The sequence below is a fragment of the Mus musculus genome, chromosome 7, assembly GCF_000001635.26.
Source record: "Mus musculus strain C57BL/6J chromosome 7, GRCm38.p6 C57BL/6J".
NCBI classification, from domain to species: domain Eukaryota; kingdom Metazoa; phylum Chordata; class Mammalia; order Rodentia; family Muridae; genus Mus; species Mus musculus.
In genome coordinates this window covers 42232860-42340771 of record NC_000073.6, presented here as the reverse complement: position 1 = coordinate 42340771, position 107912 = coordinate 42232860, and the positions used below count along the sequence as shown (strand labels likewise).

At 37.9% G+C, this 107912-nt stretch overlaps 1 protein-coding gene and 1 pseudogene across 1 annotated transcript; both read right to left on the bottom strand.

Moving 5' to 3' along the window:
* On the bottom strand, positions 37433 to 37695 carry Vmn2r-ps58 (vomeronasal 2, receptor, pseudogene 58; annotated as a pseudogene).
* Vmn2r61 (vomeronasal 2, receptor 61) lies at positions 40017 to 80719 on the bottom strand. Its single transcript, NM_001105058.1, has 6 exons — positions 80511 to 80719; positions 74641 to 74932; positions 73500 to 74306; positions 65213 to 65440; positions 64040 to 64163; positions 40017 to 40954 (listed from the first exon to the last, which is right to left on the bottom strand). Exons 1-6 carry the CDS (start codon positions 80717 to 80719, stop codon positions 40017 to 40019), a joined length of 2598 nt encoding a protein of 865 aa, NP_001098528.1.
* Between the last annotated feature and the right edge of the window lie 27193 nt (positions 80720 to 107912).

The following is a 107912-nucleotide window of genomic DNA, read 5'->3' as shown; positions in this document are numbered from 1 at the left end:
CATATGTATCAGAAGTGGCCTAGTCGGCCATCAGTGGAAAGAGAGGCCCATTGGTCGTGCAAACTTTATCTGCCTCAGTACAGGGGAACGCTAGGGCCAAGAAGTGGGAGTAGGTGGGTGGGGGAGTGTCTGAGGGAGCGTGTGGGGGACTTTTGGGATAGCATTGGAAATGTAAATGAAATAAATACCTAATTAAACAAAGATTTTGTTGGCATCTGCCATAGTGTCTGGATTTGGTGGTTGTTTATGGGTTGGATCCCCAAGTCAGGCAATCTCTGGATGGTCATTTCTTCAGTTTCTGCTCTGAACATTGCCTCTGTAACTCCTTCCATGGGTATTTTGTTTCCCCTTCTATGAAGGATTCTGAGCTTCTGGGCTAATATCCACTTATCAGTGAGTGCATACCATGTGGGTTCTTTTGTGACTGGGTTACCACATTTAGGATGATATCCTCCAGGTCTATCCATTTGCCTAAGAATTTCATAAATCCATTGTTTTTAATAGCTGCATAGTACTCCATTGTGTAAATGTACCACATTTTCTGTATCCATTTCTTTGATGAGGGACATCTGGGTTCTTTCCAGCTTCTGGCACTATAAATAAGCGTGCTATGAACATAGTGGTGCATGTGTACTTATTACATGTTGGAGCACCTTCTGGGTATATGCCCAGGAGTAGTATTGCTGGATCTTCTGGTAGATCTATGTCCAACTTTCTGAGGAACTGCCAAACTGATTTTCAGAGTGGTTTCACCAGCTTGCAGTCCCACCAGCAATGGAGGAGTGTTCCTCTTTCTCCACATCTTCGCCAGCATCTGTTGTTATCTGAGATTTTGATCTTAGTCATTCTGATTGGTGTGAGGTAGAATCTCAGGGTTGTTTTGATTTTCATTTCCCTGATGATTAAGGATGTTCAACTTGTTTTACAGTGCTTCTCAGCCATTTGGTATTCCTCAGGATAGAATTCTTTGTTTAGATCTATACCCCATTTTTTGTGTGTTTTTTTTTTGTTTGTTTTGTTTTGTTTTTTGAGACAAGGTTTCTCTGTATAGCCCTGGAACTCACTTTGTAGACCAGGCTGGCCTCGAACTCAGAAATCTGCCTGCCTCTGCCTCCCAAGTGCTGGGATTAAAGGTGTGAGCCACCACACCCAGTTTATACCCCATTTTTTAATAGGTTTATTTGGTTTTCTAAAGTCTAACTTCTTGAGTTCTTAATATATTTTGGATATTAGCTCTCTATCAGATTTAGAGATTTCCTATCCTCTATTACTAGGGGTTCTCAATAAGATCACTTTCATAAATTCAAAATATTTCTACATAGATGCAAATGCCCTTCAAAATTCCAACTATTTCTTCTGACACTCTTTCCTTTAATTACTTCTCCATACCCAAATGATTCCTCCTGCTCCTTCCCTCACCTGCCTCTAGTCCACCTGTAATATCCTGCAATAATTATTTTATTACCCTACCTAAGAGGATACATTTATTTCTATTACATGATGCCTCTATACTTTATCCACAGAAAAGAGAAGGTCTCTGAGCAACTTTCTTAGTTTTTTAGAGGGTATGGTGGGCCTGTAGTTTACCAGGGCATGTCTGTTGAAGTTGAAATGTTGGATAAATGAATTAGTTGGGGTGGTAAAATTGAAGACGATGATCTGCGGTATCCACAGAAGATGCAGAAGGAAGGGAGGCTGCAGCTCGTTTTCTGATGCATTCCTAAGGATGACATTGAGGGATAATGTCTGGGAGAATGGAGTGTGAGACCATTTGCAAGTAATCGACCAGTTTTTCTGTTGGGCATATCCTCCATTTTTTTTTTTTTGGCAACATCACTCTCTCACAATTTCTCAAATGTATTCAATATATCTGAGGTACACCTTTGGTTTAATCATGGTCATCTTCATGTCCCTTGGGTCTAGACTGTACCTGGGAAAACAGTGCAAGTCATCAATTGTTACACACGTGAAATAATTCACTTCTTCCTTTGACTATTTTTGCAGGAGATAGTTTAGCAAAGGAGTATAAGAAATTTTCCTCATTTTTCACATTCCATACTAATGCAGAACCAACTGAGAAACTCATCTTTACTTGATGAGAGTTCCTTAAACAATGCATGTATTGCCTGGAAGCAGGGGACTCTCAGTACTCATAACCACTGTGCCTTTATTTCCACTATATTTTAGAATGGATAGTTATAAAGTACTCTTTTATGGATAGGGATTAAAGCATCACTTACTTTGTGATCTTCCATAGTCATATATCTTGGCTTTCATCACAAATAATAACTAAGATAGGCTTCTTGGATTAAGGATAAGGGTGTCAAGTATTGATCTACATAAAACCAAACATTTAGAAGGAATTTGGCAATAAGTAGTCTAAGCCCAACAGCAGCACTGTATTCATCCTTATGTGATATGAATTCCTACCACCATGAAATTTCTTGTGTGCTCATAGTAACAAATATGAAATACTCTGTTAAAAAAAATCTCTTTCCTGTACTTAAACTATATGGTATGTCTACAGACATTTTCAGTATGCACAGAATAGGAGAACTTCAGTCGTGGATACAAAATGCTGTACAATTTGATTTTAGTGGCTATACTTCAAAGCCATACATAAAGCAAATTAAGGTGAAAACATAAATAACAATTTAAAATTCAAGATATCACTGATGCAAGATGTAGGATAAGCAAAACCTAATTTTAAAATTCAGTGTTATAGTTATATCTGTTAGTTAATGAAACAGACTTTATGTTTGTTAATTAAATCAAAGATAGAATTCTACTCTTGCAGCATACATTGCATCATAAAAATGCAACAGCAAAATGCTCATAATAGAAGGGAAGGGAGTAGTTATGAATGTGTAAAAAGCTTAAAAAATTGTAGAGTTCCACGGTCATTAAAGAAAAAAAAATAACCAAGGTAAAAAAGGAGAAATTTGATTCTTCCAAAAATAAACTTGATAAATGTTCACTCAAAATATACAACAGAGAAAATATTCCACTGATGAGGTGGTAGTTTTCAGAAATACACAAAGGACTGATATAATAAAAATTTGGCAATATAAACTGTGGTGCATATGTTTTTTAATTCAAGGGAAAACGTGCAAATGTATAGCAGCAGAGTACTCAAACCTATTCTTTAATATCTAATATTAGTCTTCTCCTTATGTTAACAAATGCCATAGCTAAATGTAACAACATAATACTAGTGAAGAATTTAAGCTTTAAGAATGTAATGGCATTTATTAGTATGAAATCATACAGATTGTTAAACAAACTGGAGTACCCAAGGGATATTATGAAAATAAATAAATACCGGTACCAAATCAGAGAACACAATTTAAGAAATTAATTCCAAACAAATACTGACAGTATTATAGAAAATATATGTACAGAATTAGACATTATTCATAAGGTGATATCAGAATCAAATTGCAACTAAAAATATCAATCTGAAATGTTATGGCTCATAAAATAGATGCAACTCAGTCACAAATTTAGGCAAAGCTAAGAAACAAAGGAATGATATTCGGCTTTTGCAATTTTTGTCACCATAGGCAAAAAGCACTATATAGACTTGAAATTATTCAGAGCACTTAAAAATATCTTTCTGAAACAATAAAGGAATATGACATAGGAAGCACTTCAATGATCTATAGTAGAGTACCTTCTATTTCTATTTTGTGGAATACCTTGAGGAATATTGGTATTAGGTCTTTTCTGAAGGTCTGATAGAACTCTGCACTAAACCTATCTGGTCCTGGACTTTTTCTTTTTCTTTTTCTTTTTCTTTTTCTTTTTCTTTTTCTTTTTCTTTTTCTTTTTCTTTTTCTTTTTCTTTTTCGTTTTCGTTTTCTTTTTCATTTTCTTTCATTTTCATTTTCTTTTTCATTTTCTCTTCTTCTTCTTCTTCTTCTTCTTCTTCTTCTTCTTCTTCTTCTTCTTCTTCTTCTTCTTCTTCTTCTTCTTCTTCTTCTCCTTCCTTCCTTCCTTCCTTCCTTCCTTCCTTTCTTTCTTTCTTTCTTTTTTTTTTGGTTGGGAGACTATTGACTGTTTCTAATTGATATGGAACTGTTAAGATTGTTCATGTGGAGCCGGCCACCTTCCCAACCAGAGGACAGGTGTCCGCCTGGCTCAGGAAGGCCTCAGCCTCAGGAGCAGCAGGTGGCATCTTGGTTCCGGGACTCTGCAGAACTTAGGAAATTAGTCTGCACAGGTGAGAGTCTGCACCACAGAAGCTGACAGTTTCTGGGACCTGCCAAAGCAACACAGCTTCTGGGAAAGGTCCTGTTTTGGGCCTTCTTCTTCGGCCAGGAGGAGGTCTAAACACAAGATATCTGCGCATATTCCCTGTAAGAGAGCTTGCCAGCAGAGAGTGCTCTGAGCACTGAAACTCAGAGGAGAGAATCTGTCTCCCAGGTCTGCTGATAGACGGTAACAGAATCACCAGAAGAACAATCTCTAAACAGAGTCAACTATAACAACTAACTCCAGAGATTACCAGATGGCGAAAGGTAAACGTAGGAATCTTACTAACAGGAACCAAGACCACTCACCATCATCAGAACCCAGCACTCCCACTTCGCCCAGTCCAGGGCACCCCAACACACCCAAAAACCTAGACCCAGATTTAAAAGCATATCTCATGATGATGGTAGAGGACATCAAGAAGGACTTTAATAACTCACTTAAAGAAATACAGGAGAACACTGCTAAAGAGTTACAGGTCCTTAAAGAAAAACAGGAAAACACAATCAGCCAGGTAGAAGTCCTTACAGAAAAAGAGGAAAAATCATCCAAACAGGTGATGGAAATGAACAAAACCATACTAGACCTAAAAAGAGAAGTAGACACAATAAAGAAAACTCAAAGTGAGGCAACACTGGAGATAGAAACCCTAGGAAAGAAATCTGGAACCATAGATGCCAGCATCAGCAACAGAATACAAGAGATGGAATAGAGAATCTCAGGTGCAGAGGATTCCATAGAGAACATCGGCACAACAATCAAAGAAAATGGTAAATGGAAAAAGATCCTAACTCAAAATATCCAGGAAATCCAGGGCACAATGAGAAGACCAAACCTATGGATAATAGGAATGAATGAGAATGAAGATTTTCAACTCAAAGGACCAGCAAACATCTTCAACAAAATTATTGAAGAAAACTTCCCAAATCTAAAGAAAGAGATGCCCATGAACATACAAGAAGCCTACAGAACTCCAAATAGACTGGACCAGAAGAGAAATTCCTCCCGACACATAATAATCAGAACAACAAATGCACTAAATAAAGATAGAATACTAAGAGCAGTAAGGGAAAAAGATATAAAGGCAAGCCTATCAGAATTACACCAGATTTTTCACCAGAGACTATGAAAGCCAGAAGAGCCTGGACAGATGTTATACAGACAATAAGAGAACACAAATTCCAGCCCAGGCTACTATACCCAGCCAAACTCTCAATTACCATAGATGGAGAAACCAAAGTATTCCACGACAAAACCAAATTCACCCATTATCTCTCCACGTATCCAGCCCTTCAAAGGATAATAACAGAAAAAAACCAATACAAGGACAGGAACAACGCCCTAGAAAAAACTAGAAGGTAATCCCTCAACAAAACTAAAAGAGACAGCCACAAGAACAGAATGCCAACTTTAACAACAAAAATAACAGGAAGCAACAATTACTTTTCCTTAATATCTCTTAATATCAATGGTCTCAACTCCCCAATAAAAAGACATAGACTAACAAACTGGCTACACAAACAAGACCCAACATTTTGCTGCTTACAGGAAACTCATCTCAAGGAAAAAGATAGACACTACCTCAAAATGAAAGGCTGGAAAACAATTTTCCAAGCAAATGGTCTGAAGAAATAAGATGGAATAGCCATCCTAATATCTGATAAGATTGACTTCCAACCCAAAGTCATCAAAAAAGACAAGGAGGGGCACTTCATTCTCATCAAAGGTAAAATCCTCCAAGAGGAACTATCAATTCTGAATATCTAGGCTCCAAATACAAGGGCAGCCACATTCATTAAAGAAACTTTAGTAAAGCTCAAAGCACAAATTGCATCTCACACAATAATAGTGGGAGACTTCAACACACCACTTTCACCAATGGACAGATCATGGAAACAGTAACTAAACAGGGACACAGTGAAACTAACAGAAGTTATGAAACAAATGGATCTGATAGATATCTACAGAACATTTTATCCTAAAACAAAAGGATATAAGTTCTTCTCAGCACCTCATGGCACCTTCTCCAAAATTGACCACATAATAGGTCACAAAACAGGCCTCAACAGATTCAAAAATATTGAAATTGTCCCATGCATCCTATCAGATATCCATGGACTAAGGCTGATATTCAATAACATAATACATAATAGAAAGTAAACATTCACGTGGAAACTGAACAACACTCTTCTCAATGATACCTTGGTCAAGGAAGGAATAAAGAAAGAAATTAAAGACTTTTTAGAGTTTAATGAAAATGAATCCACTTCATACCCAAACTTATGGGACACAATGAAAGCATTTCTAAGAGGAAAACTCATAGCTCTGAGTGCCTCCAAAAAGAAACTAGAGAGAGCATACATTAACAGCTTGACAACACACCTAAAAGCTCTAGAACAAAAGGAAGCAAATTCACCCAAGAGGAGTAGACAACAGGAAATAAGCAAACTCAGTGGTGATATCAACCAAGTGGAAACAAGAAGAAGTATTCAGAGAACCAACCAATCGATGAGCTGGTTCATTGAGAAAATCAACAAGATAGACAAAACCTTAGCCAGACTCACTAGAGGGCACAGGGAAATCATTCTAATTAACAAAAGCAGAAATGAAAAGGGAGACATAACAACAGATCCTGAAGAAATCCAAAACACCATCAGATCCTTCTACAAAAGGTTATACTCAAGAAAACTTGAGAACCTGGATGAAATGGAGAAGTTTCTAGACAGATACCAGGTACCAAAGTTGAATCAAGACCAGGTTAATGATCTAAACAGCCCGATATCCTCCAAAGAAATAGAAGCAGTCATTAATAGTCTCCCAACCAAAAAAAGCCCAGGACCAGGTGGGTTTAGTGCAGAGTTCTATCACACCTTCAAAGAAGATCTAATCCCAGTTCTGCACAAACTATTCCACAAAATAGAAACAGAAGGTACTCTACCAAACTCATTCTATGAAGCCACAATTACACTGATACCTAAACCACAAAAAGACCCCACAAAGATAGAGAACTTCAGACCAATATCCCTTATGAATATTGATGTAAAAATTTTCAATTAAGTTCTTGCTAACCGAATCCAAGAACACATCAAAACAATCATCCATCCTGACCACGTAGGTTTCATCCCAGGAATGGAGGGATGGTTCAATATACAGAAATCCATCAAAGTAATCCAGTATATAAACAAACTCAAAGACAAAAACCACATGATCATCTCGTTAGATGCTGAGAAAGCATTTGACAAAATCCAACACCCATTCATGATAAAAGTCTTGGAAAGACCAGGAATTCAAGGTCCATACCTAAACATGATAAAAGCAATCTACAGCAAACCAGTAGCCAACATCAAAGTAAATGGTGAGAAGCTTGAAGCAATCCCAGTAAAATCAGGGACTAGACAAGGCTGTCCACTCTCTCCCTACCTATTCAACATTGTACTTGAAGTCCTAGCCAGAGCAATTAGACAACAAAAGGAGATCAAGGGGATACAAATTGGAAAAGAAGAAGTCAAAATATCGCTTTTTGCAGATTATATGATAGTACATATAACTGACCCTAAAAATTCCACCAGAGAACTCTTAAACCTGATAAACAGCTTCAGTGAAGTAGCTGGATATAAAGTTAACTCAAACAAGTCAATGGCCTTTTCCTACAAAAAGAATAAACAGGCTGAGAAAGAAATTAGGGAAGCAACACCCTTCTCAATAGTCAGAAATAACCTAAAATATCTTGGTGTGACTCTAAATAAGGTAGTGAAAGATCTGTATGATAAGAACTTCAAGTCTCTGAAGAAAGAAATTAAAGAAGATCTCAGAAGATGGAAAGATCTCTCATGCTCATGGATTGGCAGGATTAACATTGAAAAATGGCTATCTTCCCAAAAGCAATCTACACGTTCAATGCAATCCCCATCAAAATTCCAACTCAATTCTTCAACAAATTAGAAAGAGCAATCTGCAAATTCATCTGGAATAACAAAAAACCAAGGATAGCAAAAACTCTTCTCAAGGATAAAAGAACCTCTGGTGGAATCCCCATGCCTGACCTAAAGCTTTACTACAGAGCAATTGTTATAAAAACTGCACGGTACTGTTATAGTGACAGACAAGTAGACCAATGGAATAGAATTGAAGACCCAGAAATGAACCCACACACCTATGGTCACTTGATCTTCGACAAGGGAGCTAAAAATCAAGTGGAAGAAAGACAGCATTTTCAACAAATTGTGCTGGCACAACTGGTGGTTATCATGTACTAGAATGGGAATTGATTCATTTTTATCTCCTTGTACTAAGGTCAAATCTGAGTGGATCAAGGAACTCCACATAAAACCAGAAACACTGAAACTTATAGAGGAGAAAGTAGGGAAAAGCCTCGAAGATATGGGTACAGGGGGAAAATTCCTGAATAGAACAGCAATGGCTTGTGCTGTAAGATCGAGAATCGATAAATGCGACCTCTTAAAATTGCAAAGCTTCTGCAAGGCAAAAGACACAATCAATAAGACAAAAAGACCACCAACAGATTGGGAAAGGATCTTTACCTATCCCAAATCGGATAGGGGACTAATATCCAATATATATAAAGATCTCAAGAATGTAGACTCCATAAAATCAAATAACCCCATTAAAAAATGGGGCTCAGAACTAAACAAAGATTTCTCACCCGAGGAATACCGAATGGCAGAGAAGCACCTGAAAACATGTTCAACATCCTTAATCATCAGGGAAATGCAAATCAAAACAACCCTGAGATTCCACTTCACACCAGTCAGAATGGCTAAGATAAAAAATTCAGGTGACAGCAGATGCTGGCGAGGATGTGGAGAAAGAGGAACACTCCTCCATTGTTGGTGGGATTGCAAGCTTGTACAACCACTCTGGAAATCAGTCTGGCGGTTCCTCAGAAAATTATACATAGTACTACCGGAAGATCCAGCAATACCTCTTCTGGGCATATATCCAGAAGATGCCCCAACCGGTAAGAAGGACACATGCTCCACTATGTTCATAGCAGCCTTATTTATAATAGCCAGAATCTGGAAAGAACCCAGATGGCCCTCAACAGAGGAATGGATACAGAAAATGTGGTACATTCACACAATGGAGTACTACTCAGCTATTAAAAAGAATGAATTTATGAAATTCCTAGCCAAATGGATGGACCTGGAGGGCATCATCCTGAGTGAGTTAACTCAATCACAAAGAACTCTCAAAATATGTACTTACTGATAAGTGGATATTAGCCCAGAAACTTAGGATACCCAAGATATAAGATATAATTTGCTAAACACTTTAAACTCAAGAGAACGAAGACCAAAGTGTGGACACTTTGCCCCTTCCTAGAATAGGAAACAAAAAACCCATGGAAGGAGTTACAGAAACAAAATTTGGAAGTGTGACGAAAGGACGGACCATCTAGTGAATGCCATATCCAGAGATTCATCCCATGATCAGCTTCCAAATGCTGACCCCATTGCATACACTAGCAAGATTTTGCTGAAAGGACCCAGATATAGCTGTCTCTTGTGAGACTATGCCAGGGCCTAGCAAACACAGAAGTGGATGCTCACAGTCAGCTATTGAATGGACCACAGGGCCCCCAATGGAGGAACTAGAGAAAGCACACAAGGAACTAAAGGGAACTGCAACCCTATAGGTGGAACAACAATATGAACTAAGCAGTACCTCGGAGCTCTTGACTCTAGCTGCATATGTATTAAAAGATGGCCCAGTCGGCCATCACTCGAAAGAGAGGCCCATTGGACTTGCAAACTTTATATGCCCCAGTACAGGGGAACGCCAGGGCCAAAAAGGGGGAGTTGGTGGGTAGGGGAGTGGAGGGTGTGTATGGGGGACTTTTGGTATAGCATTGGAAATGTAAATGAGCTAAATACCTAATAAAAAATGAAAAAAAAATATTCATGTGATCCTGATTTAACTTTGGTACCTGGTATCTGTGTAGAAAATTGTCCATTTCATCCAGGTTTTCCAATTTTGTTGAGTATAGGTTTTTGTAGTCAGACCTGATATTTTGGATTTCCTCAGATTCTGTTATTTCTTCCTTCTAATTTCTGATTTTGTTAAATAAGATACTGTCACTGTGCCCTCTGTTTTGTCTCACTAAGGGATTATCTGTTTTGTTGTTTTTCTCAATGGGTTTGGTTGATTCTTTGTATAGTTCTTTTTGTTACCACTTGGTCGATTTTGACCCTGACTTTGATCATTTCCTGCTCTCTACTCCTCTTGGGTGAATTTGCTTCTTTTTTTTTGTAGAGTTTTCAGGTTTGCTGTCAATCTGTTAGTGTATGCTTTTTCCAGTTTCTTTTTGGAGGCACTCAGAACTATGAGTTTTTCTCTTAGGACTGCCTTCATTGTGTTCCATAAGTTTGGGTATGTTGTGGCTTCATTTTCGTTAAACTCTAAAAAGTCTTTAATTTCTTTATTTCTTTCTTGACCAAGGTATCATTGAGTAGAGTGTTCTTCAGCTTCCATGTGAATGTTGGCTTTCTATTATTTATGTTGTTATTGAAGATCAGCCATAGTCCATGGTGATCTGTTAGGATGCACAGGATTATTTCAGTGGTTTTGTATCTGTTATGGACTTTTTATGACTGATTATATGGTCAATTTTGGAGGAGGTACCATGAAGTACTGAGAAGCAGGTATATCCTTTTGTTTTAGGATAAAATATCCTATAGAAATCTGTTAAATCTATTCATTTCATGACTTCTGTTAGTTTCACTGTGACTCTGTTTAGTTTCTGTTTCCATGATTTGTCCATTGATGGCAGTGTTGTGTTGAAGTGTCCCACTATTATTGTGTGCAGTGAATGTGTGCTTTGAGCTTTACTAATGTTTTGTTACTGAATGTGGATGCCTTTGCATGTGGAGCATAGATGTCTAGAATTGAGAGTTCATCTTGGTAGGTTTTAACTTGATGAGTATAACATGTTCCTCCTTATCTCTTTTTATTACTTTAGGTTGAAAGTCGATTTTTGTTTGATATTACAATTGTTACTCCAGATTGTTTCCTGGGTTAGTTTGCTTGGAAAATTGTTTTCCAGTCTTTTAATCTGAGGAAGTGCTAGTCTTTGTCCCTGAAGTGGGTTTCCTGCATGCAACAAAATATTGGGTCTTGTTTGCATATCCAGTCTGTTGCTTTATGTCTTTCGATTGGGGAATTGAGTGCATTGATATTAAGAGATATTGAGGAAAAGTAATTTTTGCTTCCTGTTATTTTTGTAGTTAGAGTAGCGATTCTACTCATGTGTCTATCTTCTTTTTCTGTTTGTTACAAGATTATTTTCTTGCTTTTTCTAGGATGTAGTTTCCCTACTTGTGTTAGAGTTTTCCCTTTATTATTATTTGAAGAGCAGGATTCATGGAAAGATATTATGAAAATTTGATTTTTGCAAGGAATACTTTGGTTTCTCAATCCATGGTAATTGAGGGTTTTGATGGGTATAGTAGCCTGGGTTGGCATTTGTGTTTTCTTGGGGTCTGTATTACATCTGCCCCAGATCTTCTGGATTTCGTACTCTCTGGTGAGAAGTCTGGATGGTCCTCTTTCTCCACAACCTTGCCAGCATCTGCTGTCACATAAGTTTAATCTTAGCCATTCTGACTGGTATGAGGTGGCATCTCAGGGTTGCTTTCATTTGCGTTTCCCTGATGAATAAGGATGTTTAACATTTTTGTTTTGGTGCTTCTCAGCCATACATTATTCCTCAGTTGAGAATTCTTTCTTTCTTTCTTTCTTTCTTTCTTTCTTTCTTTCTTTCTTTCTTTCTTTCTTTCTTCCTTCCTTCCTTCCTTCCTTCCTTCCTTCTTTCTTTCTTTCTTTCTTTCTTTCTTTCTTTCTTTCTTTCTTTCTTTCTTGTCACTGTTTTCAGACACACCAGAAGACAGCATCAGATGCCCATTACAGATGGTGTGAGCCGCCATGTGGTTTCAGGGAATTGAACTCAGGACCTCTAGAAGAGCAGTCAGTGCTCTTAACTGCTGAGCCACCTCTCCAGCCCCGAGAATTCTTATTTTAGCTCTGTTCCCAATTTTTAAAATAGGGTTATTTGGTTTTCTCAAACAGGATTTCTGACTTGGTTAGAAAAACCCATGAATGTTTTTTGATAGAAGCTTTCATCACTTTGGTCAAAAAATCTATGAGCTATCCAGTGGGTATTTCAAAATATTTTATAGAAAGATAGAGCTATTTCACATAGCTGTCTTGGAGGGAGTTGCCATGAGCAAACTACAGACAGAAGAGCTATCCATAGAGAGCTGTCTAGTGACCCATCTCAAGCAGAAGATAATCTATCAGCTTGGAATTCATGATTCGACTTCATGTTATCCTTTTTGGCATTCTCAGACACCCTTTCTCTCAGCAACCCCTCTTCAAACCCATGCTGGCTTTTTTCAGGCACTGAATCTATTCAAAGTATAACTAAGTCCTAGTCCAAAAGCATTCACTCCACAAAATATGAAAATCTACACAAAATGGATAATTTTCTATATAGATACCACTTACCAAACTAAATCAAGAACAGGGAAATCATTTAGTCATTTCTATAATCTCTAAGAAAATAGGAGCAGTGACTTAAAATATACCAACCAAAAAGGCACAGGACCAGCTATTTTTAGCACAGCATTCTACCAAACTTTCAAAGAAGAGCTAATACCAACACTCTTCAAACTACTACATTAAATAGAAACAAAAGGAACATTGCCACACTCATTCTATGAGACCACAGTCATCTCAATACGTAAATCACACAAAGACTCAACAAGGAAAGGGAACTTCTGACTAATTTCTCTAATGTACTTTGATGCCAAAATACTCATTAAAATATTCACAAACTGAGTACAAGATGGCAACAAAAGTATCATTCATTATCATCATATAGGATTCATTTTAGGGATTCAGGGAAGGTAAAATATATAAAAAAAATTGTCAAGGTATTCTACCATATATATAAACTGAAAGAGAAAAAGATTACTTGATTATCTCACTAGATGCTGAAATATTCTTTAGCAAAATCCAACACCTCTTCATGTCACAAGTCTTGGAGAAATCCAGGATACAAGGTGAGTCCCTAACTATAGTAAAAACAATATACAGCAAGCCACTAGCCAAAATTAAATTAGTTGAGAGAAACTATTAATTTTTTTCAATAATTAAAAATTCCATTGAAATCAGGTATAAGACAGGCCTTCACACTGTCTACATAGCTATTTAATATAGTATGTGCAGTTTTAGGTAGAGCAATAAGAAAAGTAAAGGAAATCAGGGGGATACAAATTGGAATGGAAGAGGTTAAAGTGTGGCAATTCACAGATGATATGATAAAATAATATGTGAACCCAGAAATTCTACCAAAGAAATTCTACAGCTGAAAACACCTTTACAAAATTGGTAAAACAAAACAAAATTAAAAAATTAAGTAGCCTTATTTAAACAAACAGGACCTAGGCTAAGAAAATATTAGGGAAACAACACCTCTACAGTGGCCACAAATAATATAACATATCTTGCTGTAACTATAGACAAGCAAGTGAATGACTGGTATGACAAGAACTTTAAGCCTTTAATAAAGAAAGGAATTGATGAAGATGTCAGAAGTTGAAATGACTTCCCCTGCTCGTGTATCAGGAGGATTAACATAGTAAATACAGACATCTTGCTAAAAGCAATCTGTAGATTCAATGCAATTCTCACCAAAATTCCACAATAATTTTTACAGACCTTGAAAGTTCAGTTCTCAAGTTCATGTGAAAAAAAAATGATCCAGGATATGTAAAATAACCCTGTATAGAAAAACAACTTCTAGAAGTATCACCATCTCTGATTTCAAGGTATAGTGCCGATCAATAGTAGTAAAAACTGCATGGTGCTAGCATAAATACATAGAAGTGATCAGTGGAATAGAATAAAAAACTCAGTAATAAATCTTTATATCTATGGACACTTGATATTTGACACAGAAGGCAAAATTATACAATGGAAAAAAGGAAGCATCTTCAACAAATGGTGCTGGTTTAATTGGATGTCTGCATGTAGGAGAAATCAAGTAAAGCCATATTTATCACCCTGCACATAACTCAATTCCAAAAGTTCAAATAACTCAACATAATAACTGCTACACCAAATATAATAGAAGAAAAAATGGAGAAATGCCTTGAGCTCATCAGCACAGGAGACAACTTCCTAAACATAACAACAATAGTCCAGGGACTAAGATCAATAATTAATATATTTGACCTCATTAAACATAAAAGCTTTTCTAGGCTAAGGACATCATCAATAGGATAAAACAGCAGCCTTTAGAATGGGAAAAGGTCTTCACCAACCATACACTCAACAGAGGTCTAATCTCCAAAATGTACAAAGAATTCAAGAAATTAGATACCAACAAGTGAAATAAGCCAATTAAAAATGGGATACAGAGTTAAACAGAGAATTATCAGTAGTGGGATCTTGAATAAAATAATAAATTATGGGAAGAAAAAGTGAAGTGAATTTTTCAAAGAAATAAATTTTTATAAAAATTTTCTGTGTCTAAATATATAATATGATAAATGATTTAGATTTTTAGATATGGTTGATTTATCTTTTTCTGTTAATATTCAGCATCTTACTTCAAGTCTTGTCATCTAGTTCCCGGGATTCATTTACTCTGTACAAGAATTATTTTCACTTAATGCATTTTGACACAAAAAAATTCTATTGTGAACATCCTCGCCAATGTTTTACTTCAATGTGTTTAGGTTCAGTAGTTCAAGTACACGTAGATACCCCTAGTTTATCATTCAAGGAACTCAATAATGCAGTTACATGACATTATTTCATTTTTCCTACTTCTCACAAGACATGATTCAATATTAATCTGTAAGTGTCAAACATCCCATGAATACTCTTTATATGTCATAGACACCTTGGTATTAATGAGTTAATGAATATTATCACATACTTTAAGGGTTAAAAATCTTCACTTGTATGGGTGACATTCATTATAGAAATTTCAGAAGTGACACAGCTTTAGAATTAATATAATATAAGAAAATACTTACAGAAAATGATTTTCTTCATAATGGGTCATGTCAGGAATATATTTTTCATGTATTTCCCAAGGGATTACATGCATTGCATGACAGATTTCTGAACATTTTTGTATTGAAGACTGATCACATGATTTGAGTTTACAGTTTTGATTCAAGTGATTCATGACAGTGAGAGGGAATCTTGAATCTTAAGCATGCTGTGAAATTTAGAAGGTAAATTAATGATCCTAGAAAAAAATCATCCTAAGTTAGATAATCAGACAGAAAACAAAAACAAAAACAAAAATGGTATCGATTCACTTATATGATGTTTTTATCTGATTAGTACAAATACAGCAGGCTATAATCCCTATAGCCACTAAGGTATAAAATAATGCCCTGGGAGAGTGAAAAATGACCCTAGGTAGCAGAAATAAAATGTATAGTTAAGACTGATTAAGGAAGCAGGTAACCCGGTCAGATACAGCCCTCAAGTCCCTTCTGGCCGGCCCACTGCAGCACCATGATCCCTGGCCCAGGGGAGTCTGCGGACACCCGCAAGGACCCACACAGGATCCACAAAGGGATCCTAAGACCTCTGGAGAGTGGAACACAGTGCCTGCTCCAATCCAATCGCACAGGACCCGAGACTGCATTGATTAAGGAAGCAGGTAACCCAGCCTGATACGGGGCTCAAGTCCCTTCTGGCCGGCCCACTGCAGCACCGTGGTCCCTGGCCCGGGGGAGTCTTCGGACACCCACAAGGACCCACACAGGATCCGCCACAGGATCCTAAGTCCTCTGGTGAGTGGAACACAACTTCTGCCAGGAGGCAGGTTCAAACACCAGATATATGGGCACCATCCCTGCAAGAGGGGAGCTTGCATGCAGAGAGTACTCTGACCACTAAAACTAAGGATAGAGCTAGTCTCCCAGGTCTGCTGATAGAGGCTAACATAACCACCTGAAGAACAAGCTCTAACCAGAGACAACTATAACAACTAGCTCCAGAGAATATAAGATGGCAAAAGGCAAACGTAAGTATCCTACTAACAGAAATCAAGAACGCTCACCATCATCAGAATGCAGCACTCCCACGCCAACTAGTCCTGGGCACCCCAACACAACTGAAAAGCTAGACCTGGATTTAAAAGCATATCTCATGATGATGGTAGAGGACATCAAGAAGGACTTTAATAACTCTTTAAAGAAATACAGGAGAAAACTGCTAAAGAGTTACAAGTCCTTAAAGAAAAACAGGAAAACACAACCAAACAGGTAGAAGTCCTTATAGAAAAACAGGAAAACACATCCAAACAGGTGATGGAAATGAACAAAATCATACTAGACCGAAAAAGGGAGGTAGACACAATAAAGAAAACCCAAAGTGAGGCAATGCTGGAGATAGAAACCGTAGGAAAGAAATCTGGAACCATAGACGTGAGCAACAGCAACAGAATACAAGAGATGGAAGAGAGAATCTCAGGTGCAGAAGATTCCATAGAGAACATCGGCACAACAATCAAAGATAATACAAAACGCAAAAAGATTCGAACTCAAAACATCCAGGAAATCCAGGACACAATGAGAAGACCAAACCTACGGATAATAGGAGTTGATGAGAATGAAGATTTTCAACTTAAAGGGCCAGCAAATATCTTCAACAAAATTATAGAAGAAAACTTCCCAAACCTAAAGAATGACATTCCCATGAACATACAAGAAGCCTACAGAACTCCAAATAGACTGGACCAGAAAAAAAATTCCTCCTGACACATAATAATCAGAACAACAAATGCACTAAATAAATACAGAATATTAAAAGCAGTAAGGGAGAAAGGTCAAGTAACATATAAAGGCAGACCTATCAGAATTACACCAGACTTTTCACCAGAGACTATGAAAGCCAGAAGAGCCTGGACAGATGTTATACAGACACTAAGAGAACACAAATGCCAGCCCAGGCTACTATACCCGGCCAAACTCTCAATTACCATAGATGGAGAAACCAAAGTATTCCACGACAAAACCAAATTCACACATTATCTTTCCACAAATCCAGCCCTTCAAAGGATAATAACAGAAAAGAAGCAATACAAGGATAGAAATCACACCCTAGAACAAGCAAGAAAGTAATCCCTCAACAAACCAAAAAGAAGACAGCCACAAGAACAGAATGCCAACTGCCACAACAAAAATAAAAGGAAGCAACAATTACTTTTCCTTAATATCTCTTAATATCAATGGACTCAGTTCTCCAATAAAAAAGACATAGACTAACAGACTGGCTACACAAACAGGACACAAAATTCTACTGCTTACAGGAAACCCATCTCAGGGAAAAAAACAGACATTACCTCAGAGTCAAAGGCTGGAAAAAAAATTTCCAAGCAAATGGTCTGAAGAAACAAGCTGGAGTAGCCATTCTAATATCGTATAAAATTGACTTCCAACCCAAAGTTATCAAAAAAGACAAGGAGGGACACTTCATACTCATCAAAGGTAAAATCCTCCAAGAGGAACTATCAATTCTGAATATCTACACTCCAAATGCAAGGGCAGCCACATTCATTAAAGACACTTTAGTAAAGCTCAAACCACACATTGCACCTCACCCAATAATAGTGGGAGACTTCAACACACCACTCTCATCAATGGACAGATCATGGAAACAGAAACTAAACAGGGACACAGTGAAACTAACAGAAGTTATGAAACAAATGGATCTGACAGATATCTACAGAACATTTTATCCTAAAACAAAAGGATATACCTTTCTCTCAGCAACTCACGGGACCTTCTCCAAAATTGACCATATAATTGGTCACAAAACAGGCCTCAACAGATAAAAAAATATTGAAATTTTCCCATGTATCCTATCAGACCACCATGGCCTAAGGCTGATCTTCAATAACAACATAAATAATGGAAAGCCAACATTCACCTGGAAACTGAACAACACTCTTCTCAATGATACCTTGGTTAAGGATTTAATAAAGACAGAAATTAAAGACTTTTTAGAGTTTAATGAAAATGAAGCCACAACATACCCAAACCTATGGGACACAATGAAAGCATTTCTAAGAGGGAAACGCATAGCTCTGAGTGCCTCCAAGAAGAAACAGGAGAGAGCACATACTAGGAGCTTGACAACACATCTAAAAGCTCTAGAAAAAAGGAAGCAAATTCACCCAAGAGGAGTAGACAGCAGGAAATAATCAAACTCAGGGGTGAAATCAACCAAGTGGAAACAAGAAGAACTATTTAAAGAATTAAACAAACGAGGAGTTGGTTCTTTGAGAAAATCAACAAGATAGATAAACCCTTAGCTAGATTCACTAGAGGGCACAGGGACAACATCCTAATTAACAAAATCAGAAATGAAAAGTGAGACATAACAACAGATCCTGAAGAAACCCAAAACACCATCAGATCCTTCTACAAAAGTCTATACTCAGCAAAACTTGAAAACCTGGACAAAATGGACAAATTTCTAGACAGATATCAGGTACCAAAGTTAAATCAGGATCAAGTTAATGATCTAAACAGTCCCATATCCCCTAAAGAAATAGAAGCAGTCATTAATAGTCTCCCAGCCAAAAAAAAGTCCAGGACCACATGGGTTTAGTGCAGAGTTCTACCAGACCTTCAAAGAAGATCTAATCCCAGTTCTGCACAAACTATTCCACAAAATAGAAGTAGAGGGAACTCTACCCAACTCATTCTATGAAGCCACAATTACTCTGATACCTAGACCACAGAAAGATCCAACAAAGATAGAGAACTTCAGACCAATTTCCCTTATGAATATCGATGCAAAAATCCTCAATAAAATTCTCGAGAACCGAATCTAAGAACACATTAAAGCAATTATCCATCCTGACCAAGTAGGTTTTATTCCAGGGATGCAGGTATGGTTTAATATACGAAAATCCATCAATGTAATCCATTATATAAACAAACTCAAAGAGAAAAAACACATGATCATCTCGTTAGATGCGGAAAAAGCATTCGACAAGATCCAACACCCATTCATGATAAAAGTCTTGGAAAGATCAGGAATTCAAGGCCCATACCTAAACATGATAAAAGCAATCTACAGCAAACCAGTTGCCAACATCAAAGTAAATGGTGAGAAGCTTGAAGCAATCCCACTAAAATCAGGGACTAGACAAGGCTGCCCACTTTCTCCCTACCTCTTCAATATAGGACTTGAAGTCCTAGCCAGAGCAATTAGACAACAAAAGGAGATCAAGGGGATACAAATTGGAAAAGATGAAGTCAAAATATCACTTTTTGCAGATAATATGATAGTCTATATAAGTGACCCTAAAAATTCCTCCATAGAACTCCTAAACCTTATAAATAGCTTCGGTGAAGTAACTGGATATAAAATTAACTCAAACAAGACAATTGCCTTTCTCTACACAAAGAATAAACAGGCTGAGAAAGAAATTAGGGAAACAACACCCTTCTCAATAGTCACAAATAATATAAAATATCTTGGTGTGACTCTACATAAGGAAATCAAAGATCTGTATGTTAAAAACTTCAAGTCCCCGAAACAAGAAATTAAAGAAGATCTCAGAAGATGGAAAGATCTCCCATGCTCATGGATTGGCAGGATCAATATAGTAAAAATGCCTATCTTGCCAAAAGCAATTTACAGATTCAATGAAATCTCCATCAAAATTCCAACACAATTCTTCAACAAATTAGAAAGAGCAATCTGCAAATTCATCTGGAATAACAAAAAACCTAGGATAGCAAAAGCTCTTCTCAAGGATAAAAGAACCTCTGGTGGAATCACCATGCCTGACCTAAAGCTTTACTACAGAGCAATTGTTATAAAAACTGCATGTTACTGGTATAGTGACAGGCAAGTAGACCAATGGAATAGAATTCAAGACCCAGAAATGAACCCACATACCTATGGTCACTTGATCTTCGACAAGGGAGCTAAAACCAACCAGTGAAAGAAAGACAGCATTTTCAACAAATGGTGCTGCCACAACTGGTTGTTATCATGTAGAAGAATGCGAATCGACCCATTCCTCTCTCCTTGTACTAAGATCAAATCTAATTGGATCAAGGAACTTCACATAAAACCAAAGACACTGAAACTTATAGAGGAGAAAGTGGGGAAAAGTCTCGAAGATATGGGCACAGGGAAAAAAATTCCTGAATAGAACAGCAATGTCTTGTGCTGTAAGATCGAAGATTGACAAATGGGACCTCATGAAACTGCAAAGCTTCTGCAAGGCAAAAGCCACCGTCAATAAGACAAAAAGACCACCAACAAATTGGGAAAGGATCTTTACCCCACTTAAATCAGATAGGGGACTTATATCCAATATATATATAAAGAACTCAAGAGAGTGGACTCCAGAAAATCAAATAACCCCCTTAAAAGATGGGGCTGAGAGGTGAACAAAGAATTCTCATCCGAGGAATACCGAAAGTCTGAGAAACACCTGAAAAAAGTTCAACATCCTTAATCATCAGAGAAATGCAAATCAAAACCACCCTGAGATTCCATCTCAAACCATTCAGAATGGCTAAGATCAAAAATTCAGGTGACAACAGATGCTGGCGAGGATGTGGAGAACGAGGAACACTCTACCATTGTTGATGGGATTGCAAGCTTGTGCGACCACTTGGAAATCAGTTTGGGGGTTCCTCAGAAAATTGGACATAGTACTACCAGAGCATCCCCGCAATACCTCTCCTGGGCATATATCCAGAAGATGTCCCAACCGGTAAGAAGGACACATGCTCCACTATGTTCATAGCAGCCTTATTTATAATAGCTAGAAGCTGGAAAGTACCCAGATGCCCCTCAACAGAAGAATGGATACAAAAAATGTGGTACATTTACACAATGGAGTACTACTCAGCTATTAAAAAGAATGAATTTACGAAATTCCTAGGCAAATGGGTAGACTGGAGGGCATCATCCTGAGTTAGGTAACCCAATCACAAAAGAACTCAAATGAAATGTACTCACTGATAAGTGGATATTAGCCCAGAAACTTAGTATAGCGAGATATAAGGTACAAGATGCAAAACACATGAAACTGAAGAAGAATGAAGACCAAAGTTTGGACACTTTGCTCCTTCTTAGAATTGGAAACAATCACCCATGGAAGGAGTTACAGAGACAAAGTTTGGAGCTGAGACAAAAGGATGGACCATGTAGAGACTGCCATATCTAGGGATCCATCCCATAATTAGCCTCCAAACGATGACACCATGGCATACACTAGCAAGCCTTTGTTGCAAGGACTGTGATATAGCTGTCCCTTGTGAGACTAGGCCGGGGCCTAGCAAACACAGAAGTGGATGCTCACAGTCAACTATTGGATGGATCACAGGGCCTTCAATGGTGGCCTAGAGAAAGTATCCAATGAGCTAAAGAGATCTGCAACCCTATCGGTGGAACAACATTATGCACTAACCAGTACCCCAGAGCTCTTGACTCTAGCTGCATATGTATCAAAAGATGGCCTAGTCGGCCATCAATGGAATGAGAGGCCCATTGGTCAGGCAAACTTTATATGCCCCAGTACAGGGCAATGCCAGGGCCAAAAAATGGGAATGGGTGGGTAGCGGAGTGGGGTGGGGAGTGTGTGTGGGACTATTGGGATAGCATTGGAAATGTAATTGAGGAAAATACGTAATAAAAAAAAGAAAACCAAAAAAATGTATAGTTAAGAATAGATGGGATATAAGACTGTTATAGAAAGACCAAATGAGGACTGGAGAGACGAAGTGAATACAGAAGGGAATATGGGAATGAACAGGTAAATCTAGGGATCAATTGAAGGATTGTATTTGAAAAGAAGTACAGTTGAAGTTACTATATTTTATTTATGTTTGTGTGTATAAGAAAATTTAATTGGAATCCCCAAATAATGGTAAAGCCAAAATCCAAATGGACATCTCTAGCCAGTAAATGAGACCTTTACTATCAAATGAGTAGCAAATAATTTTGGGCCAAAGGGGCCCCGTGAGAATCCCTACAACCCAGGTTATTGTCAAGGCAATTGGTTGCTCTACACAATAGTTGAAGACATAACCTCATAAGTCACTGAGCATAGATAAGTCATATTGGCTCCTACCTAGAGCCTTAACCACCATTGACTAGTTTTCACAGTATTCAGAAGTATTCTGCATATTACTAGAGGAAAAAAGGAAACACCACACAGCTTTTAATGCTGCAGTATATGATGGTAACCTTCCCTCAGCATACACTGGTACAGTAGTGGCTCAAAATGTGTGGAAATAATAACCCTCTATCTGATTCAAGTACGGGGCCACTTCATGATATGAAACCCATGACTGACAATGCCTAGGTAGCCAAACACCTGAGATTTGATAGGTAAAGATAGACTTCAGAATATATAAATACTACTGTTCTTCAAAAGAAACCCAGGAATGAAATCTGCTTGTAGTGATATTTTTCTATGCACATGTATCAATATTTTTCTCAGTTTTCATCAGAGAAGTGTCTTTCTATGCTAGATAAATATAATAATAGTGGTACATAGCTGGACAGCAGTCAGAGAATAGAAGATTGATACATTCAGTTCTAAAATGGGGATCTCTATAAAACTCCCTGGCTTCAGGACTTAGGGGAAACAGGAGGAAAGCATTCAGAAAGATTGTAAGAGTTATGAGGGAAGACATTTCCAAAAAGAAAGCCTTATTTACACATCATGACTTATAAGGTATGAAATCACAGAGACTTGGCCATGTAAAGTTGTCACATATGTATAAGCCTGATAAGGTTTTAGTGTAGAAATAGAAACTATAAACAAGCCCTATTGCTACCATAGAAGATATTCAAAATGATAAGTGCTAAAAATACATATTTTTATCTTTTCAGTGGATTTAAACTAGGTAAACAAATAAAACTTAAGGGCCAGCCCCAATAGCTGATGGCCAATACAAAATTAATTCAATGGTATTTTGGAAGATGTTATTGTCTCACAATGCTTTGTCTTGGTTTTATTTTTTTTAACCTTACTGATCTTTGAGTATATGTTACAGATTCTGATTTTGTTTTTATTGGATGTCTCAGTGTGAAAAATGTGTGTGTATGTGTGTGTGGGTGTCTGTGTGTTAATGTTTGCATGTTATTCTTCCAATTTTTTGTGTACTTATTTATTTACTTTGTTTTATGTTATTCTTTTTTGTTCACTTCTATTATATTTTATTTTATAATTACAAATTAGATGTCATTTTATATTCTAATGAGAGAGAAAGAAAGGTTATGAGTTTGTGTGGGTGGGAATATAGAGAGTAATTGAAAGCAATTTAAGGATGAAAGACCACAAGAATATATTCTATGTATCAAAACTACTTTGACATTCCACCTTAAAACTCTCAGAATGCCTAAGAATAACAGCACAAGTGGCAGCTCATGCTGGCAAGGATATGAAACAAGGAGAACACTCTCCCAGTGTTGGTGGAAGAGCAAACTTGTACAGCCACTATGGAAATCAGTATGACATTTCTGCAGAAAGATGGAAATCAGTCTACCTCAAGATCCAGCTTAACTTTTCTTGGGAATATATCCAAAGTATGCACCATCCTACCACCAGGACATTTGATGAAACATGTTCATTGCTGCTCTACTTACAACAAACAGAAACTGGAAACAACCTAAATGGTCTCTAACAGAAGAATGAATACAGCAAATATGATACATTAACATAATGAAGTATTAATACTCAGACGTTAAAATGATATCAAGAAATTTGCGTACAAATATATGAAAGCAGAAAAAATTATCCTCTGTAAAGTACAGTAATCCTAGAATGAAAAATACTATTTGTATTTGTTTATATCTTTATATTAGCCATTAAACAGATTATAGTCAAGATAAATGCTAGAGTAGTTATGAATAGAGGAAAGAATTTGGCATTCCCAAAAATCTCCATTAGAAGATAGAAATTCTGGGTGGACTGAGCCAAGGAGGCTGAAATCGGAATGAACATGTAGGAAATGGGTGGAGGATGGAACTGAGGGAGGAATTGATGACAAGAACAACTAAAAATATAGCGCATTGAAGGAGCAACATGAAACCCTGATGCAATGAATCCATCCCATAGTATATGAAGGTGATCTTATTGAAGTCTCCATTTAATGAAAGAAGCAGAATCCCACTGGCCATCTCTGCTCAACAAATGAAGCAATGAGTACTGGGACTGCATTCCACTAGTATGAGTTGTTGGTTTAAAAGGTCCAGTGGAATCCTCCCTGCCAAAATCCAGGCTGTTTCTCTGCAAAAACTGACAGCAAAGTTCCACTGCTTAAGATAACAGAGCACAACTCATCAAACATGTGGTGGAAGCATGTACCTGCTTCAGTTGGTGGAGGACCCACATGAAGAGCAAACTGTACTTCAGCTACATATGTACTTGGGTCTAGGTTTATCCCATGCTCACTCTTTCAACCACAAATTTTTTAATCTACATTTATTCCTGCCCACAAACTATGCAAGGATATTGGTAATATAAACCTTGAAGGAGTAAAAAACAATGTCTGATTTGTCTCCACGAGAAGAAATCTATTGGTGATACTATTTGAGCAAATCAGGAACAAGAGACTTGACAGAAAAAGACCTAGGGTAAAATCAATACTACTCATTAAAATATGACTCCAAAAATATTCTGCCATACTCATAGCTCAAGACATTATTCAGCCATCATCAGAGGAACGTCATTCTTTATTCCTGTAGCAGAAAGGAGCAAGTACAGAGACACACATCCTGACATTATGAAGAAAGAGTGCTAGATGGGGAGAGATATGAGAGGGAGAGAACGAGAATGAGACAGAGAGATACACACACAGAGAGGGGGAAATAGTCAGTTCTAAGTGAGATACCACTCCTTGTAGTCGTTCCTGTCAAAGTTTAGAACACCCCACAGAAAATGAAGCAGAAGGAGTAGGGGAACCATATGGGACCGAGGACACCAGAAGAGTGCTTTCTATAATAAAAATGCAATGCTTGTATGAACACAGAGACTTCAGCCGGAATCACAGGGCCTACACAGGCCTGCACTAGTTCCTCTGCATATATACAAGAGCTTTTAGCTTTGTGCTTTTATGGGCTTTTAAACAAGGGAGTCTCTGCTTCTTGTGTACTTTCTTTGAACTTTTCTTTTTCTAATTTGTTTTCTTCTACAGCTTCAATATGATGTTTTTTCTTTTATATTATAATTTATTTTATTATGTTTTGTTGTTATCTCATAGAATCCTGTTCTATTCTAATGAGAGACAAATGAGGAGTAGATCTGGATGAGAGAACAGGTGGGAGGAATCTGCAAGAAGTGGAGGGAGGGGATAATATGTTAAAATTATATTGTGTGAGAAAATAATTTATGTTCTATAAAAGTGAGGCAAACATTTTAAAGGAGCACATAAGTAAAACAAAAGAAACTTAGCAATGATAGAGGTTAAATATATGTACTAGTGAAATCAAATCCAGCTCATTTATTTATTTATTTATTTATTTATTTATTTATTTATTTATTTACTACATATTTTCTTTATATATATTTCAAATGGTATCCTGGAAGTTCCTTATACCCTCCCACCGCCCTGCTCCCCTACCCACCTACTCCCGCTTCTTGGCCCTGGCATTCCCCTGTACTGGGGCATATAAAGTTTGCAAAACCAAGGGGCCTCTCTTCCCAGTGATGGACGAATAGGCCATCTTCTGCTACATATGCAGCTAGAGATATGAGCTCTGGGGGTACTGGTTAGTTCATGTTGTTGTTCCACCTTAAGGTTGCAGACCCCTTCAGCTCCTTGGGTGCTTTCTCTAGGTTCTCCATTAGGGGCCCTGTGTTCCATCTTATAGATGACTATGAGCATCTACTTCTGTATTTGTCAGGCACTGAAATAGTCTCATACAAGACAGCTATAGTCAGGTCCCTTCAGCAAAATCTTTCTGGCATATGCAATAGTGTCTGGGTTTGGTGGCTGATTATGGGATGGATCCCTGGGTTGGGTAGTCTCTGGATAGTTCATCCTTTTGTCTTAGCTCCAAACGTTGTCTCTGTAACTCTCTTCATGGTTATTTTGTTCCCTATTCTAAGGAGGACTGAAATATCCACCCATTGGTCTTCCCTCTTCATGATTTTCTTGTGTTTGGCAAATTGTATCTTGGGTGTTCTATGTTTCTGGGCTAATATCCACTTATCAGTGAGTGAATATCTAATGACTTCTTTTGTGATTGGGTTACCTCACTAAGGGTTATATCCTCCAGATACATCCATTTGTCCAAGAATTTCATAAATCCATTGTTTTTAATAGCTGAATAGTACTCCACTGTGTAAATGTACCACATTTTCTGTATCCATTCTTCTGTTGAGGGACATCTGGATTCTTTCCAGCTTCTGGCTATTATAAATAAGGCTGCTATGAACATAGTGGAGCATGTGTTCTTATTACCAGTTGAAACATCTTTGGGTATATGCCCAGGAGAGGTATTGCTGGATCTTCTGGTAGTATTATGTCCAATTTTCTGAGGAACCTCCAGACTGACTTCCAGAGTAGTTGTACAAGCTTGCAATCCCACCAGCACTGGAGAAGTGTTCCTCTTTCTCCACATCCTCGCCAGCATCTGCTGTCACATGTATTTTTGATCTTAGTCATTCTGACTGGTGTGAGGTGGAATCTCAAGGTTGTTTTGATTTGCATTTCCCTGATGATTAAGGATGTTGAACATTTTTTCAGGTGCTTCTCAGCCATTCGGTATTTCTCAGTTGAGAATTCCTTGCTTAGCTCTGAACCCCATTTTTTTAATGGGGTTATTTGAATTTCTGGAGTCTAGCTTCTTGAGCTCTTTGTATATATTGGATATTAGTCCCCTATCAGATTTAGGATTGGTAAAAATCCTTTCCCAATCTGTTGGTGGCCTTTTTGTCTTATTGACAGTGTCTTTTGCCTTTCAGAAGCTTTGCAATTTTATGCGGTTCCATTTGTCAATTCTTGATCTTACAGCATAACAAATCTAACTCTTTAGTCACTTTCTGTGTAAAACAATAGTAAAAATTACAATAAGAACAACAAATAACAGCAACAACAAAACCCTCATACCTGAAATAAAGATGAAGGGAATGTGAGGAATCCAAGTTTTAAGTGAATACTGCATATTGATGAATATTGTTTAAAAATATAAAGAAATGATGTTAAAAACACTGTGTCCAGGATGAAATGAAATAGTCCAATAATTTGTGGGAAAGGTTATTGTCACCACCACTATTAAATTTATCAGTTAACCTTCCCATATTTATGTATTAGCGTTTATTTCCATTACCCTAATTCTAATGGAAGTTGAACACTTTTCATGTATCTTAACTTGTTCACTCCATAATTTTTGGAGAGCAAATGATATAATTTTGTTCACCTTCTTAATATTCATCCTTTTCACTCATTTGTGGTTGTTCATTATATTTGGTAGCTAGGACTCTTTTCTGGGTATCTGGTATTCTGATAGAATACTGGAGGTATTCTCTATTGTTTATGTTTCCAGCTAGCATACATTTATTTTCAAGGGTTTAATAAGGCCATTTTATTTTTTATTAGATATTTTCTGTATTTACGTTTAAAATATTATCCCCTTTCCTAGTTTCCCCTTTGAAAATCCCTTATCCTTTCCCCCCTCCCCCTGTTCCCCAATCCAATCACTCCTGCTTCCTCACACAGGCACTCTCCTCTACTGGGGCATAGAACTTTCTCAAGACCAAGGGTTTCTCCCACTGGTGACCAACTAAACCATTCTCTGCTACATATGCAGCTAGAGCCACAAGTCCCTCTGTGTGTTTTCTTTGATTGGTGGTTTAGTACAAGTGAGCTCAGTGGTTACTGGTTAGTTCATATTGTACTTCTTCCCATGGGGTTTCAAATCCCTTCAGCTCACAGGATACTTTGTCTGGCTCTTTCATTGGTGACCCTGTGCTCCATTTAATGGATGACTGTGAGCATCCACTTCTGTATGAGTCAGGCACTGTCAGAGCACTTCAGGAGATAGCTATATCAGGCTCCTGTCAGCAAGGTCTTTTTGGTATTTGCAATAGTATCTGTGTTTGGTGGTTGATTATGAGATGGATCTCAAGGCGGGGGGCAGTCTCTGGATAGTCATTCCTTCAGCCTCTGCTCTGCACCTTATGTCTGTAACTCCTTTCATGGGTATTTTGTTACCCCTTCTAAGAAGGATCAAAGTATCCACACTTTGTTCTTCCTTCTTCTTGAGTTTCATGTGCTTTGCAAATGGTATATTGGATATTCTGAGCTTCTGTGCATATCAGTGAGTGCATATCATGTGAGTTCTTTTGTGATTATGTTAGGGCATTTAGAATGATATCCTCCAGATCCATCCATTTGCCTAAGAATTTCATGAATCCATTATTTTTCTGTAGTACTCCATTGTATAAATGTATCACATTTTCTGTATCCATTCCTATGTTGAGGGACATCTGGGTTCTTTCCAGTTTCTGGCTATTATAAATTAGGCTGCTACTAACATAGTGGAGCATGTTCCTTATTACAAGTTGGAGCATCTTCTGGGTATATGCCCATGTGTGGTATTGCTGAATCTTACGGTAGAACTATGTTCAGTTTTCTGAGGAACGACCAGACTGATTTCCAGATTTGTTGTACCAGTTTGCAGTCCCATCAGCAATGGAGGAGTGTTCCTCTTTCTCCAGATCCCCACCAGCATCTGCTGTCACCTGAGTTTTTGATCTTAGCCATTCTGACTGGTGTGAGGTGTAAACTCAGGGTTGTTTTGATTTACATTTCCCTGATGATTAAGGATGTTGAACTTGTTTTATGGTGCTTCTCAGTCATTCGGTATTCCTCAGTTGAGAATTCTTTGCTTAGCTCTGTATCTCATTTTTAATCGAGTTATTTGGTTTTCTGGAGTCCAACTTCTTGAGTTCTTTATATATATTGAATATTAGTCTCCTAATGGATTTAGGATTGGTAAAGATCTTTTCCCAATCTGTTGGTTGCCATATTGTCTTACTGACAGTGTCCTTTGCCTTTAAAAAGCTTTGCAATTGTATGAGTTCCCATTTGTCGATTCTTGATCTGCAGTACAAGCCATTGGTGTTGTGTTTAGGAATGTTTCTGCCGTGCCCAAATATTCAAGGCTCATCCGTACTTTCTCCTCTATAAGTTTCAGTGTCTCTGACTATATGTGGGGTTCCTTGATCCACTTAGATTTGAGCTTTGTACAAAAAGATAATAATGGATTAATTCAAATTTTTCTATATGCTAATCCCCAATTGAACCAGTACCATTTGTTGAAAATTCTATTTTCCATTGGATGGTTTTAGTTCATTTGTCAAAGATCAAGTGACCATAGGTGTGTGGGTTCATTTCTGGGTCTTCAGTTTTATTCCATTGATCTACCTGTCTGTCATTGTACTAGTACCATGCAGGTTTTTTTTTTTTAATCAAAATTACATGCAAAATTAGTACGGCTTAAAATCAGGGATGGCAATTCCACCAGAAGTTCTTTTATTGTTGAGAATATTTTTGCTATCCTAGGGGTTTTTTTTTCTTATACCAGATGAATTTGCAATTGTCCTTTCTAACTTGGTGAAGAATTCAGTTGGAATTTTAATCGTGATTTCATTGAATCTGTAGAATGCTTTTGACAAGATTGCAATTTTTACTATATTAATCCAGCCAATCCATGATCATGGGAGATGTTTCCAGCTTCAGAGTTCTTCGATTTCTTTCTTCAGAGATTTGAAGTTCTTCTCATATAGATCTTTTACTTCCTTATTTAGAGTCACACCAAGGTATTTGATATTATTTGTGAATATTTTGAAGGGTATTGTTTCCCCAATTTCTTTCTCAGCCTGTTTATCCTTTGTGTAGAGAAAGGCCATTGATTTGTTTGAGTTAATTTTATGTCCAGCTTCTTCACTCTAGTTATATTTCAGGTTGAGGAGATCTCTGGTGGAATTTTTAGGGCCACTTATATATACTATCATATCATCTGCAAATAGTTATATTTGGACCTCTTCCTTTCCAGTTTGTATTCCTTTGATCTACTTTTGTTGTCTAATTGCTCTGACTAGGACTTCAAATACTATATTGAATAGGTAGGGAGTGAGTGGACAGCCTTGTCTAGTCCCTTATTTTAGTGGAATTGCTTCAACTTTCTCTCCATTTAGTTTGATATTGCCTACTGGTTTGTTGTATATTTCTTTTATTATGTTTAGGTATGGGCCTTGAATTCCTGATCTTTCCAAGACTTTTATCATGAGCAAGTGTTAGACTTTTGTCAAATGCTTTCTCAGCATCAAATGAGATGATCATGTTGTTTTTTTTTTAAATTGTTTATATAGTAGATTATGCTGACAGATATATTGAACAGTATATTGAACCTTCCCTGCATCCCTGGGATGAAGCCTACTTGATCATTATGGATGATCTTTTGATGTGTTCTTGGATTTGGTTTGGAAGAATTTTATTGAGTATTTTTGCCCCAATATTTATAAGAGAAATTGGTCTGAAGTTCTCTCTTTAAGTTGGGTCTTTGTATGGTATATGTATCAGGGTAATTGTGGCTTCACAGAACGGATTGAGTAGAGTTCCTTCTATTTCTATTTTGTGGAATAGTTTGAGGAGTGTTGGAATTAGGTACTCTTTGAAGGTGTGATAGAACTCTACACTGAACCCATCTGGTCCTGGGCTTTTTTTTGTTTGGGAGACAATTAATGACTGTTTCTAATTCTATAGGGGATATGGGACTGTTTAGATTGTTCACCTGATCTTGATTTAACTTTGTTACCTGGTATCTGTCTAGAAAATTGTCCATTTCATTCAGGTTTTCCAGTTTTGTTGAATATAGGCTTTTATAGTAGGATCTGATGATATTTTGGATTTCCCCAGATTCTGTTGTTATGTCTCCATTTTCAGTTCTGATTTTATTAATTGGGATACTTTCCCTGCACCCTCTAGATAGTGTGGCTAAGGGTGAATGTATCTTGTTGATTTTCTCAAAGAACTAGCTCCTGGTTTGGTTGATTCTTGGTTGATTCTTTGAATAGTTCTTTTTGTTTCCACTTGGTTGATTTCCACCCTAAGTTTTATTATTTTCTGCTATCTACTCCTCTTGGCTGAATTTGCTTCCTTTCATTCTAGAGTTTCTAGCTGTGCTATCAGGCTGCTAGTATATGCTCACTCTAGTTTCTTTTTGAAACTAGGCATTTAAGGCTCCAAGTTTTCCTCTTAGGACTGCTTTCATTGTGTCCCATATGTTTGGGTATGTTGTGACTTCATTAAACTCTAAAAAGTCTTTAGTTTCTTTCTTTATTTCTTCTTTGACCAAGGTATCATTGAGTAGAGTGTTCTTCAGTTTCCACATGAATGTTGGCTTTCTATTATTTATGCTGTTATTGAAGATCAGCCTTAGTCTGTGGTGATCTTATAGGATGCATGGGATAATTTCAATATTTTTGTATCTATTGAGACCTGTTTTGTCACCAATTATATGGTCAATGTTGGAGGAGGTACCATGAGGTGCTGAGAAGAAGGTATATCCTTTTGTTTTAGGATAAAATGCTCTGTAGATATCTGTTAAATCCATTTGTTTCATAACTTCTGTTAGTGTCCATGTGTCTCTTTTTAGTTTCTGTTTCCAGGATCTGTCCATTGCTGAGAGTGGGGTGTTGAAGTCTTCAACTATTATTGTGTGAGATGCAATGTGTGCTTTGAGCTTTACTAAAGTTTCTTTATTGAATGTGGCTGTCCTTGAATTTGGAGCATAGATATTCCGGATTGAGAGTTAATCTTGGTAGATTTTCCCTTTGATGAGTATGAAGTGCCCCTCCTTGTCTTTTTTGATAACTTTGGGTTGGAAGTCAATTTTATTCGATATTAGAATGGCTACTCCAGCTTGTTTCCTTGGACCATTTGCTTGGAAAATTGTTTTCCAGCCTTTGACTCTGAGGTAGTGTCTGTCTTTGTCCCTAAGGTTGGTTTCCTACAAGCAGCAAAATGTTTGGTCTTTTTTGTGTAGCCAGTCTATTAGTCTTTGTCTTTTTATTGGGAAATTGTGTCCATTGATGTTAAGAGAAAATAAAGAACAGTAATTGTTCCTTCCTGTTATTGTTTTTGTTAAAGTTGGGATTTTGTTCTTATCGCTGTCTTCTTTTAGGATTGATGAAGGATTACTTTTTTTCTTTTTCTAGGGTGTATTTTCCATCTTTGTGTTGATGTTTTCCCTTTATTATTCTTTAAAGGGCTGGATTTCTGAAAAGATATTGTGTGAATTTTGTTTTGTCATGGAATATTTTGGTTTCTTCATCTATGGTAATTGAGAGTTTTGCTGGGTATAGTAGCCTCGGCTGACGTTTGTGTTCTCTTAGTGTCCGTATAACATTTGTCCAGGATCACCTGGCTTTCATAGTCTCTAGTGAGAAGTCTAGAGAAATTTTAAGAGTCCTGTCTTTATATGTTACTTGACCTTTCTCCCTTACAGCTTTTAATATTCTGTATTTATTTAGTGCATTTGTTGTTCTGATTATTATATGTTAGAAGGGATTTCTCTTCTGGTCCAGTCTATTTGGAGTTCTGTACGCTTCTTGTATGTTCATGGGTATCTCTTTCTTTAGGTTTGGGAAGTTTTCTTCTATAATTTTGGTGAAGATATTTGCTGGCCCTTTAATTTGATAATCTTCATTCTCATCTACTCCTATTATCCGTAGGTTTGGTCTTCTCATTGTGTCCTGGATTTCCTGGATGTTGTGAGTTAGGATCTTTTGCATTTTTCATTCTTTGATTGCTGTGTCCATCATCACTATGGAATCTTCTGCACCTGAGAATTTCTCTTCTATCTCTTTTATTCTGTTGCTGATGCTCACATCTATGGTTCCTTATTTCTTTCCTAGGATTTCTATCTCCAGAGTTGTCTCCCTTTGGGTTTTCTTCAGTGTTTTTACTTCCCTTTTTAGATATTTGATGGTTTTGTTCAATTCCATCACCTGTTTGGTTGTGTTTTCCTGTAATTCTTTAAGCTATTTTTCTGTTTCTTCTTTAAGGACTTCTACCTGTTTAGCAGTGTTGTCCTGTAGTTCTTAAGGGATTTTTGTGTTTCCTCTTTAAGGTCTTCTACCTGTTTAGCAGTGTTCTCCTATATTTCTTTAAGTAAATTTTTAATGCCCTTTAAAAAATCCTCCACCACCATCATGAGATATAATTTTAAATCTTGCTTTTCATGTGTGTTGCAGTATCCAGGACTCACTATGGTGGGCATACTGGGTTCTGAGAATGCCCAGTGCTCTTGATTTCTGTTAGTAGGATTATTACATTTCCTTTTCGCTATCTGGTAATCTCTGGTGTTAATTTTCTAGCTGTCTCTGGCTGGAGCTTGATCCTGTTATTCTGTTAGCCTCTGTCAGCACTCCTGGGAGTCCAACTCTCACCTGATTTCCAGTGGTCAGAACACTCTCTGCAGGCAAGCTCTCCTCTTTCAGGGCAGGTGTCCAAAAGTCTCGAGCTCTGATCCACCTCCTGAGTCCTAGGGTCAGAGCCCTCCCTGTAGGCCAACTCTCCTCTGGCAAGGAAGGTGCCCAGGGGCCTGGGTCTCAGCTCTGCCTCCTGGCTGAGGATGATGGCCTGAAGTGTCCCTGTCCAAGAAGCTCTGTTGCTTCTGTCACCCATATGTTCTCCAGTGATCACGAGGTCCTGGGTGTACTAGGGGTCCTGCGGTATGGAGCATCCTCTGGGGCCCTGGACACCCTTGGCCAGTTTCATGTGGAAAATGGCAGGGCTTGCCCTGACCAGAAAGAATCCCAGCCTCTGGTGGTGTTCCTTTGTCTCTGTTCCTGCTGGCATAAGACCCTCCTCGATTCACCTGTGATCCTGAAGTCCTGGGTGTGCTAGGGGTCCTGTGGCATGGTGAGTCCTCTGGGGCTCTTGGCACCCTAGGCTGGGTTCAGGTGGAAGATGGCAAGGTTGGCCCCTACCTGAATGAATCCCAGCCTCTGCTCGGGTGGGGTTTCATTGTACCTGCTCTGTGATTCTTTGGAGCTGATGTTGTGTTCCACTTACCTGTGATCCCAAGGTCCTGCAGCATGGAGAGTATTCTAGGGTCCTTGGCAGCCTCTGGCAGGTTCAGGCGGAAGAGCTAATGTTATTTTCTAATTCCATCCATTTGCCTGCTAAAGTCATGATGCCTTCATTCGTAATAGCTGAATAGTAGTCCATTGTTTAAATAAATCACATTTTCGGTATAGATTCTTCCATTGTGGGATATGTGGGTCATTTCCAGGTTCTGGCAATCACAAATAATGCTGCTATGTACATAGTGAAACATGTAGCATCCACAATGACTATGGGGTATAGAACTAAATGGGGAATTCACTGTAGAGGAATTTTGAATGTCTGAGAAGCACTTAGAGAAATTTTCAACATCCTCAGTCATCAGGCAAATACACATAAAAACAACCCTGAGATTCCACTTCACACCAGTTAGAATGGCTATGTTCAAAAACTCAAGTGATAGCAGATGTTGGTGAAGCTGTGGAGAAAGAGGAACACTTCTCCAGTGCTGGTTGGATTGCAAGCTGGTACAACTAGTCTGGAAATCAAACAGAAGGTTCTTCAGAAAACTGAAAATAGATCTACCTAAAGATCCAGCTGTACCACCCTTGAGCATATGTACCCAGAAGATGTCCCACCATACACACGTTTGATTATGTTCATGGTGGCCTTATTTGTGATTGCCAGAAGCTGGAAAAAACTCAGATTTCCCACAATGGAAAAATGGATACAGAAAATATGGTTCCGTTATAGAATGGAATACTATCCAGCTATTAAAAAGAAGGGCATCATATGTATCAAAAGTTGGCCTAGTCGGCCATCACTGGAAAGAGAGGCCCATTGGACACGCAAATTTTATATGCCCCAGTACAGGGGAACTCCAGGGCCAAAAAGGGGGAGTGGGTGGGTAGGGGAGTGGGGGTGGGTGGGTATCGGGGACTTTTGGTATAGCATTGGAAAGGTAAATGAGCTAAATACCTAATAAAAAAATTAAAAAAAAAAAGAAGGGCATCATGAATTTTGCAGGCAAATGAATGGAACTAGAAAATATCATCCTGAGGGTGGTAACCTAGTTAGAAAAGAACACACAGAGTATGTACACAACGATAAGTGGATATTAGCCAAAAATCTTGGAATACCCATGATACAACTCACATGCCATAAGAAGCTCAAGAAGTAGAAAGGCCTAAGTGTATATCATACAGTCCTAATTAGGAGGGGAACAAAATAATCATGGGATGGAGAGAGTGGGAGGACCTGGGAGGGAGAAAGGATGGGAAGGAATTTGAGGGGGTAGGATCAGGTGTGAGAAGAGATGGTGGAGAAGTACAAAGGGTCAGGAAATTGAATGGAGGTGTATGTTTTGCACTGGGTGATGCAAAACTGGCCGTAGCCACTAGAAAGTTCTAGATGCCAGGGAAGGAAGAGGTTTCCAGGTCCCATCTTGGATGGCATTAATTGACATACACAAGAATGGGGAAAGAGAACCTGTGAAGACCATATCAAGTGGTTGGGCACAGCTCCCAGTTGAGAGGGGGGCACACATGCACCTCAAAATACTTACCCAGAATTCTTCCTGTGTAAAGGAAATGCAGCGACAATTAGTGGAGCAGAGACCGAAGGAAAAGTCATCCAGAGACTCCATCCCATCTGCAGATACCAAATCCAGACACTATTGCTGATGCCAAGAAGCACTTACTGACAAGAGCCTGGTACAGCTAGCTGTACCCTGAAAGGCTCTGCCAGAGCCTGACCAATATAGATGTGGGTGCTTGCGGCCAACCATTGGATTGATCATGGGGACCCCAGTGGAGAAATTAGGGGAAGAACTGAAGGTTCTGGAGGGGTTTGCAAGCCTATAGGAAGAAGAACGATATCAACCAACCAGACCCCTCAGAGCTCCTAGGGACTAACCACCAACCAAAGAGTGCACATGGAGGGACCCATGGATCAAGATGAATATTTAGCAGAGGACTGCCTTATCTGGAATCAACAGAAGGAGGGCCCTTGGTCCTGTTGAAGCTTGATGCCCCAGTGAAGGGGGATGCTAGGGCCTTGAGGTAGGACTGAGTGGGAAGGTGGAAGAGTACCCTTATAGAAGAAGGGGGGAAGATTTGTCGAGGAGAAACCAGGAAGGGGGACAATATCTGTTATGTAAATGAATAAACAACCAATTAAAATAAGAAAGATTTTTATTTTTTCAATGAAGTATATAACCTCCATATTACTTCTGTTGTAGAATTTTATAACTCCATCTTCCATAATGCTCTTGTTATCTGAACTGAACTTGCAAGCCTCTATCCAATGTGGTGTGCTCATAAAAGCCTATGATACACCTGATCAGTGACTCATATCCTTTTCCTGAGCTCTAAGTTTATAAACAAATGCTAGCTACAACTCAGCCATCTATTGTAGTTTGCTCAGAGTAAGAAGCTTCATTTTTCCTCATGAAACAAACCATTAAAATAGGAGGAACTTCTACTGTTATTTGAAACCATGGAATTACTTTTCTGATCTCTGGAAATAACCTGTTAAATTGAATCTTGAGACACTTTGCTCTAATATTGTTCAGTTTACAGAATAGAACACAATAGAATATTCTGCAGTCGAAAAGCAAATAAGTCAATAACCTGAATTATTTTTTTTAATGAAAGAAGTAAAAAATGAATCCAACATTGTTGATATGGTGACACAACTTCCACAACAACACTTTGAAGGCAGAGGAAAGCACTTTGTATCCATCAGTTGATGTTACACTGGTAAAATTATGGGACAGTAGGCCAACAATGGCACATAGTGAAACTATATAACAAAAGCATATAGCGAATCTAAAACATAAAATAAAACTAACGAATTTAGTACAAAGAGAGTTTAATACAATTAGATGAAGAAATGATCAATGTACACCTTCCCATCATATTATACCTAAATAAGACATTTAGAGTGCTTTGGCACTAGTTTAAACCATAATATTTAATTTACTATCTTAGAAAAATTTTCTTTTTAAACAAAATTTAAATGGACATTCCTTCTTGAATATTTTTTGTGCCTAATATCAAGGCAGGAGGTTTTTTTCTTTTCCTTAACAAAATAATGTAGCACTTGGGGGCAAAAATCAATCTAGGAGTGCTATATTGGAAGCCAAGATGGAGAACACTTCCATAGCCACCATGACCTTCCCCTTTGTGCTATGGTAGACAGGGAGGAAAGTGATCCAAACACAGAAGAATACCTGCATGCTGAATGACAGGAACTTGGCCTCATTGAATGTGTCAGGCAGATTCCTGGACAAGTAGGCCATAGTGTAACTTCCAAGTGCTAAGCAGCAGAGTGTCTTGGGACCATTTGCTTTGAATTTTCCAGCCCTTTACTCTGAGGTACTGTCTGTCTTTGGTACTGAGGTGTGCTTCCTGTATGCAGCACAATGTTGGGTCTTGTTTACATATCAAGTCTGTTAGTCTATGTTTTTTTTTTAATTGGGGAATTGAGTTCAGTGATGGTAAGTGATAGTAAGGAATAGGAATTGCTGCTTTCTATTATTTTTGATGTTATTTTTATGTTTGTGTGGCTATCTTCTTTTGAGTTTGTTGAATGAAGATTACTTTCTTGATTTTTCTAGGATGTAGTTTCCCTCCTTATATTGTTGTTTTCCATTTAGGGGCAGGATTTGTGTAATGATATTGTGTAAATTTGGCTTTGTCATGGAATATCTTGGTTTCTCCATCTCTGATAATTGAGAGTTTTGCCTGGGCTAGCATTTGTGTTCAATTAGCATCTTAATGAGATCTGCCCAGGAGATTCTAGCTTTCTTATTCCCTGGAGAGAAGCCTGGTGTAATTCTGTTACTTGACCTTTTTTTCCTTACTGCTTTTAATACTCTTTATTTTTTTATTTTTATTTTTTTCATTTGCTGTTTTGACTATCATGTGGTGGGAGGAAATTTCTGGTCTAGTCTATTTGAAATTCTGTAGGCTTCTTCTATGTGCATGAGCATTTCTTTCTTTAGGTTTGGGAATTTGTCTTCTATATTTTTGTTGAAGATATTTACTGGCCCTTTAAGTTGGGAGTCATCACTCTCTTCTATACCTATTATCCTTAGAATTGGTCTTCTCATAGTGTTCTGGATTTACTGGGTGTTTTTGGTTAGGAGGTTGCTGCATTTTGCATTTTCTTTGACTGTTGTGTTAATGCTTTCTATGGTATCTCCTGCACCTGAGATTCTCTCCTCTACCTCTTGTATTCTGTTTGTGATGCTTGCTCTATGACTCCTGGTTTCTTTCCTATGTTTTCTATCTCCAGTGTTGTCCTGCTTTGTTACTTCTTTATTGTTTCTCTTTCCATTTTTATATCCTGGATGGTTTTGTTCAACTCCTTGACCTGTTTGTGATTTCCTTTTATTCTTTAAGGGATTTGTGTGTGTGTGTGTGTGTGTGTGTGTTTCCTCTTGAAGAGCTTATGTCTGATTACCTGTGTTCTCCTGTATTTCTTTAATGGAGTTATTTATGTCCTTTTTAAAGTCCTCTATCATCACTATGAGATGTGATTTTAAATCAGAGTCTTGCTTTCTGGTGTGTTGGAGGAATCCAGGGCTTACTGTGGTGGGACAACTGGGTTCTGATGATGTCTAGAAGTGTTGCTTTCTATTGCTAATGCTCTTGCAATTGTCTCGTGACATCTGATTATCTCTGATGTTAGCTAGTCTTGTCTCTGACTGTGGCTTGTCCTTCCTGTGCTCACAGGTGTGTCAACACTCCAGAGATACCAGCTATCTCCTAGCAGGATTTCGGTAAGGACCACTGGGTCAGTCCTGGGCACAGTGGCACAGTATCAGATCCAGGAGGGAAACAGGACAGCTAAGTTTTAGTTTTCTCAAAGAAGTATATTACCTCAGATGTAGAATTTTATAACTCCATGTTCACAATGATTTTGTTACTAGAGCTGAACCTGTGTGCCTCTCTCCAATGTTGTGTGCTCAAAAGCCTATGAAACACCTGATCACTCCCTATCCTAATGTTCCTGAACTCTCAGTATATAAACAAAAGCTAGTTACAACTCGGGCATCATTTGTAGTTCCACAGAGTAAGAGGTTTCACTTTCCCTCATGTAAAAAACATTAAATTAGAAGGAACTTCTACTCTTATTTGAAAATATGGTATTGCTTTTTTTCTGAACAGTGGAAATAAGAACCTGTTATATTGAGTCTGGAGAGACACTTTAATGAAACAATGTTCATTTTACAAAGTAGAATATAATAGAATACTCTGGAGTCCCAAAACAAATAAATCATTCACATGAATGTATTTTAGTGAAAGAAGTACAAAATGAATATAACATGGTTGACATGCTGACACATCTTCCACAGGAACATTTTGTATAAAGAGGAAATCACTTTGTATCCATCAGTTTATGCCACATTTGCATAATTATGGGACACTAGGCCAACAAGTTTACATAGCAAATATGTTACAAAAATGTATATTATGAATCCAAAACATAAGCTGAAACTAACGGTTTCAGTACACAGAGAATTTAATACAATTAGATGAAGAAATTAAGAATGTACACATTCATCATATTATACCTGAATAAGACATTTAGAGTGCTTTGGCACGGTTTAAACAATAATATTTAATTTACTATCTTAGGTAAATTTTAATTTTTAACTACATTTGAATGGATATTTCTTCTTGTATATTTTGTGTGTCTGATGTCAATACAGGAGATTTTTTCTGGCCTTAACAAAATAATGTAGCACTTGGGAGCAAAATTCAATCCAAGGAGTGCTATACTGGAAGCCAAGATGGAGAACACTTCCATAGCCACCATGACCTTCCCCTTTGTGCTATGGTAGACAGGGAGGAAAGTGATCCAAACACAGAAGAATACCTGCATGCTGAATGAAAGGAACTTGGCCTCATTGAAGGTGTCAGGCAGATTCCTGGACAAGAAGGCCATGGTGTAGCTCCCAAGTGCTAAGGAGCAGAGGTACCCCAGGACAGTGTGGAAGGCAACTGTTGAACCCATGTTGCACACAATGATGATGTGACCATGTTCAGCCTGAGTATCTTGATCAATGAAGGGTGGAGATGTTAGAATCCAGATTCCACAGATAATAAGTTGAATCAGTGTGCAGATGGGAATGATGAAATTAGGGGCTCTTGATACCATTAACCATCTCACCATTCTAGCTGGAACAATGGCCTTGAATGCAATAACCACTGTAATAGCTTTGGCCAACACTGTGGAGAGAGACACAGTGAACAAAATTCCAAATGCTGTCTGCTGCAAGATGCAGGTGGTTGTGTTGGGCTGGCCAACAAACAGCAAGGAACTGAGGAAACTGATGAAGAGTGTCAATAGCAGGATGTAGCTGAGAGTCCTGTTATTGGCCTTGACAATGGGTGTGTCTCTGTGCTTCACAAAGACTACAAGAACCACAGCTGTGAGTAGAGAGAAGCACAGGGATGTGATGGTGAGTGCCATTCCCAGGGGCTCTTCATAGGCCAAAAAGCTCACAGATTTCTGGAGGCAGTAATTCTTCTCTGAGTTTACATAGTGACTTTCTGAACACTTCACACATTGATCCACATCTGTTTAAAAATGAAAGTGATCGTGTGTCAATCCTTAGGTGTTCCCTTTGACCTTATTATATTAATTCTCTATAGCACATTCAAGTGCTTCCTGTGTCATCTTCCTTTATTGTTTCAGAAAGACATTTTTAAGTAATCTGTGAATCATTTCAAATCTATACAATGCTTTTTGCTTATGGTGACTAAAATTGCAAAAGCCCAATGCTTTTCCTCTGATTTTGCAAGCTTTACCACAGGTTGTGACTCTGTTTCATCTTTCTTATGAGTCATAACATTTCAAAACAATCCTGTACAATTGCAATTTGTTTCTGACATCACCCTATGGAAAATATCTAATTCTGTACATATGTTTTGTATAATACTGTCAGTATTTTTTAAAGTACTTTTCTTAAATGGTGTTCTCTGATTTTGTACCCATATTTATTTGTTTTCATAAGATCCTTGGTTACTGTAATTTGGTTAACAGTCTAAATAATTTCATAAAAATAAATGCTGTTACATTCTTGAAGCTCAAATCCTTTACTAGTATTGTGTTGTTACATTTAGCTATGGGATTTGTTAATACATAGAGAGAGAACTATTACTAGGTATTAAAAATACTTTTTGAGTACTCTGCTCTCATAGATTTGTGAGTTTTACCTTGTATTATAAGTATATTCACTTCAGTGTATAATGCCATATTTCTATTACATCAATCCTTTGTGTATTTTTAAAAACTATCACCTCATCAAGGGATTGTTGTCTCTGTTTTATATTTTTGAGTGAACATTTATTGAGCTTTTTTTTTCCACAAGAATCAAATTTCTCCTTTGATACCTTTTTTGTTTGTTTGTTTGTTTAATGATCATGGAATTCTACTAATGTTTTCAAGCTTTTTACACATTCACAACTTGTCATTTTGCTTTTATTATGAACAGTTTCTTTTGCTTTTTTATGATACAATGTATGGGTCAAACGTAGATTTCTATCTTTGACTTAATTAAGGAATATGAAGTCTGTTTCATTAACTGATTTATATAAGGATAACACTTTATTTTAAAAATAGGTTTTCCTTATTCTACTTCTTGCATCAGTGATATCTTCAATTTTAAATTGTGATCATGTGTGTTTTTACCATATTTTGTCTTACGTATGTCTTCGAGATACAGTCACTAAAATCATAATGAGCAGTATTTTGTATCCATGACTGAAGTTCTCCTATTCTGTGCATACTGAAAATATCTGAAAATGTACCATATAGCTTAAGTACAGAGAAGAGATATTTTTCAATGAAGTATTTCATATCTGGTACAATGAACACACATGGAATATCATGGTGGTAGGAATTCATATCACATAGGGTGAACCCATGCTGCCATTGAGCTTAATCTACTTGTTGTCAAATCATGTCTAAATGTTTGGTTTTTTATATATCAACATGTGACAATGTCATCCTTACTTCAAGAAGCATATCTTAACTATTATCTGTGGCTTCTGGTCCATGTTCTGCACCCAGAAGCTCAGGCTGTTCCACAGATAGCTGTGCACTGGTCCCACAAGAATAGAGCTGTTCTTCCAAAGGTGCTTTCACTCCAAGGCTTGGAGTTGAGATAGCCACTTTCTCTCCAACAACTGTCTGGAATGGGGCAGCGAAGGACACATAGGGCACAGGATCAGTGGAGTGGCTGGGACATGATCCTTTAGGTCTCCATCTGCACTCAGAGCTTGGGCTGTTCCAGAGCCCTCTGTACACAAGTTCTGCCAGGAGAGAGATACTCTCCCAGGAGTGCTGACACAGGCTTATAGACCCACATGAGGGACAAGCTCCAGTCAGAGTCAGCAAGACCATCTAACACCAGAGATAACCAAATGGCAAAAGGCAAATGCTGGAATCTTACCAAAAGAAACCAATGCTACTTGGCATCATCAGAAACCAGTTCTCTCACCACAGCAAGTCCTTGATACCCCAACACACCAGAAAAACAAGTTTCACATCTAAAATCCAATCTCATGATGATGATCAAGGATTTTAAGAAAGACACAAATAGAAGATGGCCTAATCAGCCATCATTGGGAGGAGAGGCCCTTGGTCTTGCAAAGATTATATGTCCCAATACAGGGGAATATCAGGGCCAGGAAGTGGGAGTGGGGGGCGGTTTGGTAGAAAGCAGGGTGGGGGAGGGTATAAGGGACTTTTGGGAAAGCATTTAAATTATAAATGAAGAAAATATCTAAAAAAGTGTTTAAATAAAAATATAAATAAATAAAAGAGACTTCATGGGAAAAAAGGAAAGACACAAATAACTCTCTTAAAGAAATACAGGAGAGCACAGGTAAACAGCTAGAAGCACTTCAAGAGGAAACACAAACAATCTCTTAAATAATTTCAGGAAAACACAACCAAACAGGTGAAGGAATTGAACAAAACCATCAGCATTTAAACACGAAAGTAGAATCAATAAGGGAATCACAAAGGGAGACATCTCTGGAGATAGAAAATCTAGGAAAGAGATCAGCAGCCATAGATGCAAGCATCACCAACAGAATATAAGAAATAGAAGAGAGAATCTCAGTTACAGAAGATACCATACAAAACAATGACTCAACAATAAACGAAAATGCAAAATGAAAAAGACCCTAACCCAAAAATATCCAGGAAATCCAGAACACAATGAGAAGTCCAAATCTAAGGACAGTAGGTATAGAAGAGAGCAAAGATTCCCATCTTAAAAGGCCAATAAATATCTTCAACAAAATTATAGAAGAAAACATCCCTAACTTAAAGAAAGAGATGACCATGAACATACAATAAGCCTACAGAACTCCAAATAGATTCTTCCTGTCACATAATAATCAAAACACCAAATGCACAAAACAAAGAAAGAATATTAAAAGCAGTAAGTCAAAAATTTCAAGTAATATATAAAGGTGGGCCTATTAGAATGACACCACACTTCCTTCCAGAGACTATGAAAGCCAGAAGATCTTGGGCAAATGCCATACAGACCACAAGAGAACATAAATACTATCCCAGGCTACTATACCCAGCATAACTCTCAATTCCATTATAGAAATAAATTTACACAATATTTCTTCACAAATCGAGCCCTTCAAATGATAATAAATGCATAACTCCAACACAAGGAGGGGAACTACACCCTAGAAAAAGCAAGAAAACAATCTTTTTTAACAAACCAAAAAGAAGATAGCCACAAAAAACCTAATTCCACCCCTGGAATTTACCCAACAAACAGACTTCTGTTGGGGATCAGGGTGTGGCTTAGAGGTACAATATGTGCTCAGTCTGTTCAATGTCTTGAACATATCTACAAAATAATGAAAGGAAGAAAATGAGATGGGAGAAGTATATTTTAACTAGGAAAAATGTTTTTGAGACAGGATCTCTTATATTCCATGCTGGTTAGACTCCAACTCACTTTGTAGCAAAGAATGGCCTTGAATTCTGATCCTCATGCCTCCATCTCCCAGGTATTCAGGTATTAACTACTAAGACAGGAATATGTGGTTCTGAGGACTGAACCCAGGTCCTTGAACATTCTAGGCAAGGACTCTACAAACCAAGCTATAACCCAGTCCAACATGTTCCTATTGTCATTTTATATATTTATTTGATTTTTAAAAAATTATATATAATCATATATACATACACACAAATATATATCTCCATGTGTATGTGCGTGAAAGAGATATTTGGTGCAGAGATGTACATGTCACAGTGCACATATAGATGTCAGAGGGAAACTTTTGGGAGGCAGATCTCTTCTTCCACTGTGGGTCCCTTGGAGCAAACCCAGACCACAAGGCTTGCAAGGCATGCACTTTACCCACTGAGGTATCCTGCTCTCTCGCTCTCTCTCCCTCTCTCTCTCTCTCTCTCTCTCTCTCTCTCTCTCACTCTAATGGAACAGTTGAGTTTCTTAATCAATGAAACATGATTGGGAAAGAAGTAAAACATCAGATAACATGGACATGGACTGCTCAGAGGAGGACCACTGCTATGTTTCTCTTTTATATGAAGGGCAGCCAACAAAAGCTGAGCTATCACCTTAGCTAGAATGGAGGAAGAACTAAGGGAGGTCAATTACCTACAGGCTTGAAACTGTCTCACCTGCTCTTGGGAGGACAAAGATCCTGTGAATGTGGGATGCATGGCTTACATCCAGAATGCCACTCTCATTAGACCACAAACTCCCATGAAAAGAAAAACACAGCTGGAATCCTCCCAATTTCCTTCTTCGAACAAAATTGAAAATCTGAGGTGACCTCCTAGCATGTCTTAATTATGAGCAAGTGCAGAAGAGCTAGCAAGCAAACACAGCCACATATCAAGGCTAAGAATCCTCCTACGTGCTCCAGGTTGGAGAGTCTCATGCAGCAGGGTGTGGTGGGATGAAAACACCACAGGTGACTCCTGCAAGTGATACAGGCCTCTAGAGGTCTGCTAGAGCAAAAGGGCCTCCTCCTAAGGCAGGCTTCATAAGGCACCCATATATTTGCCTATCAGAGATATTATGATTTGAAGAGCAATTTATTTTTAAGATTCATCTTATCATTTATGTGTGTATGTGTAAGCATGTGCAGTTGCCCATGGAGGCTATTTGTCAGATCTTCTGGAGGTACATGTGATCATGTCCCACCAGACATGGATTCTGGGAATTCAACTCCAGGCCTTTGGAAGAGCATAAGATTCTTTTCACTTCTGATTTCAAAACTTGCAGCTCAAAATAGCAAATCTTTCCAGAAAATAATGCTCATTGTTGAGATGGTTACACTATAAACAACAGACAGCTTTGCTTAGAAAATACAGCCATTCCTTCAAATAAAAAACAAACAAACAAACAAACAAACCAAAAACTATTATCTGTGATGAATGCCATGTTATATGCCTATGGAAGATCATGAAATAAGTGATGTTTAATCCCTATGCATAAACAAGGAATTTATAACTATCCAATTTTAGGTATAGTGGAATTAAAGGCATAATGGTAATAAGATGAGGACTGAGATCCCTGCTCCCAGGTAATACATGCATTGCTTTAACGAACTTTAAACAATTAAGGATAAGTTGATAAGTTTCTTCATTGATACTTCATAAGTATGGGTTATAGAAAAGTGAGGAATTTATCTTATCTCTCTTTGCTAAACTATCTTCTGCAAAAATAGCCAAAAAAAGAAGTTAATTATTTTACTTGTATAAAAATTGACGACTACACTTGTTTCCCTGGTATAGTCTAAATCCACGGATAATGAAGATGACCATGATTAAACCCCATAGCTAATGTACCCATATGGAAAAGATCATAAAAGTGGTGTACTTTGGATATATTGAATATATGCGGGAAATTTTAAAAGAGTGTCATTGACAAAAAGTAAATAAAACGGAAGCTATGCTCAACAGAACACCTGGAAGATTACTTGCAGATGGTCTTTTCACTCAATTCCCCTAGACCTAATCCCTCAATGTTATCTTTAGCAATACAACAGAACACCAGCTGCAGACTCCCTTCTGTTTGCATCTTCGCTGTATACCCCAGGTCATCCCCTTCAGTTCTACCTCCCCAGCTCATTGATGTATCCAAAATTTTAACTTCAACAAACATGCCCTGGTAAACTTCAGGCCAGACATATCCTCTAGAAAACTAAGTAAGTTGCCCTCAGACCGTCTCCTTTCTGTGTTTCCCTAGACCAAATCCACCCCCACCATTCCCATTCCTTGGCACAAAAATTTTGCTAGCCTTCTGTGCCCCTGTACTCCCCCATCTCTTGTGGATTCCACAGAACTTGGCCTCTGTCTTCCTCTCCACACTTATACCTTTGACCCATAAACCAATTTCAGCATAAACCCTCTTCTATCCTAAGAGCTGCTCTTTCCAAGGCAAAAATTAGGTTAAAGCAGGCCTATTTCTACTGCCATGCCCCTCAACAGAGGAATGGATACAGAAAATGTGGTACATCTACACAATGGAGTACTACTCAGCTATTAAAAAGAATGAATTTATGAAATTCCTAGCCAAATGGATGGACCTGGAGGGCATCATCCTGAGTGAGGTAACACATTCACAAAGAAACTCACACAATATGTATTCACTGATAAGTGGATATTAGCCCCAAACCTAGGATACCCAAGATATAAGATATAATTTGCTAAACACATGAAACTCAAGGAGAATGAAGACTGAAGTGTGGACACTATGCCCCTCCTTAGATTTGGGAACAAAACACCCATGGAAGGAGTTACAGAGACGGAGTTTGGAGCTGAGATGAAAGGATGGACCATGTAGAGACTGCCATAGCCAGGGATCCACCCCATAATCAGCATCCAAACGCTGACACCATTGCATACACTAGCAAGATTTTATTGAAAGGACGCAGATGTAGCTGTCTCTTGTGAGACTATGCCGGGGCCCAGCAAACACAGAAGTGGATGCTCACAGTCAGCTAATGGATGGATCATAGGGCTCCCAATGGAGGAGCTAGAGAAAGTAGCCAAGGAGCTAAAGGGATCTGCAACCCTATAGGTGGAACAACATTATGAGCTAACCAGTACCCCGGAGCTCTTGACTCTAGCTGCATATATATCAAAAGATGGCCTAGTCGGCCATCACTGGAAAGAGAGGCCCATTGGACTTGCAAACTTTATATGCCCCAGTACAGGGGAATACCAGGGCCAAAAAGGGGGAGTGGGTGGGCAGGGTAGTGGGTGTGGGTGGATATGGGGGACTTTTGGGATAGCATTGGAAATGTAAATGAGTTAAATACCTAATAAAAAATGGAAAAAAAAAAAAAAAAAAAAAGAAAACCAATCCCCCAGTCTCATTTTCAACTTTGTAGTAGAATAGATTTATCCACTTTTTCTTTCAGAACCCATCACCAACAGATCACAAGGACCCTCTCCTTCAAATTTTCATCCCTTTACTCATTCTAACACCAGCAGGCACCTATCCTTTCCCACCCACCCTGCTTCTATGAGGGTGATCCCCTATCCTCCACCCATTCCCGCCTCAGCACCATAGCATTCCCCTATGTTTAGGCATCAAACCTCCACAGGACCAAGGTTGTTTTCTCCCCCTGATGCCAGATAAGCCATTCCTCTGCTACATGTGCAGCTGGAGCCATGGATCTTTCCATGTGTACTCTTTGGTTGGTGATTTAGTCCCTGGGTGCTCTGGGAGTCTGTGTGGTTGATATTATTGTTCTTCCTATGGTGTTGCAAACCCCTTTCACTCCTTCAGTCTTTCCCTATACTCCTCCATTTGGATCCTCATTATCAGTCCAATGGTTGTCTGCTTTTATCTGCATCTGTATTGGTCAGGCTCTGGCAGAGCCTGTCAGGAGAGACTTATACCAGGCTCCTGTCAGAAAGTGCTTATTGGCATCAGCAATAGTGTCTGGGTTTGGTGTCTGCAAATGGGATGGATCACTATGTGGGGCAGTCTCTAGATGGCCTCTCCTTCAGTCTCTGCTTCACTCTTTGTCCCTGCATTTCCTTTACACAAGAGCAATTCTGGAATAATATTTTTTGAGATGGGTGGATGGCCACTTCCTTTAATCAGGGGCTGTGCCTAACTGCTGGATATAGTTTCTACAGGTTCTCTTTCCCTTTTGTTGGTTATTTCAGAGACTTTTTAAGTTTCAAATAATCAGAAACAAAAGGAAAGACTTAACAGCAGACATTTATGGAATAAGGAAATACTTGTACTCTATCAAATTGGAAACTAAATTCAATGGAAATTTTTATCATTTGATACTATTTACCAAAGCTAAATAAAGATCATGTAAATAATTTATATAGACCAGCAACCCAAATCAAAATAGGCACAGTCATTAAAGTCTCCCCCCCAAAAAAAACCATGTCAGAGCAAGAATGTTTTAGTGCAGAATTCTAGATTTTCATAAAAGATTTAATGCCAATATTTCTCAAATTATTCCATAAGAAGCAACAAAATAATATTTCCCAATTAATTTGATAAACAGGTTCCCCTGATATTCATGCACATAAAAACTTAAAGAAAAATAATTACAGACCAATTTCCTTATGTACATGTTTGCAAAAGTACTAAATAATATACTTGAAAATGAATGTAACTATATATCAACAGAATATGATGAATAAGATTAATATCAGAAATTCAGAGGTGGTAACTGTGATGGTCTGTATATTCTTGCACCAGGGAGTGGCACCATTTGGAGGTGTGGCATTGTTGGAATAGGTGTGAACTGGTTAGAGTAGGTGTGTCGCTGTGGGTGTGGGCTTAACACTCTCAACCTAGGTACCTGGAAGTCAGTCTTCCACTAGCAGCCTTTGGATGAAGACATAGAACTCTCAGCTCTGCCTGTCCCATGCCTGCATGGATACTGCCATGATCTCACCTTGATGATAATGGACTGAACCTTCAAGCCTGTAAATCAGCCCCAATTAAATGGTTTTTTTTAATAAGACTTGCTTTGGTCACGGTGTCTGTTCACAGCAGTAAAACCCTAACTAAGACAGTAGTTGGTACCAGGGACTGGGGTATTGCTGTGATAGTCCTGACCATGCTTTTATTTGAAAGAATGTGGATTTTGGGATTTAGGATTTGGGAACGAAGTGAAATGATTTAAATGTGGCTTAATGAGTCATCCTAGTAGGAATATGGAAAACTTTGTTGCTGGGAGTAATTTGAACTGTGTTGATCTGGCCCAAGAGATTTCAAAGGAGAAGAATTTCAGAATGTGGCATAAAGACTGTTTTTGTGGTATTTTGGTGAAAAATATGGCTACTTTTTGCCCTTGACTGAAAAGTCTGCCTGAAACTAAGGTGAAGAGACTCAGATTAATTGCATTGATAAAGGAAGTTTCAAAATAGCCCAGCAGAGACTTTGTTCTCTGGTTAAGTCTTATGAAGAGAAGTTTGAACAAGCATAGCAAGCTTAGAAAGGAAAGTTATAAAATACATTGTTCAAGTATTAAAGGCATACCAGGAAGTGAAATGGAGCAAAATACTGTGTTCTAGGAGATAACAGATTAAGGGAGTGGGACTTTGGAGCAAGATCCTACCCAGTTAAATTTAGATCTAGGTATGGGGATACACACCTTTAATCCCAGGAGACAGGCATGGCGATCTGTGTGTTCAAGGTCAATCTAAAGAACAAGAACCAGGATAACCAAGCTTAGGCAGTGAAGGATTTGGAAAACATAAAGCCAGTGATAATGTAATAGCACAAGGAGGTCATGTTCTAGTTCCTGCAAGCAGCAGAACTCAGCAGCTTCAGCCATGTGTTTCTGGCTCTAGAGTTAAGAATGGAAGGAACTACTGGGATAGTTTATGCTTGTTAGCCGGGGCTAAGAAATTAGCAATGATTAACAAGAGACCAGGATCACTGAGTTGAAATCTTCTGGAAATTGTTTTCTGGGAGCACAAAGAAGCTGTGTTCCCAAGATAGTCAAGGTTGTACCTCGTGTTGCAGCTGGATTTGGTAATGTGTAAGAGTCACCCAGGTGGTACTGGTTTTGAAGGCATGAAGGCATCATGAAGAACAGCTGAGGCTTGGCACTGTGAGAAGTCATGGAAGGCCATTGGAGAAGGTGTAGACTCATCTGTAGTTGATGGCCCAGGACTGAAGGGGTCATGCAAAGGATTTGAGGCTTGACACCATGAAGAGAGCCTATGAGAGGCTATTGGTAAAGCCTAGTTGGAGGGGAACACACGAGTGTATTGGAGATGTCAGTACCATAGGATGATCACCAAGAACAGCAGCCATAGTGGAGTGGATCAACTTAAGCTTAGAGTGGTACAGAGGGCAGAGCTGGAGAAGTGATGCCATCCCTTAGGAGGAGACCAAAAGATCAAGTGGAATCCCAGATACTGAAACAAGAAGCTGTAACATTGGAGAGTCAAAAATGTGAAAGATGCCAGAGCCATGGGATACATGCTGAAGAAAGCTGCTAACAGGCAGTGGAACCAGCCAAGGAGAAAGCAGTTTGTTGCAGTCAACAAAGAGGAGAAAGGAGTGGAGATCTGAAGACTGCTTTGACATAAGCCATGGAGATGCAGAGTTTGGAGTTTACCCAGCTGCTTTCCTGTCTTTCTTTGGGGATTACAGTTAAGTGATTGGATGACTCTCATAAGAGGCCTTGAAGTTTGGACTTTTAACATTGTTGAGATGGCTATAGACTATGAGGACTTTAAAAGTTGGACTAAACTCATTTTGCATTATGCTATGTTTAAATATGGCCCCTCATAAACTCATGTGTTTGAACAAGTCTATGGGGGCCAGGGAGTGGAATATGATGGTTTGTATATTCTTGCACCAGGGAGTGACAACATTTGGAGGTGTGGCCTTGTTTGAATTGGTGTGACCTGGTTGGAGTAGGCGTGTCACTGTGGGTGTGGGCTCAATACTCTCTCCCTAGATGCCTGGAAGTCACTCTTCCCCTAGAAGCCTTTGGATGAAGACATAGAACTCTCAGCTCTGCCTATGCCATGCATGGATACTTCCATGCTCTCACCTTGATGATAATGGACTGAATCTCTGAGCCTGTAAGCCAGCCCCAATTAAATGTTGTTCTTTTTATGACTTGCCTTGATCTTGGTGTCTGTTCATAGCAGTAAAACCCTAACGGAGACAGTAACATACAAAACTAAGCAAATTCAACACATCATACAAGTTAACTGAAAAAAAATCATCTCGTTAGATACAGAATAGGATTTTGTCAAATCCACCATATCTTCATTATAATAATCCTAAAGTATTAGGAACACAAGATCTAATACCAATACTCAAATTATTCCATTAAATAAAACCAGAAGGACCATTGCCACACTTATTCTATTAGGCCACAGTCACCCCAAAACCTAAAACACACAAAGACTCAAAGGGAATTTCAGACTAATTACTCTAATGTACATTGATGCAAAAATACTTATTAAAATATTCACAAACTGAATACAAGATAGCTTCAAAAACATCACCTATCATCATCAAATAGGAATCATAGCAGAGATGCAGGAAATGTTTAATATACAAAAATCGGTCAAGGTACTCTATCATAAACAAACTGAAAGAAAAAGTTACTTGATTATCTTGCAAGATGCTGAACATATCTAAGGCAAAATCAAACACCCCTTCACATTACATGTATGGGAGAAATCCAGTATACAAGGTGGGTCCCTAAACATAATAAATATAATATACAGCAAGCCAGTAGCCAAGATTAAGTTAATGGAGAGAAACAATAAAATTCCATTTAATTTCAGATACAAGACCGGGCTGCACACTCTTTACATATGTATTCAATAAAGTACATAAGTTTTGGCTAGAGCAATAAGAAAACTAAAAGAGATCAAGGGGATATAAATTGGAATGGTAGAAGTTGAAGTATGACTATTCACAGATGATATGATAAAAGACATATGTGACACAAAAATTCTACCAGAGAAATACTACAGCTGAAAAACACCTTTACAAAAGTGGTTAGACAAAATAAACTCAAAAAATTCAGTAGCACTTCTTTCAACAGTACCTAGGCTAAGAAAATATTCTGGAAACTACACCCTTTACAGTAGCCACAAAAAATGTAAAATATGTTGCTGTAACTATTGACAAGCAAGTGAAAGACCAGTATGACAAGAATTTTAAGCCTCTGATGAAGAAATAAATTAAGGAAGATATCAAAAGATGGAAAGATCTCTCCTGCTTGCGAATCAAGAGGATTAACATAGTAAATACAGACATATTACCAAAAGCTGTCTGTAGATTCAATGTAATTCCCACCAGAAATCCTCAACAATTTTTACAGACCTTGAAAGACCAGTTTTCAACTTCATGTGAAAAAAAAATAGATCCAGGTTATGTAAATCAACCCTGTACAAGAAAGAACTTCTAGAATTATTACCATCTCTGATTTCAATTTCTACTACAGAGAAATAGTAATAAAACCTGCATGATGTTGGCAAAAAAACATTCACATGAGCAGTGGAGTAGAATCAAACACTCAAAAACAAACCTTCACACCAATGCGCACTTGATATTAGACAGAGAAGACAAAACTATACAATGGATAAAAGGAAGCATCTTCAACAGATGGTGCTGGTCTAAATGGATGTCTGGATGTAGAAGAATGCAAACAAAGACATATTTATCACACTGCATGACTTAAGTCCAAATGGATCACAGAACTCAACATAAAACCTGACACACTAAATATAATAGAACATAAAATAGGGAATTGTCTTGAATTCACTGGCACAGGAGACAACTTCCTGAACAGAACATCAATAGCCTAGGCACTAAGACCAACAATTAATAAATTTGACCTCACAAATTGTAAAAGTATTTGCTAGGCTAAGGACATAATCAATAGGATAAAACAGGAGCCAGGAGAATTTAAAAAGGTCTTCTACTAACTATACATTCAACAAAGGTCTAATCTCCAAAATTTACAAAGCACTCAAGAAATTAGATAACAACAAGTGAAATAAGCCAATTAAAAAATTGGATAGAGAACTAAACAGATAATTCTCAATAGATGGATCTCAAATAAAATAATAAAAAATGAAATAAAAGTTTTTCAAGGAAATACTTTTTAATAAAAAATTTCAGTGTCTAAATATACAATCTGATGAATGATTTAGATGTTATATATTGTTGATTTGCCTTTTTCCTGTTCCTACTCAATATCCTACCTTAATTCTCATCATCTAGTTCTCTGGATTCATTTACTCTGTGCAAGAATTATTTTCACTAAATTCATTTAGATACAAGCATTTTCTATTGTGAACATCTTAGCCAAGAACTAGCAATGTTTTCACTTCAATGTGTTAAGTTTCAGTAGTTCAAGTCCATACAGATATCCCTAGTTTATCATTCAACTAACATTCAATAATGCAGTTACATAACATTGAGTTTTCCTAGTTGTCACAATACATGATTCAATACTAATCTAAGTAATAAGTCCCAAACATTCTGATAATACTGTTTATATATTTTAACAAGTTGGTATTGATGAGTTAATGATTATTATCACAATCTTTAAGGTTTAAAATCTACATTTGAATGGGTGACTTTAATTATTGAAATTTCAGAAGAGATTCATGTGGAGATAACATAATGTATAAAAATATTTACCGAAAATGAGCTCCTTTATAATGGGTCATTTCATGAATATGTTTTTCATGTATTACCCAAGGGGTTATGTGTAGTACATGACAGATTTCTGATCACCTTTGCATTGGAGACTGATCACATGATCTTGAGTTTATTGTTGTGATTCAAGTGAAGCAGGATTGTGATAGGGAAGCTTGGATTTTAAACATGCTGTGAAATTTACAAGTTAATTTAACAGTGCTAGAAAAAAATCATCCTGAGTGAGATAAACCCACACAAAAGACAAAAACGCTGTCTAATCATTTCTATGTGGCTTTTATCTGTATTAATTCAGTGGACAACAATTCCTATAGTCATTGGCACAACAATCAAAGAAAATACAAAATGCAAAAAGATCCTAACTCAAAACATCCAGAAAATCCAGGACACAATGAGAAGACCAAACCTACGGATAATAGGAGTTGATGAGAATGAAGAATTTCAACTTAAAGGGCTAGCAAAAATCTTCAACAAAATTATAGAAGAAAACTTCCCAAACTTAAAGAAAGAGATGCCCATGAACATACAAGAAGCCTACAGAACTCCAAATAAACTGGACCAGAAATGAAATTCCTCCCAGCACATAATAATCAGAACAACAAATGCACTAAATAAAGAAAGAATATTAAAAGCAGTAAGGGAGAAAGGTCAAGTAACATATAAATTCAGGCCTATCAGAATTACACCAGACTTTTCACCAGAGACTATGAAAGCCAGAAGAGCCTGGACAGATGTTATACAGACACTAAGAGAACACAAATGTCAGCCCAGGCTACTATACCCGGCCAAACTCTCAATTACCATAGATGGAGAAACCAAAGTATTCCACGACAAAATCATATTCACACATTATCTTTCCACGAATCCAGCCCTTCAAAAGATAATGACGGAAAAAACTAATACAAGGACAGAAATCACGCCCTAGAAAGAGCAAGAAAGTAATCCCTCAACAAACCAAAAAGAAGACAGCCACAAGAACAGAATGCCAACTCTAACAACAAAAATAAAAGGAAGCAACAATTACTTTTCCTTAATATCTCTCAATATCAATGGTTTAATTCCCCAATAAAAAGACATAGACTAACAGAATGGCTACACAAACAGGACCCAACATTCTGCTGCTTACAGGAAAACCATCTCAGGGAAAAAGACAGACACTACCTCAGAGTGACAGGCTGGAAAACAAATTTCCAAGCAAATGGTCTGAAGAAACAAGCTGGAGTAGCCATTCTAATATCTAATAAAATCGACTTCCAACCTAAAGTTATCAAAAAAGACAAGGAGGGACACTTCATACTCATCAAAAGTAAAATCCTCCAAGAGGAACTATCAATTCTGAATATCTATGCTCCAAATACAAGGGCGGCCACATTCATTAAAGACACTTTAGTAAATCTCAAAGCACACATTGCGCCTCACACAATAATAATGGGAGACTTCAAAACACCACTTTCATCAATGGTCAGATCGTGGAAACAGAAACTAAACAGGGACACAGTGAAACTAACAGAAGTTATGAAACAAGTGGACTTAGCAGATATATACAGAACATTTTATCTTAAAACAAAAGGATATACCTTCTTCTCAGCACCTCACCGGACCTTCTCCAAAATTGACCATATAATTGGTCACAAAACAGGCTTCAACAGATAGAAAAATGTTGAAATTGTCCCATACATCCTATCAGACCACCATGGACTAAGGCTGATCTTCAATAACAACATAAATAATGGAAATCCAACATTCACGTGGAACGTGAACAACACTCTTCTCAATGATACTTTGGTCAAGGAAGGAATAAAGAAAGAAATTAAAGACTTTCTAGAGTTCAATGAAAATGGAGCCACAACATACCCAAACCTATGGGACACAATGAAAGCATTTCTAAGAAAGAAACTCATAGCTCTGAGTGCCTCCAAAGAGAAACTAGAGAGAGCACACACTAGCAGCTTGACAACACACCTAAAAGCTCTAGAAAAAAGAAAGCAAATTCACGCAAGAGGAGTAGAGGGCAGGAAATAATCAAACTCAGGGGCAAAATCACCAAGTGGAAACAAGAAGAACTATTCAAAGAATCAACCAAACAAGGAGTTGGTTCTTTGAGAAAATCAATGAGATAGATAAACCCTTATCTAGACTCACTGGAGGGCACAGAGACAGCATCCTAATTAACAAAATCAGAAATGAAAAGTGACACATAACAACAGATCCTGAAGAAATCCAAAACACCATCAGATCCTTCTACAAAAAACTATACTCAACAAAACTGGAAAACCTGGACGAAATGGACAAATTTCTAGACAGATACCAGGTACCAAAGTTAAATCAGGATCAAGTTAATGATCTAAACAGCACATATCCCCTAAAGAAATAGAAGCAGTCATTAATAGTCTCCCAGCCAAAAAAAGCCCAGGACTAGATGGGTTTAGTGCAGAGTTCTATTAGACCTTCAAAGAAGATCTAATTCCAGTTTTGCACAAACTATTCCGCAAGATAGAAGTATAAGGTACTCTACCCAACTCATTCTATGAAGCCACAATTACTCTGATATCTACACCACAGAAAGATCCAACAAAGATAGAGAACTTCAGTCCAATTTCCCTTATGGATATCGATGCAAAAATACTCAATAAAATTCTCGCTAACCGAATCCAAGAACACATTAAAACAATCATCCATCCTGACGAAGAATGTTTTATTCCAGGGATGCAGGGATGGTTTAATATATGGAAATCCATCAATGTAATCCATTATATAAACAAACTCAAAAACAAAAACTGCAGGATCATCGTGCTAGATGCGGAAAAAGCATTCAACAAGATCCAACACCCAGTCATGATAAAAGTCTTGGAAGGATCAGGAAATCAAGGCCGATACCTAAACATGATAAAAGCAATCTACAGCAAACCATTAGCCAGCATCAAAGTAAATGGTGAGAAGCTGGAAGCAATCCCATTAAAATTAGGGACTAGACAAGGCTGCCCACTTTCTCCCTACCTATTCAACATTGTACTTGAAGTCCTAGACAGAGCAGTTCAATAACAAAAGGAGATCAAGGGGATACAAATTGGAAAAGAGGAAGTCAAAATATCGTTTTCTGCAGATGACATGATAGTACATATAAGTGACCCTAAAAATTCCACCAGAGAACTCCTAAACCTGATAAACAGCTTCGGTGAAGTAGCTGGATATAAAGTTAACTCAAACAAGTCAATGGCCTTTCCCTACAAAAAGAATAAACAGGCTGAGAAAGAAATTAGGGAAAAAACACCCTTCTCAATAGTCACAAATAACCTAAAATATCTTGGTGTGACTCTAACTAAGGTAGTGAAAGATCTGTATGATAAGAACTTCAAGTCTCTGAAGAAAGAAATCAAAGAAGATCTCAGAAGATGGAAAGATCTCCCATGCTCATGGATTGGCAGGATTAACATTGTAAAAATGGCTATCTTGCCAAAAGCAATCTACACATTCAATTCCAACTCAATTCTTCAACAAATTAGAAAGAGCAATCTGCAAATTCATCTGGAATAACAAAAACCTAGGATAGCAAAAACTCTTCTCAAGGATAAAAGAACCTCTGGTGGAATCACCATGCCTGACCTAAAGCTTTACTACAGAGCAATTATTACAAAAACTGCATGGTACTGGTATAGTGACAGACAAGTAGACCAATGGAATAGAATTGAAGACCCAGAAATGAACCCACACACCTATGGTCACTTGATCTTCAACAAGGGAGCTAAAACCATCCAGTGGAAGAACGCATTTTCAACAAATGGTGCTGGCACAACTGGTGGTTATCATGTACAAGAATGGGAATTGATTCATTCTTATCTCCTTGTACTAAGGTCAAATCTAAGTGGATCAACAAGTCCACATAAAACCAGAGACACTGAAACTTATAGAGGAGAAAGTGGGGAAAAGCCTTGAAGATATGGGCACAGGGGAAAAATCCTTGAATAGAACAGCAATGGCTTGTGCTGTAAGATCGAGAATTGACAAATGGGACCTCATGAAACTGCAAAGTTTCTGTAAGGCAAAAGACACCATCAATAAGATAAAAAGGCCACCAACTTATTGGGAAAGAATCTTTACCTATCCTAAATCAGATAGGGGACTAATATCCAATATATATAAAGAACTCAAGAAGGTGGACTCCAAAAAAATCAAATAACCCCATTAAAGAATGGGTCTCAGAACTAAACAAAGAATTCTCACCTGAGGAATATGGAATGGTTGAGAAGCACCTGAAACAATGTTCAGCATCCTTAATCATCAGAGAAATGCAAATCAAAACATCCCTGAGATTCCATCTCACACAAGTCAGAATGGTTAAGATAAAAATTCAGGTGACAGCAGATGCTGGCGAGGATGTGGAGAAAGAGGAACAGTCCTCCATTGTTGGTGGGATTGCAAACTTGTACAACCACTCTGGAAATAAGTCTGGTGGTTCCTCAGAAAATTGGAAATAGTACTACCAGAGGATCCCACAATACCTCTTCTCCACATATATCCAGAAGATGTTCCAAGTGGTAAGAAGGACACATGCTCCACTATGTTCATAGCTTCCTTATTTATAATAGCCAGAAGCTGGAAATAACCCAAGATGCCCCTCAACAGAGGAATGAATATAGAAAATGTGGCACATTTACACAATGGAGTACTACTCAGCTATTAAAGGAATGAATTTATGAAATTCCTAGGGAAATGGATGGACCTGGAGGGCATCATACTGAGTGAGGTAACACAATTGCAAAAGAACTCAAATGATATATACTCACTGATAAGTGGATATTAGCCCAGAAACTTAGTATACCCGAGATATAAGATACAATTTGCAAAACACATGAAACTGAATACGAACGAAGACCAAATTGTGGACATTTTGCCCCTTCTTCGAATTGGGAACAATCACCCTTGGAAGGAGTTACAGAGACAAAGTTTGGAACTGAGACAAAAAGATGGACCATTTAGAGACTGCCATATCCAGGGATCCATCACATAATCAGCCTCCAAACAATGACACCATTGCATATACTAGCAAGATTTTGCTGAAAGGACCCTGATATAGCTGTCTCTTGTCAGACTAGGCCGGGGCCTAGCAAACACATAAGTGGATACTCACAGTCAGCTATTGGATGGATCACAGGGTCCCCAATGGAGGAGCTAGAGAAAGTATCCAAGGAGCTAAAGAGATCTGCAACCCTGTAGGTGCAACAACATTATGAACTAACTAGTACCCTGGAGCTCTTGACTCTAGCTGCATATGCATCAAAAGATGACCTAGTTGGCCATCACTGGAAAGAGAGGCCCATTGGACATGCAAACTTTATATGCCCCAGTACAGGGGAACGCCAGTGTCAAAAAGTGGGAATGGGTGGGTAGGGCTGTTGCGGGGGAGGGCATTGGGGACTTTTGGGATAGCATTGGAAATGTAATTGAGGAAAATACGTAATAAAAAAACATTTAAGAAAAAGAAACACAACATTGTAAATTATTTGTAATGACATTCTTCTATACACATAGATCAATAATTTTCTCAGCTTTCATCAGAGAAGTGTCCTCCTATGCTAGATAAATATAATAGATGCACACAACTAAACAATGATCAGGGACTGAAACATTCGGTTCTATAATAGGGATTTCTATAAACATTCCTGGCTTCAGTGCTTAGGGAAAGGAACAGAAAGTTATTTAAAAAGATTTTAAGAAATACTGATGAGGCAGGACTCCAATGAAAGAATGCCTTCTCTGCACTCCAGTATTTATAAGATATGAAATCACAGATAAACTGGCAGCATGCAAATATGTGATATATGTCTAAGCCAGACAAGGTCTTTACACAGTAATGGCAACTATACACTTGCCCCATCACTACCACAAAACTATTTCAAAATAATAACTGCTGGCAATGAAAATTTTATTTTTAAAATAGGTTCCAACCATGTAATCAATTAAACTTTAAAGGGTCAGCTCCAGAAGCTGATGGCCAATAAAAAATTAATTCACTAGGATATTGGGTTTTTACTCTCTCACATTGCTTTGTCTTGGCACTTTTTTTTTTAAACTTACATGTCTTTGAGTATAAGTTACAGTTTGTGATTTTGTTTTTATGGGATGTCCAAGTGGAAAATTGTGTTTGTGTGTGTGTGTGTGTGTGTGTGTGTGTCTGTGTGTGTCTGTGTGTGTCTGTGTGTGAATGTTTTCATGTAATCTTTTCAATTTTTCTTTGGGTATTTATTTATTTATCTATTTATTTTGTTTGTTTCACTGTATTCTGGTTTGTTGATTTTTATAGTATTTTGTATTATTATTATAAATTAGATGTCTTTTTGTATTCTAATGAGAGATAGAAAGAAACAGTATGGATTTGTATTTGCAAACTGGGGAGGAATTGAAAGGAATTAATGAATGGAAACCCACAAGAATATATCCTATAAATAAAACTATTTTGACATTCCATCTTACATGTGTCACAATGTATAAGAACACCATTACAATTGGCAGCTCATGCTGGTATGGATGTGGAGCAAGGAGAACACTCTTCCAGTGTTGGTGGAAAAACAAACTTATATATTCACTATGGAATTCAGTATGACATTTCTGTAGAGAGATGGAAATAAGTCTACCTCAAGATCCAGCTTAACTGCTCTTGGAAATATACCCAAAGTATGCATCACCCTATCATCAGCACATTTGATTAACTATGTTCATTGCTGCTCTACTTCCAAATACCAGACACTGTAAACAACCTAGATCTTCCTCAACAGAAGAATGAATATAGAAAATATTAGCCAAAAAAAAGTACAGAATACCCCAGACACAGTCAACAGAAAAAGGTCACCAAGCTGAAGTGCCCAAGTGAGGACACTTCAATTCCACTTGGGAGAGAGAAGAAAGAAATCACAATTGGGAAGGGAGGGGGATCTAGAAGGGAACATGGAGGGGGTGGGTAGGTAGTGGGGGAATAGGGGAACCTGATTTGGTATTGGGTGAGGGAAAAGGACTGAGGCACTGAGGGACAGCAGAAAGGATGTATACATTCATCCTTTGGGAATAGGAAGTTTGGGAACCCTCAAGAATGTACCAGAGACACTCAGGATTCAAAGGGAGAAACCTTAGATGAAATGCCTGACATTAGGGAAAGGGAACTTATAGAGTCCACCTCCAGTAGGACGAGAGGAAATTAATTGAGGGATGAGGTTTCCATCCCACAGTCACAATTCTAACACAAAATTCTTCCTGTCAGAAAGAATTACAGGGATTGAGATGGAGAGAAGCCTGAGGAAAAGAAGTTTCATTGACAGGCACAAAGTGAGAACCAGCTCAGGGTGATGTCCCAGGCCTGACACTATCACTGAGACAATGGAGTGCTCACCAAAAGGGACCTATAATGACTGCCCCTTGAAAGACCCAACAAGCAGATGAAAGAGTCATATGCAGATATTTGTACCCAACCAATGGACAGAAGCAGCTGACCCCTGTTGTTGAATTAGGGAAGGCTGATAGAAGCTGAGGAGAATGGTGACCCTATAGAAGGACCAGCAGTCTCAATTAATCTGGACCCCTGAGATCTCCCAAATACCACCAAACGTATAGCATACCACCAGCTTATATGTGTCCCCAACACACATACAGTAAAGGATTTCCAGATCTGTGATCATTCAGAAACAATGCACCAAACCCTCAAGAGACTGGAGGCCTCAGGAAGTTTAGATGTCAGGTGGGGTGGGGAGTGGGGTGGGATCTACATGGAGGCAGGTGGTGGGGAGGAGGGATGGGATGTGGAAGAGTTGGAGGGTGGATGGGGATTAATTAAAATAATAAAACAAAACAAAACAACGTCATGAAATTTGCAGACAAATATATGGAAATAGAAAAGATTTTTCTGAGTAAGATACAACATTCTAGAAAGATAAATATTGTATGTATTTGCTTATATCTTTATATTAACTGTTAAATAGATTATAGTAAAGATAAATGCTATAGTGGTTAGTCAGAGTAATGGACTAGAGAGTTCCATAGATCTCCATGTGTGGATAGAATTTTCAGGTGGACTGAGCCAAGGGGGATGAAAACAGAATGAGCATGTAGGAGGTAGGAGATGCTTCAGGCTCTCCCTCAAGGGTTATACTGTCAATATCCTAGCATAGTTTGTGGGCAAGATTAAACTTAGATTAAAAATTTTGTGCCAGAGCCTGATAAATACAGCGGGGGATGCTTGCAGCCAATCATTACACTGAATGTGGGGTCCCCAATGAAGGAGTTAGAGAAAAAACTTGAAGGACATGAAGGAGTTTGCAACCCTTAGGAAGAATAATGATATCAAGGAACTAGACCCGACCCCCCCCCCAAGAGCTCTCAGGGACTCAACCACCAACCAAGGAGTACATATGAAGCAACCCATGGCTCCAGCTATATATGTAACAGAGGACAGCCTTCTCAGGCATCAGTGGGTGGAGAAGTCCTTGGTCCTATGAATTCTCCATTGATGCCCCAATGTAGGGGAATTGAGAGCAGGGAAGTGAGAGTGGCTGAGTGGGTGGGGTGGAGGAACACCCTCATAGAAGCAGGGGGATGGAATAGGGGGTTTCAGGGAGATGGGAAACCTGGTAGGGGTTAAGAATTAAAATGTAAATAAAATTTAAAAACCTTGAGGGAGTAATCAACCAATGTCTGAAATAACTCCATGAGAGGGAACCCATTCCTGACACTATTTGAGCAAACCAGGAACCAGCGACTAGATAGATCAAAAACCTTAGGTAAAAGCCAATGCTACCTATATCAAAATATGACACCTAAATATATTCTGCTATGAACATAGATAAATATATTATTCAGCCATCATCAGATAGGCATCAGTTTTATTCCTCCATCAGAAAGGAGTAAATACAAAGACACATATCCAGACAGACAGAGGGAAGATTGTGTCTCTCCATCGATCCCTTCCTCTCAAAGTTTAGAGCACTTCATAGAAGATTAAGCAGAAGGAGTAGTGGAGCCAGACAGGACAGAGGACACCAGGACAATGCTTTCTATAACAAATATGCAATTATTACATGAACACACAGAGACTGCAGCAAGAATCACATGGCTTACACAGGTCTGTACTAGGTCCTCTGCATATATACCAGAGCATTCAGTTTAGTGCTTTTTGGGACTTCTAAGCAAGTGAGTCTCTGATTCTTGAGCGCTCTTATTTTATTTTGGAACTTTTATTTTTCTACTGCCTCTTCCTATATAGCTTCAAAGTTTTAAAAACATTATTATGCCTTATTCTATTCTATTTTGTTGTTATGTCATAGAAACATGTTCAGTTCTAATGAGAGACTGATAAGGAGAATATATGGATAAGAGAGGTGGTAGAAAGGAATCTAGAAGAAATGAAGAGAGAGGAAATATATTCAGATTATATTGTGTGAGAAAAGAATATATATTCAGTAAAAAGAAGACAAACATTTTAAATGAATGTATAACATGAAATAAGTAAAACAAAAGAAACTTAGCATTGACAGATTAAATATATGTACTGAAGAAATCAAACCTAATTGCTCAGTCACCTACTGTGCAAAACAACAACAACAACAGCAGCAGCAACAACAACAACAACAACATAACTGTACTGAAAATAATGATAAATAGAGAATGTGAGGAACCCAAGTTTTAAAAGAATACTACACGTGAGTGAATATTGTTTGAAAATATTAAAAAATGTGCTAAAAACACTGTGTCCTTGATGAAATGCATTAATTTGTGGGAAAGGTGAGTATTCAGGGAAAATATGGTCAGCAATGTAAGTCAAGAATGATTTCAATATCTAGAGTGTGTGACCTATGCTTAAATTTCTAATAATGGGATAAGAGATAACCTCTTACTTATCTACAGTCTTTTCCCATTTGCTTAGGTATAGCATACTCCTGTGGAAAAGCTGGAAACTTCTCTGTAAGCCTGTATTTACCTGTATCGTTGGAAATCTCATTGTCTGCACAGGGAATACAATCAAAGCAGCAGACAGCCTTGCCTTCCTGGGCAGCTTTCCTGAATCCAGGCCTACAGATCTCACTGCACACAGACTGAGGAATCTAAGAGAAATGAAAGCTATTAGCAAATGCCTGTACTTCTTTGAAAAATTTGCATACATAGAGAATTTCTGAGTATAATTAAGCAGTTAATTTTCAAATGCTTACACTTACAATCAAAGATATTACTAATTTTATCAGGTTTTGGGCTACATGGCCCATATGTTTAAGTCTTGAACCAATTCCAGATGTTGTTCAAACATACAGATTTTTAATGTAGTGTTCAAGAAAGTCATGATATGCATTCAGATTTAACTTGTCTCTAAGCATACTGGCTACTAGGGGAAACTTTTATATTGAAAGGGGTTGTTAATTTTGACAGGCAACTTTACAGGTCTTGGATTCATCATGGGAGGAAATATGCATCTCCATGAGTAGTTTTATACATACATCTACTTGAGATAAGAGAAACCAGTAAAACTGGAGGGTCAGAATTTTACAAGCTACTGTCAATCAGAGAATTAAAAGTAATAGGGTGGTCAACCACATTTTTGTTCTCTAACTTCACTGTATATCTGGACTATGAATATGTTGTCATCACCTCCTCTGGCTTTTAAAACATCCTTTTCCCACAATATAATGAGTGCTCACAGAGTCAGCCAAATCAACCTGTCTTCTCCTTTGATTTTGTTGACGATTTACATGAAGTAGCAAGTCAAGCATTACACACACACACACACACACACACACTCACATGCACACATTTGTCATACCATTATTCCTTTACATATGTTGAGAAAGTAAAATGCCACCTCACCTTGCTGTAATATTTTTCATCTAGGTGATAAAATGAACCTATCAGTGTTTTCAGGTAGTAACTAATAGATACTCTATATTTAAGGAATGTATGGGCACTAATAAAGTTAAAAATAAACATATCAATTGATCAGAGTCAAGGAATGAGTAATAGTCTGTTGTATGTTTTTAACTTAAGATCCTTATTGGTAGTTCCATGTTTATTGGTAATGAGTAAGAGTTTCATGGTCATGACAACCTGAGAATTACCTTAGACTTTATAAAAGGTCAGAGCAGCGAGAGAAGTCACAACTCACCTTTGTAAACCCTGTAGGCCACTGTATCATCTGTTCACATAAAGAGAACTGTAGACCCTGCGGAGCACTTACAGAATAGGTTCCTATTTTCACCTTTAATCCAAGACCACTTGGAAAATTCCAAAAATTAAGAATGTCATACATTGAATCTAAGTTTCTTCCCCCATGAATTAATGTTTGTCCTCTCACATGACTTTTCATTATCGTGTTCTTTAGGAAAGGGTGAAGCTAAAAGAAATGTAAAAACACATGTTGAGAAATGTATGAGGCTTTCTGGTCTGTGCCTGTGCCCTGAGCAGACCTTGGGCAAGAACTCCAATGGTAGTCTCACAACACCCAGAGGAATATCCTCTCTCAGGCATTCTAATATGCCTAAGATCACAGGGTCAGAGGTGAGGAGGACACAAGATCTGCTGCAACACCAGAAGTAACTGGGACAAGCAGGACCCAGGCACCTAGTAACTCCATCAGACCAGTGGCACAGGTTCCATCTGGTCTGGGATGGAGCCCTGCACAGACTTTGGGTACAAACTCTACAGCCAGTCCCAGAATGTTCCAAGAAAGATCCATTCCAAGACATACTAACATGCCAAGAATCAAAGGATCAGAGGGTCCCTGAGCAGACCTTGGGTGTTGAAACTACAGCCAGTCCCACAATACCCAAATGAAGATCCACTCCCAGGTGCTCTAACCCTCCCAGGACCAGAGGATCAGAGAATCCTGAGATCTCAGGAGCTTGGTCACACCAGAATCTCAAGAGCTTGGTCTCACCAGGATCTCAGGTTCACAGATAAAGCCTGATTCCCAGGAGCTCTGGCACATCAAATCTCTCAGGATCACAGGATCCCAGAGTTTCAGTATCACTGAAACAAATGAACTCTAAGAAGTTCTGAGACAACCAGGATCATAGGAAGAACAGGCTCTGATTAGATATAGTAAGGCAGGTAGTACTAGAGATAATCAGATGGCTGGAGGCCAGCAACAGAACATAAGCAACAGAAACAAAGGTTACTTGGCATAATCAGAACCCAATTCTCCCACCATTGCAAGTCTTTGTTACACCATCACATAAGAAAAGCAAGATTCAGATCTAAAATCATTTCTCATGATGATGATAGAGGAATTTAAGAAGGAAATAAATAACTCCTTTAAAGAAATACAGGAGAACACAGGTAAACAGCTGGAAGCCCTAAAGAAGAAACACAAACATCCCCTAAAAAGTTATAGGAAAACCCAATAAAACAGGCTAAGAAAAGGAACAAAACCATCCAAGATCTAAAAATGGAAATAGAAAAAAAATTACAGTGGGAGACATCCCTCGAGTTAGAAAACCTAGGAAAGAGATTAGAAGTCATAAATGCAAACATCACAAACAAGAATACAAGAGACAGAAGAGGAAATCTCTGGTGCAGAAGATATAGAAAAGATTGGCACAAAAGTCAGAGAAAATGCAAAATACAAAAAGCTCCTATCCCAAATCTTCCAGGAAATCCAGGACACAATGAAAATATGAAACCTACAGGCAATAGGTATAGAAGACAATGAAGATTACCAACTAAAAGGTCCAGTTAATATCTTCAACAAAATTATAGACGAAAACCTCCTCAATCCAAAGAAAGAGATGCCATGAACATGCAAGAAGCTTACAGAACTCCAAATAGACTGGAGCAGAAAGAAATTCTTCCTGTTACATACTAGTTAAAACACCAAATGTACAAAACAAAGAAAGAATATTAAAAGCAGTAAGGGAAAAAAGGTCAAGTAACATATAAAGGCAGACCTATAAGAATTACACCATCAGGTGCTGAGAAAAAGGTATATTCTTTTCTTTTAAGGTGAAATGTTCTGTAGATATCTGTTAAATCCACTTGGTTCATAACCTGTCTTAGTTTCACTGTGTCTCTGTTTAGTTTCTGTTTCAATGACCTGTCCAATGATGAGAGTGGGGTGTTAAAATCTCTCATTATTACTGTTTGGGGTTCAATGTGAGTTTCACATTTCAGTAAAGTTTCTTTTATGAATAAGGGTGCTCTTCCATTTGGGACATAGATGTTCAGAATTGAGACTTTCTCTTGGTGTATTTTCCCCTTGAAGAATATGAAATGTCTGTCCTCATCACACTTGATATCTTTTAGTTGAAAGTCTATTTTATTGGATATTACGATGGCAACTCCTGATTGTTTCCTTGGACAATTTGCTTGAAAGACCCTTGTTCATGCGTTTACTTTGTTGTTGAGGTGTGTTTCTTGTATGCAGAAAAATGCTGGATATTTTTTGCATATCCAGTCTGTTAGCTTATGTCTTTTTATAGGTGAATTGAGTCCACTAATATTGAGAGATATAAAAGAGAGATGACTGTTGGTTCCTTTTTTTTTTTTTTTTTTTTTCCATTTTTTATTAGGTATTTAGCTCATTTACATTTCCAATGCTATACCAAAAGTCCCCCTTACCCACCCACCCCCACTCCCCTACCCACCCACTCCCCCCCTTTGGCCCTGGCGTTCCCCTGTACCGGGGCACACAAAGTCTGCGTGTCCAATGGGCCTCTCTTTCCAGTGATGGCCGACTAGGCCATCTTTTGATACATATGCAGCTAGAGTCAAGAGCTCAGGGGTACTGGTTAGTTCATAATGTTGTTCCACCTATAGGGTTGAAGATCCCTTTAGCTCCTTGGGTACTTTCTCTAGCTCCTCCATTGGGAGCCCTGTGATCCATCCATTAGCTGACTGTGAGCATCCACTTCTGTGTTTGCTAGGCCCCGGCATAGTCTCACAAGAGACAGCTACATCTGGGTCCTTTCAGTAAAATCTTGCTAGTGTATGCAATGGTGTCAGCATTTGGAAGCTGATTATGGGGTGGATCCCTGGATATGGCAGTCTCTACATGGTCCATCCTTTCATCTCAGCTCCATACTTTGTTTCTGTAACTCCTTCCATGGGTGTTTTGTTCCCACTTCTAAGGAGGGGCATAGTGTCCACACTTCAGTCTTCATTTTTCTTGAGTTTCATGTGTTTAGGAAATTGTATCTTATATCGTGGGTATCCTAGGTTTTGGGCTAGTATCCACTTATCAGTGAGTACATATTGTGTGAGTTCCTTTGTGATTGTGTTACCTCACTCAGGATGATGCTCTCCAGGTCCATCCATTTGGCTAGGAATTTGACTGTTGGTTCCTAACATCGATGTTTTTGTAGGTGGCTTTATGTGCTTGTGGTTCTCTGCTTTCGACTTTGTTGTGATATGCTTAATATCTTGTCTTTTTTTGTTGCAGGTATCTTCCTTGTGTTGGATTTTTCCTTCCAGGATCCTCTGTAAGGCTGGTTTGGTAGATAGATACTGTCTGAATTTGGTTTTGTCCTTGAATATTTTGTTTTCTCCATTTATGTTGATTGAGAGTTTTGCAGGGTATAGCAGCCTGAGCTGGCATTTGTGTTCTCTTAGAGTCTGTACGACCTCTGACCAGGCTCTTCTGGCTTTCATAGCCTCTGTTGATAAGTCTGGTGTAATTCTGATAGGTCTACCCTTGTATGCTACCTGGGCTTTTTTCCCTTGCAGTTTTTAATATTCTTTCTTTACTCTGTGCATGTTTTGTTTTGATAATTATGTGATGAGATGATTTTCTTTTCTGGTCCAATTTATTTGGTGTTCTATAGGCTTCTTGTACCTTTATGTCTATAATTTTCTTTAGGTTGGGGAAGTTTTTTTCTATGATTTTGTTGAAGACATTTTTAGGTCCTTTGAGCTGGAAATATTTGCTTTTCTCTATGCCAATCATTCTTAGGTTTGGCCTGTCCATTGTGTCCTGAATTTCCTGGATGCTTTGGGTTAGGGTTTTTTTTTTTTATGTTTTGAATTTTCTTCGACAGTTGTGTTAATCTCTTCTAATGTATCTTCTACACGTGAGATTCTCTCTTCTATCTCTTGTATTCTTTTGGAAATACTTAACATCTGTAATTCCTGACCTGTTTCCTAGGTTTTTTTTTTTGCCTCCATTTGTGCTTTCTCTATTGTTCCTACTTCCACTTTTGGGTCTTGGTTCACTTTATTCAATTCCTTCACCTGTTTTCATGTGTTTACCTGTATTTCTTTTAGTGAGTTATTGATATCCTCAAAGGACTCTATTATCTTCATGAGATAGGATTTTAGGACAGATTCCTGATTTTCAGGTGTGTTGGTGTATTAAGGGCTTGCTGTGATAGGAGAACAGAGTTCTGGTGATGCCCACGTGTTTTGGTTTCTGTTTCTTATGGTCTTGCACTTGCCTTTCACCCTCTGGATAAACAGCATACAGCAGCTGATATGAGGCTCCCAACACACATACAGTAGAAAACTTCCAGGTCTGTGTTCATTCAGAGATGATGCATCTAAACCTCAAGAGACTGGAGGCCTCAGGGAGTTTAGAGATCAGGTGGGATGGGGGATGGGAATATCCACATGGAGAAGAGGTGGGGTTGATAGGAGGTATGAAATGTGCAGCAGTTAGAGGGTGGATAAGGAGGGGTAGAGAATGGAATATGGAGTGTAAAAAATGAATTTCAAATAAAGCTAAATGTAAAAAAAAAAAAAGAATTATATTAGACTTCTCACCAGAGACTATGTAAGCTAGAAGATCCTGGGCAGATGTCATAAAGACACTAACAGACAAATGGCAGCCCAGGCTACTATACCCAGCAAAACTCTCAATTATCATAGAATTAGAAATGAAATTGTCTATTACAAAACAAAATTAAAAAAAATATTTTTCCCATAAATCCAGCCCTGCACAGGATAATAGATGGAAAACTCCAACACAAGGAGGAAAACTTCACACTAGAAAAAGAAAGAAAGTAATCTTTCAGCAAACCCAAGACAAGATAGCCACACAAACATAATTCCACCTCTAACTACAAAAATAATGAGAAGTAACAACCACTTTTTCTTAATATCACTTAACATCAATGTAATCAATTTCCCCCAAAGGACATAAACTAACAGACTGGATACATAAACAGGACCCAGCATTCTGCTGCTTACAGGAAGTACACCTCAGTTACAAAGATAGATATTACCACCGAGTAAAGGTTAGAAAACAATTTTCCAAGCAAATGGTCCCAAGAAACAAGCAGGAGTATCCATTATAATACTGAATAAAATCAACTTTCAATCAAAAGTTATCAAAAACATAAGGAAGGGCACTTCATACAGGAAAAAGGAAAAAATCTACCAAGATGAACTCTCAATTATGAATATCTATGCTCCAAATGCAAGGGCACCCAAATTAATAAAAGAAGCTGTACTAAAGCTCAAAGCACACAAAACACCCTGCACAATTATAGTGGGAGGCTTCATAACCTCACTCTCAGCAATGGGCAGATCATGGTTACAGAAACTAAACAGAGACACTGTGAATCTAACAGAAGTTATGAACCAAATGGATCTAACAGATATTTATAGAACATTTCATCCTAAAGCAAAATAATACACCTTCTTCTCATCATCTTACGGCACCTTCTACAAAATTGAACAAATAGTTGGTCACAAAACAGACCTCAACAGATACAAGAAGACACAAATAATCACATGCATCCTATCAGATCACCACGGATTAAGGCTTCTTTTACATACCAACAAGAACAACAGAAAGCACATTGTTCAGAAAATGAACAATGCTATACTCAAATGATAATTTGGTTAGGGAAGAAATAAAGAAAGAAATTAAAGACTTTTTGGAATATAATGAATGAAGACACATCATACCAAAACTTATGGGACAGAATGAAAGCAGTGGTAAGAAGAAAACTCATAGCTCTATAAGTGGATATTAGCCCAGAAACTTAGGATACCCAAAGTATAAGATATAATTTGCTAAACACATTAAACTCAAGAGAACGAAGACCAAAGTGTGGACACTTTGCCCCTTCTTAGAATAGGAAACAAAACACCCATGGAAGGAGTTAGAGAGACAAAATTTGGAAGTGTGACGAAAGGATGGAACATCTAGTCATTGCCATATCCAGAGATCCATCCCATGATCAGCTTCCAAACGCTGACACCATTGCATACACTAGCAAGATTTTGCTGAAAGGACCCAGATATAGCTGTCTCTTGTGAGACTATGCCAGGGCCTAGCAAACACAGAAGTGGATGCTCACAGTCAGCTATTGAATGGACCACAGGGCCCCCAATGGAGGAACTAGAGAAAGCACCCAAGGAACTAAAGGGAACTGCAACCCTATAGGTGGAACAACAATATGAACTAAGCAGTACCCCGGAGCTCTTGTCTCTAGCTGCATATGTATGAAAAGATGGCCTAGTCGGCCATCACTGCAAAGAGAGGCCCATTGGACTTGCAAACTTTATATGCCCCAGTACAGGGGAACACCAGGGCCAAAAAGGGGGAGTGGGTGGGTAGGGGAGTGGGGGTGGGTGGGTATGGGGGACTTTTGTTATAGCATTGGAAATGTAAATGAGCTAAATACCTAATAAAAAATGAAAAAAAAAGAAACTGAAGAGAGCTTATACTAGCAGCTTGATAGGACACCTGAAAGCTCTAGAAAAAAGGAAGTAAATACACCCAAGAGGATAGATGGAGGGAAATAATAAAACTCAGGGCTGAAATCAACCAAATAGAAACAAAGAGATCTATACAAAGAATCAACAAAACTAGGAGCTGGTTCTTTGAGTAAATTAACAAGATAGATAAACCCTTAGCCAGACTAACTAGAGGACATAGAGACACTAGCCACAATAAAAAACTCAAAAATGAAAAGGAGACATAACAACGAAATATTATCTTAAAATAATTATTCTATTTTTTGAACATTAACAGTTGAAAATATTAAAATATTTTTCTAAAACATCATGGAAATATTTTTTAAAATGCTGAATGGATATATATATATATATATATATATATATATATATATATATATATATGCATACAAAATGAGACCATCATGAGAATATATTGCCACAATGAATAAGTTTTCCAGAAACAATGAGAAACACCTGGAAGAGAATGTCTCCTAACCTCTTTTAAGGATCCATGTTCTGTGGTACCTTGATTCAGATTCTAGCCCCCAAATTAGATGATTATGCATTGCTTCTATTTAAGCCACTCTAACCTAGTGGGTTACAGGAGCTCAAGCAAATGCATACATCTTTATTCATTCAATGTTTTAACCTTTTCTGTCATAAGAATTGACATGATTTTATTCTTACACGTTTTAACAAAGTACAATAACATTCAGGAAACAAAACCGAGGTATTTCAGAGGTGATAAAGAAATGGGCAATTATAGGATACATTAAAATGCAGAAATTTGCTTTATTTGGATGGTTTGAGTGATTTCTGACAATGAATCATACTGCACAAGAAAGCATACATGGCATTAAGAAGCAGCTGAATTGTTTGAATTTAAAGAGTGACAATAAATCACAGTTGAATAAAAATGTAATAGTCTTGGACAAGTGTCTCATCTTTGTTTTGTTTTGTCTTTTTTTTTTTCTGATGAAAAAGCAAAACACAGATGGTGACACTTTGATTCATGCTTTGAAAAAAAATGTTTAGATATTAAGCACTTATATATCATCTTGCATATGTTTCATATAATATAAAATTAAAGGAGAAATACTGTATGACATAAAAAGAAAATATATGAGATAGTAAAAGGTATTTTAAAGTACTAAAAGTATCTTTTGAAACAGACATGTCTATTGGAAATGGTGAAAGTCATGAAGCCAGGACAGCTGTTTGTTACAGTTTCAGCAAAGGTAAGCCAAATCCTTGGATCACTGTCATTCAGTTTCCCTTTTGGTTTTGGTCTCTCCCTCTTGCATTCTTGGGAACTTTCTGCATTATGATTCATTGTGTGTCTTTTCCAGAGAAAATTATGTCTAAATAATTAGGAAAGTCAGAATCTTACACTTCATTCTCCCTTTTTAAGGAAATAATTTCATTTGGCCCTATTTGGAATTCTTCCTTATGCCCTGGAGATCATGAGTAGCATAGATAAGTACAAACCTAGAAATTTCTAAATGAGGACATGACTCCAGGGTTCTTCTTGGGTACCTGCCCCTAAGCACACCCAAACATTAGAGATAGATCAGGTTAAACTTAGAAATATTTGACAAACTCTTATCTGGTCATGAGAACTGGTAAATGTCTCTAGACCATTTTTTTTCTTTTACAATACAATTAGAGCTCTCTGAAAATGTAGTTTTAGCATAGGGCATTATACACAGTACACAAATGGAAGAAGAAAACTCAATAAATATGATAGATTGACTAAAACAAATTTTACTATTTACCTGCCAGGGGGAGAATACCATTTCTTCTCCATTTGCATATGGTTGGGTCTGTATTTGTTGAAGATTCATCTCATGGACACTATAGGCAACAGCATACACAGCATTGTATATATTGTAGCCTTCCTCACTCATGGCTGGGTCAAAAAGGTGTCTGGGAAGTAAATCCAAAGAAGCATTGGGTTGGCAGTTCTCCAAAAGTTGACAATCAAATTTGGAAAATGAGCACTTGAAAAACAAATGCCAAAACTTAGGAAGATAATTGTCCTCTGGGTATTTGTAGGGATTAACTGTTTGGACAAACTTCATAAACTCAACCATGTCTTCATGGTGGTGTGAAAAAATGAGACTCCCATGAAATGACTCTACCATAAAATAATCAGAGTGTGTATCAACATCCCATGAAGAGGTCAAGACCCAGACTTTCCATGTCACTAACAGTTGTGCAATATGTCGCATTAAACCTTGTACAGAAATAATGTCTCCATAAATAAGTATGACATTGGCTGATGATTCCTCAATTGTCTCCATATTTTTCCATAATGCATTGGAAAATGCATTCCATGTGCCAGAGATCATTTTCAAAAAGGCTATGCAGATCCTATGACTCTCCATATTTTCTCTCAAGTCTGATAGAATCTGAATCCCTCTGTGATCATCTGGGAGGATCAGACCAACCCAGTACCATCTGAAATGAAGCATCAAAAGCACTATGGCAAGTGACAGAGATGTGTCCTTGGGGGCCATCTGATACAGAGAATTAAACTGACCTCGTTCATTCAGGATAGAATCAAAAGGTCCAAAAGTTAGCTGAAGAGATATCAAAATACATTGGCATAAGACAAATTCCCAGTCTGAAACCAACAGATGGAAACAGTCAAGAAGAAGATGGACTTGTCATGTTAAACAATTACATTTTTTTAACCAAAATTGCTGACTTGTCTCCAGTTTCAATAATTTAGCTGGTTTTACACACCTCACCTTTCAATCTACATTAAGTAATATAAATATAGATCTATTATAAAGTATCTTCATACTTTCCTTTGATAGGTGATTAACTGCAGTGCCCATATTTTAAATTTCTGGATATCTATGATGTTAACAAATGATACTTGTCTCCTAGGTCCCACATCCCATTCCTTACCTGAGGAATTTTGTAGAGTTGTAGAAATGTTCCAATGTGGGCAGATGTTGACCATGATGGTCCTGTGAGTATAGCAGGTGACTTTCTCTTGTGTCCATAGTCACAATTAGGAATGGAATTAATTTTCCCTGTGTGCCAAATAAAGGCATGATAAAGAATATTCTTTTCAGTAAATGGAATATTATAGATATCATATCCAATAGTAGTATTGGGTAGAAGATGAGGGTTTCTGTTGATCTCCTCAATGGCAAACACCAGGGCCAGAACAAACTGGTAGTTCTTAAACTTATACCTGCACAGATTTCACAAAATTACACAGGAGGAAGCCTTAGACCACTCAACTTTTCTATTTAGTGCAGTGGTTTTATATTGTAAATGGCGATGTTTCTATGAAATCATTATTATAATATCTTCTCATGAATGACAGGAATTAAAACAGGCATTTTAAGCAGAAGAGATTAGTAATATTCTAAACACATTAATTATGCTCTTTGAAATTTTAATTTATTACAATATTGCTTTATTACCTTTCATATATGGAAAAAAACTCTCAATGAATAAAGAATTAGGTTTTCAAAAACATCAGAATGCTTGTTTATATCTTGGCCTCTCAGTCTCTACAATATTGAAAGGAAAATATACCTCTATCCAATCACCCTCTTTTCTGTTACAATAACCACTTTAAAAATGAGCACAGAATTAATTCAAATAATATATTGCCCCAGGTGTCCTTTCTCAGGTCCTCAACTTGAACCCAGAGCAATTTACCTTGTTAGGCAACTGTTGATTTGTCTAATAATAATCTCATAAAAAATAAGACCTTTAATGATGCCAAACACACACACACACACACACACACACACACACACACACACACACAAAGAAAGAGCACTCATTGCATTTTAGTGTCAAAGTATGCTATTCCCAAAGGAGTTTCCTTAAGGTTATATTTAGTAAATTGTTCTCCAGTTGGATATAAAATTTTTCATATGACATTTTCAGGGTTTCCATAGAAAAGCAGCATTATGTTTTATATGTATATAGGGAAGGAGAATAGTCCTCCACTAGATATACTTGAAAAGAAAATAAACAGGGCATCTTTAAAGTAGAAGTTTTCTGCAGAATCTGTCATTTTAGTCACATTTTCTAATTTTTGTTTTTGTCCTTTTTTTTTCTTAATTCAATGAATGTATACATCTCTTATACTTTGTACTTCACTACTCCTTTTCTAAAATTACATTTTTCCATTTATGTATCTGACATGTATGACAGGTCAAAGAATATTGTCTTTGTTTCTCCCTCCTATATACTCCTTTTCTCAGAAGCTGCTGAAATTTACAAATTGTATGTGCTCAGGTGTGTTTGTTTAAAACCAAGTGGATTTTTCTAGTAACATGACAAAATATAAAACAAGAGACTTTGTGTATATCACAATTTAAAACAAATATGTAAGGACACACTTGTATGTATTAGGATAAAATGTCAATTACAGAACTCATAAAGAGCAGGAGAGACTATAAAGATTAAATAGGAGTGCAAAGAGTAGCTATGAAAATATTTTAAGTAAAAATGTATTATGGAGGAGGCTGAGGAAATGGGCGACTCATAGGAAGACCAGCAGTATCAATAGAACTGGACTACCTCTACCCGCAGAGATGTCTCAAATACTCATCCACTAATCGGGCAGCATAAACCTGCTGGTATGAGACCTTCATCACATACACAGTAGTGGACTGTCTGGTTTGTCTTCAGTGAGAGAATGTGCACCTACCCCTTGAGAGATGTGAGGCGCTAAGGAGTGTGGAGGTCTGGTGGGGTAGGAGTGGGGGTGTGGTTGGGACATTCTCTTGAAGACAAGGGGGAGGAGCTATTGTCCCGTGGTGTGTCAGGGGACAGACCAGAAGGGAATGAAAACTGGACTAAAAAAAAAAGGATTAAATAATAATAAAAAAAACTTAAATCAAAACCACTAGAAACCAAAATTAACCATACCATAAATCTGTACATCCCAATGAAGTTCCATACAATTAGAATAACAATTCTGAATCACATTAAGAAAGTCAAATATCATACATCTTTCATACTCTTTATCTAGAATATATATCAGGAAGACACAATTTGAATCCTGTTGGACTTGATGGAAAGACTCCATTGTTGAGGGCACAACATACTTGACCACAGAATATGGAGTAATCATGCAGTAAATAATCTACCATATTTCTCCTGGCTAGGTTTCATAGTGCTGTAAGATGCTATGCATACTTCCCAGTAAAATAAAAGAATCATCTTTCTCATCAACCTGTAAACCATGAAGGATATGACAATGACTGTGTTTATCTGACATGTCATCTCCTACTAAAGTGGGCACATATGTTACATATGGATCCAATCTTTATCTGATGTAATATAAGATTCACTCCATAAAATAGAAAACATGCATTTCACTATGAAAATGGCAAGACTCTGTGGTAAGGTAAGTGATAGATCCACAGGGATAACTTAATACCCTTATTGTGCTAAAGTACAAAGTCAACCAGTAATGACTTATTGATGTACCCACAGATTAGTGCAAACATAAGTCTTCTTCATAGATTCTTTTTATAGTAAATGACAAATAATACATAAAACACTGACAGACTTTGTATTGCTAAGCCATAAATGTGGGTTAGATATCATACCCTTCCCAACAATCCTGAGCAATCATGGCAGAAAAGAAGTGGGAAGATTTTAAAGACAAGGGGCTGTGGATAAACTCAAGGGAACAATGTTTTCAGTTCACAAGAGTTGCACATTTGAACCCAGCATGAATATGAAAGCACATAGAAGACCATGTGTGCTCAAACAAGAAAAATATCACCATGGGGAATATAGGCCTTAAAAGTCACCATGAGTAAAGATACTATTGAGATTTCATAGTTACTGGGTGAGAGATAGTCAATGATCTTCACTGTTGTGACCCTTGGGAAGTTAACCATACTCAAAGGAAGGTTCTACTGACAATAGTACTTATAGAACACAAACTGTACTTGACTGGAAAAAGTAAAAGAAACACATTACTTTGGTAAGAGGACAAAGGTAAAAAACAAGAGATGAGAGGATGGAGTGTTATGGGAGAATATGATCAAAATTCAAAATATTTTGTGTGAAACTTGTAAAAAATTAAATGCTTTTTTCCCATTTTTTATTAGGTATTTAGCTCATTTACATTTCCAATGCTATAACAAAAGTCCCCCATACCCACCCATCCCTACTCCCCTACCCACCCACTCCCCCTTTTTGGCCCTGGTGTTCCCCTGTACTGGGGCACATAAAGTTTGCGTGTCCAATGGGCCTCTCTTTCCAGTGATGGCCGACTAGGCCATCTTTTGATACATATGCAGCTAGAGTCAAGAGCTCCGGGGTACTAAATTAAATGCTTTTTGAGGCAAAAATAAAATTAAAAAGTATGTTTAATGGAGCAGAGTTTTGTCAGAATTGTAAGAAACAAGAAAAAAAATATACTTTTGTTAGTAGACAGTATAGATTTAAATGCATACATATAAAATATAATATACATCATTTTGACAATTTCATATATTTCAATAATTTACTAATCTGTTAATTTAAAAGTAATTTCACCTACAAAGTTCTAGATTTTTTTATACATCTATTTCTGTAATCTTTATTTCTGGGAGTGATCGTTTGAGGTAAATGGTAGAAAAATCTCCAGTGTTAACAATGACTGCTATCAGCAATCACCTATGCAAACCATGACAAAAACTTACATCAGAGAGGGTGATACACACTCGAAGAGCTGCTTATGTTTGTGTTTCCAGGTATGCTGGAAATTACCTTTGCATATCAAAGCTTCTTTATTAATTGTCCAGAGAGGAGAGATAGCAAATGCACCTCAAGTGCCAATTATAGAATAAAGTTTAGATGACAAAATATCTTTGAATACAATAAAGGAGCCACAACAGTTGTACTTTTCAAATAAATGAATATAGCCCCAATACATGATAGAATGCCATGAGAGAATTTAAAGGACACTCAATGGCCATTTTGTGTATGAAGGAAAGATCACAGGGTTGCAATTTATGGAAATAGAGACCTCAATTAAAAGGCAACAGGCAAGAGTAGAGAAATGTGCTCAGGATAATGATATATTTAGGGGTAGAACTATTTACACTGATAATATACAGAATGATAAAATAGACAAAGCAATCTTGGATCACTTTTAGACATGAGAGTAATATCCTAGAAAACTTGCAGCAGCTCCTGTTTTCTATTCTTTTACTTGGGAAAATATAATACAAACATAAGTGTATGCAGAAAAATATATGTGGTAATTTTATAGGGCAAGACTGTTAATATTTTATAGTGAAAATACTATTTTCCAGTAATGAACTACTTTGGTTTTGCTTTTGAAAATATAAAGTTTAACTATAAAAATGAATAATTTTTATAGGATAAAAACCTTTCAATTATCATGGAAAAGAGCTACTTATGGCTCATGTACCAGAAAGTACACTCCTGCATGATGTACAAAATACCAAATAGTGATAACTGGGGTGCTGAAAGTAGAGAAGAGAGGAAATTGAGAGGTAAAAGAAGATGTAAGTATAATGAAACAGAAGGAGCCCCACCCAGCATTCTGTTTCCCCAGGCTGCTAGGCGTATAACATATATTTCTGTTGTTATTTAAGATGTGATCCTTAAGCAATTGTGTTCTCCATGCATTACCTCATTGAGATATGAATTATGACACATAGACATTAAATTTTGCATCAGTGGCCATTTTTGCTCTGTTAGTCTCAAATGAAATATGTCAAGATCCCAAATGTCTCATGAGGATTTTACTTCTCAGCCTATTTCTTCTTATGTCGTTGATTATTTTTACTTTACCCCACCAAGGGGTGAACAATTACACTGTAATGTCACACTGAGCACAATTCACAATCATAATTATGTTTCCTTTCTTCCTTTTTATCCGTTTTCTTCCTACTGATTTTCTCATAGGTTCACAGACATTTACAAGTTCTGTTTTTCTACTTCATGAACTTTTACCATTGATTCATAGAGATTCCAAATATATACTTTGGATAAGCACACTCTCTGTCCTCTAGAAAAAGAAAGAACTCAATTCTTTCCATTATTTTCCTAAGAAATCAGATTTTTCTGATGCTATTTCTTAATATTACAAATTTCAGAAAAGCTTAAATATACCCTTAAGTTGCCATCCTCCCAGTTAGAGTACATTGGGAAAACACACAAAAAGGAGGAAAAGCACTAGAAACATGTATGTGAAGCAGATAAACATTTAACATGAGGCTGAAATAAAAAAGTGTAGGACAAAAAAACAATACAGTGAAATGAAAAAAGAAAGAAAAATAGATAAAGACATGTGTACAGCAGAATTGCTCACAAATTTTAAAGATGACAGTCCTCTTCTGAAAGCAGCTGGGTGTAACATAGTCAGTACTTTTGTCACTCTAGCAACATTCTAGGAACTCAGGAGTCTCTTCACTCAGTTACTTCATCCCTTTCCTTAAGAGTATATCTGGACTTCAAGAAAACCCAGAAGTTCATGGTCATACTTAGATTAACATATCCATACTCTGAAATCTTAACACAGAAAATATTTAATTTATCTGGTGTTACATGCATGACAAAGAAAAGACCCTGGATATTGAATAATAACTGGTAAAGCAAAATGAATAACATCAAAATTATTACTTTTCCTTTTACAGAGGAAAAGAAGTCAACAAGAAGACATACTTGAAGGGATTTTTGAAACGAAAAGAAGGATTTTGAAAAACTAAAGCAAGTTTTATTCCCTATACATAATGTTATAAGAATTCTGAATTCTTAAAATAACTAATTGTACTTACTGTATATGATAGTCTTTGAAATTGTATGGCAAAAATTTATCAGGAATTTTGTTGCCTGTGTAAAAAATATGAAGAGGGAAAAATGCACCAATTGTCACATCTCCTTCATGGTAAAAAAATTCTTTGCTTGTTACATAGCATTCATTATCAGTAAAGGCACACACAAAAATGGGAATATACAGGAGCCCATAGGTAAAAATCCAGAACATCCTATTAATGTATACACCTGCCCAGCCATAGGACTGATGGATACATATCCAATGATGCCCAGTGGGTATATATTTAGTTCACGTGTTTGTGAACATTATGTGATTCTGACTGTTAATGAGTGCAGCTGTCATGTTAATCACCCAAAAGTTCTTCAGGATACATCCTCCACTGTCAATGAGAGTTTTGGAACTCTTCCCTTAAGCTCTGCATCTGAGGCCCTGTGTTCTGCTTAAAAACAAGTGAGAAAATATGTTTTGGATCTTCTATTCTAGCCAGGGGTACCATGATTTCAGCCAAGAAGACAATAGGATCAAATTGCAGACTGGGAAGTTTTGGCCAAGTTTGAGTCTTTTAATAAACAATTTGGGCTAAGGAAATCATACTCCCTCAGAAGTTGCAATGGTAGACGAAATGAAAGATCGCCTGAAAATGTCCATGCTAGTCATGTACAGGATAAATCAATGAACAACAAACAAAATACAATTTTAGATTTTACTCTTAATGTTTACTGTTTCTTGTCTCAGAATTTTCTTCTATGATATATTTTTATTTGCAAAAATATGGTGTCTGAACCCAACACAACCAGTTTCTTTCTCAATTTGGAAAAGCAAATAGTCCTGCTGTATTTTTCACTTCCAAATTATCTACGTAATTTCAATGAAAAAAGTAAAGTCTCCTGTTCATTTTCTGATTGGAACTCCTGTATTCCTACTCTTCTTTAATCAAAGATTAATCTTTTAGTAGAGGTGTCATTGTGATCCATCCCTGCATCTATAGCAGTATGTCCACACACTGCATGTTATGCTCTGAAACATTTAGTGTATTTCTCATTTATGTAAAATGTAAATTTAAAGGCACTACAGTATGTCCTTTCAGCTAAGATACTGAGGGAAATGATCTTGAGTGAGGCTTTATATTTAGCCACCAGGAGTTTAGGACAGTGAATGTACTATATATTTTTATATTTTAATGGAAGTATACCCCTCTCCCAATAAGTTGACGTGACTACACAAGAATTGGAAACTAGAGTGAAAAAAATTCCAAATGAAACAAAATTAAAAAGCACTACCACAAGAAATGTAAATTATGGGTTGTTATGATTGTCTTCTTGCTTTAGATTAACAATATGCAATGAGAACATAATAGACAGAACCTGTCTATTATAAGACTGAAAGCAATGAACAGGCACAGGTAATCCTTCTGCTCAGTAACTCACATTTCAGTGCAACCATGGATAATAGAGCAAACCTTTGTGTCATTCAATTCAAATGTGCTCCTCCCTTTGTAACTGAGTACTAAACCAGTAGAACAGGAAGTACATTGATGACTTCTTCAACAAGATTCTTTGATGGAGGATAACCATAACACTTAATCATGTAGGATTGAGGAACTGTCCTGGTAACAGGACTGGGCATCTATAAAATCTTTTTTCTTGGCATGTTCTGACAAAAAAAATGTTACACTCTTTGAAATCAGTGACTATATAAATGTAATCGCATCATTACTGATGTAGATATCATAATCCAAGAAGAATAAAAAACTCAATTGTCTCAAGTACTTAAGAATAAATATTAAAGAAAAGGGAATTAGTAAGCAGATGAAATTGCCTGTGAATGATGTTGTCTTGTCCTGACTTTTAACATGAAACTGTGCAACCCTGATTCTGATGTCTTCATCTCTAGCAAGAATAGAGTATGTTGACACTATGCTTACTCTGATATCTATCAATTTCTGACTCATGAGAGTAAATTTAAAGTTTAAAATTTACACGTACTCTAAACCTGTATTCCTCTGGGTCTCATTGAAAATCTCATACAAGGACACACCTTGTAGATACTCCAACAGGCACACTTAGAGAATCTGTAAGCACCATATATGACACAGTCAATGACAGACAAGAAGATGTCTTACTAGCATTCTTTAGCTGATCTATCCATGTTTGAGATCCAGAATCACTTCCCCCTACAAGAGTAAAGTTTTTGAAAAACTTTTTTCTAATTATTGAAAAAAAGGGGATTAAGCCCTGAAAAAGAAGATCTGAATTCAGGCTGTATCCTCAAATAGCAAACATAGTGAATTCAAGCCCCGACATTAAATGATGATGTGGTTCAGCATTTAAAGTTAATTAGCTGGTCTTTCAGAAGAGTTGGGATATATTTTCAGCACTGAAATTGTAGATAACAATGGTTGGTATCTCCAGTTCTAGGGAATCAAAAGCCTATTTATGGGCTCTAAAGACCACAGTCATGCATGTATTGCACAACCTAATATGTGACCATAATTCCAATGCCACAAAATAAAAATAGTAACTTTTTAAACCTTCCCAAGACTATTTTGAATTGCCCCATTCTGAACAATATACCCACTTCTGATGAGAGGTTAAAAGAGACTTTGGAAAAAAAATCCCCCCCCCCCCAAAAAAAAACCCTAACCCAACACAGCTCTTTTAGAATTTTTTTCTAACATGATTTCTGACAGTGGTTGGAAATCCTAAGAATTACTTAGAGCAATAGCATAATTTTTAAAGAATGTTTTCTAGCTCCTATTCAGCAAATTTTGTCCGAAGAGAGAACATGGCTCTGTAAGAATGTTTTCTGGTTTTCTGATTTTAATCAGGAAGCCCAAAAATTATTTTCAGATTATTTTTATAACAGGATTTCTAACTTGGTCAGAAAATCCATGACATTTTTATTGAAGCTTTTCTAATTTTGGTCAGCAAGTCCACAAGCTATCCAGAGAACATTCAGAAATTCAGCATTTTAGACAGAGAGCTTTCTTTAACAGAAAGCTGGAGAGAGAGAGAGAAAGAGAGAGAGAGAGAGAGAGAGAGAGAGAGAGAGAGAGAGAGAGCGCTTTCATGTGCAATCTACAGATGCAAGACCCTACAAAGTACTGTCTAGGGAGCCATCTCAAGCAGAAGATAGGATATCAGCTTGGAACACATGATTTGACTTCAAGTCATTATTTTTGCAACTCTCAGGCACCCCTTCTCTCAGGAAGCACTCTCTAAGCCAAGGCTGGCCTTCGTCAGACTCTGAAGAAATTCAAAGAATCATTAAGTTCTACCCCCAAAACTGTCACTCTAGAAAATCTGAAAATCTACATAAAATAGATAATTTTCTAGGTAAGTGTGGGAAGCAGGTGCAGCGGCATGGGCCAAGATGGCACCCTGGCCCATTGCCAGGCCCCGTGAACCCCACATGTTTACTACCTTGCCTGAGCATGTGCAGTGAAACTGCACGCGTAAGCTGCCTGCCAAGCTAGACTATTCCTCATGGCCCGGACCTGAGCTCGTGCCTGGAGCGTGTGTGATTCTGATTGGATGAGGTGGGGTGGAGTGAGATGAGGTCAGTCACTGGGAATATAGGAGAATTGCCCTTGCCCTAAGTGGAGAGAGCTGTAAGAAAAAAAGCTGCAAGTAAAAGAAGAAGCTGCTGCGTGAACCCGACTTGGTGTCCATGCTGTTCTTGTCTCTGTGGATCGGAGACTGGAGCAAGTGGAGGCCTGTGAGTGGAACTCACTGTGTTGGTTGGCATGGTAAGTATAGAAAGTACAGGCCTTTGAATGATTTTTTTTTCACACTCTGAATAGCTGTAGGGATTTGACCAGGGGTTGGGGGAACCAGCACAACCTTGGCTTCATACACCTTACAGTTAAGAAAGCTATGCTGAATGGTTTGGTGGCCATTGAGGTGTGGATATGGTTTTATATAGGAAAGATCATAGGCAAACGTGGCATTGTTGGCTATGATGTTTGAAGATCAATCTTTAACTTCTGATTTGAGTTCTTATTTAAATGTTCTTGGACCATGTGTAACAGGACTGCTATCTGAATAAAATACTAGGTGTTGAAAAGGAAAAAAAAAAGAAAGAAAGAAAATACAGGCCTGTCAGCTTCCTGGGAAAAAGGGATGAAGCATTAGGGATCTCAGATATAGAGATGAAGGGAATTTCAGACAGGGAAATTTTGGTAAGCAGCGGTAAAAGCATAGGCCTGATAGGTTCCCCAGAAAAAAAGGGTAGGGAGCACTTAGGATCTCAGATATAGAGATGGAAGGAATTTAAACAATATGGGTTCAGCTGCATCTAAAGTGAAAGTAAAATTGGTGTTGATCCAGATTCTTAAAAGAAGTGGTATTAACATGAAAGCAGATATGGTGGACAAATTTCTGGATATCCTCTCCGAGGAAGCCCCATGGTTTTTAGAGGAAAGGTATATTAATCAACAGTGCTGGGAGTGTTTGGGAAGGGATCTCCAAGTTTCTGATATGAAGAACCTTCTACCAGTAGGGATGTTAGCCATCTGGAACTTGGTCAGGGCATGCTTGAGGGATGCCAGTGGAAAGTACAATGCTGAAATAGAGGAAGGAGCGGTGGCGCTTGAGAAGGCTAAGGAGATTGCTTCTCAGGCTAGCTGCTAAAAACCTAAACAGCTTAGACAACAAACCAAAGATAAGAAAGAGAAGAAGGAATCTAGCTCTGAAGGGTCTACTAGTGACAGTGACAGGACTGATAGCAACAGTGACATCTGTAGTCGAATGTCCTGCTTGAGTTTGAGGTGTGATAGACCACCTGAACCATCAGCCCCTCCATTGTCTTCTCCTCCCCCCTATAAAGATGAGGGAGACAAAGGGGAAAGTGTAGTCTTCATGCAAAAGTCTGGAAAAATGTGCTGGCCGTTGCGGGGGCCTTCCCAATATTTCAGGACCAACAGGGGCAACAGTATCATTGAACCCCTGGATTGGAAGGTTGTACAAAGATTGAAGGAATCAGTTTCGACTTATGGGGTCCAGGCTGCCTTTACCATAACTCAAGTTGAGTCCCTACAGCGGTACTGTATGATGTCTTTTGATTGGCAGAACCTCTGCAAGGCGGTTCTTTCAGGAGGAGGTTATTTAACATGGAAGGCTGCTTATATTGAGCATGCCGTTGAGCAGGCTGTGGCTAATGCTGCCATTGGACTCCCCAGTGCAGCCTGGATTATAGACATGTTAATGGGGCAAGGGAATTTTGCCAACAATGTAACAGGTTACCCTATACAGGCTTATGAGCAGATTAATAACTGTGCTCTTAGAGCTTGGAAGATGCTATCAGGCACTGGAGACCTTGGGGCCAGCTTGTCTAAGGTGATACAGGGACCCAATAAGAAGTTTGCAGACTTCCTAGCATGACTAATGGAGACAGCGGGGAGAGTATTTCCAGATGTTGATTCTGCAATGCCACTGGTCAAGCAATTAGCCTATGAGCAGGCCAATAAACCCTGTAGAGACGCCATATGCCCTTAGAAGAGCACATCGCTGGATGTATGGCTAAAGGTTTGCTGAGATGTGGTGGACACTCCACTGACCAACCAGGGGTTAGTGGCAGCCATAGTTCAGGCTCAAAGGCAGAATCCTCGACAGGGTGAACTGCAGGGGGCAATCCAGGGGGGATGCTTCTCTTGTGCAGCCAGGTCATTTCAAGCGAGACTGTCCTAATAAAGGAAGACAGGAGATTCAGACAGGCATGTGGCAGCCCGAGTTATGTCCTCACTGTTGCAAAGGAAATCATTGAGCTGGAGAATGTCAATCCAAGTGGGATGTAGATGGTCACCCCCTAAATTCTCATTCCACAGGAGCTAGGCCAAAAAACGGAGTGTGGGGACCCCAGCCTCAGGGCCTACAAATATATGGGAACATGCAGCAGACTCCCACACTGTGGCTGAACATTCAACACATTTCCTGGTGCAATTGTCTATGGGCGTCCCCAGAAGAGCTACAACAGGAAGTGCAGGACTGGACATCTGTGCCACCACCAGACTCATATTAACCCAAGAAATGGGTGTGCAGATGATTGCATCAGACTTTAAGGGTCCTTTGCCTAAAAACACAGTTGGCCTCTTATTAGGACATAGTTCAGCAGCCATTAAGGGATTAATTATCCATCCTGGTGTCATTGATGCTGACTATGAGGGAGAGGTTAAGATCATGCTTTCCTCCCCCAGAGGGGTGTCTGCCATTTCCCCTGGAGATAGAATTACTCAAATTTTGCTTTTGTCTAGTCACCATGCTAGCTTCCCTTCAAGGGGACTAAAAAGAGGAAATAGGGGCTTTGGCTCCACTGAAAACACTGGGGTGTGGTTTTCTATGACTATGGAGGATCGCCCTATCTATAAACAGGGAGTCTCTATACGGGGCTTACTTGATTCAGGGGCCGATCACAGCATTATAAAAGAAGCAGATTGGCCAAAATGTTGGCCCCTTCAGACCTCTGCTCAAACTCTTGGAGGTCTTGGATTTGCACAAGACCCCAGCTGTAGTGCCAGTGTCCTCCATTGGAAGGATTAGGAGGGGCATAGGGGCAGTTTTCAGCCATTTGTTCTTCAAACCCCCGTTTCATTATGGGGAAGAGATGTTATGATCAAAATGGGTGTAAAAATGATTTCAGAAAAGACTTATAGTCCACAGAGTCAAACTATCATGGATCGGATGAACTGTCAGAAGGTAAGGGTCTTGGCAAAAAGGAGGACGGACGACTCTCACCTATCTCTCCTAGAGGCCAAAGTGGCAGAGAGGGATTGGTTTTTTCCTAGGAGCCTCTGAGCAAATATCTATTAAATGGAAATCTGATCAGCCAGTGTGGGTGCCTCAGTGGCCCCTACCCAAGGAAAAACTAGAAGCTGCCCACATGTTGGTCAAAGAACAACTTGATGCAGGACATGTTAGACAATTTATTTCACCATGGAATACACCTCTTTTTGTTATAAAAAGAAATCAGGGAAATGGAGGTTACTCCATGATTTACATGCAGTCAATGCCCAGATGGAAATCATGGGGTCAGTGTAATTAGGGTTGCCAATGATTTCAGTGTTACCAAGAAATTGGACCTCAATAGTGATAGATTTGAAAGATTGCTTTTTCACCATTTCTCTGCATTCGGCTGATACAAATAAATTTGCCTTTACCTTGCCATCAATTAATCATTCTGCCCCTGATTTGTGATATGAGTGGGTGTTTCTACCCCAAGGTATGGCAAATAGCCCTACCCTGTGCCAGCATAATGTAGATAAGGCATTTCGACCTATCTGACAACAGTATCCGAGAGTATATTTATACCATTATATGGATGATATTTTGATTTGTGGATCCTCTATTGTGGAAGTGGAAGAAGTATTTGGGGCCCTAACTAAACAGCTGGAGAAGAGGAATTTGGTGATAGCCCCAGAAAAGGTTCAAAAGACAGAAGTAAAACACTATTTAGGCACTAAATTGAGAGGATGCTGTTGTCGAGCCACTAAAGCTGGAATTAAGGATGGATAAAATGCATACCTTGAATGACTTTCAGAAATTGTTAGGAGATAGCAATTGGATTTGGCCTTATTGTAATCTTCCCAATGCAGTTACACACATTATTCAATATTTTAAAAGGAGATTCCAATTTACAATCTCCTCGTCAATTAACACCCTTAGCCAGAGCTTGTTTGCAAAAGGTGGAACAAAGTTTAGCCAAGGCTCAAGTTGATCAGGTTGATCCCACCTTGCCTATTAATTTTTGTGTTTTTGCTACTGATTTGTCTCCCACGGGAGTATTTTGGCAAAAAGGGCCTTTATGTTGAGTATATTTACATCACTCCCCAGCCAAGGTATTGCCATGGTGCCCTGAAAGCATAGCCCAGCTAATTCTTAAGGGTATAAAGGTTGGGCTAGGAGCTTTTGGTAAACAACCTGATGTAATAATCATGCCATATACTCCTAAACAGATTAAGGTACTTGCCTCCACTAATAATGATTGGACCATTCTTTGCATCAGCATGACTGGGTGATTCGAGAATCATTATCCTGCCAGTCCTTGGCTTCAGTTTGTCATGAGAAATCCTATGATATACCCCAGAATTACCCTGACTGACCCAATCCCAGGTGCTGTTAATGTATTTACTGATGGATCCAAAGGTGGTGTGGGAGTAGTTTATGTTGAAAGAAATCAACCCCAAGCACATGCATTTCCCTATCAATCTGCACAAGCTGTTGAATTATGTGCTGTCCTGCAGGTGTTACAAGAGGTTGAGGAAGCTTTTAATCTAGTTTTAGATAGTCAGTATGTAGTCCAAGCTGTGCAGCAATTAGAAACCATGGGGGTAATGAAAGCTGCCTCCACTGTATGTACCCCACTCTCCTCCTTGCAAAAAGTGATTTGGGAAAGGAAGCATCCTTTTTACATTGTACATGTTAGAGCTCATTCAGGATTGCCTGGGCCTATAGCCAGGGGAAATTCTGTTGCAGATGAATATACTCGTTTACTGTTTGTTTTTATGAGTGTTTCTCCAGTGCAGCTTGCTGCAGATTTTCATAGAAACTTTCATGTTAATGCAGGCACCTTGAAACAAAAGTTTAGGATTACCCGAGAATAGGCTTGAGAGATTTTGTTAAAATGTGCCCATTGTGTGTCCTTGGTGCCACAAAGACCGATTGGAGTTAATCTGCGAGGTCTTAAGCCTCTTCATGTCTGGCAGATGGATGTTACACACATCCCCGAATTTGGTAATCTTAAATATGTTCATGTCAGCATAGATACATATTCAGGCATTATATTTGCTACTGCCCAAACAGGAAAAAGCCCCTAATGTTATATCACATTGCCTTCAGGCGTTTGCAGCATGGGGGATGCCTAGACAGATAAAAACTGATAATGGACCTGCTTATACCTCCCAGAGATTTTTACATTTGTGTAATGCATTAGGTATAAAAGTTATCCATGGCCTACCCTATAACCCCCAAGGACAAGGAATTGTAGAAAGAGCCAATGCCACATTGAAGAATACATTAATAAAACAAAAAGGGGGAATAGGGATGCAGTTTAAATACCCTAGGGATAAATTAAATATAAGCCTCTTTATTCTTAATTTTTAAAATTTGGATAAGAATGGAAAATCAGTTGCAGAACAGCATTGTACCCCTCAGCAGGGTGTGGCAGTGTCTGTGCTATGGAAGGATGTCCTCACGGGACAATGGAAAGGTCCAGATCAGGTGTTGGTATGGTCCCGAGGAGTTGTCTGTGTGTTTCCATAGGATCAGGAGAACCCAGTCTGGGTTCCAGAAAGACTGACGAAGCCTTGGAGAGAAAGCAAAGCGGAGGAAGATGAAACACCTGACAACCCCCTGCCTGATCCTGATGCACCTGCAAGTGGTATCATGGCAAGAGAGACTGTTATAGGGAAGAGTGAAAGCTCTCCCTCTACCAGCACCACTTAGTGTGGAGGCAGATGTATAATAATTCAGTGGGAACTGCTTCAGTTCTCAATGATCTATCCTCTAATACTGCCAGTGTTTTGATGGTACAAGAGGGAACTAATACAAATTTGAAAGCTGGTATCCTTATGGTTAATGAAATAGTGGATTGGTTGCAGGAACAGATGAATATTTTGGAGCAGTTAATATTTGCTTCCTGCATTATTCATATGTCAGGAATGTGTGTAACCTCTGTTCAGTATTAGAATTTTTCCAGAGCTGCAAATCTGTCATCTGGAATTGGTGCGATGCTGCTAGGAAATTGGAGTCATGATCTCAACACAAAGATGAAAGAATTGCGAGCATCGATTGTTGCCGTGAACAGCACCTGTGTGGAGATTGCAACTGCAAAGACATGGCTGGAGATCATCCAGGGAACTGTGGGACTCTTAAAAAAAATGGGGAGGGATGGCCTTTTGAGTCCTCCTTCTAACTGTTGTGTGTGGAGGAATGCTTTGGTGGATGGCACGTATGTGAAGGCAGCACAGGGCTGATAAATGAGCCTTAGTGCAGGTTATGGCAGCCTTGGAAGCAGGAACATCCCCCCAATGTTGGCTCAACATGCTGGATTAGTAATCAATGACGGGTAAGACCCTCACGTGCGCATACCAACCTAAGACAGGATGGTGAAAGTGAGTTTGTCACTCCCATGACGGGTAAGGATGTGGCACAGATGGGGGCAACCTAAGAAAGATGCTGATCCCAGAGTTACTAATAGAACAAAAAGGGGGAGATGTGGGAAGTGGGTGCGGCCGCATGGGCCAAGTTCCCATTGCCAGGCCCCGTGAACCCCACATGTTTACTGCCTTGCCCAAGCATGTGCAGTGAAACTGCATGTGTAAGCTGCCTGCCAAGCTAGACTATTCCTCGTGGTCCAGACCTGTGTCAGCCTATCTGTGACCGACCTGAGCTCGTGCCTGGAGCATGTGTGATTCTGATTGGATGAGGTGGGGTGGAGCGAGATGAGGTCAGTCGCTGTGAATATAGGAGAATTGCCCTTGCCCTAAGTGGAGAGAGCTGTAAGAAAGAAAGCTGCAAGTAAAAGAAGAAGCTGCTGCTTGAACCCGCCTTGGTGTCCATGCTGTTCTTGTCTCTGCGGGTCGGAAACTGCAGTAGATAAGTACAACCTATCCAAGTTAAATCAAGGTCACTCAGATATCCTCACAACCTTTAAGAAAATAGGACCCATGATTAAAAGTATACCAACCAAAAAAGAAAAGCACAGGGTCAGATGGTTTTAGCACAGAATTCTACTAGACTTTCAAAGAAGACCTAATACCAATACTCCTCAAACTATTCCATTAAATAGAAATAGAAGGACCATTGCCACACTCATTGTGAGAGGCCAGTCACCCCAATACCTAAATCATACAAAGACTCAACAAATAAAGGAAACTTCAGACTAATTACTCTAACTTTCATTGATGCCAAAATACTCATTAATATATTCATAAACTTAATACAAGATGGCATCAAAAACAGCATCCATTATCATCAAGTAGGATTTATCATAGGGATGCAAGGAAGGTTCAATATATAAAAATCTACCAATGTATTCTATCATATAAACAAACTGAAAGAATAAAATGTCATGGTCATCTCACTAGATGCTTAAAATGCCTTCGGCAAAATCCAATACCTTTTCATATTACAAGTCTTGCAGGAATCCAGGATACAATGTGGGTCCCCAAACACAATAAACACAATATACAGCAAGGCAGGAGCCATGATTAATTTAACAGAGAGAAACTTGGTAAAATCACATTTATATCAGATACAAGACAGAGCTGTACACACGCTCCCTATCTATTCAATATAGTACTTGCAGTTTTAGCTAGAGCAATAAGAAAACTAAAAGAAATCAAGGGAATACAAATTGGAATGGAAGAAGTTAAAGTATGACTACTCACAGATGATATGATAAAGCATATATGTGATTCCAAAAATTCTACCACATAAATTATAAAGCTGAAAAATGCCTTTACAAAAGTGGTTAAACAAAATAATCTAAAAAAAAAAAATCAGTAGCACTTCTTTAAACAGTATCTAGGCTAAGAAAATATTAGGGAAACACACCCTCTACAGTAGACACAAATAATAAACTATATCTAGCTGTAACTATAGCAAGCAAGTGAAAGGCAAGTGTGACAAAAACTTTAAACCTCTGATGCATAGACCACATGAAGCTTAAGTAGAAGAAAGACCAACATGTGTGCATTTTGGTTATTCTTAGAAAGGAAAACACCTTCATAGAAGTATGGGGAGGGGAGAATGGGATAGAGGGTTTCTGGGAAGGGGTTAACATTTGAAATGTAAATAAAGAAAATACCCAATTAATAAAAGATATTGAGAAAGATATAAGAAAAGGAAAAGATTTCCCCTGCTCATGGATCAGGAGGATTAATATAGTAAATACAGATATATTTTTAAAATCAATCTGTAGATTCAATTCAATTCTCATGAAAATACCACAACAATTTTTTCCCATTTTTTATTAGGTATTTAGCTCATTTACATTTCCAATGCTATACCAAAAGTCCCCATACCCCCCCACCCCACTCCCCTACTCACCCACTCCCCCTTTTTGGCCCTGGCATTCCCCTGTACTGGGGCATATAAAGTTTGCAAGTCCAATGGGCCTCTCTTTGCAGTGATGGCCGACTAGGCCATCTTTTCATACATATGCAGCTAGAGACAAGAGCTCCGGGGTACTGCTTAGTTCATATTGTTGTTCCACCTATAGGGTTACAGTTCCCTTTAGTTCCTTGGGTGCTTTCTCTAGTTCCTCCATTGGGGGCCCTGTGGTCCATTCAATAGCTGACTGTGAGCATCCACTTCTGTGTTTGCTAGGCCCTGGCATAGTCTCACATTGCATACACTAGCACAACAAGTTTTACAGACTTTGAGAGATTGGTTCTTAGCTTCATATGAAAATAAAAAAAAATAGATCCAGGGTATGTAAAGCAATCCTGTACAGGAAAAAACTTGAATTATCACCATCCCTGATTTCAAACTATACTACAGAGCAATAGTAATAAAAGCTGCATGGTGTTGGCATAAAAGCAGACACGTGATCAATGGAGTAGAATCAAACAGTCAAAAATAAACCTTACCACCTATGGACACTTGATATTTGACATAATAGCCACAACTATACAATGGAAAAAAGGAACCATCTTCAAAAAATGGTGCTGGTCTAACTGGATATCTGGATGTAGAAGAATGTAAATGAAGCCATACTTATAACCCTGCACATAACTCAACTCCAAATAGATCAAAGAATTCAACATAATACCTGACACACTAAATTAAGAGAAGATAAATTGGGGAACTCCCTTGAAATCTTTGGTACAAGGGACAACTTTCTGAACAGAACAACAATAGCCTAGGCACTAAATCAACAACTAATAAATTTGAGCTCATGTAATATAAATGCTTTTGCTAGGCTAAGAACATTATCAATAGGATAAAACAGCCACCTGGGGAATAAGAAAGGTACATTCAACAAAGGTCTAATATCCAAAATTTACAAGGAACTCAAGAAATTAGATGTCAACAAGCGAAATAAGCCAATTAAAAAATGGGATACTGAGCTAAACAGAGAATGCTCAATAGTGGGATCTCAAATAAAATAATAAATTATTGGAAGAAAAGTGAAATAAAATGTTTTCAAAGAAATACTTTTTATAAAATTTTTCTGTGTCTAGTAATATGCAATCTGATTTATGACTTACATGTTATATATGGTTGATTTATCTTTTTCTGTTCCTATTCAATATCCTAGCTTAATTCTCATCATCTAGTTCCCTAAATTCATTTACACTATACAGGAATTATTTTCACTAATTCTTTTTGATACACGAATTTTGTATTGTGAACATCCTGGCCAAGAACTATCAATGTTAGTCAGGTGTGTTGGTGCACACCTTTAATCCTAGCACTTGGGAGGCAGGGGCAGGCGGATTTCTGAGTTTGAGGCCAGCCTGGTCTACAAAGTGAGTTCCAGGACAGCCAGGGCTACACAGAGATACCTTGTCTCAAAAAACCAAAAAATAAATAAACAAATAAATAAAAAATAAAAAAATAAAAGAACTAGCAATGTTTTCACTCAAATGTGTATAGTTTCAGTAGTTCAAGTACATGAAGATATCTCTAGTTTATCATTCAACAATTCAATAATGCAGTTACATGACATTGTTTCATTTTTCCTATTTGTCACAAGACATGATTTAATATTAATCTATGTAATAAGTGTCAAACATTCTGTTAATGTTGTTTATATGTCATAGACACATTGGTCTTGATGTCTTAATGATTATTATCACATTCTTTAATGTTTAAAAATCATCTGTATGGGTGACATTTATTATTGAAATTTCATAAGAAACCCATGTGTTAAATTAACATAATATATGAAAATATTTACAGAAAATGATTTTATTCATATTGGCTCATGTCATGAATACATTTTTCATGTGTTACTTACCCATGGGATTATGTGCAGGACATGACAGGTTTCTGAACATCTTTGTATTGGAGAGTGATCTTGTGATTACTGTTGTGATTCAACTGAAACAGGACAGTGAAAGGGAATCTTGGATCATAAACATACTGTGAAATTTTCAAGGTAAATTAATGGCGCTACAAAAAAAAAAGAAAAAAAAAACCCATCCAGAGTGGGATATCCAGACACAAAAAGACAAAAATACTGTCTAATCAATTATATGAGGTTTTCATATATTATCTATTAATGCAGTAGGTTACAATCCCTATATTCACTGACATTAGGTATAAAATAATGGCTTGAGGGAGTGGAGGATCACACTAGATAGCAGAAATAAGATATATAGTTATGGATAGATGGGATTCAAGAGTGTTATAGGAAGATCAAATGAAGAATGGAGAGAAGAGGTAAATATAGAAGGGGATATAGGAATGATCAACTAAGTCTAGGGATCATGTGAAGTGTTTGAAAACAAGTACAGCTGAAGTTACTTAATATATATACATATATGCACGGAAATTTAATTGGAATCACCAAATAATGGTAAAGCCAAAATCCAAATGGGCATCTCTTGCCAGTAAACGAGAGCTCTATTGTCAAATGAGTTCCAAATAATTTTTGGCCAAATGTGCCTGAAGAGAAACCAAATAATCCAGGTCATTGTCAAGGCTATTGGTTACTCTACACAATAGCTGAAGAGAGCACTTCATAAAGAACTGAGCACAGAGAAGTCAAACCTAAAGCCTTTACTGCCATTGACTAGTTTTCACAGTAATCAAGGTACTCAGCATACTACTAGAGGAAAAAAGAAAACACCACACTGCTTTGAACACTGCAGTCTATGATGGTGAGCTGCCTGCAGAATACACAGGTACAGTAGTGGAGATAAAATTGAGGAAATAATAACCCACTATCTGATTCAAATAGAGGCCCATTTTATGATATGAAACCATGCCTGACAATGCCATTTTTTGTCAAGCACCTGATATTAGATATACAATAGATTTAGGAGAAAAACCTAAATACTACTGTTCTACAAAAGAAACACAGCAATGTAATCTATTTGTAATGGCATTCTTCTATACACATAAATCAGTATTTTTCTTAGCTTTCATCATAGAAGTGTCCTCCTATGTTACATAACAATAATAGAGGCACACAACTGAACAATGATCAGAGAATGACAGACTGAAACATTCAGCTCCAAAATGGGAATCTCTATAAAGATCCCCACCTGCAGAGATTAGGGAAAACAGCAGGAAAGCATTCAAGAAGATTGTAAGAGTGATGAGGGAGGACATCGATGAAAGAAAGCCTTCTCTACACACCAGGATTTATGAGGTATGAAATCACAGAGACTGTTCTCATGCAAATGTGTGGTATATGTGTAAGCCAGACAAGATCTTCGTGCAGTAATGGCAATTATACACAAGCCCCATCACTACCACAAAAGCTATTCCAAACATAGTAACTGATGGCAGTGAAAATTATATTGTTTCAATAGATTTCAACAGAGCAATCAAATAAAATTTAAGGGTCAGCCCCAGTAGCTGATGGCCTATACAAAACTAATTCACTGGTATATTGGAAGGTTTTTCTGTCTCACAATGCTTTGTTTCAGCAATTCTTTTAACCTTACAAGTCTTGAGTATACATTTCAGTTTCTGATTTTGTTTTTGTGGAATTTCTAAGTGGGAAAATGTGTGTGTGTGTGTGTGTGTGTGTGTGTGTGTGTGTGTGTGAATGTTTGCATGTGATTCTTGCAATTTTACCTTGGGTATTTATTTATTTAATTTGTTTTTTCATTTTATTCTGGTTGGTGATTTTTTATTGTATTTTATTTTGTCATTATAAATTAGATGTCTTTTTGCATTCTAATGATACAGAAAAAGAAACAATATGGATTTGTGTTTGGGAATGTGAGGAGGAATTGCAAGGAATTTAGGAATGAAAACACACAAGAGTATAGTCTATGAATCAAAATTATTTTGTCATTCCATCTTACACCTGTCATAATGTGTAAGAACAACAATGCAATTGGTAGCTCATGCTGGAAAGGACATAGTGCAAGGAGATCACTCATGCAATGTTGGTAGAACAAACTTGTACAGCCACTGTGGAAATCAGTATGACATTTCTGCAGAAAGACGGAAATCAGTCTACCTCAAGATCCAGATTAACTGCTCTTGGCAATATACCCAAAATATGCATCATCCTACCACCAGGACATTTGATTAACCATGTTCACTGCTGCTCTACTTACAAAAAAACAGAAACTGGTGACAACCTAGATGCTCCGAACAGGAGAATGAATACCACAAATATGGTTATGAAATATGCAGACAAATGTATGGAAGTAGAAAAGATTATGATGAGTAAGGTACAACAATTCTAGAAAGATAAATTCTGTATGTATTTGCTTATATCTTTATACTAGCTGTCAAATACATTATAAGTAAGATAAATGCTATAGTGGTTAGGAATAGAGGAATGGAGTAAATGGTCCCATAGATCTGAATAGGTGGGTAGAATTTTTGGGTGGACTGAGTCAAGGTGGATGAAAACAGGATGAGTATGTAGGAGGTGGGAGCTGAGATGGAATTGAAGTAGGAAATGAGAACAAGGACAGCTAGAAATAAAGGGCACTGAAAGAACAATATGGAAACCTAACACAATGGAAACATCCTATAATATATGAAGGGGACCCTAATGAAGTCTCCATATAGAGAGGGAAAGAGAAACCCATTTGCCATCTCTGGTCAACAAATGAAGTTATGAGTACTAGGACTGGGTTTCATGAACATGAGTTGTTGGTTTAAAAGGTGCAGTGACATCCCGCCCCCCTCCCCGGAAGAAAAATCAAACAGGCTGTTGACAAGACAATAGGCTTCTCTGCAAAAACTGACATCAAATTCCTACTGCTTAAGATAACACAGCACAACTCATTGAACATGGAGTGGTGGGACAGCCCCTGCTTCAGTTATTGGAGGATCCACATGAAGACAAAAATCCACTTCAGCTATATATGTTCAGAGGGCCTAGGTTTATCCCAGGCTCACTCTTTCAGTTACAATTTTTTTCTTTTCTTTAATGTACATTTACTTTATTTACATTTCAAATGTTACCCCCTTTCCTGGTTTCCCAACCAGAAACCCCCATCCCATGCCTCGTACCCCTGCTTCTATAATGTTGTTCCTCCACCCACACACTCCTGACTCCTTGTCTTGGCATTCTTCTACATTGGGGCATCAAGCCACCCAGAACCAAGGGCCTGTCCTCCCTTTGATGCCCAACATCGCCATTCTCTGCTACATCTGTGGCTGGAGCCATGGGTCACTCCATGTGAACACCTTGATTTGTGGTTTAGTCCCTGGGAGCTCTGGGGTTGGGGGTTCTGGTTGGTTGATATTGATGTTCTTGCTATGGGGTTGCAAACCCCTTCAACTCCCTCAGTTTTTTTTTTCTCTAACTCCTCCATTGGGAACCCAGTGCTCAGTTAAATGATTAGCTGGGAGTACCTGCCTCTGTATTTGTCAGGCTCTGGCAAAACATTTTTTATCCATATTTAATCATGCCCACAAACTATTCTAGGATATTGCAGTATTAACCTTGAGGGAGTAATAAACCAACATCTGATTTGACTCTTGAGATGGACCCAATTCCTGACATTATTTGAGCAAACCAGGAAACAGAGACTAGATAGGTCAAAGACCTTGGGTAAAACAAATACTACTCATATCAAAATATGATTTCTAAATATATTCTGCCATGCTCATAGATCAATGCAATATTCAGCCCTCATCAGATAGGTTTCATTCTATATTCCTGCAGCAGAAAGGAGTAAATACAAAAACACAATCCAGACATTGTAAGACACACAACCCCACACACCCCCACACCCCCCCCCACACACACACAGAGAGAGAGAGAGAGAGAGAGAGAGAGAGAGAGAGAGAGAGAGAGAGAGAGAGAAAGAGAGAGAGAGATATCAACAGCTCTAGGTCAGGTGTCTCTATCTATTCCTTCCTCTCAAGGTTCAGAACACTCCATAGAAGATGAAGCAGTAGGAGGTCCGTGAGTCAAATATGACAGAACACACCAGAAGATCTACACTTTCTATAACAAATAGGCAACACAGAGACTGCAGCATGAATCACAGTGTCTACACAGGTCTGCACTAGGTCCTCTGAATATATACTTGAGCTTTCAGTTTAGGGTTTTTATGGGACTCCTATGACTCTCTGATTCTTGAGAGCTCTCTTGGAACTTCAATTTTTCTACTATCTTCTCCAGCTTCAAAAAATTTAAAAATAATATTATTGGTTTTTCTTTTTTATTAGATATTTTCTTTATTTACATTTCAAATGTCATCCCCTTTCCTAGTTTCTCCTCCAAAATCTCTTATCCCCTCCCCCACCCCCTGTTCTTCAACCCACAGACTCCCACTCCCTGGCCCTGGCTTTCCCCTATACTGGGGCATAGAACCTTCACAGGACCAAGGGCTTTTACTCCCATTGATGACCGACTAGCCCATCCTCTGCTACACATGCCACCAGAGCCATGAGTCACACCATGTGTTTTCTTTGGTTGGTGGTTTATGTCCAGGGAGCTCTGAAGAGACTTGTTAGTTTGTGTTGTAATTCCTCCTATGGGGCTGCAAACCCCTTCAGCATCCACTTCTGTGTTTGCTGGGCACTGGGAGAACCTCTCAGGAGACAGCTATATCAGGGTCCTGTCAGTAAGCTCTTCTTGGCAGCCACAATAGGGGCTGGATTTGGTGGTTGTGTATGGGATGGATACCCAGGTGTAGCAATCTCTGGATAGTCATTCTTTTAGTCTTTGCTTCACACTTAGTCGCTGTAACTCCCTCCATGGTTATTTTGTTCCCCCTTCTAAGAAGAATCAATGTATCCACACTTTGGTCTTCCCTCTTCTTGAGTTTCATCTGTTTTATGAATTGTATCTGGGGTATTCTGAGTTTCTTGGCTAATACCCACTTATTATATAGTGTTCATCGTGTGCTCTTTTGTGAATATCACAAATTAATTATTTTTAAAGCTGTGTAGTACTCCATTGTGTAAACGTACCACATTTTCTGTATCCATTCCTCTGTTGAGGGACATCTGGGGTCTTTCCAGCTCCCGACTATTATAAATAAGGCTGCTATGAACATAGTGGAGCATGTGTCCTTATTACATGTTGGAGCATCTTCTGGGTACATACCCATGAGTGGTATTGCTGGGTCCTCAGGTAGTACTATCTCCAATTTTCTGAGGGGCCAACAAACTGATTTCCAGAGTTGTTGTACCAGCTTGCAGTCCCACCAGCAATGGAGGAGTGTTCCTCTTTCTCCACAACCTTGCCAGCATCTGCTGTCACATGAATTTTTTTATCTTAACCATTCTGAGTGGTATGAGGTGGAATCTCAGGTTTATTTTGACTTGCATTTCCCTGATGATTAAGGATGTTGTACTTGTTTTACAGGGCTTCTCAGCCATTCAGTATTCCTCAATTGAGAATTATGTTTTTTTATCTCTCTAACCCAATTTTTTCAATAGGGTTATTTAGTTTTCTGGAGTCAAACTTCTTGAGTTCTTTATATACATTGGACATTAGCCCCCTATCAGATTTAGGATTGGTAAAGGTCTTTTCCCAATATGTTGGTTGCCATTTCATCTTATTGACAGTGTCCTTTGCCTTACAGAAGCTTTGCAATTTTATGAGGTCCCATTTGTCAATTCTTCATCTTGAAGCACAAGCCATTGGTTTTCTGTTCAGGAATTTTTTTCACCATGCCCAAATGTTTGAAGCTTTTACCTACTTTCTCCTCTATAAGTTTAAGTGTCTCTGGTTTTATGTGGAGTCCCTTGATGCACTTAGACTTGAGGTTTTTACAAAGAGATAAGAATGGATCAATTCAAATTCTTCTACATGCTAACCACCAATTTAGCCAGTACCATTAGTTGAAAATGCTGTCTATTTTCCACAGGATGGTTTTCATTCGTTTTTCATAGATCAAGTGACCATATGTGCATGGGTTCATTTCTGGGTCTTCAATTCTATACCTGTCTGTCACTTTACCAGTACCATGCAATTGTTATTCAGTACCCATGGTATTTTGTTTGTAATGCACGTAACTCCAGATTATTTGAATATTTTCAGTGTTATGGTTTCAGAGTATGGATAAATTAATCTAAGTATGACCTTCAACTTCCCGTTTTCTTGGAGGCCAGATATACTCTTGAGGCAAGCGATTATGTAACTGAGTGAAGAGACTCCTGAGTTCCTAGAGTAACAAGCACTGAATATGTGACATCTAGCTGATTTCAGAAGAGAACTGTCACCATTAAAATTTGTGAGTAATTCCTACTCTAGACATACCTTTGTCTATCTTTTCTTTCTTTTTTTCATTTCATTATTTTTTGGTCCTAAACTTTTTATTCTCAGACAGATTTTAAATGTCTATCTGCTTGCCATATATGTTTCTACTGCTTTTCCTCCTTTATGTGTATGTGCTCCCAAAACACTCTATCTTGGAGGACAGCCACTTAAGGTCATTTTTAAGCTTTTCTGAAATTTGTAATATTAAGAAATAACTTCAGAAAAGTCTGATTTCTTAGGAAAATAGTTACAAGAATTAATTTCTTTCTCTTTATAGAAGACATAGAGTGTGCTTATCTAAAGTATATTCCTGGAATATCTATGGATCAATGATAAAGGACCATGAGGCAGAAAATATAGCTTGTAAATGTCTGTGAACATATGCAAAAACCTGTGGGAAGAAAGTGGCTAAGAAGAAAGAAAGAAAACATACTTATGAATGTGAATTGTGCTCAGTGTGACATCGCTATGTAATTATTAAATCCTTAGTTTGTCGTTTAGTAAAAAAATAAAATCAAAAGCAGTAGACAAAGAACTATTCTCAGAAGTAAAAACTCATGAAATATATTTGGGGCCTTAATATATTTAGTTTGAGAGTAATATAGCAAAGATGACCACAGATCCAAAATTTTATATCTCTATGCCATAATTTATATCTCAAGAGGTAATTCATGGTAGACACAATTGCTTAAGGATCACATCTTAAATAACATCACACATGTGTGCTATATGCCTAGAAGGCTGTGGACACAGTATGCTGGGTGGACCTCCTCCTATTTCATGAAAATCAAGGTCACATCTCCCTCTCTATTTCCTTTCCTCTCTACTTCCAGCAGTCCAGGCATCAATGTACATGTGTATGTGGTGTTTTGTACATCATGCAACAACAGGTCTATATGGAAAAACGGTCTACTTTAAGATACGTGAGCCAAGTAGTTGGCTTTTCCATGATGAATGGAAGGATTTTAATTCATAAATTATTCATTTTATTTAATTTTATATAATGAAAATATCAAAGTAGTTCAATAGTAGGAAAGTATTTTTAGTATAAAGTATTAATGACCTTCTTATCAATTCACAGACATATTTTTGCATACACTTCTAATTTTATTATACATTCCCAAGTAAAAGAAAAGAAAAATGTAGCTCCTTCAAGTTTTCTAGGACATTGCTCTGGTGTCTAAAAGTGATTCAAGATTGCCTTTTTCATTTTATCATTTTATGTGTTAGCAGTGAAAATAGTTCTACCCCTAAAGATATCTTTATCCTGAGCAAGTTTCTCCACTCTTGTCTGTGGCCTTAAAATTGAGGTCTCTATTTACATGAATTGTAGCCCTGTGATCTTTCCTTCATACACAGTCAGAATGGTCATTGAACATCCTTTAATCTCTTTTATAGAGTTCCATCATGTATTGGGGCTATTCATTTATTTGAGAAGTACAACTATGGTGTTTGCATTATTGTATTCTGTGATATTTTGTCATCTTCATTTTATTCTTTAACTGACACTGGGTTGTGTTTGCTAGCTCCCTTTTTCTCTGGACAATTAATAAAGAAGTTTTGATATACAAAAATACTTTTCAGCACACCTGGAAACATAAGCAGCCCTTCGAGTGTGTACCACCCTTTCTAATTTAAGAGATTTTATCATGGTTTGCTTAGGTGAGTTATGATAGCAGTCATTGTCAACACTGTGGAGAATTTTCTACCATTTACCTCAAACTATCACTTGCAGAAATGGATAAAGATTACAGAAATATATGTAGAAAATATCTAGACCTTTATAGGTGAATATTCTTTTAAATTAACAGATTAAGAAATTACTGAACTGTATGATGTTTCAACTTTAACTACTCTAATTGAATAAGTGAATAATTCAGAAAGTATTCTCTAATTTTCAGTGCAAGTTATCTGATGTGGTAAACATTTAGAAATAATACAAGAAATTTCTCAGAATTCTGACCTTTTCTGCAGATTTTTCTGCATCTTCTGTTACTATCATTATTCTAATAAAAATCTTGTAAATAATGACTTATTAAGATTATTTTGACTATTCATTAGTTTATACTTTTATTAAACTATTATTACCAATTTTGTAAAAATTTCACATTGCCTAACACATTTTTTTTTAAATTTCATATTGTTGTCCTGGTTAGTTTTATGTCAACTTAACACAAACTAGTCATGGCTGAGAAGGAAGACTCATTTGAGTAATTGGCTCAATAAGATCAGTCAATAGGCAGGCCTGTAGGGTATTTTCTTAATCATTCCATGATGTAGGAGGGCCCAGTACATTGTGGGTGGATTGCCACCTCTGTAAATATGGTCCTGGGTTCCATAACAAAGTAGACAGAGCAAGTCACAGTGAGCAAACCAATAAACAGCATTGCTCCATGGCCAGTGGATCAGCTCCTGTGTTCAGGGTCCTGCCCTACATGAGTACCTGTCCTGACTTCCTCCAATAATGAATAGCAATGAAGAAGTGTAAGCTAAATATGCTGCAAAGTGGGAACATCAGTTAAGAAAATGTCCCCATAAGCATGGGTTGTAGGAAAACCTGTAGTGTTATTGCTCAGCCCATTGTGGATGAAGCCATTCTGAGGCTGGTAACAATGAATTCTATAAGGAAGAAGGATGAGAAATACATTATGAGCGAGCTAGTAAGTAGAACCCCTTTGTGGATTCTGTATCATCTCCTACCTCCACATATTGGCTCTGTTTGATATTCTGTAGTGATTGATGTCTTTCAACGGTGGATTATGATGTGGAGAAAGTCACCTAATAAAAACTTTCCTCCTCATCTTATTTTTGGTCACGGATTTTCACCACTGTCGGTGGACAGTAATCATAATGAAGATAGTAAATAATCCTTTCCTCCTTAGTTTGTATTTGGTCATGGTGTTTCATCGAATAAATAATAACTCTAACCAAAACACTTTGTTTAGCTTTTTAATAAAGTTGTGTATGGAGTCTGTAGTGGGAGTGGGGGATGTTTCATATGTTATTTCACTTTTTAAAAATTTGATCAGTGTTCTCCCTCATCACTACTTCTTAAAATATTTTTGAATGATTTTCTGCTCTTTTCCCTAAGCCCTGAAACCAGGGATATTTATAGAAATCCCCATTTTAAACTGAATGTTTCAGTCTCTGACCATTGTTTAGTTGTGTGCCTCTAATATTGTTATCTAGCATAGGAGGACACTTCTCTGATGAAAGCTGAGAAAAATATTGTTTTATGTGTACAGAAAAATGTCATTACAAATAGATTACATTGCTGTGTTTCTTTTGTAGAACATTAGTATTTAGAGTTTTCTGAAGTTTATTGCCGATCTAATCTCAGGTGTTTGGCTACCAAGGCATTGTCAAGCATGGATTTCATTTCATGAAGTGGACGTCTATTTGAATTAGATAGTGGGTTTTTATTTCCACACATTTTGAGCCACTACTGTACCAGTGTATGCTGAGGGTAGGTCAACATCATGGACTGCATCATTAAAATCTTTGTGGTGTTTTCTTATTTCCTCTAGTAATATGCAGAATACCTCAGAATACTGTGAAAACTAGTCAGTGGTGATAAAGTCTCTAGGTAGGTGTCAGTTTGATGTCTCTATGCTCAGTGACTTATGAGATGCTGTCTTCAGCTATTGTGTAGTACTACCGATAGCATTGACTGTAACATGGGTTGTTTGGGTTCTCATGGGTCCCCTTTGGTCAAAAAATACATGAAAGTCATTTGACAATAGAGCTTTCATTTACTGGATAGAGATTTTCATTTGGACTTTGGCTTTACCATTATTTGTTGATTCCAAATAAATTTTTGTACACATACATATATATTTAAGCAACTTCAACTGTACAGGTTTTCAAGTACAACCCCTCAAATGATCCCTAGATTTAGCTGTTCATTCCCATATTCCCTTCTGTATTAACATCTTCTTTCCATTCCTCATTTGATCTTTCTACTCCTGTCTGTCATCCCATCCATCCATAACTATACATTTTATTTCTGCCTCCTATGGTGATTCTTTACTCCTCCAGGCCATTATTTTATACCTGAAATCAGTGGCCATATGGCGTGTAGCCTGATGCAATATTACTTAATAGATAAAAACCTCCTATAAGTGAATAAATAGAATTTTTGTCTTTTTGTGTCTGGTTATTTCACTCAGGATTTTTTTTTTTGGTAACACCATTACTTTACCCTGTACATTTCTCACAATATTTAAGATCCAAGTTCCCTTTCACTTTCCTTCTTCACTACAATCAAAACTGTAAACTGAAGGTCATGTGATCAGTCTAAAAATCTGAGATGTTCTGAAATCTGTCATGTGATACACATAATCCCTTGGGAAATACATGAAAAACATATTCATGACATCACCCATTATAAAAAAATACATTTTCTATAAATATTGCCATATATTATGTTAATTTTACAGTTGGGTCACTTCTGAATTTTCTCTAATGAAAATCACACATACATGTGAAAATTTTAAGCCTTAGAAAATGTGATAATAATAATTAGCTCATCAATACCAACATGTCTATGATATATGCAACATTAACAGAATGTTTGCAATTTATTAAATAAGTTAAGGTAGAATCATGTCTTGTAACAACTAGGAAAAATGCAATCATGTCATGTAACTGCATTATTGAATGTTATTTGAATGATAAAATTAGGATATCTGCATGTACTTGAGCTATTGAAGCTAAACACACCGAATTGAAAACATTGCTAGTTTTTAACTAGGATGTTCACAATAGAAAATTCTTGAACCACAATGAATTCAGTGAAAATAAATCTTGTACAGTGTAAGTGAAACCAGGTGACATGAATTAAGTTAGGATATTGAATAGAAAGAGAAAAAAATCAATCAACCATATATAACATTTAAGTCATTAATCAGATTGTATAGACACTGAAAATCTTTACAAAAATTATTTCTTTGAAAATTTTTACATTATTTTTCCTGCCATAATTAATTATTTTATTAGAGATCTCTTTATTGATAATTCTCTGTATCAATTTTTAAAATTGACTTATTTGGCTCCTTGGTATTTAATTTCTTGAGTTCTTAGTAAATTTTGGATATTAGACCTCTTTTGAATGTACAGTTGATGAAGACCTTTTTCCATTTTCCAGGCTACTCTTTAATCCTATTGATGATGTCTTTACACTAGCAAACCTGTTATATTTCATGAGGCCAATTTTATTAACTTTTGATCTTATTGCCTGGGCTATTGGTCTTCTGTTCAGGAAGTTGTCTCCTATGCCAATGAATTCAAGGGTGTTCCCCATTTTATTTTCTATTATATTTATTGGGTCAGTTATTATGTTGAGGTCTTTGAACCATTTGGACTGGAGTTATGTGCTGTATAGTAAATATGGCCTTTTTTGCGTTCTTCTACATGCAAGCATACAGTTAGACTAGCATCATGTGCTAAAGATCCATTCATTTTTCCATTGTATAGTTTTGACATTTGTCAAATATCAAGTGTCCATAAGGGCAAAGGTTTATTTTTGACTGATGTTATTCCATTGATTTTGTGTTAGTTTTTATGCCAACACCATGAAGGTTTTATCAGTACTGTTCTGTAGTATAGCTTGAATTCGGGGATAGTGATAATATTAGAAGTTCTTTTCTTTTTTTTTAATTATTAGGTATTTTCCTCGTTTACATTTTCAATGCTATCCCAAAGGTCCCCCATACCCATCCCCCCAATCCCCTACCCACCCACTCCCCCTTTTTGGCCCTGACGTTCCCCTGTACTGGGGCATATAAAGTTTGCAAGTCCAATGGGCCTCTCTTTGCAGTGATGGCAGACTAGGTCATCTTTTGATACATATGCAGCTAGAGTTAAGAGCTCCGAGGTACTGGTTAGTTCATAATGTTGTTCCACCTATAGGGTTGCATATCCCTTTAGCTCCTTGAGTACTTTCTCTAGCTCCTCCATTAGGAGCCCTGTGATCCATCCAATAGCTGACTGTGAGCATCCACTTCTGTGTTTGCTAGGCCCCAGCATAGTCTCACAAGAGAGAGCTATATCTGGGTCCTTTCAGCAAAATCTTGTTAGTGTATGAAATGGTGTCAGCATTTGGAAGCTGATTATGGGATGGATCCCTGCATATGGCAATCACTAGATGGTCCATCCTTTCGTCACAGCTCCAAATTTTGTCTCTGTAACTCCCTCCATGGGTGTTTTGTTCCCATTTCTAAGAAAGGGTAAAGTGTCCACACTTTGGTCTTTGTTCTTTTTGAATTTCATGCGTTTGGCAAGTTGTATCTTATATCTTGGGTATCCTAAGTTTCTGAGCTAATATCCACTTATCAGTGAGTATATATTGTGCAAGTTCCTTTGTAATTGGGTTACTTCACTCAGGATGATAACCTCCAGGTCCATCCATTTGCCTAGGAATTTCAAAAATTCATTTTTTTAATAGCTGAGTAGTATTCCATTGTGTAAATGTACCACATTTTCTGTATCCATTCCTCTGTTGAGGGGCATCTGGGTTCTTTCCAGCTTCTGGCTATTATAAACAAGGCTGCTATGAACATAGTGGAGCATGTGTTCTTCTTACCGGTTGGGACATCTTCTGGATATATGCCCAGGAGAGGTATTGCGGGATTCTCCAGTAGTACTATGTCCAATTTTCAGAGGAACCGCCAGACTGATTTCCAGAGTGGTTGTACAAGCTTGCAATCCCACCAACAATGGAGGAGTGATCCCCTTTCTCCACATCCTCGCCAGCATCTGCTGTCACCCGAGTTTTTGATCTTAGCCATTCTGACTGGAGTGAAGTGGAATCTCAGTGTTGTTTTGATTTGCATTTCCCTGATGATTAAGGATGTTGAACATTTTTTCAGGTGCCTCTCTGCCATTCGGTATTCCTCAGGTGAGAATTCTTTGTTCAGCTCTGAGCCCCATTTTTTAATGGGGTTGTTTGATTTTCTGGAGTCCACCTTCTTGAGTTCTTTATATATATTAGATATTAGTCCCCTATCCGATTTGGGATAGGTAAAGATCCTTTCCCAATCTGTTG

What these genes read in the sequence shown, in the direction of transcription:
- Vmn2r61 (NM_001105058.1), bottom strand. Translation starts at nt 80,719, where the DNA reads ATGTTCTGGATTTTTACCTATGGGCTCCTGTATATTCCCATTTTTGTG. An exon ending in TTCAAAGACTATCATATACA is followed by an intron (nt 74,933 to 80,510) that starts GTAAGTACAATT and finishes AAATCTGTGCAG; the next exon opens with GTATAAGTTTAAGAACTACC. An exon ending in TGGTATTCTCCCCCTGGCAG is followed by an intron (nt 65,441 to 73,499) that starts GTAAATAGTAAA and finishes CATTTCTTTTAG; the next exon opens with CTTCACCCTTTCCTAAAGAA.